Source organism: Dasypus novemcinctus, chromosome 4 (assembly GCF_030445035.2).
Source record: "Dasypus novemcinctus isolate mDasNov1 chromosome 4, mDasNov1.1.hap2, whole genome shotgun sequence".
NCBI classification, from domain to species: domain Eukaryota; kingdom Metazoa; phylum Chordata; class Mammalia; order Cingulata; family Dasypodidae; genus Dasypus; species Dasypus novemcinctus.
Window position 1 is genome coordinate 53,322,735 of NC_080676.1, and position 144,179 is coordinate 53,466,913.

General features: G+C 37.5%; 2 protein-coding genes across 7 annotated transcripts; one reads left to right on the top strand and one right to left on the bottom strand.

Moving 5' to 3' along the window:
* The first annotated feature begins 10,359 nt into the window (after nucleotides 1–10,359).
* On the top strand, nucleotides 10,360–91,131 carry PIK3CA (phosphatidylinositol-4,5-bisphosphate 3-kinase catalytic subunit alpha). Its single transcript, XM_058295368.1, has 22 exons — nucleotides 10,360–10,794; nucleotides 44,854–44,922; nucleotides 56,302–56,729; nucleotides 57,236–57,445; nucleotides 58,885–59,135; nucleotides 61,476–61,721; nucleotides 62,456–62,541; nucleotides 67,594–67,699; nucleotides 68,220–68,372; nucleotides 68,469–68,603; nucleotides 71,216–71,340; nucleotides 72,156–72,237; nucleotides 72,978–73,142; nucleotides 73,362–73,465; nucleotides 74,375–74,546; nucleotides 77,125–77,231; nucleotides 77,756–77,877; nucleotides 78,782–78,860; nucleotides 82,278–82,448; nucleotides 82,992–83,109; nucleotides 83,223–83,374; nucleotides 85,065–91,131. Exons 3-22 carry the CDS (start codon nucleotides 56,378–56,380, stop codon nucleotides 85,333–85,335), a joined length of 3,207 nt encoding a protein of 1,068 aa, XP_058151351.1. The 5' UTR covers nucleotides 10,360–10,794; nucleotides 44,854–44,922; nucleotides 56,302–56,377; the 3' UTR covers nucleotides 85,336–91,131.
* Nucleotides 56,070–105,112, bottom strand: KCNMB3 (potassium calcium-activated channel subfamily M regulatory beta subunit 3). 6 transcript variants are annotated; one of them, XM_004478980.3, is made up of 6 exons: nucleotides 104,835–105,112; nucleotides 99,839–100,030; nucleotides 96,468–96,666; nucleotides 95,194–95,345; nucleotides 75,262–75,320; nucleotides 56,070–61,053 (listed from the first exon to the last, which is right to left on the bottom strand). In XM_004478980.3, the coding sequence occupies exons 1-5, from the start codon at nucleotides 104,894–104,896 to the stop codon at nucleotides 75,302–75,304; spliced, it is 624 nt and encodes a 207-aa protein (XP_004479037.1). In that variant the 5' UTR covers nucleotides 104,897–105,112; the 3' UTR covers nucleotides 56,070–61,053; nucleotides 75,262–75,301. The 6 variants fall into 6 exon arrangements, with proteins under 6 accessions (XP_004479037.1, XP_004479035.1, XP_071070735.1 ...); XM_071214634.1 differs by lacking the exon at nucleotides 56,070–61,053 and adding an exon at nucleotides 65,819–69,856; XM_058295370.2 differs by lacking the exons at nucleotides 56,070–61,053; nucleotides 75,262–75,320 and adding exons at nucleotides 68,065–68,139; nucleotides 69,752–69,856.
* Nucleotides 105,113–144,179: the final 39,067 nt, after the last annotated feature.

Below are 144,179 nucleotides of genomic sequence, written 5' to 3' on the forward strand. Positions count from 1 at the left end.
AAATGCAACAACAAACGTGTCATATGAGTTCCAGAAGGAGAAAAGAAGGGAAAAGGGGCAGAACTGGAAAGTTCCCAACTCTCACAAAAAAAAATGAACTCACATATTGAAGAAGTACACCATACCCCAATCAGAATATATTCAGATAGACGCACCCAAGACACATACTACTCAGAATGTCAAATGCAAAGATAAAGAGAAAATTCTGAGAGCACCCAGGGAGAAGCAAATCATTCCATATATGGTATGTCCAGTAAAACTTAGTGCAGATTTCTCATCAGATACCATGGAGGCAAGAAGACAGTGGTATGATACAATTAAAGAGACTGAAAGAGAAAAACTGCCAGTCGAGAATTCTTTATCCAGCAAAATTGTCTTTCAGGTATGGAGGTAGTATAAAATACACATAAATAAACAAATATTAAGAGAGTTTGTAAAAAAGAAACCACTTTTGCAGGTAATATTAAAGGAAGCCTTAGAGCCTGAAAGAAAAGGACAGGAGAGGCTTGAGAGAGAGTAGGGAAGAAAGAATAACAGAAAGGATAAACAAAAAGACTAAAAAGATAGATAAAAATAAGACATGACTAATGAAAACCAAAGAATAAAATGGTGAAGTAAATAATGCATTTACAGTAATATCATTGAATGTGAATGGATTAAACTCCCAAATCAAAAGATACAGGCTGACAGAACGGATAAAAAAAAAAACATGTGCCATCCATATGCCACTTACAAGAGACTCACCTGAGACCCAGGGTATTAAACCAAATGAAAGTGAAAGGTTGTGAAAACATACTCCACACAAAGAGTAACCAAAAAAGAGCAGGGATAGCTATATTAATATGAGATAAAACAGCCCTTAAGAGCAAAAAAGATATAAGATACTAAGGCCATTATACATTAATAAATGAATAATCTACCAGGAAGGAATAACAGTCATGAATACCTATGTACCTAACCAGGGTTCCCCAAAATATATGAGGTAAACTCTCACAACATGGAAGGGAGAAACAGACATCTCTTCAATAATAGTTGGAGACTTCAACACACTACACACATCATTAGATAGAACAGCAAGACAGAAGATCAACAAAGAAACAGAAAATATGAACAATATGATGAACGAGATAGACCTACAGGCATATACGGAACAGTGCACACAAAATCAGCAGGTTTTACATTGTTCTCAAGTGATCATGGATCTTTCTACACAACAGACCACATGTTGAATCAAAAGGCAGATCTCAATGAGTATAAAAAGATTGAAATTATACAAAGCACCTTCTCAGATCAAAATGGAATGAAAGTGGAAATCAGTAATAGACAGAAAGAGGCAAATTTGCAAATCTATGGAGGATAAACACACTCCTAAATAATCAGTGGGTCAAAGAAGAAATTGCAAGTGAAATTAGTAAATATATTGAAACATAAGAACACAACTTACCAAAACTTATGGAATACAGTGAAGGCAGTCTTGAGAGGAAATTTATAGCCCTAAATGCCTACATTAAAAAAGAAGAAAGAGCTAAAATAAAAGATATAACTGAACAACTGGAAAAATTAGAAAGAGAACACCAAACCAATCCCAAAGAAGGCAGAAGGAAAGAAATAAAGATTAGAGTAGAAACAAATGAAATTAAGAATAAAAAAACAATAGAGAAAATCAACAAAATCAAAAGCTGGTTCTTTGAGAAGATCAATAAAACTGACAAACCCCTAGCTAGACTGACAGAGAAAAAAAGAGAAAATATGCAAATAAAATCAGAAATGAAAGAGGGTACATTACGACTGACCCCACGGAAATAAAAAGGATCATAAGAGGATATTATGAGAAACTATATGCCAACAAACTAGACAACCCAGATAAAGTGGACAAATTCCTAGAAATGCACAAACAACCTACACAGATGCTACAAGAAATACAGGAACTTAACAAACCAATTGCATTTAAAGAGATTGAATCTGTCACCAAATATCTCCCAGCAAAGAAAAGTCCAGGACCAGAGGGCTTTACAGGTTAAATTCTACCAAGCATTTCAAAAAGAATTAACACCAATCCTTTTTAAACTCTTCCCAAAAACTGAAGGACAGAAAATTACCCAACATGTTTTATGAAGGCAACATCATCCTAATACCAAAGCCAGATAAAGACACTACAAGAAAATTACAGACCAATCTCTCTAATGAACACAGAGGAAAAATTCTCAAAAAAATAATTGCAAATCAAATCCAACAGCATATCAAGAGACTTATACATACGACCAAGTAGGATTTTTTTCCTGGTATACAAGGCTGGTTCAACGTAAGAAAATCAATCAGTGTAACAAACCACATTATTAAACTGAAGGGGAAAAAAACACATGATCATCTCTGTGGATGCAGAAAAGGCATTCGACAAAATCCAGCATCTTCTCTTAATAAAAACACTTTGAAAGATAGGAATAGAAGGAAAATAATATGATAAAAGGCATGTACGAAAAACCCACAGCCAACATTGTATTCCATGGGGAAAGTCTGAAAGCTTTCCCACTAAGATCAGGAACAAGACAAGGATGCCCAGTGTCACCACTGTTATTCAACATTTTACTAGAAGTTCTAGCTAGAGCAATTAGAAAACAACAACAACAAAAATTAAAGGTTTTCGAATAGGAAAATAGGAAGTAAAACTCGTATTATTTGCAGATGATGTGATCCTATATTTTAAAAATTCTTGGGAAGCTTACTTGGCCCAGTGGTTAGGGCATCCGTCTACCACATGGGAGGTCCGCAGTTCAAACCCCGGACCTCCTTGACCTGTGTGGAGCTGGCCCACACGCAGTGCTGACATGCGCAACGAGTGCCCTGCCATGCAGGGGTGTCCCCCGCATAGGGTAGCCCCACATGCAAGGAGTGTGCCCCGTAAGGAGAGCTGCCCAGCACGAAAGAAAGTGCAGCCTGCCCAAGAATGGCGCTGCACACACAGAGAGTTGATGCAGCAAGATGATACAACAACAAAGAAACACAGATTCCCGTGCCGCTGACAACAACAGAAGCGGACAAGAACACACAGTAAATGGACACAGAGAACAGACAACTGGGGTGGGGGGAAGGGCAGAGAAATAAATAAAATAAATCTTTAAAATAAATAAAATATTCTGAAATGTCTATGACAAAGCTACTTGAGCTAATAAATGAGTTCAGCAAAGTGGTATGATCAACATGCAAAAATCAGTAATGTTTTTGTACACTAGTTCTAAACACTCTAAGGAGGAAATAGAGGTGAAGTTCCATTTACAATAGCAAACAAAAAGACTCAAATACCTAGGACTCAATTTAACAAAAGAAGTGCAGGACCTATAAGCAGAAAACTGCAAAACAAGGCTTTAAAAAATCAATGAATTTCTAAACAAATGTAAAGACATTCTTTATTCATGGCTTGGAAGACTGACTATCATGAAGATGTCAATCCTACCCAAAATGATTTATAGATCCAATGCAATACCAATCAGAATTCCAACAGCCTACTTTACAGAAATAGGAAAAACAATTACCAAATTCATTTGGCAGGGAAAGAGCACCCAAATAGCCAAAAGCATTCTAAAAAAAGAGTAACATGGGAGGAATATCACAGCCTGACCTTGAAACACATAACAAAGCTACAGTGGTCAAAACAGCATGATACTGGTGTAAAGTTAGACACACAGATCAGGGGAATAGAATTGAGAGTCTAGAAATAACTCTATGGCCAACTGACTTGTGACAAACTTACAAAGTTCATGTTAACGGGACAAAACAGTCTTTTCAACAAATTCTGCTAGGAGAACTGGATATCTATAACCAAAAGAATGAAAGAGGAACCTTATCTCACTCTCTATATAAGAATCAACTCAAAATGTATCAAAGACTTAAATATAAAAGCCAGAACCATAAAATTACTAAAAAATGAGGAAAACATCTTAAAGACTTGTGTTAAGTGGTGGTTTCTTGGACCTTACAGCCAAAGCAAGTACAACAAAAGGAATAATAGATAAATTTTTCAAAATTCTTCAAAATTAAACACTTTTGCACAGAACTTGGTCAAAAGGGTGAAAAGGCAGCCAAGTGAATAGGAAAAAATATTTGGAAAGCACATATCCGATATGAGTCTAATGCCCATGATATATAAAGAGATGTTACAACTCAACAATAAAAAGACCCTTTTTAAAATCGGGCAGAAGACTTGAATAGACATTTGTCCAAAGAAGAAATACAAATGGTAAAAAAAAAAAACACACATGAAAAATGCTCAACATCACTAATGATTAGAGAAATGCAAATCAAAACTACAATGAGATATCATTTCACATTTATCAAAATGGCCACTATTAAATAGACAGAACTACAGTTGTTGGAGAGGTTGTGGAGAAATAGGAACACTTATTCACTGTTGGTTGGAAATAGAATCTACAGTCACTGTAGGGGACTGTTTGGCAGTTCCTAAAGAAGTTGAACACAGACTTGCCATGTGACCCTGTAATACCACTACTAGGTATATATACCCAGAAGAACTGAGAGCAGTGACATGAATAGACATCTGGACACCAACCAATGTTCATAGCAGCATTATGCACAATTGCCAAAAGCTGGAAACAACCCAGGTGTCCATCAACTGATCAATGAATAAATAAACTGTGGTATATTCACATGAAGGAATACTACACAGTTGTAAGAAGAAATGAAGTTGTAAAGCATATGACAATATGGATGAACCTGGAGGACATTATGTTGAGTGAAGCAAGCCAGACACAAAAGGACAAACACTGTATGATTGTGCTACTATGAACTAAATATATCATGTAACATATTGTTTATTTATTTAAAATGTAAATATGAATCAATTTATAAAGATGAAATTTGGTTAGTGGTTATGTAATGCTAGGGAAGGTAAGCTAAGGGGTGTGGAGTTTTTTCTTTTTGGAGTAATGAAGTAGTTCTAAATTTTTTGTGTGATGATGAATGCACAACATTGTGATTATACTAAAAGCCATTTACTATACACCTTAAATAGATAGTATGGTATGTGAATATATCTCAGTAAAATGGCTTAATTAAAAAATGAATAAATGTGCAAGAATAGCCAGAAATAGCATTTATGTAGCAGGGGAGACACAGAGAAACTGATAGGTGAAGAATTTTCTTGTTTGTTTGTTTGCCAGTTTTTTATTATTTTTTTATTATTATTTTTGAAATAATGAAAATGTTCTCATAATGACTGAAGTGAAGAATGCACAACTATGTGATTATACCAAATACCATTGATTAAACACTGGATGAACTGTATGCTTCATTAATATGTACCAATGAAATTGATTTGTTAAAAAAAAAAGACATAACAGTTCTAAATTTGTATGAACCTAGCAACAGAGCTTCAAAATGCATGAAGCAAAAATACCCAGGAAGCAGCTGTATCTCAATGGTTGAGTGCCTGCTTCCCATGTTAAAGGTCCCAGGTTCAATCCCCAATACCTCCAAAATAAAAAATAATAATACACAAATGAAAGTAGAAATAAAAAACCTCATAGTTATAGTTGGAGACTTTCACACTCCTCTCTCAGTAATTGAAAGAACTAATAAAAATTGAAAGATATAGAAGATTTAAACATATTATCAACCAACTTGATATAATTGACATTCATAAACTGATCCACCAAAAAATAGCACATGAAATGTTCTTTTTTTTAAAATGTATCTGGGACATTCACCAAGATATTCTTGGCCAGGATTAAAATCATATAAGTTTTCTGACCATAATAGAATTAACTAGAAATCAATAATAGAAAGAATATGGAAAGTTCACAAATATTTTTAAATTAAATAACACATTTCTAAGTAATACATGAAGCAAAGAAAAACTCACAAGGCAAATTATAAACTATTTTTTACTGAAGGAAAATTAAAACACAACATACCAAAATTTGTGGCAGAAGGCTACAATCATGTTTTCAAGGAAATGTATAATATTAAATGCTTACATTAGAAAAGAAGAAAGTTCTCCAATCATGATTCTAAACTTCCATTTTGATAAACTAGGCAATGAAGCAGCAAATTAAACCAAAGCAAGCAGAAGGAAGGAAGTAACAAAGAGAAGAGCAGAAATCAATGAAATTGAAAAACAGGAAAAGAATAGAGAAAATCAGTGACAGCAAAAGCTGATTCATTAGAAAATAATTACAGATGGTGACAAGTTACAAAAAGTGTGTAAGAGTGTATGGGAAGGGACTCTTGCTAATTGGATGGTCATCTCCAAGGAGGAGACCTTTTACTGAGACTTATATAATTTCTTGCCAATTGTCACTTCAAAGCAGGTCTTGGGGGAAGCAGATTTGGCCCAATGGATGGGGCATCTGTCTACCACATGGGAGGTCCGTGGTTCAGGCCCCAGGCCTCCTTGACCCATGTGGAGCTGGCCCATGCGCAGTTCTAATGCGCGCAAGGAGTGCTGTGCCATGCGGAGAGTGCACCCCGTAGGGAGAGCTGCCCAGCGCGAAAGAAAGTTCAGCCTGCCCAAGAGTGATACTGCACACACGGAGAGCTGACGCAGAAAAATAATGCAACTAAAAGAGACACAGATTCCCGTGCCATTGACAACAGGAGTGGACAAGGAAGAGCATGCAGCAAATGGACACAGGGAACAGACAACCAGTGTGTGGGTGGTAGGGGGTAGGGGAGAGAAATAAATAAAATAAATCTTTAAAAAAAATAAATACATAAGGCAGGTCTTGGGAAGCAGACAGGTCAACTGATAAGAGCGTCCATCTACCATATGGAGGGTCCAGGGTTCGATCCCCAGGGCCTCCTGACCCACGTGGTAAGCTGGCCCATGCACAGTGCTGCCGCATGCAAGGAGTGCTGTGCCATGCAGGGGCACCCGGGGTAGGGGTATCCCATGAGCAAGGTGTGCGCCCTGCAAGGACAGCCACCCTGCATGAAAAAAACGCAGCCTACCCAGGAGTGGCACTGCACACACAGAGAACTGACGGAGCAAGACGACGCAACAAAAAAGAGGCACAGTTTCCCAGTGCCACCAAATAATGCAAGTGGATGCAGAACATACAGTGAATGGACACAGAGAGCAGACAACGGGGGGAAAGGGAAGAGAAATAAATAAAAATAAATAAATAAATAAAGCGAGTCTTATCCAATAAATAAGCCCAACCTATAATGGACACATACAAATAACACTAAGCCTTTATACATTAGGTGACTAGTCCAGTTGCAATGAATATTTGTAGCAAACATCTATTGGCAAAGCAGCTCTGTTATTAGCAGCCAGATCCTTAATATTAAAATGGTATTGAGGGAAGTGGATATGGCTCAACTGGTAAAGCATTCACCTGTCATATAGGAAGTCCAGGGTTCGAACCCAGGGCCTCCTGGCCCGTGTGGTAAGCTGGCCCATGCGCAGTGCTGCCACCTGCAAGGAGTGCCATGCCACACAGGGGTGTCACTGCGTAGGGGAGCCCCACATGCAAGGGGGGAGCCCCATGTGAAAAGTGCAGCACGCCCAGGGATGGCACCGCACACATCAAGAGCTGACTCAGCAAAATGACACAACAAAAAAGAGACACAGATTCCCATGCCACCTGATGAGAATGCAAGTGGACACAGAAGAACACACAGCAAATGAACACAAGAGAGCAGACAGTGGGGGGGAGGGAGAGAAATAAACAAAAATAAATGTTGAAAAAACAAAACAGTATTAAGTGAAGTGGACTTGGCCCAGTGGTTAGGGCGTCTGTCTACCACATGGGAGGTCTGCGGTTCAAACCCCGGGCCTCCTTGACCCGTGTGGAGCTGGCCCATGTACAGCACTGATGCGCGCAAGGAGTGCCCTGCCACACAGGGGTGTCCCCCGCATAGGAGAGTCCCACACGCAAGGAGTGAGCCCTGTAAGGAGAGCCGCCCAGCACCAAAGAAGTGCAGCCTGCCCAGGAATGGCGCCGCACACACAGAGAGCTGACACAACAAGATGACATAACAAAAAGAAGCACAGATTCCCGTGCAGCTGACAACAACAGAAGCGGACAAAGAAGAAGACGCAGCAAAAAGACACAGAGAACAGACAACCGAGGTGGGCAGGTGGAGGGGTGAGTAAATAAATAAATAAATCTTTTAAAAAAACAACAACAGCAGTATTAAGACCCGCATGACATCTTTTTTTTTTCTCTATTGATCATCAAACATGTACATGGCAATATTCATTTCAACAAATACTTAATTTGTAATTTCCCAACTATGGTAGGGTATTGAGCAAGTGCCATATGGTAGCTTACTTTGTTATCTCTTGGCAGTGATTCTTCACTATTTGATTTGGCAATTTTAAACATCCAGAGTATATTGCTGGGAGTGGATGTAGCAAAGTGTTTTGAGCACCTGCTTCCCATGTACGATGTCCCGTGTTCAATCCCTGGTACCGCCTAAAAAAAAAAAAAAAAGGACAGAGTATATTGCTATATAACTGCTCTTCCAAATGACTTCCAAGTGTATTATTAGTGATTTAAGAACTATTATTTGGTGGACAAAGCACAATTTAGTATCAGTTATCTTTATTTTCAATGGAAATAAATCCAAAAGGCAAGTAACAGTCATCATAATTCCAATGTGTTAGAATAGAACAACAGTTTCATCTTGGATATTTACCTCCTGGCTTTAGAAAACTTAGAATACAATTGAAGTATTCCATTTTTAAACTTTGTTTGATTTATAGTCTGAGGATCACTATTTCTACCCTTCATTTTAAAACTTCTTTCCGCTACAGGTCCTCAGAGAAAGAGTTTTGTGATATGGATGTCTACAAACTTTAACACTGAATAACACTGCAAACGCCTTTGAAATTAAGGTAAGACACATAATAAACCAATGATTATCAACTCTGAATTGGGTAAGATATGTTACTACTGCACCAGTCAATAGTGTTATACCATCAAGCATCAGATAATGACATTCTCTGCTTATGGCACATTATGTCTTAAAGACAGATTTTCACCCAACAAAAATCACAATGTAATTAGCATTTTCTTACATGTTAAAAATAAATAAATTTTAGAAGGACAAAATATCCCTAGCATAATTTTTCCCCACCAAGAACTACCTTTTAATATCTCATGGAATTTTCCTGTGCCAGAAAACACAACTTGTGAAATGCCGTCATAAAGTTAACTTTTGACTAGCAATTCAGTGCTTTAAATATATACATGTATTATTCACAGCTCTGAAGTAACAGTGTTCTGAAACTGCTGAAAAACATTGGCTCAAATAAATACTTAGAAACCTGCCTACGGAATGTGAAATAACCAGAGTTTAAAAAAGAAAAAAAGAAAAACACGGGAAATACAGTCAAGTGAGACTATGACCACATGTTCTCATTTACCATTCAGTATGGACATGCGGTATTCGAGCAAAGACTGGTTATTGATAAGGTTTTTGGGTCTGGTTGACAAGTTGGACTGCAACATCTCTAGGGTGGGTCACTTCCAAATCCGTCTATTCCTTAAAAAATCAAGGGGTAATGGATGATTTCTAATCACTAGTACTCCGCCTTTTCAATATAAGGAAGGGCCACTAGAGGGAGAAAAACATTTGAGTAATCTCAAGAGGCATCAGTTCCTATTGCTCTCAAGCAAAAAGAGTTTTCTGTGGCACGCAGCGCCAAGACACCACCCTGAATCTGCCAACATGGCTTTTGTGATGGCTCCATGAGCTGGACAAGAAAATAAAAAGCACACTTTCGAACTGTCAGTTAAGAATCCTACAAGGTAATTGAAATCAGAAAATAGGGCATAGCAAAAGGTCTCACCACAGCGAATCAAAGATTGCAAAATGTTTGGCAGTGTATTGTCTTCGGGATAGGCTACACCTTAAACCAGCGTTGGCAGAAGGCCGCGCAGTTACGCATTATAACAGGTCTTTCTAGAATCCATAACTACTCCTGGTTAGCCACTGACAGCGGCGGTTAACCACTGCGCTTCTGTCTCGCCCCTCCATTAAACTCATTTCCTCTGTGGATGTAAATGAACTGACTCACTTCTCCAATACTCCTTTCTGAATCTCTAACTTAGCCCGCCTGCTGCTCAGAGAGACAAACAGCTGGCACGTACGCTGTCCTAGGATGACAAAACACCCTCACTACTGTATAAGGCAGAGCATTAAACTGACACATGCCAGAAAGGTAGCCCAACGCCATGCCAAACTCGGGCGGAAAAGCAAAGCACACGCGAACTGGCACACTGTCAGTCAGTTTGCCCAATTTCTCCTCCCCGTCTTTGCAAATTCACTTCCGCTTCTTTGCACATGTGCTTCCGGGGCACGATAGGCTCGGCCTCTTTTCAGCTCTTACCCTCTGCTGCTAGAGGGGAGGGGGGAGCAGAAGGGGGTGGGGAAGAGTTCGTTGTTTGTTTACACGATGTGAGCGGAAAAAGAGACCAATAAAGTTTATTCTGGAAACAAAAGGAAAAAAAAACCAGGGGCGACAGAGAAAGGAGACGGGGGCGGGGGCGTGTGGCGAGGGCTAGCGAGAAGGGGAAAGCGGCAGTTCCGGTGCCGCCGCTGCGGCCGTTGAGGTCTTAGGAGGCTGCTGCTGCCGCGGCTGCTGGTGCTGGGGCCGCAGGCGAGGCAGGGCTCGGGCCCGGCCGGGCAGCTCCGGAGCGGCGGGGGAGAGGGGCCGGGAGGCGGGGGCCGTGCCACCCGCTCTCCTCTCCCTCAGCACCGCCGCCGCCGCCGCCCGTGGGGCTGGGACCCGATGCGGTTAGAACCGCGGAGCCTGGAGGAGCCCGCAGCGTGAGTAGAGCGCGGACTGGCCGCGAGCGGGCTCGGTCAGGTTGGGGACGGGGTGGATGCCGGGGACTCCAGAGCGCGCCCGCCGTACGAGGCAGGGGCCGCCGGATAGTGGTCTCTCCCAGCGTCAGCCCTCGGCGGAGTTCGCCTACAATTACCGCTGGCCTCTCCCTGCTGCAGAGCTCCCTCTTCTTTCTCCCTTCGGCCGCCACCTCGCTCCTCGTTTCCTTCCTCTCCTCCCATTTTTGGGGATGGGGCGGCGGGAGGCTGAGGAAGTGCGCCCAGGGCCGCCGCCCCAGCCCCAGCCGCGGTGACTCGATCCCCCGCGCCCGTACGCCTATCCTGCCCGGCGGTGATCGGGTGCCGCGACTGCTGTGGCGTAAGGGATCCTAGCGCTGAGCCGCGAGCTGGTGGTGCGGGGTTGTCACGCCCAAGGGCTTCGGCAGCCCCGCGTTTGCCTGGTACTGGGTTTAAATCGCCCGGCTCGGGTATGGAAGGAAAGCTGCTCCCCCACCCCGTCGATCCCCTCCCACCCTTCCTCTGGAGGTTGTTTTTTCCTTTTAACCGAGACGATCGAACGTATTGGATCTTTCATTCAAAGACAGGAGACATTGTCTCGTATGAGTTGTCTCTTTACTAAGTATATTATGTGGTGCCTGTTTCATAGCTCCTAAGTGGCTCCGAAGGGTTAGGGAGGCGCCCAAGATTGAGATGTAAACACCAGACATTCAGCCGGTTTGTTTTGACCGTCTTCTTTCTCCCTCTGAGTTTATTTTAGGATGCTAAAGGAATAGTGGTGATGGTGGCTAGCCATGTTACTAGACTTGGAACTCGAAAGGTCTTTTTTCTCAGATGTCAGAAACGGGGGGGACTGTTTACTTAGGTATATAAAAGATAAAGGAAACACAAGAGTGGGGCTTTGTAGAAAACAACCTGCGTATTCTTTAATGAATTAGGGTTTTGATTTCGTTTTGGTGAAGCTTCCAGCACTGCGCCTTTGTGCAGAACATGGGTTTGCAGAACGATGTCTTGAATCGTACTTTGTGGGGCCAGGGAGAACCCTTAGAGAACTTGGGTGTTCTGGGTAACGCAAGCTGGGTAATTTCTACTACCACTTTTGAATCACTGCGGGCAAAATTGGTCGCGTCTTTTCCTGAGTATTTGCGTACATTGCACCGTACAAAAAAATTTGTTTAATGTGCTGGATTGCGTGTTATAAGAAAAGACCTGGAAAATACTTTAGATACTATATTGCAAATTTAATTTTGATAAATCAAAACACTGTTTTTGTTAGTGGTTCTTACGCAATTGTAGTCTAAAAATTCGCTAATCTATTCAAGTTTTGAGTTTTTTTTTTTTTAACTGAAGCATTGAATTCTGGTTGACAGCATAGATCTTGAAACGTTTTAAGTTCTGGAAATTTTTAATGATTAGATTAACTGTTCTGCAGTGTCATCACTCAAAATTATCTGAAGTGGGTCCAGTGTTTTGTTTGGGATGGGGGGAGAGGATGTTAAAGTTTTCTCATCTCCTCCTGTTTTGGGATAAAGTTAAAATTCCTCCCATAACTTAACTTTTTAAATAAGTTTCTTACTTGAGTTTTTTTTTTTCAATCATTGTAAAATAAAATGCTTTCCCATTAATTTCACAAAACAGGTGACTGAAATAAATGATAGCACATCATAATAGTATATATCATCTTGGGGGAAATAGCAAGGAAGTACATGAATATTAATTTAGTAATATATTATTGTCTATGAATATAAAGTTTGAAAGGCATTCCTATTAGAGTTTTAGTTGAATTAAAAATAAACCACATATAAATACAGAAGTGTTTTTGTATATATAAAGGTTTTTAAAATTTAAAGTAAATTGGACACAGTGTTAAAAAGATGTCAACAAAGACAAATACTATACTAAAATGAAAAATTGCTGCATGAATGTGAATTTTCTAATGGGGCTAGATCTCTGTAAAAGGGATACCATAAAGAACAGTGTTGCCGGGTACTGTGCATGGAACAGTCCTTCTGGAGGCAAAGCTTCCTTCCTGTCAGGATAAGATCCTATCTATACTAAATAAGTTTTCAATTTAAAAAGCCCAAATTTATAAATAAAACTTATAATAAAGTAGATCATAGTTAATTTAAAAACAATAACTCTTTGTAGCTTTTTCTTTATTAGTGAGTGCCTTTTAATGAATAAAGATTTTTAAATAGTTGCTAATACCATTTAAAGGGCATTTGTTCTGTTGATCTGTTTATTTGGAAAGAGCCAACTTAATCCTGTTTGAGTTTTTAACTCTTTAGCAACTAGAGTAGCATTAAAAGGATCCGTTTTTTTAAATTTTATTAATTTTATATCTTGGATTCCAAGGGGAAAGAATTCTTTAGATGAAATTTGTTTCTTAAGTGTTGTAAAATATTTCATCTATGGTGAAAATATTTTGTATCCTAAAAATTATGCAATTTTAGAAGCATAGCTGTCTTGGAATATCATAATTTATGTTTTATTAGCACAGTTATTGGGTTGTTTTTTTTTTTTTTAATATTACTTGTCTTAAGCTATGTAACAATCCTGTAAACAGGAGAGTATTACTATCTCTGAGAAATGACATTCTAATCTAAGGTCAGACGTGGCAGGTGACAGACTGACAAAACCAAGGTTCTCTGACTCCTTTAACAATATTATGTTACCCCTAATCTGCTCCAGCCTTCTTATTTAACAGACAGACAGAAAGTGAAGCCAGAGACATTTAATTACTTAAGCTTACCTTTTCTCATATTTACAGTAGTAAATATGTACATTTAATTCTCTATACAGCTTAGACAGAGGTTCTCAGTCCTAGCTGCACATTGGAATAATCTGCAGAGCTTTTTAAAAATTCTAGTGTCAGAATCTCACCTTCAGAGATTCCAATTTCATTGGTTTGAGATGGAGCCCGGACATCTGTGTTTTGTTTGTTTGCTTTAAAGCTCCCCAGTTAATTCTAATAGACAAAATTGGGGGAACTGATATGGCTCAAGCAATTGAGCACCTGCTTCCATGGAAGGTCCTGGGTTCAGTCTCCGGTGCCTCCTAAAAATAAAAACAAAACAACGAGCAAACAAAAAAACCACCTTGGGAACTAATGTGGCTTAGTGATTCAGCACAGACTTCCCACATAATAGGACCCAAAAATTTTTGGAAAGCTCTGGCTTTCAAGGTCTTGTAATGTGGTCCTTATATCTCTCTATATAGGTTCATTTCTCTTTGGGCTCCTAAATCTTTCCTGGCCTTCCCACACTCTCACGTGAACTTTGCAAGTACTGTTTACTATTTGGAGCCTTTGTCCACTCCATTGTTCTTCTCTACTTAGCTAATTCCTGGTCATCTTTCATGTCACCTTGTTTGAAAAGTCTAGTTTGGGTTAGGTGCCCGTGCTTCCTGTTCCCATAACATCTTGTATTTTCAAGGTCATAGCATTGACCTCGTTGTAGTATAATTGCCTATTTATTGGTCCGTACTCTCCACACCAGGATATAAATTCCATTAGGATAGATACTCTATCTTATATGCTTCTGTGTTCTTTCTACCAAGTACAACACATAACAGGCACTCATTGACTGAGTAAATAAATAAATATATATATAGGGGACAGACTCCTTTTTCAACATGTAATATTTCCTAAACACCAGTAATACTTTTTTTTAAAATTTATTTATTTTTTTATTTCCCTACCCCTAGCCCCCTTGGGGTGTGCTCTCTGTATCTGTTATGTGCTCTCTGTATCTGTTTGTTGTGTTCTCATCGTCTTTTTTTTAGGAGGCATCAGGAACTGTACCTGGGATCTCCCATGTGGGAGGGAGGGAGACACCCAATCGCTTGAGCCACCTCCGCTCCCTGCTTATTGTATCTCTCATTTTGTTTCCTTGTTCTGTCTCTTCATTGCATCATCTTGTTGTGTCAGCATGTCACATCAGCTCATTGTCTTGCCATCTTCTTTTAGGAGGCACCAGGAGCCGAACCTGGGACCTCTCACCCAACTGCTGGGCACCCAACTGCTTGAGTCACATCTACTTCCCATAATGTTTTTCTTCATTCTTGCTGAATATATTTAATATTTTTGGTCACTAAAAATATCCATCCCCAAAATTGCCATAGATGAATTTCATTTGGAAATCTGTGAGATGTTATCAATTACATATAAACTATGTCAATAGTGGCCCCCCCAATCCAAACACACATACACATATAATACAAACGCAAATTGGGAATCATTAGTATATACAACACTGCACTGGGAATCAGGAGACTTGAGTTCAAATCCCAGTTCACTGCTAACATTGTGTCCTTGGACAAGTCTCAATCTCTGGTTCTTAGTTTTCTCATCTATAACACAGAGAAATTGAACTAGGTCTTCTACATGGTAGTCTGTGTTCTAGCCTTAAAAACCTATGAGTATTAAAAATATTGGCCTTGGAATCTGATATGCCTTGGTTCAAAACCTGGCTTCTATATTTCCTGGCAGGATTACTTTAGATAGATTTTCTAATCTGTGTAATGGAGTAAGCACTATCCAATAAAGTTGTAGTTGTTGAATTAAATGAGAATATAAATCCAAAAGTTTCTATTCTGGGTCAGGTGCTTAATAAATATTCCTTTTTTCCTTAGGAAGTGTTGGATCTCATGAATCGACTTATCTCAGATAACAGGACACTGTCTTATTTTGCCAGGGCTGCTGTAATAAATACCATAGACTGGTTGGCTTAAACAGCAGGAATTTAATTTCTCAAAATATGGAGGCCTGAAGTCCCAAAACAAGATGTCAGCAGGATCATGATTTCTCTGAAGTCTGTAGCATTCTGGTGGTGGGTGGCTAGCAATCCGTAACTCAGACTTTGCTTGCATCACATGGCCATTTCTCTCCTATTCCTGACTGTCCACATTTCCTTTGCTTACAAAGATTCAGTCATACTGGATTAAGACCCATCCTAATTGAGTTTGGCTTTGTCTAAATAGATCATCGAAGATCCTGTTTGCAAATGAGTTGACATCTGCAGGACCAGGGCTTTGGACATGAACATATATTTGTGGAGGACATGATTCAGTCTATGACAGACACAATTTATGTATTCTGCTGTTTTCCACCTTGCTGGCTGCTAAAACTGCATCTGTGATTAGGGACCAAAAACCCCTGTGACTTTTGGTTTCATTTTCTTATAACCCCGTTCTACTGCTAAACGCCCAGATGTTAGTCAACCTATTTGGGAAATAATTATGCCTACAAATTTGAACCAGGACAGAATGGCAAGTCTTAAGCTATTCATACTTAAATAATACCTAATATGGCGGAGAACAGTCTAAACTGATGACTTTATATCATCTCTTAAAAAGAGCATTGAAATCAGGGGTAATCACTTTTAAATAATGGTAATAAATTAGAATTAAGGTTATCTGAAAAAATAAAGATAACTTTAATTCATTAGGTTGTTATGAGGATTAAATGAATTACATTAATAAATACTTCTAAAGTGCTTGGAAGTGTACTTAAAACAGCACTCAGCATGATACCCATGTTTGTTAAATAAGTAATAGAATTAAGGTTGTTTTATGGAAGAAAACCCAGAGATTTTGGTGACATCTCTATTCAACAACTCTTACAATTCAGGGACCATTGTTAAAAAGAAATATAAACAACAAAAAAAGACAATAATAAATTTTAAAAGTATTAATATGAGGCAAGATGCAGTGAAGTCTGAGCATTCATCCTGAAGGCTGGAGATTTCTATCACTCAAAAAGGTGTTTCAACCTTAGATATGACTATTGTAATTTGAATTTTATTTCTTGAGCCATTAGGCTATACTGAGGATGTTTTATAGCTATAAACCTTATTCACTTTTAATCTTCCTTTGTGAAACATGTAAATCAATAGATCCTGGTTAAAGAATTTTTAGTATTCTTTCTCCCCCTCCACCCCCAACTATATAATTTGGGGAGTAATTCAAAGTAAGTGCTCCAATAAAGAATTTGTAAGTTTGTAATTAAAGTAATAGCTTGGAGTCATCTTTTTCTTCAAGCTTAATTTTCTTTTTTCAACATTGATTTATTCAGTTATTTATTTTCCCCCCTTCCCTTCCTCCCACCCTGCTGTTTTTGCTCTCTGTGTTGTCTTCTCTTCTCATTTTTCTCTCCTCTAGGATTCACCGGGATTCGGTTCTGGAGACCTCTGATGGGGAGAGAGGTTTCCTCTCTGCTGCGCCACCACAGTTCCTGGTTTCTGCTGTGATTCACCTTCACTCTCCCCTTGTCTCTCTTTTGATGCCTCATCATCTTGCTGCATGACTCACTTGCGCAGGGCACTGGCTCACCATACAGGCACTTGTGCGGACACTGGCTCACCACGTGAGCACTTGCACAGGCACTGGCTTACCATGTGGGCACGCTTTCTATTTTTTCTTTTTCACCAGGAGGCCCCAGGGATCAAACCCAGGTCTTCCCATATGGTAGGCAGAAGCCGTATCAGTTGAGCCACACCTGCTTCCCCAAGTTTAATATTGCTAAAAGCAAACTGTTTTTAATATGAATTACAAAACTCTTGTTTAGGTGCCTGAGGGACTAAATTCCAATACCAAAGTGCTACTATGATATGTCGAAAGGGACGGGAGGCATACATAACATCTTTGCCTCTTTTTCTGCATCAATACCATAGGAATTGTAATTTGTTGTTTGCCAGGTAACTCATAATTCGTGAGATAATTTAAATGTTGTATAAAACCCTCAAGTTGTATAAAACTAGAAAAAAAAGTTTGTATACTAATTATTGTTTTCAATTCATACGTAATACAAGGATAACATGTTTTATATTTGAGCTGACTGTTAAAATTAATTTCTTCGAATTACTTTAGTAGGTAGCTTGATAACTTACCTAAATTGTGTTCATCTATAAGTGGTTAAGTTTTAGCTACTTTTTAGCATATACTTGCAATTGTTACAAAGGAGAGTTTGTATCAGGGTCAGCATTGTCATTTGAAATAAGTGTGGGATAAACAAAATCAGAATTCTTACAGACCATGTTTATCAGGTACACTTAAGATTTTAAATATTTGTGTAGTTGAAATCAAGGAAGTCAGTGTTGTGATGTGAAAAAAAAAACTGTATTAGGATAGAATCATTCTGCTCTGATCATAATTCACTTGCCTAACTTACCAGGAGTTAGTAAACTTTAGCAGAAAAGTGCATCTTATAAATGATGAAGTATTCCATAAATATAAGGCAATTTATGATGGTAATTTTAAGCATAGCTTTTTTTGAGGAGGAAATAATGTGTGGGTTTATGCTTGTCCTCAGCACTAGTATAGTGCCTGGAATGTACGTGATTAATAAGTATTGATTTTTTTCTGCAGTGGAATCATGTTTGGAAATCAAAATATTTTTCTTGCCTTTCTGTCAATTAGCTATACTTTAAGCTATCTGGAAGGTAGGTAAATTGCTATGTGACCATCTTTTTAATTGATCATTTGTTGAGTATAGATTTGAAGTATATAAGTAACCCTCTTTTGTAAGTTGTTAAGTAGTTGCATATTCCTGTTGATATTTAAAGATATTTTAAACAAAGATTGGCAAGTTAAGCAGAGGTTGTGGGGTATGGTAAAAAGAACATTAGATCAGGAATCAGAAAATCTGGGTTCTACATTCAGCTATTATCTGTGTGACCCTAGGTCAGTTATTTGGCTTGGGGAAGAGGGGCATTTCTTCACCTGCAAAATTCTTTCTTTACAATTCCAAAATTCTATAGCTCCCCAGCATTTAAAAGTCTATATTTTATTTCAAGAGAGAATAATTAAGCCAGTCCCTAGAGGGAGGGTTATCAGTTTGTTGTATTTCAGATCTTCTGATATATCTACTGCCAGTAATTTCAGAAGCTAACATCTTTCATATGCCTGTTTAGAAATTTGTACATGTTTAAAGGCCCTTGTGTGAAATTCTGTGGCAGAGAAAAGCTCCCACCAGAGAAGAATAAAGTGGGAATTTTTATTTTTCTTTCGAAACCATTAGTGATTTTGGAGAGTCAAAACGTATTGCAGGCATGGCCATCTGGTTATAGGGAGCAGTTAAATTACTGACAGGCAATAAGAGCAGATCATTCATTGCAAACTAGTTGCCAGCGTTATGAAAGCCAGCAGATCTGTCATGGCACCCTTAATAACCACTGGCCACCATCCTTACTTGTTAAAGACTTCTAGGAAAGTATGTTTCATAATTTCCTTTGGTAACCCATCCCACTAGCTGGTTTTCAGAACATGTGTTCTAATCTTAGAAACATAATTCAGAACCTTAGTAAGCCTATTTTTTCTCATTTGTGCAGACAAGTGTATGGAAAAATTAGGGGAAAAAAACATTGGAAAAAAAAACAAAACAGTGATGTTATGCTATTGGTTTATTTCTGTTAGTGTTCAAATTACTCATGTTCAGCTTTTGAATATATTTTAACCAGAAATTACTCAGGTAATGAGATATTATTCAGGGTTATTTTGAATATGTACTTTTTTTCAACAAGCTAAGCAGATTTCTGTGACTTATTTTTCTTTGAGAAATGGACTTTCCCAAGTTTTTTCATGATGGACTTATTACAGATCTAGACCTTAAAGTACTATTGAATTTTGAAATAAATGACTGTTAGCCTAAAAGTGAGTGAAGTGTGTGTGTTTTTTTCCTTAGAGGTTAACTCTTGGTAAGTTCAAAACCCTTGGGAGTTTTGTTTTTGTTCTGTTTCGTTTTGGGCTGAATTCTGTGAATACAGTCTTATGGAGCACATTATCAAAGTAAAGCAACATTAATGGGAAAAATTGCGGAGGAAAAAGATTGAAATTAGGCACTTCTGTAAATGCCAATGTGAAATCAAACCATATATGACAGCAGGTGAAGGAAAGAATTACATTTTCAGTGATCATTTTTATACTTAATAGTATCAGCATTGTAAAAGTTATTTTCCATATGAAAATGTATCCTTAAAATCTATTATTACTTATAATTGAGATCCTGGTATCCAGCATCTTGAAGTATTGAAAAGTATGAAAATGATGTTTATATTATTCTTTTTTAACTATATACCTGTTGTAAAGATTGAACATAATTTTTTCAAAGCAGTTTCTATACCTGTCTTGATAATTACATTGATATTAAAACAAAAAACAATTTAGAAAACTAGTCATTTTATAGTGGGGGGACTGTTTTTTCTTTTTTTTAATAACATTTTTAAGTATTTTATTTAAGATATTAAAAGATATGAATCACTAAGTTAAACAGTCATTGGGTGGAAAGTTCCTTACATGATAATGACACTGCATCCTTCCCTGAAGCCAAGGCCCCTTCCAACGATGATGTTTCTTTCTTACTAAGTCCCTCCACTCCCAATGGTTCCCAGCTGACATTGCACCCTCACGAGGTAGCTGAGGCCTAGGTGCCCAGCATCCACAGCTACCCTGTGGCAGAATGCTTCCTTGAACAGAGTCCTCACTCACTCTTAGGAGGCTGGAAATGCCAGGTGGAGAGAAGTTGATATTCTAAATGTCTAAGCCAGGACTATGGTACAGAAAAGGACAAAAGCAAGGAATACCTTGGAAGGGTCCAAAGCAGAGCCCTGACTGATACCAGTAACAGTCTCTACTCCCACCTCAAAGGAAGACTCTCATCCAGGCTCTCCTTCCCTACCCAGTAAGTGACCCGGGGCCACTGTTTGCTTTCTCTTCACTAGAAATGATGATTTGGTAAAACTTTCAGTTTTCCTCATTATATTATAGGACTCAAGATCCCTCAAAATCACTTTGAATAACTTTGACTATTTCTGTGCAATGAAAGCCAACCCTTTCTTTTTACAGCCATGTGATATTCACAGGCACTACTAATATAGAGCTAAATGTATCTACTAGTTGTGTAGCCATTAAAACACAGCCAAATGTATCTTGCTTTAGTCTATTTTATATGTATAAATATTAGATATAAATTAGTACACTCTTCCTGCAATTAATTTTCTTCTCAAACAAAACTGAAGCAGGTAATCTGACAACAGAACAGAATATATGAAGTCAAAACAGTCTTAGAAAATACTCAAAATATGATCATTGTACTTAGACTTCTTTAATTTTCCCATCTTTCTATTAAATTTATGCATTATGGTTATGAGCGTGTGCTCTGGAGCCAGATTGTTGCCAGATGATCAAGATTACCAGTTTTGTATCTTTGGTCAAATTATTTAACCTGTCTAGGTTAAATATTCTTTAAGTAATGTAGATCCCCACATCTGTAAAAGAGAGATAATAACAGTACCTGCATCGTAATATTGTCATGGAAATTAAATGAATAATACATTAAAGCATTTAGAATAGTGCCTAGTACATATTAAGTACTCAGTAAATACCTGTGAGCTCCTTGAGAGCAAGAACCATGCCATATTCATCAATGTGTTTGGGGGTGAATCCAGTCTCTGGAGAGTGGGCATATATATATATGGTTGCATTCTAACAATATTCCATTCATTTTCAGTTCTTTAGTGCTTGCTTTTTGTTTATTGTAATTTTTTAAGTTGCATTCTACCTCTAGGACTCTGAATTCAAGTTGGTGCCTAGCCCTTAGAGAAATTAGCATATGGAAATTTAGCTTAATAGGATTGAGGGATTAATAGACAAATGGCATTAAGTAAATGGATGTACATGTTCCATATATAGTCTGAACTTACTATGGATTGCTTTTCCCTGTCCATTCCTGAAATCTCAGAATCCCCAGCAGATGTCTTAAAAGCACTCTGCCATTGAAGCACTGCTTGTCTTATGTTACTATTTCCTTCCCCTGTCTGTCTTCATGCAGTGAAGACAATAGTTGTGTGATAATTGTCATACAGTCCCTATGTTGTATGGCCTTTATAGAACTCCCTGATCATGTTTTAAAACCACTTGTATCGCGCTTGTCCATTTTACCTGCTATGAAGTCTATATTGACTACAATATTTAGTTCTTTTGTATATCGTTCTGTTTGTTATGTTGTTAGTACTCACTGGACACTGTATAAACCTTACAGGTTATTTAAGTGAAAATAAGGAAAGCAACCATGTGTTATTGTTTCCATTGATGAAGTCTCTAAGTCTTTGCCTTTAATTGCAAAGATAGCTACCTAATGCCATTGATACAGATTTCTGTGTGATTATTTCTGTGATTGGTACCTTGTATAAATGAGACTTTAGTTCATATTTAAGTTTATGAGAAACATATCAGTTTTTTTTTTCTACCTTTTGCTTTTTAGAAGCATTGGCTAGAATGCTTTTGATAGTTATACAAAGTAACTTGTTCTTAAGTTGATGGTCACATAATCTTTCTCTCTCATAAACTAGTTTAATAATAATGCCCACATACGTTTTCTTAAAAACTACATAGCTTGTTATTGTTACTTTATAGAGAGATTGCTCCAGAAGATATCTTCAATTTTTGGTATAATTGTTCATTATTTTCATTGGTATTTGCTTATTAATCATACTTCAGAATATTTTTAATGCATGTAAAACTATAGAATTTAATCAATTTTGAGGGGGTGGTTTGCACGATTAAAAAAAATATAGCATGACATTGGGCTGTCCCAATACTAACCAAGAGTTTGTTGCCAAGCCATATGGTTATGATCAACCTAGGTATTGAAGTTATAAATTAACAGTTTCATTTTAAATGGCATCACAAAGAATTATAATCATCTATGCGAGAAAATTTCCTTGATTTTCAAATGTATTATTTTGAGTGCCCTAAACCCAAACTTCAATATCATGAATCTGGGGAAGGGAACAAGGACTGTCATTTATTATGTGTGCTATGTACCTGTGTTGTGTATTGTATGTGAATATTATGGCCTTTTTATTCGCTATCTCCCTTAATCTTCACAGTAATACGCAGTACACAGGGTGTCTCTCCATTTCACACACTAAGAAACTGAAGTCCCACATCTAATCAGTATAGTAGAATTTCATCACATTTAATTTACATCAGTTCAACTACATGAATTCAGCCAGAAGTAGAAACATGACAAAAGTAATAATTTTATTATTGAAGTCACATCCCACTCATTAAGCAGTCACATCCCACTTAAAGTAGAAATGAGAAGGAAGATGTAAATTTTTGGTTATCCCCTCAGTTGGTCTCAGTGCCTAGGTGTGATCATCTTTCTGTGTTGAGTATGATTCTAGTTCAAACTTATGTAATGTTCATACATCTTGTTCTCTAATAACAAGACCTCTAGTGCTCAACCACGTAACACCTAGAAGAGAAACTGCTAGAAGAAAACCTGCTGTTTTAGACTTACTGAGCAACTGTGTTGGTCTCCAAGGTGGCCTGCAAATATAGCCACAATAAATCTATCATCTGTGCATGTGTATTCTCTCTGAAATACTTTTAAATACTCTTTTTAATAGCACATATATTTTATCACGTGTGTAATTTTATTGTGTGTTCTAAATAACTGTAAATTATATCTTTATATATCTCTGTACAAGGTGCTATACAAAAAAACATGTTTTCCCAATCCAATTTTTTTTTTTAAGATTTTTTTAAAATTTCTCTTCCCTTCCCCCCCCCCGCCCCAGTTGTCTCCGCTCTGTGTCCATTCACCGTGTGTTCTTCTGTGACCGCTTCTGTCCTTATCAGCAGCACCGGGAATCTGTGTTTCTTTTTGTTGCATCATCTTGCTGTGCTAGCTCTCCGTGTGTGCAGCGCCATTCCTGGGCAGGCTGCACCTTCTTTCGGGCTGGGCGGCTCCCCCTTACGGGGCACACTCCTTGTGTGTGGGGCTCCCCTACGCATCAGCACTGCGCGTGGGCCAGCTCCACACAGGTCAAGGAGGCCTGGGTTTTGAACCACAGACCTCCCATGTGGTAGGTGGATACCCTATTGAGCCAAGTCCACTTCCCCCCCAACCCAAATTTTAAACGCACTTTTGAATAATCTGCTTCATTCCCCAAATGGATTGCTCTTGAGTCATATTAGAACAATATGGAAATAGAATATTAGAAATTACAGCTATCTCATAATGTCTGGTTCTGTGACCACCATACTTACCATTATTTACTTTTCTTTCCTTTCTCCTATCTGTTCTTTATATATTCTTTTTATCTGTTCTTTTATGAATTTTTTAAAGGAACCTCAAACATATTGGGCAGAATTTCTTTTATGAAAATTCTGAGTAGGTTTCTGCTAACCCCTTTGCCTGGAGAAATGGAAAGGCTGGATGATAGAAAATATAAATAAAGTGACATATCTAAATGTTACTCTCACTTCCATATGTAATATTCATTCCCTCCTTACAAATACCCAATTTATGGATGTCCTGTTTGATCTGCTATATAGAGAAGTACTTTCTCTAGAGCCTTAAAAACAGAAAAGAGTTCCCTGAGCTGCCATGTGTCCTTCTTGTTAGCAGGCCAACAGACATGACTACCAGCCTAAGAAGACATGATCTCTCATACCCTGAGGGAGAAGGGAAGGCTTAATTAGTGAAAGGAGAGATTTGCTTAGGATTCTAGTTCAGAGTTAGAATATTCAGCCTGCCTCATCTAACATGCTCTCTATGTGACACCAAGCAAGCTGCTTTCTATGAGCCTGAAAACTTGTTGCTGGGGAGCTGGTGACTGAAAGAGCTATTTCCAGGGTATTGTGCTCAGAAATGAGCTTGTGCAAACTTTAAGAATGTAGACTCAAATAAAACAGTAACAAAAACAATGCAACTGTATATTGTCTATTTTATGATTACCAAGTAGGATTTTTCATAAGAAAGATGATTTAATATGAAATTTTATGATGAATACATCAATAGATAAGGAAATAGAGATCATATTAGTAGATGTGGAAAAGGTATTGATGAAATTCCTGTTGAGTTTTTAAAAACCAGGAATGGAGGGAAATTTCCTTAACAAAATATATCAGATTGAAAGCTAAAATAATAGTTAATGGAAAAACTAGAGAAGCAACCATTGTTAAAAATCTGGGAAACCTTTTGTTACTACTTTATTCTATAACATTGTTCTGGCAGTTCTGAACAATGCAATAAGGCATAAATTAGAAAGAAAAAGAATTAATATTGAAAACAAAGCTGCATAATTACCATTTTTTGGTATTTTTGGTGTCATATGATTGCATTCCTAGTAAAACCAAGAGTCAACTGAGAAATTATTTGAATTAATTAAAATATTTAACTAGATGTAAGACAAATATTTTAAAACCAGTAGTTCTCTATGATAGCAGTAATTGTTTAGGAAAACTAATAGAAAAAGAAATAATTTATAACAGCCACCTAGAACATTAAATATGCTACGGGGAAATGTGTGGCTCCATATAAAGAAATCTTAAAAATTCTAGTGGGATATATAACAAGGAGGAGGAGATAGAGGTATATAATGTTCCTGAATAGGGAGTTCATCTATTACAGATATCAGTTTTTCTCAAGGTAAGTTTGAGGATTAGCATAATTCTAATTTTTAAAAATGTGTTTGAGAAATTAACAAAATAATTCCTAATTTTGTCTGAGAGTAAATAGGTATAAAAGTGAGATCAATTTCAAGCAAAAAACCAAGAGCAATGAAGGAGAACTAGCTCTGTAGTCCCAATCAGATTTTAAAAAGCTGTTGTTACTGGTGAAAGTGCCATAAAATGTGTTTGCTTATATATTTCCATTGGCAATCTAAATTGGTTCAATCCTTTTTGGAAAGCAAGTTGTTAATTTTCTTGCCTTTAAAATTAGCGTAACTTTTAATTAACATGGAATTAACATGAAATAATTCCATTTGAACATTATATGTTATAATAGAAAGTTTAACAGTTTACGTATTCAACAAACCAAACTGTATATACAGCAAAAAGACTAAATGTATCAAAAAATAGTAATAATTGTGTTAAGTGCATTTTTATTGTTTTGTTTTTCTCATTCCTCGGTTTTCCACTGTATTTTCAGTATGAACAGAGCACAGTCCCAGACCCATAGTATACATTTCAAAGTGAATGAATTTCTAAAATAAGCATGGGTTACTTTTCCATTAAAAGAGGAATACAATCCATATTTAAGTTAAGAAAAATAGAAGTGTGGGAAGTGCTCTAAAAAAGGAACCTGATTAATAATACTTTACATTAGGAGCAGTTCATTTCTAAAATGTTTTCACATCTATTACATGTGATCCTTTTCTGTTCTAATATAATAACATAATTACTTGCCTTAGAAATTTCTGTTAACCTTGACTGTCCTCTCTAATCTGCCAAACCGATAACCAAGTCTTATGTATTCTTTCTTGGAAATATTTCTTGATTTCATTCTCATCTTTTCTCATAGTCACTGCCTTATATCAAAGTCCAATCTCTCTACTTGTCTACTCACCTCTCTTTTACAGTGCTGCCAAAATTATCAGACATGTAAATAATTAGCACTATTTAGTGTATGTGCTATATAGTAAATAGGTTCTATGAGAGAAAGCAAGCAGCTTCCATACTGCTGCTGAAATTTTTACCATAAAATATAAAACTGGTGTTGTGTTACCCCTTCTTAAAGCTTAGTAACTCCTATTGACCTAGCTGCTTCTCAGACTTTGGGTATGTAAGAATCACCTGAGGTATTTTTTAAACTGCACATTACCCAGATCCTAGAAATCTGATTCAATGGATCTGTGAGCCTGGGAATCTGCATTTTAACAAGTTTTTTCACTTATGGTCCTCATACCTGTGATTCCAGGACAGGATTTTGAAGAACACTGATCTCAAGTGCAATCTCATTAATTTGTTATAAGTCTCTTCACAATTTAGCACCAGACCACTTTTCTGAACTAATTTTCTATATTTACCCTCACTGAACACCTTACAATCTAACCTTTCTGAACTGTTTCACACTCACCTAGGCCTTTCAGAATTGCCCTGCTTGTGCTCATGCTGTTTCTGCTGCTTTACGCCCCTTTTCTATAGCTACTCCTACTGAAACATTTATTGACTTGGCGACTATCTCCAGCTCATATGTAATATGTAAAAAACATTCCTGGACTCATTCCCCTATGTAGAGCCTATCTTCTGCCCCCCCCCCCCCTTATTTCCATAGCATTTATTTATTACAGGGCACACATACTAAATTATACTTATTTATTTACATTCCTGGATTCCTCATTAGACCAGGAGTCCTTTGAATTAAGGGATTTCATCCTACTTATCTTATGCCTCTAGCATAAGCCTTACAAGTTATAATTGCTTAATTAATAAATGTTTGTCAAATAATTAACAAAACAACCCAATGAACAAAGCAGGGAAGAAGTGATTAGTCCCATGATTCAGTGAGGAAAACGGGGTCTTGAGAAGTAAAGTATTTGCCTAAAATTATGCAGCTTGTAAGTTTAGACTTGGGACTTTAACTCAAAATGTCTGGCTCCTTACTTGGTTTTAGTATTTATAGGAAAAGTAGACTATAACCATAAAATTATGCCTCTCACCCTACCCCTACCCCTTTTAAGCTTTTTTCTTTCTGCTCACTTACTAGTTCATCTTTTAACATGTTTGAGGGAAAGGGTGTGTTAAACTTTTTCATCACATTCATCACATTCACACTCTATACAATAATGCCTATTCCTCCAAGGCAAGAATTGTTTGCTGGATATTAAGCTATTTGTCTCTCAGTTTCAAATCCAATCTTCTGTACTTTGTGATGTTTTTTAATATCCTTGGCAGAATCTATATTATAGTGCCTAATAGTTGTCCACAGATACTTGTGTAATTAAAATTTTCCTGGTTCTTATTTCTGTAGGAAATACTTTATTCTGCAACAATTAAAGCAAAAAACTAGGTGTTAGTGTTCAAGTGAGTTTTTACATCATACTGGTTCAGTACTTACTTAATTTTTTATTAGAGCAGTTGTTGATTCACAGAAAAGTCATGCAGAAGGTATAGCACGTCTTTTTTTTTTAAAGCTCAGTTTCTGAAGTTTAGATGTGTTTAACCTAGCTGTAGACTTCAGTCTTATGTGTTGATGGAAATCAGAGACCAGCTGCAAAGTTCAGATGCAGAATGACATAGAATACATGTAGTTATGATTTAAACCAAATGTTAGCAATGAACTATTTAGTAGCAACTGTTTTTTTAAAAGAAACATTTTAGATAATTACAGTCATCTTATCCTTATACACAGCTTCAGCTTTTTACTTTTTCTGCCAATATTTCTGGAACTAAAACAAAAAAAGAAAAGAAAATTAGGGTATCACACTTGGAAATACACTAAATACTTGAAAAACCATTATATCTTATAAAGGTTTTCAACTAGATTCCCTCTTATAAGAAAGCATATATCTATAATAACTTCCCCCCAATATTAAGCTGATATATTACTTTATTAAGTAATAGGAGCATTTGAGAAATTGAGGACCTGTCACTATTAATAGCCACTGGACTTGAAGATTATTAAAGTATACTTGAGTATTCTAATTCTACTTTTGAAATTTTCTGCTACTGGTTATTAATTTTGTTACCATGTTTAATCAGCATCTTACCATCCTTCTTCCATCCTCTCTTTCTTTAATTTTACTTTGATTATCTGTCTACTTTTAATATATTAAAATCTCCATTTCCTGTCACAGCAACTTTAGATAATATTCCTATTCATCACTATCCTCCATAATAGTACCCTCTTCTTCCTTTTACCTCTTCTCCCACCCTTCAACAATATGTTATATATATGATTATGTTTTACTTTACCAAGTAATGAGAGCATTTATACAATCATATTTAAATCCTCTTATGTTTTGACTATATGTAGTTTTTTAACATTAATATGATTATGTAAAATGTTTCGTTCTACAGGCAAGTGCAATGCTAGGATAAGATTCCTTTCCTATCCTCTGTTCAACTTCATGACCCACATGAGGATCACATGGTTTCTCTTTTCATACACCACACAAATTGCTCCAAATTGTTATATTTATATATTTATGTTATAATACAGTCTTGTTTTTTCCTCCGGTTTTTCCTATTGTGAAATAAACATATAAATTCTTCAGATTGTCATTAATGCTGACTGACTCCTTAATTCTTTTATCTGTTGCTTAGAATCTGTTCTATTGTTTTTCTTTTTTTTTTATTTCATTCCCCCTCCTCCCGCTTCCCTCCCCCAGTTGTCTGCTCTCTGTGTCCATTCACTGTGTGTCCGCTTGTATTCTTGTCAGCGGCACCAGGAATCTGTGTCTCTTTTTGTTGCATCACCGCGTCAGCTCTCTGTATGTGCAGCCCACTCCTGGGCAGGCTGCACGTTTTTGCGTGGGGCGGCACTCCTTACAGGGAGCACTCCTTGCACAGGGGTCTCCCCTGTGCAAGGGACACCCCTTCGTGGCACGGCACTCCGTGCATACATCAGCACTGCGTGTGGGCCAGCTCACCACATGATCAGGAGGCCCTGGGTTTGAACCTTGGAGCTCCCATGTGGTAGGTGGATGCTCTATCCATTGAGCCAAATCCACTTCCCCTACTTTTCCTGAACACTTTTTACTTGGGCCATATAGACTTCATATTCTAATTGGATGACTTTCTATGATTAATATAAAACTTTATCCCACAATGGCTTTTGCTTATTTACTTACAATTTTATTTTGACTGCTGGGTCAGTTTTACCATTTCTGGAATATGATATTTTCCACGTTCTTAACCTCCACCTTCAGTTGACTGGAATCATTACTCTGTACCTCAGAATTGGTTCATAGGAACCAATTTTGAGAACTTGAGTGTCTGGAAATACCTTTATTTTTGTTCTTTTCATATGATAGTTTGGATGGGTATAGAATTCATGGTAAAATTATTTTCCAGCAGACTAAGTACTCAATAGTTTTCTTTACCACCTAGTGTTATTGGTAGGAAGAGAATTACCATGCCAATCAAGTAGTTGTTCTTTTGTAGATTATCTGTTTTTCCTCTTGTTGAAAGCTTTTATTATTTGTTGTCTAGTATAGATTTTTTCATATTTATTCTGCTCAGTGGTCCCTTTTAATCTGTATGTAAGTCTCTCCAGCTCATAAATGTTTTCCTTTAATTTGTTTAATTTCCTTTTTTCCCACTTTTCTCCAGTTTCTTCTGGAATAACATGTTTGGTTGTTGGACTTCTGAATTTGGCTGATATCTCTTTCCCTCTTGTTTTCAATTTGTATGTTATTTTTGCTCTGTGTTTCAGCAGGTTTTAAAAATCTTTACAAACCTTATAGGTGAAATGTTATTTAATTTGCATTTTCATTACAAGTAAAAATGGGCAAATTTTCATGTTTATTGGTCATTTGCATTTCTTTTTCTATGAACTCTCAATTCATATCCTTTTGGCCATTTTTCTATTGTGTTTTTCATATTTACACAGTAGAAAATTTCTCTTTGAAGTCATATGCATAACAAATATTTTTCCAAGTTTAACTTTGCTTGTATTATTCCTCTCCATATAGGAATTTTTTGTTAATTAGGTCTTTGCTTTTATCAATTTTGTCTTTTTATGGTATTCTTTTTCACTTATACTTAGAAAAGACTTACACAGATTTTATATTAAAAAGAATTATGTCATATTTTCTTTTATTTTTGAATGGTTTTATTTATGTATTTGTCCCCACCCCCTCATTGTTTGCACTTGCTTTGTCTGTTTGTCTTCCTTGTTTCTTTAGAGGGCATTGGGAACCTAACCTAGTACCTCCGACGTGGGAGGGAGGCACCTAATCTCTTGAGCCTCATCTGTTCCCTGCTTTGTTGTGTCTCTTGTTATGTTTTTTTTCCTGCTTGTGTCACCTGTTGCGTCAGCTTGCTGTGCCTGCCAGTCATGTCAGCTCACTGTCTTGCTCATTTTCTTTTAGGATGCACCAGGAACCTCTGCTCGCTGCTTTGTTATGTCTCTAATTATGTGTTTCTTCTTGTGTGTCTTGTTGCATCAGCTTGCAATGCCTTCCCATCACACCAGCTTGCTGTCCTCTTTAAGAGGCACCAGGAACCAAACCAAGGACCTCCAGTGTGGTAGGCAGGAGCTCAATCGCTTGAGCTACATCTCCTTCCCATATTTTCTTATAGTACTTTTATGGTGTTTTTGTTTGTTTACATTGTGTTATTTGAAGTGGAATTTATTTTAATGTCAGGTATATATTGGGAATCCACCCTTATTTGTTTTCAAGTGCCTAGTCAGTTGTCCCAACATGCTCTTTTCTCTATTTATTTAAAATAATACCTTTACCATATAATACATTGCGTCCATTTTTAATTTTCTGCTTCTATTGATCTGACTTTTCTTGAGCCAGTATCTTACCATTATAATTACCATAGTCTTATATTTTAATATCTGATAGGGCTAGAACCTTTTCTCCTGGCTTTCTCCCTCGACATACATACACACACAAAACTACTGATATGTATTGCAGTCATATCTAAATTATCTAAAAGAGCATTGGCATCTTTATGAATTTGAGTCTTCCTAGCCAGGAATTATAGTGTGTTTTTCCTTGTCTTCAAGTCTTTTGTATTACTCAACATTTTAAGTTTTCTTCATCTCTCTTAATTGAATTTTTAAATAATTTTAATGTTAAGGAACTTTTTCCCTTGTCATATTATTGCAGTTTTTCCTCTGCTTTATCATTGGTCTTCTGGTTTACTTATGGATTTTGTTTCTGTTGAGCTGTAAAGAGATTTTAAATTTTACATAATCAAATTTATCTTTGCTTAGAAAAATGTTTTCTTCCAAGATTGTTTGAAATTTTATTTATGCTCAAATTGTTTTATTTTTATATGCATATGTAATTGTATGCTTTTGAAGTTTATTTTGATTTAAGTACAGTAGAAATTCACCTTTTTTTCCCTCCAAATGACCAGCCAATTCTGCCAGGATTATCTATTAAAATAATCAATCCTAGTCAGTGTATGTAGCTCAAGCGGCTGAGTGCTTGCTTCCCATGTATGAGGTTCTAGGTTCGATTCCCAGTACCTCCTAAAAACAAAACAAATGAAAAAAATCAGCTCTCATTGGGGAGCAGATGTAGTTCAGTGGTTGAGTGCCTGCTTCCCATGTACAAGGTCCTGGGTTCAATCCTTGGTTTCCCCTGAAAAAGAAAAAAAATATCAATCCCATTACCCTAATTATACGTTTCATTTTTTTTCCTGCACAAAATTGGAGTAACTACTTAGGTGTTTGTTTTGACCTCAGTTCTGTTCCCTGGATTTTATTATTGTGGAGCAAGTAATATACTGTTTTTATAAATGAGGTGTTTTTTAAGGATTTTTTTTCTCTCCCCTTCTCCCCCCATCCCCCCCAATTGTCTGCTCTCTGTGTCCATTCGCTGTGTGTTCTTCTGTGACCACCTCTATCCTTATCAGTGGCATCAGGAATCTATGTTTCTTTTTGTTGCATTGTCTTGCTGTGCCAGCTCTCCTGTGTGTGGCGCCATTCCTGGGCAGGCTGCACCTTCTTTCGGGCTGGGTGGCTCTCCTTACAGGGCGCACTCCTCGCGCGTGGGGCTCCCCTACGCGGGGGACACCTCTGCATGGCAGGGCACTCCTTGCGCTCATCAGTACTGCGCATGGGCCAGCTCCACATGGGGCAAGGAGGCCCGGGGTTTGAACTGCGGACCTCCCATGTGGTAGGCGGATGCCCTGTCCATTGGGCCAAGTTCACTTCCCTATAAACGAGGTTTTAATACCCATAAGAATAGTCTCTCATTACCCTTCTTTCAGACATTCAATATATTAGAAGCTATCATAAAACTTTTTACACTATTTTAGAGGCTGACACAGACATCTCATATACACCAAAAGAAAACTACAGACTGTTGTCACTTAAAGTATTTGTTAATCTGAGCAAAATATTAGCTAATAGATTAGATTAAAAAGAATACATACATATACATACACACAACAACCAAATGACATATATTCTAGAAATACATTGTCATTTTAATCTGCAACACATGCAGGTGGGCACACTTTCTCATATATGCATGCACACATATTTACACACAACCTTAGTAAAACAGGAATAAAAAGTTAGTTCCTTGACATAATAATAGATATCCCAAATCAAAAACATTGATCAGGCTTAATAATAAGAGACTAGAAACATTCCCATTAACGTTATGAGTAATGAGAGGAACAGTAGCTGTTATTTTACCTTTTTGTGTGTGTTGGTGTGGCTATACTAGCACAGTTAATTAAGAGAGAGAAAAGGTATAAGAAAGGAGAACACAAATTATTTTTTGCAGATTTTTATTTCCGTATCCATTTTTGTCCTCTGACCTACTCCTATCCCTCACCCCAACTATAGCCAATATTAACAGTATGTAATTAACTGTAGGGAGGAAAATAGGGATGTAGGAATTTATATTTATATATACTTTTAATTCATATTTTAAATTTTATTAGTAAAGATTGTACGTAATATTTTCTCATTCTAAATATCTTCTGAGTCTATAATTATATTCCTTTTTAAAATTTTTATTTTAATTATCATCATGAAAGTAGATACAGGGGAGCGGATGTGGCTTAAACAATTGAGCACCTGCTTCCCACATAAGAGGTCCTGGGTTCAAGTTTCTGGTGCCTCCTAATAAAAACAAAAACAAACAACAAGCAGAACAGATGAAAAGGCCAACTCAGAGAAGCCAATGTGGTTCAGTGGTTGAGTGCCCATTTCACATACATGAGGTCCTGGGTTCAATCCCCAGTACCTCAAAAAAAAAAAGGATACAGCTTTCAGTAACAACATTGTAAGGAATTTATGTGATTCCCCTCCACAGAAAATAAAACCTAGCAATAAATTTTAAAAGGTTAATACATCATGGCCAAGTGGACTTAACAATGCAAGGTTGTTTTAACTTCCAAAAAGCAATTCAATGTAATACATCCTATTAATAAGAGATAGTTGAAAAATCATATGATCATCTCAATAGATGCAGAAAAAGGATTTGACAAAATTGGACATAAATCCATGATAAAAAACAAAAATTCTTAGTAAACTAGAAATTGAAGGCAACTTCCGCAACCTGATAAACAGTATCTGTGAAAAATAATATCGTATTTCATAATGAATGATTTTATGCTTTTCCATTTACGATCAAGAAATAGGAAAGGATTTTTGTTCTCACCATTTGTACTGGAGGTCCTAGCCAGTGTAGTGAGACAAGAAAAAGAAATGAAAGGGCGTACAAAATGGAAAGGAAGAATTAAAAACCATTTTTTCCACAGATGACTATGAATCTACTTGAACTAATGAGTGAATTTAGCAAGGTTATAGGATACAAGATAATAAACAATAATTAAAAACATCATGCTAAGTGAAAGAAGCCAGACACAAAAATTTATACTATGACTGTATGATTCCATTTATATGAAATTCTTAAAAAAGCTAAACTACAGTGACAGAAACCAGAAGTGTAGTTACTTAGAACCTGGAATAAGAGTGAGGATTGACAGAAAAAGGAGAAAACTTGTAGGGGTAATGAAGGTTGTTTTTATAAAGATTTATTTTATTTATTCCCACCCTCACCCCCCCACACTCGTAGTTTGCTCTCTATGTCTGGCTGTTGTATGCTCTCTTTGTCTGCTCATCTTCTTTTTAGGAGGCACTGGGAACCAAACCTGGAACCTCCCATGTGGGAGGGAAGTGTCCACCTCCACTCCCTGTTTGTTGTATCTCTCATTGTGTTTTTCCTTGTTGTGGCATCTTGTTGTGTCAGCCCACTGCGTTGGCTCATTGTCTTGCTTATCTTCTTTAGAAGGTAGCAGGAACTGAACCTGGGACCTCCCAAGTAGTAGGCCGGTACCCAACTTCTTGAGCCACATCCACTTCCCAATTATATAGTTCTTAAACTTCAACAATGTCCTTCTTAATTACTTCACTCCATTCTGCTAGGAGGGTTCCTATGCAAACACAGATATAATTCCATCTCTCCCTAATTTTAAATTCTTCAATGAGTTACCACTTTCCCACTAGATTTTACATTAGGAGCTTGGACCTAGCATGGCCTTTAGGCCCTGAAATATACTAGCCTGCCATTCTCTCTAGTCTAGTACTGTCCATTCAACTGCTGTGCTGTCTGTTCTCAATTCCTGGAGCATAGCATGTTCTGTTATATATCTTGGGAATGATATACATGTTTCTTTATCCGAAAAAACTCAAACTATCCCTATTTCCACCAGTATTTTAAGACTTTGCCCAATTATATTTTTAAAATATTAACTACAGTATTGGTACTTTCAAAAAAGCATCCCCATCTGCACCAGTGAAATTGTTATGGATTATTAACACAAATTATCTTTGTAGTTATGTCCCTAAATGTTCTCTTCTAAACTAGCATTTACCTTCCCCTGGATATGCCAAACTGTTTCATTTATCACTATAACTCCATATCTTAGACAGGCCTGGCTCAGAGTTGACAAGCAATATATGTTAATTTCAACGACATGATGGTAGATGTGTCTTTACTGCAGATATACTGCATGAATAACATTTTTAACATTTTTTAAGACCACTTTCCCTGTCTGAATTCTGGTTTTGGAAAAATCCAATTCCTTCTCTCCACAGTTCCTCTCCTTGCTCAAACTGGGAACATACATCTGGTTTACACACCGGGTGTCCCACTGAGACCAAATGACTAATAATCTCCAGCATCACATCTCTGAATAACTTTCCCTGGGATGTTTCCAGTACAGCCCACTCATCCTGGGTGAAGTCTGTAACTATATCTTTCAAGTTCACTGACTCTAGTGGTAGCATTGTCAATAACTCAGCTGACAACAGTCTTCCTCTGGATTTTCACTCAAAATCAGATAAGCATGTGAACACGGCCCAAGATATTCCAGAGCCGTAAATTCCTTATCCATGGGTCTTGCAGGGACAAAGCTGTGTCCTCACTGTTGAAGGTTTTTAAAAACTTGATTATGGTGGTAGTTTTCATGTATGCAACTGTATATATTTGCCAAAATTCATCAAACTGAATTTTATGGTATATGAATTATAACTCGAATAAGGCTGAAATAAAAATAATAATTTACTTTTAAATCACTGGTGAAAGGTTAATAAAAACCTCCTCTGTTCATCCTCACCCCACATCTTGTCTTGTCTCCTGTTGTTCTTCAGAAAAAGCACTTTGAACTATTTTAGCTATTTCTTCTGGTATGTACCTCCTTATAAAAATGAAGGTATACTGTTCTGTCTTGGTTGACCAATATTTGACATCCATTGATTTCCACTTACATGATTTAACTCCTCTTATACCTTATGTTTTAGTTTGCCGAAAGACTGCCAATGCAAAGTACCAGAAATGGGTTGGCTTTTTATAAAGGGGATTTATTTGGGGTACAAAGCTTTTAGTTCTGAGGGTGTGAAATATCAAAATCAAGACACCCTCAGAGGTGCTTTCTCACCAAAGTCAGCTACTGTTGATCCTGTTGTCGGGCCACATACCAAAGCAAGATGGCTGCCCATCTCTGCCAAGGTCTCTGCCTTCTCCTCCAGAATCTACCGTCTCCTATAGCTCAGCTGTGGGCAAGCAGGCATAGGGCTTATCTCTTTCTGGGCCACCTCTGTCATTCAGAGCTGCCCCGCTTTCTTCCCGAATTCATCTGCAGGCAATCAGGTATATACTTCATCTCTCACTGGGCCTCAGCTCTTTGAGCCTCTGGGGGAGGACGGGAGAGAAGGATTTCTGTCCTTGCTGTGGGTGAAACTGGAGTCCTTTCTCTCACATTGGAGGATCAAATATGGCAGCTTCATTTTTCCCTGTGTGTCTCTTTCTTTGTCTCTGTTTATATCAGACCCAGCAAGAGGGCAGAGACTCAACCTGAATCACGCCTCACTGACAGAGTCCAATCAAAAGGATCTCTCTCATACCCATAGGAATGGAATAGCTCAAAACATAATGTTTTTTTTTGCGGGGAGGAGATTCATAAAGAACTTCAAACTGCCACACCTTCCTTTACCTTATCTTGTCATCTTGATATATTTAATCATTATTGGCTAAATACACATTTAGTGTTTTCATTATTATGATTATATAAATACCATTCAATAATGAAGCAAATAGTGCATGGTGTTAGATCTTTTTCTGGTACAATTTTTTAAAAAGTTAATTGCCTCATTTAAAATTTGCTTAATTATCTTTGCATCTGAGTTTGTCTTCCCACAAGTTTCAAATAATCTTTGTAATAACTTTCACCTATGAGAGGATTAGTTCAAGTTATTTTCCTAGAGCCTTCAGTCTTTCTGATCCAATCTTGACTGCCTGCTAAGTCTGTTTCACAGCTGTTTTGGAAATTCTCTACACCTACTTCCTGTGTCGGATCCTTAATTTCCTGTGCCCGGTCCCTTCATGGTTTATTTCCTCATTTTACAGGATCCTGTCCTCTAGGGCAGGGATTCTTAATGAAGGGTCTATGAGCTTGAATTGAAATTCAAAAAAACACTATTCTTGTGGAAATGTGTTGGTGCGGGTGTGATATATTTATTAAATAATACATGGTATTATTTAATGGTATAGTGTGGACGTGGTAAGGAGTCCATGGAACAAAAAAGATTAAGAACCTCTGTTCTAGTGGCTTCTTGCAAAGAGATAACTGATAGGTAAATTTCATGAGATTTTACATACCCGAATATGTCATATTCTCTTCCTATACTTATATTTTAGGAGAGTATAGAATTGTAGTGAAAATTATTTTTACTCAGAATTTTTAAAGTATTGCTCAAATATTGTATAGCTTCCAGTTTTTTTCCTTAGGGGTCCAATTTCATTATGGTTCCTGATCTTTTTTTTTTTCTTTCTTTTTTCCTTATTTTTTCCTCACTGGGAGTAATTGTCTTATTACATACCTGATATTCTCAAGTTTTATGGAAATGTACCTTGATATATGTCTTTTTTCACTGATTGTGCTGAGCATTTAATAGGTCCTTACTTTCTGCAGTCTTACATCTTTAATTATTGGAAAAATTTTTGCCTTATTTTTTTAATAGTTTTCTCCCCTCTGTTTTCACTGATCTTTCTGTAACTCTCATTAGTCAGATATTAGACCACTTGGATTGCTTTTCTAATTTTTTACCTATTGCTCATCTCTGTTTTGCTTCTGCTTTCTGTAAATTGCCTTGGCTTTAACTCAAAACTTTTATTGAGTTTTTTTTTTTTCCCCAGCACTTTCTTAATCATTGTTCTTTTTCTTATTCTCTGTTCTTTTTCTTATTAGTTCCTCTCCTTGTTAAGGATGCAATATTTCCTCTTAGAGTATTTTAATTACATTTTCTTTGACATTCTTCTGCCTCATCATTTTGTTTTCTCAACAGTTCTATTTTATTTTAGTCTCTGTCTTTAGTATTGGAAACTTTCCTCAAATGCATAACGATTCTTGGCTGTCATTGATATTTAAAGGCATTAAACCTTGATAGGAAGCTCTAGGTTTGAGGACAGAGCTCTTGTCTGTAGGTAAACTGTGCTGCAGGAAATTCTTAAATGACATTATCTTTTTAAAAATCAAATTGTTTTCCAGAAAAGTTTGCATTCCTACTAACAATCTTAGAGTGCTATCTCTGAAATAACAGGGTTTCATCAAGCTTGAGTTTTTTACAAATTGATAGGTGAAAATTGGCAATGTGCCACTGTTTTGTTTTGCATTTCTTAAAGTTTTGCATTTTTTTATTATGATTTTCTTAAGTTTACTGAACATTTATATTTCTTTTCCTGCAAACTACGTATTTATAACCTTTTCTTATACATCTTTTTTTTACTGATTGGTCTGTGCTATTTGTAAGTTATAAAAAGTAACCCTATTATATATGTTTCAAATAAGTTTTGCCCATTATCTTCAGTTGGGTTTATGGTACTTTTCCTTTACCAAACTCTTACTTTTATTTAAAATAGTTAGATTTATCAATCTTTTTTCCAAAATGCAAGTTCCTAGACATCAACCAACAACTAAACTTAAAAACAAACGTCTGAGCAGTCAGGCCTGCTATGTAAACTCTTGTCTGCACACATTATGACCGAGCCTTTTACCCATAAGTATTTACCAAGAAAAATAAAAGCATATGTACAAACGCACATACACAAACTGGTATAATAATCATAAAAATTTTGTTTATAGTACCCCAAAACAGGAAACAACCCATATATTCAACAACTGGAGAATTAATAAACAGTATATTTTGAAATACTACTTAGTGATTAAAAAGAACTACTTATAGATTAACGTGAGTGAATCTCGAAAGCAGTAAGTGTAATTCCATGAAACCCAACAAAACTATAGTGACAAATCAGAATGTGATTGCCTCTGGTCAAAGTGAGAAATTAATTGGAAAAGAGCTTGAAGAAATGTTCTCAGGTAATAGAATTGTTGAATATCTTGTTTAGTGTGATGGTTGTATGGGTTTAAAAAGTTGTCAGAAGTCAGCAAACTTAATACTTAAGGTACATGCAGTTCATCATGTATTAATTATACTTCAACTTAAAGTAATAACTACATAGGAACATTGAAATGAAGAGTAGACTTAAGTGGAAATAAATACTTAAGAAGAATATATTGTAAAGATGTCACTTCTGCCTAAATTATTAGTTAAAGTGATCTCAGTCAAAATACCAACAAGTTTTTCTTTAATTTTGGTTTTTGAAGTTAGCAAAATAATTCTAAAGCTCATCTGAAATTATAAGTGAGGTTTTATGAACCTCTGAAGAGACTGTAGGGAAGATATTGGAGTTGAATGTAAGGGAAGAGTATGATTGAAATGGCAGCAAGTGGGAAGTGGACTTGGCCCAGTGATTAGGGCATCCGCCTACCACATGGGAGGTCCGCGGTTCAAACCCCGGGCCTCCTTGACCCGTGTGGAGCTGGAGTGCCCTGCCACGCAGGGGAGCCCCACGCGCAAGGAGTGCGCCCCATAAGGAGAGCCGCCCAGCACGAAAGGAAGTGCAGCCTGCCCAGGAATGGTGCCGCACACACAGAGAGCTGACACAGCAAGATGACGCAACAAAAAGAAACACAGATTCCCCTGCTGGTGACAACAGAAGCGGAAAAAGAAGATGGACGCAACAAATAGACACAGAGAACAGACAACCAGGGTGGAGGGGGAGGGGAGAGAAATAAATAAATAAATCTTTAAAATAAAAAAATTAAAAAAATAAAAAAGAAATGGCAGCAAGTGGGAATAACAGTAGAAGAAAGGTCATGGACCCTATTTACAAAGGCAAAGAGAACTGTAAAGGGAGATTGATCCAATAAGATTACAGCTTGGAGTGTAGGAAAGAGAGTATAAGGGTGAAGAATAGTTGTGATGATGGTGAGAGTTTGAGTCTGAGCTGAATTCTGTAGATACGAGAGATTCTACATACTTTTAAAATTGAGTACCAGTGTGATATGTGTTATAGATAGCAAATTCTAGTGACACTATGGATAATTAATTGCCTTTAGGGCTTTTTGTCTTCATACTGCTTACTTAACCTGCTGTGTTCTTCTCATTCTCTACCTGACATGAGTTCAATTTGTCCATCAAATGCTGCTCCCTCTCTCTGCCTCTCTCCCTCTCTCCTCCCTCTCTCTCTCTCTCAAAATCAGTATATTCAACCTTGTAGATTGTATGGGTAATACAGGTTGGCACTCTGTCCTTTCACCTTCATTTACCTACACATATTATTTCCCTTCTCTCTTCCATCATCCATACCTTCACTTCAACTATTGATGTCTTATAGACAGCAATTGCTTAATGAATGCTTGTTGAGTTAGAGACAAGGCAGTGCTCCATTTGAGAGCTCTTTAGGGTCTGCTCCAGTATAATGACAGAGAAGATTAAAAAGGTGATAAATATGAAGGAGATTTGGTGGGTAAAAGTCACATCATGCAAGAGAGGAGTTGAAAGCTCCAAAAGTTCTCACCTTGAAGATTGAGAGAGTAGTGAAGTGAAGAATGCTCACATTGAGTAATAAGTGCAGAGTGAGCTACCGACTGGTTAAAAGAGGTCATAAAAATATCATCGTAGGATATGACATTTATTGGGGAAATGGGGGGGGCAGCTTTAGTTAAATCATTCATAACATCAATATTTCCTCACCTTGTAATTTTTACCTTTTAATACATGAAGATATTTAAGATGAGATAAAATATGAACCTCAGAAGTTTTTTAACATTTAACATCATGGAAATAACCACTTTAGAATATTCTGTATGTATATTGCAATGTGTTTGTGTGTGTATTTTGTCCTTGGAAAATGACATTCTGATAGGACAGAAGAACAAAAGAGCAGTAGTGAAAATAGCTAGACTAAAAGTTGTTTTCCTGTCACCACACACTAGATATGGAGAGTAGTAAAAGCAGACAGATGGACAGTTCTGTTAGTTTGAAGTGTTCAGATAGAGAAAAGAGACATTCTGTTCCTTTTATTGAGAAAAGGAATTTCTAGGCTAAATTACTGGTTTCAGTAAAGGTTCTTATTCTGACCGAAGAAACTTTTTTTTTCTTTTCTCCTTGGAGATGACTCATGCCCTTTTCAGAATTTTGCTTTTGTGGAAACTAAAGTGCAGTCATAAATACAGCACTGTTATTTGGAACTTAGTACTACTGATACTATTGTGAGTAGACTAGTGATGGGTAAGGGTACTAGTATTGAAAACCCAGTGGTAACAAAGGAACCAAGCACAAATTTTAATTAGCTGATTCCAGAGAAGTGAGTTTAATGGCTTATTTAAATAACCAGTTTAAAGGTTTTTGTCCATTGATAAATTTTGTAAAGAAGCATTTTAACTTATTGAATTTTTATTAAGTAATTTATGCTTAACAGTATGCCTTGGGTGGTCCACTAAGATGCATTGAGCATCAGTAAATAAAAATGGAAATATTCTACTTAATGATCACTTATGTTGCTGTTTATATACACACGTGTGCCATATCAGTTTGTCATTTTCATTCCTCTTCATTTTAAGGTGGTACTAACTATAATTTGCAAGATACTTACCTTATATGTTGTACTAACAAAGTATAGGTGAACAGTAAATGTTTGAAAGGGCAAAGTAAAGACCATCTACTAATCACTCTCTCTCATCATTAAGTAAATTCTCAAGTACATTACCCATATTGTATTGGTTATAAAGAATGCTTTTTTAAAAAATATATATATGTTTACATGGATCCATACTGTTGTTGCTGTCATTCATGGGACTTCTCTTCACAATATCTTGACTATGTGACACTTATGCTGAAATTAAGCTACCGTCTCTCTGATTGCATTTCTGGGAGATCTGTATTCCTTTACTTGACACTATGTTCTTTTACTTGCCAAACAGTCAGCTATCTTGCATTACTTCAAGTTTTACTGTAGTGAGATAATCGTTTTACCAGAAAGCAAATGCTGAAGGATGATAAATCACTAAGTTGGTCAATAATTGCTTGCAATGGAGATTTTTGCGATTACTAATGTACTAATACTATTCTGTTATTGTGAGAAAAAGAGGAAGATGGCAAATGATTGCATCAGATTTTGTGTTTTTGTTTGGTCTTTTTCATTGAAAGAGCAGAATATTTTTAAAATCAGGTTTCTCCTTTATTTCATATCTTTCATCCAATGTTTTAACATCCTCCTGAATGTATTGTTACCTGTGGATAGATTTGGGTAATAGTCACTGAATGAATAACTCAGTGTTGTATAGTCATAGAGTATGTTTGAAGAAGAGGAAGCATTTTTGCAAGTAGTTCTTGATGGATTTGTATGATTAAGATAAGTAAAATTGGGAAAATGTGTTTTGGCCAATAAAGTTGGCATGTGAATGAGCAGGTTAAGGAAAGGCATTAAGTGATCAACTTAACATGAAATAAAATTTCAATGTGCTATACAGTGTGTACTTTGTATCTATTTGTAAGAATGCCAGTAATATATCAATAGATATGGTATAAAGGGAGAGAGATTATAATAGCCTCTAAGAAAGGAAATCAGATCAAGGACATTGACTGAGATTGTGATGTTGAGGCAAAAGGACAATAGCAAGGGTAGATAAAAGAACTAGACAAAAATGTCTACGGGCCTAAGTATTGATATGATAAGCTAGGATGCTCATTACATCTTGGCCAGATTTTTTTCCCAGTGCCTAATCTAGGCCTGTTGTATATTAAATACATTGTGAACTAAAATATTTTTTCATACACTTATGCTTAACTAGGTGATGCAGCCCTTAAGGATTTATGCCTTGTTTTGCACAAAATTCTAAAAGCAAGGTTCTCCTGTATTTTTTTTTTAAGATTAATTCTTTTAATTTATTTCTCTTCCCTTCCCCTTCCCTCTCCTCCCTCCCCCCCCCCCAGTTGTCTACTCTCTGAATCCATTCGCTGTGTATTCTTCTGTGTCCGTTTCTATTCTTGCAGCGGCTTGGGAATCTGTGTTTCTTTTTGTTGCTTCATCTTGCTGCGTTAGCTTTCTGTGTGTAGCGCCACTCCTGGGCAGGCTGCACTTTCTTTCGCACTCGGCAGCTCTCCTTACGGGGCACACTCCTTGTGCGTGGGGCTCCCCTACGCCGGGGACACCCCTACACAGGGACACCCCTGCGTGGCACAGCACTCCTTGCGTGCATCAGTGTTGCGTGTGGGCCAGCTCCACACGGGTCCAGGCGGACCTCCCATGTGTAGGCGGATGCTCTATCCATTGAGCCAAGTCCACTTCCCTGTATTTTTTTGTAAAAGTTAATTGGATAACATGTTTCCACAGTACATACTACTAAAATTGGAATAACAGAATACTCTATCATGACCCCTGTGCAAAGTTGACACACACAGTTAAGGGAGTACTCTATATATTTAAGCTAACCTTTTTTTTTTAACTTTATTCATATATCAGCAGGTTATTTTCCTGCTGCAAAGTAAATTGGTGGAATCCATTTACACCTCCTCCTTAGTCTGTCAGTATTGGCAGAATCACCCCCTTGATCCCTGCAGCACAGTCCAGATCTTGTCATTTGAATTTGAAAATATTGTCTTTGCAGCATCCAATTAGGACATGATTTATCAATATCTACTTTGTTTATTCATTTTGCCTGGTAGTAGGTCATCTTGGGCACAGACACCATAGTTTCAGTTTATGACACTTAGCCTCAGAAAGCAGGGAAATCTATTGAAGACACTAAATCATGATGGAGCTTTATGATTGGTCCCTCATTCTCTTCCCCCACATCAGTTTGATCTTCTGACATATCCAGATAAATCTGTCAAGTTTTGAATGTTGAGTTGATCAAAAATTAAAATAATACTCTATAGCAAAGAGGCCTTCAAGAAAGCATATCTGGATGCAATTAGATAAATATATTCTGTGTCTGCTAGTATCCTAAATAGATTTGCTAGTTTCATCTTTATTGGACTGGACTGGATTGTGAAATCAAACTTCTGGTTCTCTAAGGACACAACTTGCCTTTTGTTTTGTGCAAGGAAGAAACAGCAATTGGTTCTATTACACTGAAACTTGTAGCTGACCCAGATTTCTCTTTATTTGTGATGGCAGTATAAAGTTGGTATGCAGATCTCACCTTTTCTTCGTTGTTGAGAAAGACCATAAGGTTTATCAGTGAGATGCAGAAAAGTTTTAATATGTCTAGACACTAGAGTGGTACCAGCAGAAGTAGTATTAACATTGACTAAATTGTGTCCTCATCCCATGATTCAAGTTAATAAGATAGCTGCTCATTCTTGATGAAGAAAAGACTAAAGGAAATACTGTTTTCCAACAGGTCACCCACCCTCACCAATAGTAGCAGGAAGACTTGAAAAGAAGACTGTTGAGGTATTCAATGAAGGCATTAAGCTATTACAGAAAAAATATATATAGAAAATAAAAGGAAAAGCCATTCAATAAAATTCAGAGAGAAAAGTTCTCATTCCTGATGGCTTACACATATCTTGCCTTCAACTTGTTTATCTTAGGTCATTAAAAGAATCAGGTCAAGGGAACTGGAAGACATGTTGTTAATGTTATTTTTTTCTGGATTCTTTAATTAAGATGCTTAATCTAGATCTTCTTAAACTCTTTAATGAACTCATTAGCTGGGCTCTAGCTGATATACTCTTTGTCTCTTCTTTCTCCTTAGATCACTAGCAGCCAGAAAACAACTATTTTGCAAGTCAGCCAAGTCCAGAATGGTTTTAGCTTCATTATGGTAAGAAAGGGTGAAGTTCTTTTTGGTGAAACCTCCAGGCATTTGAAAGAAAAAGATGAGTGTGTCGGTTTTTAATACTAGTTTAATATGAAAAGTAGAACCTTTTATACTTTTTTCTCAACTGGATCCATCAGTCAAGAAAAGAACAATGCATGGTTGACATCATCTTTGAAATTCCAGATGTTAGAGGGATCTTTTGAAGTATTTGGGATAAAAGTCTCATCATTTGTAAAGAGATATTACAAAGGACTATGAGCCCTGTTTTTTTGGTTATCATTGGTAATAAGTTTAGTAATAAACTTTTACTTGTTGTAAAATGTTAAACTTTCAGGACCTTTGTGTTCATGGGAGCTAGAATTTTTGCTTAGCAGGTTAATTGGAGTAACATTTCAAAAGTCCCTCTACATGTTACCTTTCCTTTACTGTAGGCTGTTCTTCCTTACTGGACTGGTCCCTTCATTGATCTCAGACCAGTTAAATTGTCATCAAGGCAGTCGGGTGCATAATTAGGCTTTGGTTTTTACTCTCTTATTGAAGTATACTGTTGGCCTTTAAATGTGGATACAGCTCCCCAAACTTAAATACCTTAGGGTTGTTTTGCTCTTTATATGAAAAATACCGCTTTGCAGCTATTTTTATAGAGAGAAAATCTTTTTTTTTTCCCATAAAAATTACCCCACACATACATTATAGCAAATTTCCTTTTTAGAAATTACTATTTCAAAGTTCTAAATTAGGGTCTGGTATCTTTTTAAAGCATTGCTTCAGTGATCCAAATAGTGTCTTAAGGAATGAAGGCGATCTAGCAAGGTACTATCTACCATCTCCTTAAAACAAGCCTGAGATAAAAAAGTTCTGGCCCCTTCTTAGATACATGAGTCTAGATCGCCTTGATTCAGTAGATAAGAAAGGGGAAACTTTTTATTGAATTTGCTCTGTGCTCCAAGCACTATGCTAAGGACTTTACCTGTATTATCTCACTTAATTCTTATGACATCACTATGAAGTAGAAACTATTTTTATTAATCTTTTGCAGAAAAGGAAACTGCCTAAAAATGAGTCCAGCTCTTCTAAGGAAAGCTTTAAGAATTGCATAACTCTCCCCAGGGTCAGTGGAATAGAGGAACATGGTGCACTGATCTAAACCAGAGTAAAAACACTTACTGTACCATTTCTCCTGTCCTTAGGACTAGACTGAGTTCATATATGTTGTTTTCTTTGCTACTAAATAATACCATATTTGGAAGAATCTAGAGGTTTCCAAACTTTTTCAAAGACAAAATATTAATTTTATTCATTTGAAATGTTAGCCATTCATTTAGTTCCATATTTCAGTGTCATAATTTACCAAAAACTGTTTTTTTATCTTAAAAAGCTGGTAGTGTTTCTAGAATTGCCTAATTTATAATTTACTTCTGACTGACTGCTGCTTATTAATGTAAAATTATGATACTCTGTCTTATTCTCTTGAAGATAAGAAAATAAATATTTATTGGAAAACTGTCACTGTAGAATCTTTTATATCCTATTAAATTGTAGAAATTATGAAATATTTCTTGTATTTTTCACATTGCTTGACTATTCACCTTTCCTCCTCCTTCTTTTCTAGCCTTTACTTTTATCTATTAATGGTCAGTCTCTTTTTGAGCTTAAATCTTAAGAAATGTTCATTTGTCCTTTCACACTAAAATTTGAATTTTTAAAATCAACTAGAGAAACTTAATGACTACACATTTTGAAATATGATAGATTCTTTATATATTTATATAAAATACAGAATTTAATATTCATGATTTATCTAAAATCTAAGATTAAGTATTTAATAATCTGCTCTATAATTCACTTCATTAGTGGTTCTTATGTTTACCACATTTGATTTTGGTACTCACACTGCATCCTTAAGGTACTTTAATAAAATTCTAGTACACATTTATTAGTAACTAAAAGTCTACATTGCATAGACATTACTGACCTAGACCTTCTTTGGAATAATTGTCATTAATGTTTTTTAATACATTACATAGACTCTCCTTGATCCCATCCATGGGCCTCATGTTTGGGAACCCTTGTCTTATATAATGCATTAAATCTCCAAAATGTGTTTTCATAGCACTGTGACTTTAATAGTAAAAATAAATTGCAGCCTCCTAAAGGACTTTGAATTTTCTGCATACTGGTCATGAGAACTTGTTTTCTACCAAGTTGTAAAGACCATTCTCACTAAAAGTATGAGTTAAATCTGTTTTCTCATGGTCAGCTTGTATAGGTCAGTGAAGGACAGCACTTTAAAAGAAATGGATAATATGCCTCCTTCCAAAGCTAGTGTATATCACAGCTGTGCCTTTGGACACACTCCAACAACAACTCAGTGACTCTTAGAGGAAGAGAATTTTCGAGGCCCCAGCTGGGGCTCAGAGAATTATATTGAAAGACCCTTGCTTCCCATGCTGCATTTCCACTGCTGTGAAATTTGTTTAAGATTATGCTTCTCATCCTTCAAATCCAATTGTTCTCTGTGTACCTTTGATTTTCCTTTACAAGGTGTCATCATCCATCTCCTTTCTGTTCTTCTTGCTGCCTCTCTTTATTTAGGCCCTTGTTACATTTTCCCTGGAATCATTTAAATAACTAGTTTTCCTAGTTACATTGCTATGCTCTTGGGTTATAAAGACAAAAATAAAAAATGGACCTTATTCTGAAAAAGTTCACAGTCTAACAGGAAATCAAACATGATGTAGATAATTTTCTTAGGAGTGTTTTAAGATACAGTCACAGAAATATGTGTAAAAGGTCATAGTAACATTAAGAAAGGGAATAATTAACTCTGGAAGTACTTAAAGTAACTTTCAAGGACAGTAATCAGACAATAGAATTATTAACCCAGATTTTAATCATTTGTTTCTGTAGCAAGTATAGAGGGACATTTTTTTTCTGTTCTAAATTAGACTAAAGATTCATTGTAAAAACAAAAAGGAAAGTTCATTTTTATTTTCTAGTTGATAAGTAAATAAATGTTGACCTCTCTGAGAATGAGGATGGAAAATATCTCATCAACATATATTTAAATATACACGTGTGAATATATCAGTTAAAAATAAAAAACAGGGAAGTGGATATGGCTCAGGAATTGGACTTCTGTCTACCATATGGGAGGCCCCAGGGCCTCCTGGAGAAGGTGTTCCAGGCCGGTGCAGGGAAGCAACTCAGTAAGATGATGACGCAATAGAAGAGAGTCTTGGGAGAGTCAAGGCGAGACGCAACAGAAACCAGGAACTGAGGTGGCACAAACGAAAGGGTACATCTCTCCCACATCAGAAGTCCCCAGGGGAGGTCCTGAGGATCGAATCCTGGTGATGACTAGAGGAGAAAACAAGAAGACAAAAAGAAACAGTCACGGAATATCACACAGTGAAAGGACACATACAGCAAAACAGCAGGATAGGGGGAAAAGGGGAGAGGAATGTTACTAATTTTTTTTTTTTAATTGAAAACAAATATTTTTAATCTGCTCATTCAGCAAACATTTATCCAGCTTCTATATTTGTGGAACATAGATATCTAGAAAATACAAACTGCATACTTTAGCACATTGTGACTAAGGTGATTTAAGCTGCCAATCCAGTCAGTTTAGATAGATTCCCTAAAGGCTAATGTAAGCTTCAAAATAGCTTACTGAGAAGCGGAATTGGCCCAGTGGATAGGGCGTCCGCCTAACACATGGGAGGTCTGCAGTTCAAACCCCGGGCCTCCTTGACCCGTGTGGAGCTGGCCCATGCGCAGTGCTGATGTGCACAAGGAGTGCTGTGCCACGCAGGGGTGTCCCCCGCGTAGGGGAACCCCACGCACAAAGAGTGCACCCCGTAAGGAGAGCCGCCCAATGCGAGGCAAGGTGCAGCCTGCCCAAGAATGATACCGCAGACCGGGAGAGCTGACACAACAAGATGACGCAACAAAAAGAAACACAGATTCCCGGTGCCGCCAGTAAAGATAGAAGCGGTCACAGAAGAACACACAGTGAATGGACACAGAGAGCAGACAACTGGCGGGGAAGGGGAGAGAAATTAAAAAAAAAAAAATAGCTTTCTTATTTTTAATGACTTTCTGATGCAGGTGTAATATTAATGATTTTTAAAAACTAAAATTAAAACTATATTTTTATAATTAACTCAGAAAAGGTCTCTACAAACTTAGGCTATGTTTCTGACCTCAGAATCCACAGTCAAGGAATAGTTTTCTATATTCCATCTTGGCTATATTGAATCCAGAGTGTCGTAACTTGATTTTGGTTGCCACAATTTTGAGCACATCCAGAAATGGCAAAGATGATGATGATAAACTATGTCACTTGAATTATGGTTGGAGGAATTGGGGGTAAAAGATTTAGGGAATATTCTAAGAGCTGTCAAGTATGTAAGGAGATAGAGAAGACAAAACTGATGGAAGTTACAATGAGGAAAATTTTTAAGAGTAACAATGTTTAGGAAATGCTTTAGAAGTGCTCCACCAAAAGTTCCATACCGAGTAGTAAACTCCCATCACTGTCCAATTAGATGATATCTGAGATGCTTTCCTATTTCAAGATTTTAACTTCACTGGATTAAAACTAATGTATTTTTTTAAAAAGACAAATAACACTTATTTGTGTAGGATTATGATTACAGGGACAGAGTTGGGAATTCACATTAGCTAATGTGTATTTATAAAATTATCCATTTGATAGCAGGTAATTCTGATAATTTTGGGGGGTGAGCAAACTTTTTCTGTAAAGGGCCAAATAGTAAATATTTTAAGTCTTGCAGGCTCTATGGTCTCTGTAGCATCTGCTCAACATTGCCATTGTAGGTAACACAAAAGCAACAATAGCTAATATTTAGTACAGTTTTATTGGCTGTGTTCCAATAAACTTTATTTACAAAAACAGGTGGTAAGCTGCATTTGGCCTGGGGGCTGTGGTTTACCAACCCTTGCCTTAAGCAATGAAATATGGAAACACAGTTCTAATATAAGTGGAGAAGAGTTTTAATTTAGGGATTAAAAAACAAGTCAAGACATCATTGTCTTCTAGGACTGAAAGGGTGCACATCAAATGTCAGAATAATGAATTGCCCAATGAATTAAGAAGTCTTCCATTACAAAGTTCAGGTGATCGGGAAACGGACTTGGCCCAGTGGTTAGGGTGTCCGTCTACCACATGGGAGGTCCGCGGTTCAAACCCCGGGCCTCCTTGACCCGTGTGGAGCTGGCCCACGTGCAGTGCTGATGCGCGCAAGGAGTGCCGTGCCACACAGGGGTGTCCCCCGCGTAGGGGAGCCCCACACGCAAGGAGTGCACCCCGTAAGGAGAGCAGCCCAGCGCGAAAGAAAGTGCAGCCTGCCCAGGAATGGCGCCGCCCACACTTCCCGTGCCGCTGACGACAACAGAGGCGGACAAAGAAACAAGACGCAGCATATAGACACAGAGGACAAGGGGGGTGGGTATTAAATAAATAAATCTAAAAAAAAAAAAAAACAAAGTTCAGGTGATAATGGAGAGTCAGACTATTGTTTTCTACCATTCATTTCTCCTACTTGTTTTTGTCCTTCATCTAAGAACCAAATGACTTTCAGCATCACCCAAACACAGTAAATTTTTTTTTTTTAAGATTTATTTATTTATTTAATTTCCCCCGCTCCCCCGGTTGTCTGTTCTCTGTGTCTATTTGCTGCGTCTTGTTTCTTTGTCCGCCTCTGTTGTCGTCAGCGGCACGGGAAGTGTGGGCGGCGCCATTCCTGGGCAGGCTGCACTTTCTTTCGCGCTGGGCGGCTCTCCTTACGGGGTGCACTCCTTGTGTGTGGGGCTCCCCTACGCGGGGACACCCCTGTGTGGCACAGCACTCCTTGCGCGCATCAGCACTGCGCCTGGGCCAGCTCCACACGGGTCAAGGAGGCCCGGGGTTTGAACCGCGGACCTCCCATGTGGTAGATGGACACCCTAACCACTGGGCCAAGTCCGTTTCCCCAAACACAGTAATTTTTAACTGTAATTTTTATACCAGACCAAGGAAATAATAAAAAAATTTCTGACCAGCAATTAATGTCACATTTTTCATGCTTCAGAGCTCTTACAGTGGACCCTATCATATCATCATTTGGTCTGTTTGCCTTTAGTTTATAGATTATTGTAGAATGCTGGTTAGGTGTTGATGCTAACTAGAGATAAGTAATGGAAGAAGGGAATACTGTAAACAGGCAGGCTAGCAACAGAGGAGAAGTTACCATTAATTGCTAGAAAATAAAGGGGGCAAGGATCATTTTCAAAAGGCACCATCTGCAACCCAGGGTCATTGGTTTTAGGACCAGAATATCCCCTAAACTCCTCAATAATCCTTAAGAGCTTTGCTATATTATGTTTAAGTAAGTATATAGCACAGCAACTGCTGTTTATAATGAGGACTCTTAACTCATGAAGAAAAGGGTAAATAGTGAATTATATATATAATCTAAGAAAACAGGACTACCCTGATTAAAATATTTATCATTTAGATATATAGAAAAATAGGATGAGCAAAACCAATGTATTTCTTAAGGGTACTGAAAAGTCATGATTTACAAGTATATGAATATTTAGCCTAGAATTCTGAACTCAGACCTCCAACAGAGCAGTTCCTTGACTCTTGAACAGTTTTATTTTTAGTGACCCCCAAATGTCCAAATTGCAGAGATGAACATTTTAATATTAATTTCTTCAGTGATTAATTCTCCCTCATTGCTTTTCAAATATGTTCTTTTAAATAGAATATGCGCTTAAATTTGGATAATTCCATTTTTTTTCCTAGTCTAAATCCCTTTCATTAAATAGATATACTGATTTCTTCATTTTAGAGATTCCTCTAAATTTGGGAAATTGTGAAAGATATAGTTGTTACCTTAGTTTAATGTTGATTTGATTGTATCTTATAGTCAAAAAGCAATTTTAAGAAATACTAGCACTTGAAACTGGCACTGCTTTATGAAGCTCCTTGTTTACTTGCCTTCCTCTGTAAAAGACCCTAACCAATTTTTCCACCAACCCCTTCTGGTGCAAGTGCTTGATAATTCATAACAGCTTGAAAAGATAATGTTGGTATACTTTACAGTTTATAAATTTAATATTTAACATTTATCCTGTCTGCTGATCTCTTTGCTTATGTGTTTTTCATATTATCTAATCCTCACAACAATCCAATGAGATAGATGCTATTATCATGCTAGTTTTACAAAGGAGGAAAAATGAGGTTCAGCAACATGAGCTCAACTGCCCACAGCTATACAGCTCCTTAGGTAGGAGAGCCAGAATTTGAATCATTGTAACTTAAGAATCCACCAATGAATATTGCTGCAACTGAAGCCTAAATAGCAGGATTATAGCATGGGCTTTGAAATCGTCTAGACCTGGATTCAAAATCCATATCTAACATTTACTGGTAACAAATAACTTCACTTTTCTGACCTTTAGTTTCCTTATGTATAAAATATACACCATAAAAAGGGTTGTTGTCCATCCAAGTGCATGGTATATAATAAATAGTAAATGTTAGTATCATTCACTTTTGCTGCTTTTTGAGCTCTAGAGTAATGGTTTGCACAGAATAAGACCTGGCGTGAGCAGGCAAATACAACCATTTGACAAATCAAGTTAGTATCCTCTCTTCTGTGTACATACTGTATACCATAGGATACCATAATGTTAACCAGTGCCTGTCTTCAAGCTCTCCAAGTGTTTTATGGCTATGATCGGATTTACTGCCTTAGTGTGTCATGAATATTTAATGGTTCAATTGATTGCCGATAAGTATTCTATAGTAAGGATTGGAATCAGTCTTCTTTCCACTGAACCAGATTTCTCTTGCTAATCTTAGGGAACACAAAACTCTAGGGGTTATTATTATGTAAAATAGTTACCAATTCCATAAGGTAGACCTATTATTGCCATTCAACAAAGAAAACCATAAACACAGCTGCTGTTTTGGTGTGGCTTGTGGGTTTGGTTTTGCTTTTATTTGAATTTTTTTAATGCAGGTAGAGCATCAAGTAAAAGTACTATTTGGCATTTTTCCTTGGTTCTTCACTTTTTTTTTTTAAAGCTGCATAGCTTAAGTCATTTCTATAATTATGTATACAAATTGATCCATCTGGGTCTTTTTACTGGTCAGTTCATTTTCTTTTTAAAAATATAGGAAATAGGATAATTACATTTTAAATCCCATAACTTCATTGGATCTTTTTTATAAGTTTGAAGAAAATATTTTCAACTTAAAAAATTTTTTTTCTTGTATTCTTCATTATCTTTCCATTAATTTCTCAATTTCCAGAGGTGAGAGGAGGGCTAGAAATTCTGCTTTCTTACTTCTCACCTCCATCTGTAATAACCCGGAAGCCCAAAGCCTACTATAGGCACTTGTGCAACTGAGAATTGGACAGCAGACATGTCTCATCAAATTAGGCCTTACTTGCTCTCTTAGATCACTGGCCGTGAGCTGGAGCATGTAGGGGGCAAACCTAGAAGCAGGGAGACCATTTAGGCCTCTGCGGTAGTCCAAAGATAGCCCTGTCCTGACCCAGGGTACTGAGAATGTAGACAGATTCAGGAAGTAGAATTAACAAAAATTGTTGATGGGTTAGATGTAGGGTATGAGAAAGAAGAGTCAGGGATGGCAGGTTTCTGGATTGAATGCATCCTGTGCCTCCCCTCCTTCCTTTCTTATTTAATTCCCACTTTTCCTTAAAGGACTTTGTATGTCATCTCCTTGGGAACCTTCCCACTCCAACTTTTAAAGCACCTGGCACTTCTCCACAGTAACATTTTTTCTGTTTCACAATTGTGAGCTTAATTACAACCTACATCCCCCCATACACACATACACCTTATACACACTCTTCACACTCAGGACTTAAGTTTTGTGAGGGTGGAACCGCATTTGTCTTATTCTTCAGTATATTTCCAACACCTAACAGACGTGGAGACAGCACTGGATAGATTTTTGGTGAATATGGGAAGTATTTATGGCTATTATCCATAGTTACTAATAAAGTAATTGCAAACAGTAAGTTATCTGGGCCTTTTTGATTGATTTCTCTAGCTTAGCTTTCATTTATTTTTATTTCCTTTATCTTTTCTTGTATCCTTACAGTTAAGATTTATATATATATATATATATACAGCAAGAAGTAAACTTGTATTTTGTGGGTTTTGACAATGTGTTCCAAAAGAACCCCCAAGATTATTGACGTTTTAAAAAAATAGGCCTTCAACTCAAAATAGTGCATAATACAGTTTTTAAAATATTACAAGTGGTAATATGGTTGGAACATTATAGTGGAAAGAGTCATGGGTCTTATTTGTGTGTAGATCAGTTTCCATCAGAAGTATTAGGAATGAGCTATATGAGAGTATAAACTCATCATCACACCTCAAGGAAGATGCACTGATGATGCTTTTTATTATTGTAAATATATACCTACCAAAATCATACCTTAAGAACAGAAGGGACTATGATATCAGTCAATACCCCCCAAAAAAAAAACAAAGATTGATTTTTTTAAAAAAAGACTAAGCTATGTAATTTCCCATTACTGCAGTTTGTGTGGGGAGCAGGAGGAGGTGGGGAGGAAAAGAATTTGACTTCCAGGCTTTACTGATCTTTAAAAATAGAGCAGGGGAGCAGATGTGGCTCAAGTGGTTGAGCACCTGCATCCCACATTGGAGTTCCCAGGTTTGGTTCCTGGTGCCTCCTAAAAACAAAAAAACAAAAAACTGCAAACAAAATAACCAACTCAGGGGAACCCACATGGCTCAGTAGTTGAGTGCCAGCTCAATTGCATCCCACATATGAGGTCCAGGGTTCAATCCCTGGTCCCAGTACCTCATACTCACAAAATTAGAGCAGTCGACCTGTGATCTCAAAGATCGTTTATGGCCCTAAATCTATTGCTCCTTAACATAGAAGAGAACCATAAATGGTGATACGTAAAGGGACGTTATTTTGAATTACCTCTTTTCATTTTCACATAGCCTCAGATAAAAAATTTTTTGAGCATTTATTTATTTTTATTGTATTTTTTTGAGGATACATAGATCACAAAAAAATGTCACATTAAAAAAATAAGAGATTCCTACATAACCCCCACTCCTCCCACATCAACAACCTCTTTCATCATTGTGGCACAGCCATTGCATTTGGTGAATACATTTTGGAGCACTGTTGCACCACATGGATTGTAGTTTACATTGTAGTTACATTCTACCCCAGTACATTCATTGGGTTATGGTAGTATATATATATATAAAGTCCAGCATCTGTCCCTGCAATATCATTTAGGACAACTCAAAGTCCTGAAAATGCCCCCACATCACATCTCTTATTCCCTCTCCCTGCCCTCAGCAACTACTATGGCCATTTTCTCCACACCGATGCTACAGTTTCTTCCATTATTAGTCACAAGACAAATGAGTTTATATGGCTAAGAGGCTTCAAAAAAGAGTCAGGAGGTCATCAGAGGGGTCACGCTTACACACACCTCAGCAGGATCCCAGAGACAGCCAAAGTAGATAACAACCCCAGGTACTGGTACTTCTGAGGGCTACAGAGACACAGGTTATACAGTCATGGCAGTTGGCTCTGGAGGTCAGTGCCTTGTCAGTACGCCCTACTTTGGAATTTGTGTTCCTGAGTGTGATGGAGTTGGACTCAGATGTGACCTTTCTACACATGCCTCTTCTGTCACTTTTACTGAACCTATGGATGGTGCTGGGGTTGGTATAGACCCAGGAGACTTGAATCTCTGCACTGACCATGTGCCAGCTGGGCCTTGAGCCTCAGCACTGAGTTGCAACTCCTACTCTCCAGTTTGTTGCACTTACCCAAGTCAGCTAACAAGGAGGTAAAGATGTTCAACCACCACAACAGGGAACCGAGAGTGCCTACAACTCCAAGCAGGAGAATCTCATCCATCAATCATGTGGGATCTAAGCCCCCTCTCAATAAAGAGGTTGGGTGGATATCACCATCGCAGGGTCCACAGGATGGAGGAATAAAATATGGATTAGAATGGACTTAACTGGTATTCTACTATAGAACTCAGATACAAATTGACGAGACCTGACTTAGAAAGTCCATTCAAATGCAGTGCTTTTTTATTGAATAACTTTATTAAATTTAATAAAATACAATTTTCTGATTTCTGCTTCAAAATCAATTCTTTACATGCTATTTTCAAACAGCAGTCTCAGTCAGTCAGAATATTTAAGTTGAATTATTAATCCTAATCAATTCAGACTATAGAAAATGAATTTTTAAAGTTAGCAATACCATAAATGTATTCTTTATAAACATATAACAAATGTTTTCCTTCTTTGGTTTAGGTTTCTGCTTTGGGACAGCCACACATCTAATCCTTTAAAGTAGTTTTGCATATAAAACTTGTAAACAATCAGAACAATGCCTCCAAGACCATCATCAGGTGAACTGTGGGGCATCCACTTGATGCCCCCAAGAATCTTAGTAGAATGTTTATTACCAAATGGAATGATAGTGACTTTAGAATGCCTCCGTGAGGCTACCTTAATAACTATAAAGCATGAACTATTTAAAGAAGCAAGAAAATATCCTCTCCATCAACTTCTTCAAGATGAATCTTCTTACATTTTCGTAAGTGTTACCCAAGAAGCAGAAAGGGAAGAATTTTTTGATGAAACAAGACGACTTTGTGACCTTCGGCTTTTTCAACCCTTTTTAAAAGTAATTGAACCAGTAGGCAACCGTGAAGAAAAGATCCTCAACCGAGAAATTGGTATGATATGTAATTTTCAACTAAATGGGATTGTCATCCTGTTCTAAAATGTAAATAACTATGAAGCTTATCTGTAAGACTCATTACTAAAGTAAACTGTAAAAAAAAAACATAGCTTTGTAAATAAAAATGATTATAAACCTTAAGTAGTTTTGACTAGTGGGCTAAAGAGCTATTTTTAACACCTCTGTATTATTCGGTAAGGTTTTCTTTAAGAAATATGTTGAAATGACTTAGATTTGTTACATTCCAGTTTTGTTTCAAATCTTTTCTAAAAATCTATCTGGATTAGGTTTGCTGCCTTTGACAATTCCAGAATATGTTATTTTTATATTAAAAGTATTTGGATTCTTCTCAACTCTAAATATGTATTCTTCAAAAAAAATTTTGACCCAGAAAAATTATTTTATTGTAATCTGCAAAATCCACAAGTTCCCTGTTTATAAGAAACATCTTCATCCCATGTGTTTAATAGAATGTTACACTATTTATATAATTTGTTTAAGGTTTTGCTATTGGCATGCCAGTGTGTGAATTCGATATGGTTAAAGATCCAGAAGTACAGGACTTCCGAAGAAATATTCTAAATGTTTGTAAAGAAGCTGTGGATCTTAGGGATCTTAATTCACCTCATAGTAGAGCAATGTATGTCTACCCTCCAAATGTAGAATCTTCACCAGAACTGCCAAAGCACATATATAATAAATTAGATAAAGGTAAGAATATTGTCAGTCTACTGACATTGGTTACTACAGTGAAATATTTCTGCTTTATATCTGTTTTCTTGTATGGTGTTTTTTTTCCCAGCTGTATGATAAGCTTCTTGAAGGCAGGGACTGCTTATGCTTACAAGATACAGTTGAACACCAGGTATACAACTTGCATATAAATATTGATTGTGAATAGATTATATGCATATGGTAGTGGTCAGTTGGTAAATTGTTTATCTCAGAATAAAATTTAAGAACTTTTAAGTTTGAAATTCACTATTTTTTTTAGGATATCAAGGGAATTAGTGCTGATTCTCTTTGTACAAAGAAAAACAAGTATAAATAGAAACTTTTTATGATATTTGGGGAAAACTTAACACATTCCTGTTAGAAATATATGAAGAAAAAATAATTTTCTTAATGTTAAATACAGTAAGTCTGGTCATAATGAATGATAATATATAGGTTGACTTTTGAGGTTTAATATATCAAACAATTTCTAGAGTTAAGTAAATATGAAAATAAACATAGTTTTTTTGGAAATGAAAATATCATTGAATCAGATAAATATCTACATTTTTCAAGATAGCAAAGTGAAGGTTTCAATTTGAAGTTATAGAATAGGTTAGCTCTCAAACACTATTAAATATAGAATTCTGTTAGTAAAATAAGTTAAGACATGTTACTATTATTTCACCTATAGTCTGAGTAGTTTGATGCAATATGACATAAGTTTTTCATATATATTCTTTGAACTTTCTAGTATACTTTTTAAAAATTTAAATGGAATATTCATTTTTCCTCAAAATTTTAATGAAAATTTCCAGGCATATAAAACTTGAAATAATTTTACCACAAACACCCAAACCACACTGCCATAGTTTTCATCTTACCATTTTTCGCCATCTCTGCATTTATTCTCTGGCTTATTTATCTTAAAGGAGAGAAAAAAATTAGAAAATGAGTTTCCTTTTCTCCCTCTTCCCCTATTTTTCCTATCATTCTAATTCAGTATCTTTAAGTTGCCATTGATTCTTTCTCTTTACTTCCCATAGTTACCAAAAACTCTTCCATTTTTGGCACTGTTGAGCCTTTGATACTATCATGAGTCACTCTTCATAGGGCCTGTATCCATGAAGTGTGCCATGCAGGTTAGAATGGAAATTGACCCACTAGTCAGAACTATACATGCTTGTCATAAAATGTGAGATTTGACTGTGATTTGGCAGCCCTATAAGATTTGATTGATTTGTCTATAAAACATGTAAATAATCAGAACAATGATTTCCTGTTTCTTCTTGCTGTCTACTTGTATTTAATTCTCTTGATTATAGGCCACTTCTGACTATAGCTAGAGTAATTGGAGTATATACTTTTTGAAATTTGTCTCTTGAAAAATGAAATCTATATGGTAATTGCATCTAATAATGTTTTTCTTATTATAGGGCAAATAATAGTGGTGATTTGGGTGATAGTTTCTCCAAATAATGATAAGCAGAAGTATACTCTGAAAATCAACCATGACTGTGTTCCAGAACAAGTGATTGCTGAGGCAATCAGGAAAAAAACTCGAAGTATGTTGCTATCATCTGAACAACTAAAACTGTGTGTTTTAGAATATCAGGGAAAATATATTTTAAAAGTATGCGGATGTGATGAATACTTCCTAGAAAAATATCCTCTGAGTCAATATAAGGTGAGATACAAGTTTCAAAAATACTAATTTTTAAAATTAAATAAAAGGTAATCACATTAAGGAACAGTATCTGTATTTTTAAAACATACTTTCTGAAAATTAAGTAATCAATATTAGTAAATAACAAATTTTTTATACTATACTTAATTTGAGAGACTGAAAATGTTGACATTTATACTAAATCCAAAATATGGAGTATTTTATGATTTTTATCCCTTCCCAAGGCAAAGACACTGGAATGGAATTAAAAATATACATTTTAAAAACAACTTAATCTACTGATAATTAATATGTACTATTAACAGTTCCTTACTATCTGTTTCTATTCATTAAATAAATACCTGTAAAAACCAACTATATTTATCAAGCATTATGTCAGTTACTGATTTATAATATCAAGCAAGACATGGTCCTACTTGCAGATAGCTTACAGTCTAATGGGAGTTATGAATAAGAATATAGCCAATTAAAATATACAGTATCATTTATATTAAAATTTCTGTTCTAACTACTGTTTCAAATTCAGGCCATTGCATTTTTTTACTTAAAATTTTATTAAAGTTTATCATTCATACATGAACATAATAAACAGTAAGTGTATAATAAAAGTTGTGAATTTACAAAAAACAAATATGTATATCATCATACAGGGCTCCCATACATCACCCTACCACCAGTACCTTGCATTGTCGTGAAACATTTGTTACAAACTATGAAAGAGCATCATCAAAATATCACTACTCACTATAGCCCATATCTTACATTTGGTATATTTTTCCAAGCCATTGCATTTTAATATTTTTTAAAAATATATCCATACTTTTATCTGTCTCCTCTCTTGGTAGTGTTTTGTTTTGTTTTAACAAAAAAAAAATGCTTCTTGAGGAATGTTTGTACAGAAGAGCAAGTAGGCAGCAAACCTGGATTGAACATGAATATGATTTAATAGAGTGAATGAAAGAGGCTATCTAAATGAAATTGCTTTCCTTTAATAAGGATAGGGTTTTGTTTTGTTTTTGTTTTTTTTTAAGGAAACTCTTTTTCAACTTCAAAAATAAAATAATAGACAAAAAGCAGTTTAACAAATTATGGAAGGATTACTTGAAAAAATTCTGTTCAGGCACATTTATCTCATTAATCATAAAAAACTCATTTGTTTCTCCATTGTTCAAAAAGGTGCATAAATAAGCACAAATTGGTTAAATGACATGACCCATGTCTCCTTGTTAATGAAGAGTATGCAGAAAAAGTGCTTAATCATATTCATATTTCATAAAACTAAATCCCATATTCTGGTTTTTTTTTACCTGTAGCATTGATACAGTACCTTCTTTGCCTTTGCTACAAAAATAGTACAGTATTACTTTTAACTATAGTGTAAGTCACATTAGTTGTATTTTTCCCTTGTATCACCATATTTTTTTTTTTAGGTATTAGAAAAGTAATTTGTTTATTGGGGGCAAGAGAATGCAAACAACATAAAATCAAATGCTTATCTGGCATTTAGCTGCTTTTTCTTCCTCTACCTGTCAAATGGGAGTTGGATTTTATTTGTAATTTTCTAAGGGCCCCAATATGCGATGAAATCCTTATGCAGAGGGAAGCTGTGGGGCAGATTCCTTAAGTGACTCTTGGGGTAATTCTTAGGAGAGTGGGGAAATTAATTCCTCAATTCTGCCTACTTCTTCCCCTTCTGCTTCATGTGTACTACAAAATAGTCATTGCATGTAATGGTGAGCCCAGCAATTAGCAAAAGAAACTCTGGAAGCCCATTTTGCCATCTTGACATTGGCCCAGATCCTTCATTATTTTGTCCCCAGCCAGAGGGTCTTCTTGATTTTCCAAAAATCCAGGGAACTCCTTTTCCATGAGTACTCTCAAGTCCTCCTTTGTTAAGTAGCCTTTATCCCCGGCAAATCTGTAAAACATAAACATTCCATTTGAGATGGCATTTTGATGAGGTCTGTTGAAATCTGTTAAAACCTTGGCTGGGAGGTGTGGCGTGGTCGTTTGGAGAGCTGGGATGTGGGGCCAGTTCACCATATTCTTAATACCTTGTTGTAGAGGAACATAAGGCATTGTTTTCACAATGAGTTTCCTCTTTATACAGTTTATAATCAGAGGTACTTGGTTGATCCTGTACCTGCTATAATCTAACTCAAATGATAGTATTTTGAATGTTATAAATATAGCAATTGTTAGAAATGTTGTCTGTAATGTTTGATTTTACCACCTTACAGATTAGTATGTAAATTCTCTCGTACTGCTCTTACATGTTGCTTTTACATGAAAAACATTATAGGAAATGGCTTTCCTCCCCCCCTGCTTAATATTTTATAGTATATAAGAAGCTGTATAATGCTTGGAAGGATGCCCAATTTGATGTTGATGGCTAAAGAAAGCCTCTACTCTCAACTACCAATGGATTGTTTTACAATGCCATCTTATTCCAGACGCATCTCCACAGCTACACCATATATGAATGGAGAAACATCTACAAAATCTCTTTGGGTTATAAATAGTGCACTCAGAATAAAAATTCTTTGTGCCACCTATGTGAATGTAAATATTCGAGACATTGACAAGGTAAGGTCAAATGCTGATGTTTGTATTGCATCAAAGATCATTTTATATAAACCTTTTCTTATTGAACTACATAGTAAGCTACTGACCTGCAGTATAATGTTTTCAGATGGCTAGAAAAACACCTAAATCTCAGAAAATAAAAATATATAATTCCGTTTGTTTCCATCCATCGCAATGGTTACATACCTCATTCCATAGTTTTAATATCCATAGTTCTAATACCATAATTCTAATATTCTAATAATTCTAATATGTCATTCTAAATGCTTAAAACCAAAATTTTTCAAGTAAAACTTTTTTTTTTGGTCTTTATCCCACTTTGTGTGAATATTCATGTGATTTGTTGCAGAAATAGTAATGTCTTTATGGGGTGCTACTCCATCTGCTTAAGGGTATTAAGTATTATTAGTATTTGTACCAATTTATCTTTCTAAAATAAGGAAAATGGAATTGTAAAACAAATCTGGCTTAAAGGCTTTCAGATGAGGGATTGTGGTTCTACATTAATTCTTGCAGTCTATTATCTCTGGTTATTAGTCGATGAAGACAGCAACAAACTAGTGAAGAATCTTAAAAGTTAGTGTTACTTTATTACACATGTGACAAAAGAACAGAAAAGCTATATCTGAACAAAATATCTTAATTGGTTCTCTTATTCATATCAGTTAATTTTTTTGATATTGTTTAATATTTGATTGTGTCTAGTGTACGTATACATATTTTTTTTCCTTTAGATCTATGTTCGCACAGGTATCTACCATGGAGGAGAACCCTTATGTGACAATGTGAACACCCAGAGAGTACCATGTTCTAATCCCAGGTAAGAAAGTATGTCGATTTTTATTTCCAAAGGTCATATCAGTGTTTAGCATTGTAATCAGTAAAAAGTAGTGTATTTTAAATCAGTAGGTGTGTACAAGTCATATAATTACCAGATATTTACATATAAAACATAAGGACTTTCTCTCGAATGTCAGTCAGAGCATTGCTCTAAAATTGTACCGGAAGGGATTTTCTGATTCTTTCTTCCCATTTTATCAGGGAGAGAATAGAATATGGTTACAATTTTGTGGTGATCATTCCCTGCAAAAGATCTATAAACCTAGAGTGAGAGTTAGCAGACAATTTCAGTGCCAAACTATTTTGAGGACCTTTCTTTCAGATCCCTTACAAGAATAGGTATTTATGACATTCAAACAAAGGATGTTTGGGAACAAACAATTTCTTTGTGGCAGGAAAATTTAATGGGAACATTTTAAATTATCAGTGCCTAGATACTTTGAAGAAATAAAAGGTAATACAATCAACAACTTGCCATCCTGCCATTTCTTTGCCTCTTCTTTAAAGTCATTTAAGTCAACCTAATGAATATAATAGCAGAAATATCTTAAGGGAACACAAATTACTATTGAAAATTAAAGATTAGCTTTATAGAATAGCAGTAGAGCTAACTATCGAATCCTCCAGAAATAAAGTGCATGATGGATTTAAACTGAATGAATGCTAGGAGAATCAAGAAAAAGTACTGGTCTTTCAATTAGGCTGCTAGAGATGGCCACCATTCTGTAGCATAGGTAAAGTTTAAAGAGAGGTTAGCCTGCTTTACCAGGAGGAAGGGAGTTATTTCCTCACCCTACATGAACCATTATAGGTCAGAAAGTACGTCATTCAGCTTAGAGGTTATATCGTAACAAAGAACCCAAAATTTTTGTTAATTTTTGCTAAATTATTTCCCACTCATCACTGCATATCTGTCATAGGTTGGAGGAATGATTTTGGGAGGGAAGAGAAAAACAATATTTGAGGAAATAATGGCCAAAAATTTTCCAAATTTGGTGAAAATTATAAACCCACCAATCAAAGAAGTTCAACAAACCCCAAGAAAAGACCTCAAAATAGTAGTGGATAGATTTATCCTAGTTTCAAGTACGAAAAGAAAATGAGCTTTATAATTAAAGGTAAATTTATTTAATAATATAAGATTGAAATGTTGAAATTTCAGTAAATTACAATATCTATGTAGTAAGGACTTATATTTGATTATCTTTTTTTCCCCAAAAATTCTTAGTCTAAAAGGTGAAATCTTTGTGGTGATAGTATGAGGATTTAAGTAATTTTTTTTAAACTTTAATGTATTAACAAAGAGGAAAACAAAAAACAAAAAAAATCAGAGATAAATGAATATGAAGACTTTACAAAGATAGAAAAGTAGATTGAAAATATTCTGGGAAGCAGACATGGCTTAACTGATAGAGCTACCATATGGGTGTTCCTGGGTTTAAACCCAGGGCCTCCTGGCCTGTGTGGTGAGCTGGCCCACGCATGGCACTGCCGTGCACAAGGAATGCCATGCCATGCAGGGGTTTCCCCTGTGTCAGGGAGCCCCACGTGCAAGGAGCGCGCCCCACATTGAGCCGCCCCAAGCGAAAAAAGCGCAACCCACCCAGGAATGGCACCACACACGGAGAGCTGATGAAGCAAGATGATGCAACAAAAAGAGACACAGATTCCTGGTGCCACCGAGAATGCAAGCGGACACAGAAGAACACACAGTGAATAGACACAGCACAGGCGGGAGGGGGCAAAGAAGGGGAGAGAAATAAATAATAAATGTTTTAAAAATATATATATTCTTACTAAATTTTTTCCAAATTTGTGCTCCACATATGCTAGATAAATTAGATACTTAATGATTTCTTCATAAATGTTACCAGTTAGCTCCCAAAATTAGAATCAATAAAACTATTTATAAAGCCATTATCTAAAAATAAAGAACTTATATATTGTTTTGTTTTTGTTTGTGTGTGTGGTAACATTTATGTTGTTGTATGTATAATGGGATGGATGGACTTTAGAACAGAAAAACATGCTTTATTTTCTTAGCATAGTACTGAACAACTTAGATTCATAGTACATAACTCACTTAGAAATTACAAAATATTTTCCATTAATTATGAGCAATTCTAAAGATCTATAAGTAACAAAAGTCTTAGGTACATAAATAGGTAAATATATATTTAATTTTCCGTAAATTACTGTGGACTTAACAAATCCCACAGTTTTGCTTCCAATACTCCCCTAAGAGCATTTATTGTTTCTTTTTTTTTAAAGATTTATTTATTATTTTTCCCCACCCCTGCCCTGCTGTGTTTTTTTGGGTTTTTTTTTTTTTTGCTGTCTATGTCCATTTGCTGTGTGATCCTCTGTATCTGTTTCTCTTTTTTTGTTTTCTCTTCTCATCTTTCTCCTCTAGGATTCAGAGGGATTTGATCCTGGGGGGCTCTGATGTGGAAAGAGGTTTCCTGTCAATTGCACCACTTCAGTTCCTGGTCTCTGCTGTGCTTTGCTTTGACTCTCCTTTGTCTCTCTTTTGTTGCATCATCATCTTGCTGTATGACTCGCTTGTACAGGCACTGATCACCATACAGGCACTCACGTGGGCATTTTGCTCACCACGTGGGCACTTGTGTGGGCACTGGCTCACCGGGACGCAGGCATGCTTTCTCTTCTTCTTTTTCACCAGGATGTCCCAGGGATAGAACCTGGGTCATCCTATATGGTAGGTGGAAGCCTTATCACTTGAGACACTTCCACTTCCCTGTTGTTTCTTTTTACCTTTAAAAATCTTACTCTAAGTTTCCTTGTTTTTTTTTATTCTTTTTGTTGTTTATTCTTTTCTCTCATTTTAAATGTAAAATTTCTTTGTATAAATGGACCATATTTTTTTTATTTTCTTTGTCCACAATACAGCAAAAATACTAGAATAAATAGAACTTAGAGTCTTATACCTCAGTTTAGGTAGCAAAAAAATAGGGTTTTTATATCATTTTATATTGATTAGGTCTTGTTCTATTTATAACCAAAAACTAATGAAGAAGCCCTTTGGAAACTTTTCAAAGTTAATAGTAACTAACACTGAGCTTTTATTTACCATGGACCAGTTATTCTTTTAATCACTTCACTTACATTATCTCCTTTAATCCTCACAGCAACTCTATAAGGGTAGATACTATCATTGATCCCATTGCAGAGACGAAGAAACAGAGAGACACACATTTAGTGAAATAATAGGAAACAGGACTCTATTCCAGTCAGTCTGACTTTTTTTTTAAACAAATCAACTTTATTGGTACATATTAATAAAGCAGACAATTCATCCAAAATGTACAATCAATGGTATTTGTTATAAGAGTCAGACTTCTGATATTCTTTAAATATTTATTGCTAGAGTTTTTTTTAATAAAAATAAAAAAAAATATTTGTTGTACTTTGCTCTTTATAAATGTACCCACCAAAATAGGATAATTTTCACATATAATACCCAGCAAATTCAGGGGAATTTATTATAAGAATTTTAACAATATTTCCTGTCACTTTTTATAGTAACTTTTTATTCTTTCTTTAGGTTGAATGTCAAGTTTTATTACCCCTTGTGAAGTAATTCTAATATTTAAATTTTCTCCTACATATCTTTAGTTTTATTTACATATTGACATTTAGGTGAATAGGTTCTTCTGAATAAAACTATTCATATATAAAAGTAATGAAATGTAATAATAATAGGAAATCTCATTTTATCTAATTTAGTTTCCCTTTCTATTTGCCTTTTCTATAAGCTAAATTGTTTTTTAATTATTGCATATAAAGGTATGAAAATCATAATTGTACAGTTCAGGGATTTATCACAAAGCAAATACTCATGTAACCACTACGCTGGTCAAGAAATACAATATTTACCATTCCCAATCCCTTAACCTTCTCTCCTCCCCAGAGGTAACCACTATCCTGACTTCTAACATTATTAGTTAGTTTTGCCTGTTTTAGAAATTTATATACATAGTTTTTTTTTTAAAGATTTATTTATTTTATTTTATCCCCCACCCTGCCCCAGTTGTCTGTTCTATGTGTCTGTTTGCTGCGTGTTCTTCTTAGTCCGCTTCTGTTGTTGCCAGTGGCACAGGAATCTGTTTCTTTTTGTTGTGTCATCTTGTGTGCCAGCTCTCCGTGTGTGTGGCGCCATTCTGAGGCAGGCTGAACTTTGTTTTGTGCTGGGTGGCTCTCCTTATGGGGTGCACTCCTTGCGCATGTGGCACCCCTATGCGGGGACACCCCTGTGTGGCACAGCACTCCTTGCACGCATCAGCACTGCACGTGGGCCAGCTCCACACGGGTCAAGGAGGCCCGGGGTTTGAATCGGGGACCTCCCATGTGGTAGGTGGACGCCCTAACCACTGGGCCAAGTCCACTTCCTATATACATAGTTTTAAGCAGTAGGTATACTTTCGTGTCTAGCTTCTTTCATTCAATATTATATTTGCCGATTTCAACCATGTTGTGAATAACTAGTTCATTTCATTGCTGTATACTATTCCATTATATGAATATACCACAATTTCTCTATTTTATTATTGGGCATTTGGGTTGTTTGCAGTTTGGAGATATTATGACTCATTCTTCTATGAACATTCTGTGCACAAGTTCATACATTTCCATGTTTTTATAACTATGGGTATGCATATGTTCTGTTTTAATACATTATGCTTTACAAATTGGTTGTAACAAATGATATCCCCACTAGCACTGTATGAGATTTCCTGTAGCTTCATAGCCTTACCACCCTGGTGTCATCAGTCTTTATAGTTTTAGCCATTCTCATGTGTAATGATATCTCTGAGATTTTTATTTGCATTTTCTGAATGACAAATGATATTGACTCTTTTTATGTTTATCGGTCATTTGGATATGATCTTGTGAAATGCCTGTTCCAGTCAGCCTCTTGTCAATTTTTCTTGATTTGTAGGAGTTGTATATATACTCCGGATAAAACCTTTCATTGGTAAACTTTTATTTCCTCCTTTAAAATTTTACATAGGTGGAATGAATGGCTGAATTATGATATATACATTCCTGATCTTCCTCGTGCTGCTCGACTTTGCCTTTCCATTTGTTCTGTTAAAGGTCGAAAGGGTGCTAAAGAGGTAAAATATTTTAGTAGGAACAATTATATTTACCTCTAACAACTCCTAATTATACTGCTGATTAATTTTTTCTCATAAAATGGAAATTATTTTTTAAGACTTATAAAGCAAACATATTTTTACACTTTCAACAAATAAATGTATCATAGATAAAATACCTAGGAGAGCTTCAGGAGTTTATTTAAGATGAGAAAGTATGTCTTAAGTTGATATTAATACAGTTTTTTAAACATGCAAAGTGACTACATATAAATATATATTAAGTGACTACATGCAAATATGTTATGCTTACTTCGGTTCATATTATTTATAATTGAAGAAAATACATGTAATTTTAAATGGTTAAAAGAAAGGAAAGTACTTACATGTTGAAAACAAATGTGCCTTTTTGTAGATATCGTATTCATATTACTATAGAGATGGTTGTTAAATACTCCTTTCTGGAGGGGAAAAAAGTGTTTTGAAATGATTTTTATATTTAATCCACAGAGTGAGTGAGTATTTTTGTTTGTTTTTTAAGGAACACTGTCCACTGGCCTGGGGAAATATAAACCTGTTCGACTACACAGATACTCTGGTATCTGGAAAAATGGCTTTGAATCTTTGGCCAGTACCTCATGGATTAGAAGATTTGCTGAACCCTATTGGTGTTACTGGGTCAAATCCAAATAAAGTAAGCTTTGTATATTAAAACATATTTTATATTGTAAATTAGAACTCTTTTATGTAAACCACATACTATATATATAATTATGCTTCCATCTCTTAGGAAACTCCATGTTTAGAGCTGGAGTTTGACTGGTTCAGCAGTGTGGTAAAGTTTCCAGATATGTCAGTGATTGAAGAACATGCCAATTGGTCTATATCCCGAGAAGCAGGATTTAATTATTCCCATGCAGGACTGGTAAGGGAAATCACTGTTTTCTTACATATGAGTCATAATCAGTAGATTTGGGTATATATTCTTTGGATGGGAGAGGTTTCACGTATTTTAGATACACTGGCATACATACTAAGGACTCTAGGACAGTATTACAATATAATAAAATTCTCTATATGTTATATGGTTTACAGCTGCTCTGCTTCTCGTTAGTTTACTCAGAACTGTTGCCTGCCTTCCTTCATTTAACAAATATTTATTGAATGTCCATTATGTGTTAAGCACTGTAGGCACTAGTAACAAAGTTGTGAACTAAACAACCTGCATTGAGTCTATAGTCTAATGTGAAAATAGATATTAAACAGGTAAAAGCAGAATAAGATTAAAAATCATAGTAAGTGCCATGAAGGAAAAAACAATAGTATGTCAAGAGAGACTAACTGGTGGCTGATTGGGAAAGACTAATATATATATATTGGGGTTCAGGAAAACCTCTGAAATAGTAACCATGTAGTTGAGAACAAAGTATGTGTGTGTACACACACATTAATATAACTAATATATGTTATTAGTCAAATAAATACTGAAGAGTTGAGCTTAGAAGCAGGGGAAATACCAGGTCTTCACTATAGTAGTCCAGGTTCCCCAGAAAAGAGTATATATAAAAACGAGTTTAAATGAATGATCTGCTTGTCTCATCTTGGCCATAACTTTGGAACCACAGTGTAACTGGATTCAAGGACCTAAATTAACTCCTCCTTATTTATCAAGGGCAAAGGTGACAGTGCTAAGAAAAGATGATATATTTATTCTTTAGTGTATCTTCTCCCCAGTTTCCAAATATACCACTTTTTCTTTGGTCTGGGTGTAGGTCATAGATAGATCAGCCAACGAATTAATTGTGGGGCCAAAGGTCTGAAAATATTACTAATCCAATAATTGTAATAGCCACAGTGCTGTAGCAACCAGAGGCAGCCTAGCATACTACACTTAAGAACTTTATGAGTTTACAGTTGTTCCCAGTAAGGAGTTTACCAATCCCTTTTTGTAAATTGAATGATAATATCTTAGCTGCATATTTATTTTCAAAAGTATTTTGAAGATCAGGTGTAGCTCAGTGATGTTCCCTCTTCTTGTGTCTCTTGCTCTGTCAACTTGCCATGCCTACCCACCTTGCCAGCCCACTGTCTAGGAGTGTCTAGGAGGCAGTGAGATCCAAACCAGCGACCTCCAATGTGGTAGGCGGGAGCCCAGTCACCCAAGCCACATCCACTTCCCTGGAAATAATCATTATAAAACATATATCAAATCATGGTATTCATCCTTTAAATAGCTTTCACTAAAACTAAAATCAAAACCTTTTCCCATGCCTCCAAATTTTACACACCCTGAATACAGCTTCTTATCACTTTTATCCCTCACCTGCTAGGCTTCAGTCTCACTGGCCTTCTTCCTGTTCCTCTTTCACAGTAAGTTCATTCTCTCCTTGGGGCCCTTGCACTGTTTCCCCGTTCTGTGATAGTCTTTCCCATGATCTTAGTGTGGATACCCATTTCTTTCTCATCATTTGGACTACAAATCAACATTACCTTCTCAGAGACTATTTCCAAATACCCAATCTATAGTAGCCCCTCACCCTCAGTCATTTGCTGTCACATCAACTAGATTGCTTATATCAACTATCTGATGTTTTTACTTATTTATTTTCTTTCCCACTAGAATATAGGTTCTGTTAGTACTAGAATATAGGGTCTTTTACTATTCCGTGACCCTAACAGCATGAACTAGATAAGATATATAGTACATGTTTAATAAGCACTTGTGGAATAAATATGGGGCAGTAGTATTTCTTCATACTCTAGGATAATTTAACAGTGTATAAAACCAAGTAGCATTTGTGGCAGTCTGATTTCATTTTTAGCCATTAGAAATATGTGTTATCTATTCTAAGGGTTATATATTTAGTTTGCATTCTGAATTAATATGCATTCATAATGGTTTATTATGTATTTTACTTATATTTAAAGTGAATAAATACATTACTTGTGATTATATAAAAGTTATGGTGTTTTCTGTTTAGTTTCCTAATATTCAGGGTTCAATGTTTTAACCAGGTGTTTTTTCCCCTTTTTTCCCTCATTTATTTTTACTTTTTAAATTTGAAAGCCTTGCAGCAATTATAAGGATGTGTTTAGGCAATTCATGTGAAAGAGTTTAATTTTTTATCATTTTATTGTTTTGTATTCTCCTATTTCAGAAACAATAGCAGATTAGTTAATAGGATAATAAGAAAGGACCTTATCAGAAAGAGAAAGAAGTAACTTCACTGCTTTCCCCTAGTGTCCCAATCTGGTCTTCTTTATGACTATCCTTGGCAGATACTGTTCTATGATTGGTGGTAATGTTAACCAATACTGTAGTTGCTGGGTTTGTTCCACAAATGCTGTCTTAATTTGATTCTTTCATATCCCTAAAAATAAAGTCTTTCAGGAGAGTAAACTGTTTTACAAGATATTAATTAATGAGCAATGTAAAATTTATTGAAAATTAATTTGCTTTATTGTAGATCACTCATGAATCCAGGGGGGAAATATGGCAAAGAAATACCATAATAAAGATATTACTTTATTTTACAGAGTAACAGACTAGCTAGAGACAATGAATTAAGAGAAAATGACAAAGAACAGCTCCGAGCAATTTGTACACGAGATCCTTTATCTGAAATCACTGAGCAAGAAAAAGATTTTCTGTGGAGCCACAGGTAAGTATTAAGGTGGAGATTCTGTTTCTTTCTCCTGTTGTAAAAGATTGACTTTGTCATGTTTCTTCTATACCTACCTGATTAAGTAAAACATAATTTACATTATTTTTATTATAAACATTATCCTATTTTAAAACTATGGATATAGATCAATAATTCTAGAAAATTATGTTGCATTATTACTTACATTGCCAATTGAAGGCTTTTTTTTTTCCATTTCTAAATCCCTACTAAGACTTTTTTTTAAGGATTTGCTTTTTTTTTAATAAAATTCAAGATACAAAAAAAAAACTATAGTTTTAGATCAATTTAGTTGAGATTTAGTTAGTCTAGATATTACAATGTTTAGGAGTTTCCTTCCATTTTTCTTTTTTTCTTATACTTCTTCAAAGTAATAATGTAATCCTTATTTTTACTTCTAAGAAAATTAACCTGCTATTTGGTAAGTGTGCACTAATAAAGCTCTTGCCATGCATTTCTGCAGAAAGTTCATTAAAAACATAATTTTGTCCAGGGACCAGAAAGAGTGCTATAAAATATATTCATAGTTTTTCTGAGCTATGTATCCTCCATTTGGATTTTCATTTTGTCTTCCTTGCCATTATAGCTGGATCTAAGTATATATGTACATATATAGATCACTATAATGTTTAAAACTGATTTCTTTTGATATTTAAAGAAGGCTAGTAATGGTAAGAAATTTTACAAGTGTTTGGAACTTCTTAAAGATTGCATAATTGTAAGAGTTGGGCAACTAGGCTGATTAAATAACATACAAGAATGCTTTTTGTTTTGTTTTTATCTTTCCCATACAGACACTATTGTGTAACTATTCCTGAAATTCTACCCAAATTGCTTCTGTCAGTTAAATGGAATTCTAGAGATGAAGTAGCCCAGGTAAATGTGTACTTGAGATTATGGAATAACTGTTGTACAAAATTTGTAACTCATTCAAATTGTTTTCTCTCAGAAAAATCTTCCATCAACATACGAGATGAAATAAACTGTGTTTTAAATTAATAATGGGGGAAGCAGATGTGACTCAATAGATAGAGCATCCACCTACCATATAGGAGGTCCAAGGATTCAATACTCAGGGCCTCCTGGCTCGTGTGGCCCACGCACAGTACTGCTGCACATAAGGAATGCCCACCCACACAGGAATGCCCCTGCATAAGGGTGCCCCCCATGCAAGGAGTGGCCCCTGCGCAAGGAGAGCTACCCGTGCTAAACCGCAGCCCGCCCAGGAGTGGTGCCACCCACACACAGCTGACGCAGCAAGATGAAACAACAAAAAGAGACACAGATCCCCAGTGCTACCTGATGAGATTACAAGTGGACACAGAAGAACACACCGTGAATTGACACAGAAAGCAGACAACAGGGCGGGGGAGGGGGGGAAATAAAATAAAACTTTTTTAAAAAATTAATAATGGTAATATAGTGGAGAAAAATACCATTCACACTGCTTCCACAGATAAAATTATTTAGTACTGAAAATGTTAAGCACTGTATTCACAAAGATGTTTTTTTACCCAAATGAACTTTAAAATAAAAAGTTAAGGCAGTATTTTATAAGATTCATTTGCAACTATCTTTGCTTTTTAAACTTGGTATATTGTGTTTCTCATACACAGATGTACTGCTTGGTTAAAGATTGGCCACCAATCAAACCTGAACAAGCTATGGAGCTTCTGGACTGTAATTACCCAGATCCTATGGTTCGAGGTTTTGCTGTAAGATGCTTAGAAAAATATTTGACAGATGACAAACTTTCTCAGTATCTAATTCAGCTAGTACAGGTAAAATAATGTAAAAGAGAAAATAATATTTTGTTCTAATCCAGTGCTGCTTCCAAATCCACCGAGTTAACTGGTTTTATTCTTTGAAGAAAAAAGAGTTTTATAACAAGTAGTATCTACTTTCTTTCTGAAACATTTTCTTTCTTTAACTATAGCCATACAGAAATTGCCTCTGATTCATGTGGAGTTTTCTTGTTTTTGTTTTTTAAAATTGCTTAGGTCCTAAAATATGAACAATACTTGGATAACCTGCTTGTGAGGTTTTTACTCAAGAAAGCACTGACTAATCAAAGGATTGGACATTTTTTCTTTTGGCATTTAAAGTAAGTCAGATTATTTTCCTATTAAATTCTGTGGTTTATTACTTGCTTTTCTAGTATATATATAAATATGTATTTTTTATACTTATTTAGCTGCAAGAGTTGTTCCATATTGATAGTATATTATACCAGTGATAAGCTCTTCCTCAATTTTGTCATTAAAGTTAAATAAGCCATAAAAATTGAAAATTGAATTTTATACATGAATGAGAGCTGAAATATTTTAGAGATTTTTATTTTTTTAAAGCAATGTAAAATTTGATATGTCCACATCTGCAATTTCACTGTGTGTATGAATTAAAATATCCCAAAATAAAGGGAAAAAAATCTTACTTGGGATTTTGGGGGATTACCTTGGGATACAATAAAAATATGCTGTAGTCTCTTATAAATCTAGTACTCAAAAGTTTGAGGTCATAAACCATACATATTGTTTCTAAATTTAGAAAATAAAATTACAGCTAATATGATTTTTGAATGTATTAAAGTGAATTAAAAATGGAACCCAAAAGCTGGGTTCTAATAACTTAAATTTAGAGGCAGTATAGAAAAGTCAAATAAGCCAGAAGCATCAAATCAGACTCAATGAGCTCTTTGCTCCCACCTTCATTTTATTATAATTTTTGTGCTACATTTCCTTTTTTCATGCTTATGTCTTGGGATGAGATTAGTAGATGAAAAGTTGTTGAAATAAACCTAAAAACTAGTGTATATTAAATTTATATTTCCAGGAACTACCTGAAACTCTTGATTGTTTTGCTTCTAAATGTTTCAGATTATTTTGTTGTTAATATGACTGTAACACAAATTTCTATTTTAAAAATGTTTTTTATCTTCTTAAGAAAAGATTATCCGTATAGACATTAAAACCATTTTTTAACAAATTTTTAAAATCCTTCACTATTATTTTAGATCTGAGATGCACAATAAAACAGTTAGTCAGAGGTTTGGCCTGCTTTTGGAATCCTATTGTCGGGCATGTGGAATGTATTTGAAGCATCTGAATAGGCAAGTCGAGGCTATGGAAAAGCTCATTAACTTAACTGACATTCTCAAACAAGAGAAGAAAGATGAAACACAAAAGGTATGTGGCTCTAGTTTGTTTTTGAGACTCTGTTCATTGCAGTGGGGCAGGGACGTTTGGGAATCCAGTGTGTACAGATCGTGGTCCTTGGAATAAAGCAGATTAGGATTTGAATTCACATTCACTGTCTTTAAGCTATGTAATGTTAGACACATTATTTATGCTCTTGAGATTCATCTTCCTCATCTGTAAAATAGGAACAATACTTTTTTCATAGGGTTGTTGTAAGAATTAAATAACATGAGATATGTGAAATACCTATTGCAGATACTAGAACGTGGGCAGTACCCAATAAATGTTAGTATAACCCATTTCTTTCCCTTCCTTGCTCACTTATATAAACATAGTTTTTAAATGATTCTTTCCTTATCCTATGTCATTTATTGTCTCTTAGGAATGACCCTGAAAAGAAATGAAAAGAATTAGTTTTTATGTTTCTAAGTTTAGAATGGACTCACAGTCACACAGTGAATATATTACACTCTCTACAGCTGCAATCTAGCTAAGATCTGAAGCTTAGTATAACTGAGAAGTATGAAACACAACATAAATGGTTTTTCATGACCTTTTCCTACTCCCTGTCCTTCATTCAATTCAGTCTACCACATCTGCCTAGTAAAAAGTGAAATTTCAATTGCATAAGTATATGAACTAAACTTTATCAATATAAGTAGTATAAATTTGTCCAGGCTCCCTAATCGATGTTTTTTCTTACCTGTAGTGAAATGGGGTAGAGTAGGGGAGAGGGCAGGATCTCAGTGTATTAGTGAATCCCTAAAGGCAAGAGAATATAGATCAGTGGTACTGAATGGATTTTTCCATTATTATTAGTCACTGCTCAAAAAAAAAAAACACTTAAAGAGAAAGTTATTTTAGTAATCTAAATGTCATACAGTATGTAACTGAATTGGTTTTATTGGCATATTTAAGTTCAAATATAGGTTATAAGAAAATAATATTTTTCTTTTATTTTTATTTCTCTCCCCTTCCCCCCCCCCCCCCGCCCCCGCCCCAGTTGTCTGTTCTCTGTGTCCATTTGCTGCATGTTCTTTTTTTTGTCTGCTTCTGTTGTTGTCAGCGGCACGGGAATCTGCGTTTCTTTTTTTGTTGTGTCATCTTGTGCTGTGTCAACTCTCTGTGTGCGGCGCCATTTTTGGGCAAGCTGCACTTTCTTTCACACTGGGCGGCTCTCCTTACAGGGCACACTCCTTGCCTTTGGGACTTCCCTATGCAGGGGGCACCCCTGCGTGGCAGGGCACTCCTTGTGCGCATCAGCACGGCCCATGGCCCAGCTCCACACGGGTCAGGGAGGCCTGGGGTTTGAACTGCGGACCTCCCATGTGGTAGACGGACAGCCCAGTGGATAGGGCCAAGTCCACTTCCCAAGAAAATAATATATTGATGCTGAAATTAATGGGCAAGAGGGGATTAGACTGCCTGGAAAGAAGAAATTATTTTATATTTATAGTATAACTGAGCTAAGAAAAAACTTAAAATATTAGTTATATTTATAAATATAGGCATTTCTTCAAGCTGGAGTTTTCATATCACAAATTGGCTATGGCACAACATTAATTAGGAACATGAAATTGATTACTCAGATCACCATTGGCTTTACTGAGATAGGGAACTAAAATTGCAGGCATATAACAAAAAGTTTCTTTGAATGGTTTTGTGTTTTATCAGAGCAATGAGCTAACATTGGAGTTAATGGCGATAGAAAAAGAAATCCCTTTATATGAGTAAGAGCTTTCTAGTCAATGATAGATTTTCTAGCTATTTATTTATACTAGGAAAAATAACTTCATTTCTAAAATTCCAGAATGAAAACAAACTTACTGTGAATCTCTAGCTCCTAACTTCGTTTTACATTTTATATTTTTGATAGCTGGAGGTTTCTTAGAATGCCATTTATTGCATGACAGCTCAGCAGTCTGAGCTTTGATTTAAATTGATAAAAAGGGGTGTTTATTTAAAATACTAGAAACTAAGTATACTGTGAGGCTTGGAGTAACAAAGATTTATTTTATGCAAGTCCTTTTCCCACCAATTTCTTTTCACCTTGCTAGATCTTTTCCAACTAACAGAGATAGAGAATGTGTTCTTTGAAAAGCCTAAAAATAAGGTTATTAAACTAAGATAATATGATGTCTCCTTAGTTTTTCCCTAGAGCAAGGGTTGTAAATATTTTAAACTTTGTGGGCCATGCTGTCTGGTAACTACTTAATTCTGCTATTGTAGAACAAAAGCAGCCATAGGCAGTACATGAATAAGTGGGTGGCTGTATTCCAGTACAACCTGATTTACAAAAATTGGATGCTTACCTGCAGCCTGTAGCTGACCAACCCCTGCTTGTGAACCAAAACATTGCCTCTGTCAGCATGCAGCATTCTTGTCACAGGAACGTGTACGGTGCTGCATTCTGCCTCTCTCCCTGAGTTACACTGCTCTGTGTTTTAGCACCTTTATAATTTGAATGCAACTATTTCTGTATATGGATTCAAAAACCACACAATACTTAGGTATAAAGGAGACTTTATGGAATTAGTTTTGAACCTTAATTATGCTTATTTATCAGGTACAAATGAAGTTTCTAGTTGAGCAAATGAGGCGACCAGATTTTATGGATGCTCTTCAAGGCTTTCTTTCTCCTCTAAACCCTGCTCATCAGCTAGGAAATCTCAGGTAAGGTACTTCATTGAAATTGTTACTGAAGTATTTAAATGAGTACCCTTTCTGAATAAAATCTGAGAAAAGTCAAAGTGTCCCTTATAATTAGAATATTCATGTATATATGTTTCTCTCTCCCATTCTCTGACCCTGCAAAATAGGAATAGGAAAATTATCTTAAGTGCAGAATGGTATTTATTCAGACTTGAGTTTTTACTCATTAATAATAGATGTAAAATTTTCTATTGCCAGAATTTCTGGTATCATAGAAATCGAATGTTATAGCTGTAAAACTAATGATATGTACCTGTATTTGGTGAAAAATCATATGCCATTATATGAAAATTTTAAAAACTTAATATTTATTTTTTCTTTATATACCCTTAGAATTTAATGCATAAATGAAAGGTGGGGAAAAAGTTTTAAATTTTATATAATATCAAAAAGCAATATGGTGTTTATGTTATTTTAAAATAAATTTGAGGGGAATAAGGAATAACAAAGCTAAGGTGACTAGTAGAGTTTTAACTATGTTATAGGCTTGAAGAGTGCCGAATTATGTCCTCTGCAAAAAGGCCACTGTGGTTGAATTGGGAGAATCCAGACATCATGTCAGAGTTACTGTTTCAGAACAATGAGATCATCTTTAAAAACGGGGATGGTAAGGACAAGTATTATTGAACTTATGATGCATGAATTTAGCTATCTTTTTATACACAGGATATTTATGAACCATGAAGACTATCAGAAATCATTTAAGGAGTACACATGTGACAAATATATAATATTAAGCAGATATTTTAACTTTATAATGTGTATATGTAATTATTGAAATGAAAAGAAGCATTAGCTTTAGAATCAGAAAGCCTGATATCAGTTTCTGTCATTTGCTTAGTTATAAATATATGAATCCATTTATTCTATAAATATTTTAGGTACAAGTCCCTCGAGTTGTTGCAATTAAAAAAACAGGAGTCTTGCACTCTTGGAGCTTACAGTCTAGCAAGGTCAAGAGATATATTAAATAAATAATTGCAAATTTTAAAGTAAAACCATGGGTTGGGGTGATGTATGGGAATTCTGCATGTTATACATGATTGTTTTGTAAGCTCACAACTTCTCTAATAAAAAATTTTAAATTGAAAATTTTTTAATTACAACCATGTGACAAGAGACAAGTATAGTCCACTAAGGACCATATAAAAGAAGGTCCTGACTTACTTGGAGAATGAGCTATGGCAGGGAAAGGAGCATAGATGGTTTCCCTTGGAAAATGACATTTCAGGAGTCAATCCTGTTGATTTCAGTATTTTAATATAAACATAAGAAAAATAAGTACCTGAAATATTTTAATTTTTGTGAAGTACATGCTACGTTATTCTGCATTGTTATACAGATGTGTTCATGCAGGTACTTTAGAAATGAGTTTAAGACTCTGAATATTGCTTCCTAACATATTATTTTGAAGGGTAAATATAACTGTATTTTCTGATTGAAAACATGATGATGATACCCTAATTTGCATTTGTGGCATTGAGTAGTGATACATATTATTTGACTTACAGATTTACGGCAAGATATGCTAACACTTCAAATTATTCGCATTATGGAAAATATCTGGCAAAATCAAGGTCTTGATCTTCGGTAGGTAAATAATAGGGCAACATGTGTGTTGAAAGTTAAGTTATATTGAAGAAATAAACTGTTAGGAAATCCTTATTGGTTATAAAGGCATATATCTGTAAAGAAATGTATGCAGTAATAATTAAAAATAGTTGGTTACCCTCTAAGTACTCTCATTTGTCCTTCTCTTACTTGGATTAGAATGGCTAATGAGATCCAGTTAAATATGAAGAGCTACTTCTAATAAGCTTGTAAATACTATGCAGCTGCCTCTGGAATGTCACTATTAGGAGCAGAACAGGAGACACAAAAGGCCCCTGTTTACATTTAGTTTACAAGGTTTTCTTCATAATAATTTTCTAATTCTAAAACTTTATAACTCCTCTAATCTTGAATAAATTTTCCAACAAACTTTCTGAAATTGACAGATCTTAAGGATTTTACCTGTCTGTTGGTTTCTGCCCAAACTTCCACAATTATCAGTATTAAGTTTTCTATCACATTTCATCTTCTGCTAGTCATTATTTCTTCCAATAGTTTTTCCTTCTTTGTCTTGTCTCTTTGCTAATCCAGAGTTATTCAGGCAAAGACCATCCTCTCTCAAAGTATTTTGGTCTGTAAATGGGCATTAGATTCAACTCTAGCCATAGCAACAGGGTAGATTAGTTAGAAATAGCAAGTAATACCAGACAAGGACTTATTTGTATGCCTATTATATATTAAGAGTAGTGAGTATATAAAAATGTATTGATGACAAATAGTATCCTTGGCAAATAAGAACAACAGACAGTTCAAGCAAACTGCTAAGGCACAAATTCAGTCATTGACTTCAAATTCTCAATTCCTGGTTCTTTGCTTAATTAATCCCTGTTACTTTCCAAAAACAGTATTATATGATTCAAGTTTCCTTTTTTCGTATAATTTCCTGTGTTTTGGGAGATCCACATGCCATTATTACCACCACCACCACCCCAAGAAGGTAATAGAGTGTAAAAAGAGAAGGCAGAACTACAAAGCATATGGAAAAGAGTTTAACTACATTACCCTGGCAATTGTATTATTTAATGGTAAATTAGTGATTCCTGTGCAAAAAAAAGTGTCAAGAGTGAGATCATTGGAAATATTAGGGGTCTTTAATTCTCAGAATATTTTCTAAATGTCTTTTCTTTAATTTAAGTAAATTAAGTGAAATACATTTACTTAAGTATAATTTAACTTTAAATTAAAAATAAATTTAATGTAAGTAATATCACAGCATTATTTTCATTTATACTTGGCAGATGTTAGATTTATCAGGTTTATTTTAATTCTGCTTGGTTCTTTCATAATAAGCCTTGTTGGACTATTTGACTCTTTAAACTGAGTGTGTTCAACCGTATTTAAAATAATACCTTAAAATAAGAGAATGAGCCAGGTACAAACTTAAGAAATTCCTGTATTTACCAGGGCAAATAGAGGAAAAGATTCCATGAAAGAAATGGTCAAAGAGGGAGGTGTGCCAGAGTAAGTGATTCACAGAACCTAAAAAGAGGCAAGAAATTAGCAAAAAGATGAGCCTCCTCTTGACATAAAGGTGCAATGGACACAACCAATCCAGTGTCCACATAGAAGAGGTGGCATTGGATTGGGAAAAGTGGACATAATGGACAAAGGGTATGGGGAAAGGCAGGAAGAGATGAGAGGTGGAGGCGTCTTAGGGACATGGAGCTGCCCTGGATGGTGCTTCAGAGGTAATCACCGGACATTGTAAATCCTCACAGGGCCTACATGATGGAATAGAGGAGAGTATGGGCCATGATGTGAACCAATGTATATGAGGTGCAGAGGTGCCCAAAGATGTACTTACCAAATCCAATGGATGTGTCATGATGATGGGAACGAGTGTTGTTGGGGGGGGGGGGGAGAGGGGGGGGTGGGGGGGTGGGGTTGAATGGGACCTCACATATATATTTTTAATGTAATATTATTACAAATTCAATAAAAAATAAAAAAATTAAAAAAAAAAAAAAAAAAAAAGAAATTAGCAAAAAGAATTGTCTATATTATCCTTCAGAGCATAAGGACTATAAAAAAAAAACCTTGGAATTGATGATTCATGGTTAACTTTAAGAGTTTGATGCAGTAGAGTGGTAGGTGTGGAAGCTAGGCTACAAAAAATTGAGAAAATGAAAATAAGTGTAGACTATTACCAACTTAAATAAAGGAAAAATGTAAAGAATGGACTGTAGTTTATGAGAATAACAGAGTAGTTATGTACCAGTTGGGATGTTTGGTATTTTATTTCATTGTCTCTTCACCCTGACTACATGTCTTTTTAGTATTCTGTGTAATGAAATGGGAAGTACCCATAAAGTAATTCTGCTGTATACCAAAGGATAATGGTTGTATCAAGGACCAGCATTTGTGAGATTATTGAATTGTGAGCTGAACTAGCTGCTTTTTTTTCATGGAGCACCATTTTTATTGAATTAACTGATAAGCTATGGTTATTTGGCATATGTAGATATTTGATATTTGGCATCCTTTTTTTTTTTTTTAATGAACTGTGTGAGCCTGTATATTCCAGGGGAACTACTGACAGTATTTGTAGTCAATATAAAATATGATAAAATATGAGCTTTCGAGAGCAAAATAAAATTTTAAAAATCTTGAATCCACCCATATGAGCACAACAGCTTCCCCAAAGGTAAACACTTTTCTGATGAGATCAGTGGGATCAATTGTCAAGTTTGGAATATTGTCAAAGAGCTTATTAAAATATTCTGCCCTTTTCCAGCTATATATCTGTGCGAGGCCAGATTTCTTCATATACTTCAATTAAAAAACATCACATTAGATTGAATACAGACGCATATATGACACTACAGCTGGGTACTATTAAGCCAGAAATATGAAAACATGTGGAACAGTGCCTTTGTTTTGGAAAATATAGGTGTTTTTGTTTCAGAAAAGATGCTGCTTAAAGTAATGGTTATTTTTTAATGAATAAGTATTTAAATATTTTAATTTCTTTTCTCCATTTTAATTTCTAATACCAATAGATATAACTTACATAAACAAAAGGTGTTTGAGGTCTTCAACAATTTTTAAGAGTATAAAGAATCCTGAGAAAAAAAATTTAAGAACTGCTGCCCTTTATTAAACATCTTGAAATTCACTTAAATTTTAAAGCCATAAATGCTTATAAAATGCAAATTGTGGCAATGATTTTCTGATATACAATTAAATGCCTTCCCATTTGAAGGTTATAATAAATGATGGCAGATAATTTTGAAGATTCTTTAGGAATATGTTTGTCCCACTATATTAAAAGAAAATCAGGTTAAAGTCCTAAAGATCATGCATGACAAATTTACAAGTAGAATATACATGTATATTAAGATGTTTGCTATTTTTTAATTCCACCATTTAATTGTAAATGTCTTGCTTCTTTTTCAGGATGTTACCTTATGGATGTCTGTCAATTGGTGACTGTGTGGGACTGATTGAGGTAGTGAGAAATTCTCACACTATCATGCAAATTCAGTGCAAAGGTGGCCTAAAAGGTGCTTTGCAGTTCAACAGCCACACACTACATCAGTGGCTCAAAGACAAGAACAAAGGAGAAATGTAAGTTTATTATTCTACTCTTCTATGTTAATCTAACTTTTTGTTAGGTCTTTTAGTGTTTGTGTATATTTTTCTGAGTTAGACCAGAGAAAATAATTGTATTTACTTTGCAAAAAGGTATGTTCAATCTTTGAAATAGTTGAGTTATTGTATAAAAGAGCAAAATTGTTTATAATACATTAAAATCCTGCACATTCAACTTATATTCTAAATGTTCTTATTACTTTTACTCTTTAAAAAAAAAGTTGTGCATTCAAAATTTTACTTATAATTCATTAAGTGATAATGTTTAATTTTAAAGACTTGATAAGTGTTCACTATAAAAAGATTTATAATTTGGTCAGAGAGCATCTAGAGATTTCTTTAGAAACTCTTGAAAACTTCAAAATCTCCAAGTTCCACAGATCTTTGGACATAATTACTTCCTTCTAAAGTTAGTGATTGTTTTCATTTTTTTAATAGGAACTGCACCCATCTTTTTCCAGTTTGGCTTGAATCATTCTATATTTCCACACTGCTCATAAAGTGTTTGGTTCTTTGTAGATATGATGCAGCCATTGATTTGTTTACACGTTCATGTGCTGGATATTGTGTTGCCACCTTCATTTTGGGAATTGGAGATCGTCACAATAGTAACATCATGGTCAAAGATGATGGACAAGTAATAACTTTCTCTTTTTATAATGTTTTGGATTTTTGAACTAACTTTATTGACTTACAATATAGTATTTCTGCATGTGTCAAAACTATAATGTAATTTCTTATTTTTGAAAGCTGTTTCATATAGATTTTGGACACTTTTTGGATCATAAGAAGAAAAAATTTGGTTATAAAAGAGAACGTGTGCCGTTTGTTTTGACACAAGATTTCCTAATAGTGATTAGTAAAGGTGCCCAAGAATGCACAAAGACAAGAGAATTTGAGAGGTAAGCTCAAGAAATCAAAATCATAAAATAAAGAAATCTTCCTACTTTATCAAAAACAATTGATATTTTAAAATACTAGATGTTATATTACTGTTTTAGTATTAACTTAGTATTTTAATATTTTATTTTGTATTAATTATATTTTATTTATTTAATGCTGTAAAGGAAAATGGAAAGGGAAACCTATTTAATTTATTGAGTTAAGGCTTAAAAGGAACATGATCCTTAACTTCATAATACATTAAAAGTAATATACATTAATACTTACATAATACATTAGAAGTAACTCTGTAGATAATTGGGAGTCCTCCTCTCTATATTGGCAAATAACGTATAGGGCCTAAAACAACATTTTTAGTCATTTTGAGGAAAGTTAATCAACTTTATTTTATTTTATTTTTTAAGATTTATTTATTATTTATTTAATCCTCCCCTCCCCCCGCCCCGTTCTCTGTTCTCTATGTCTATTTGCTGCGTCTTGTTTCTTTGTCCGCTTCTGTTGTCGGCGGCGGCACGGGAAGTGTGGGCGGCGCCATTCCTGGGCAGGCTGTAGTTTCTTGCGCGTGGGGCTCCCCTACGCGAGGGACACCCCTGCGTGGCAGGGCACTCCTTGAACGCATCAGCCCTGAGCATGGGCCAGCTCCACACGGGTCAGCCAGCTCCACATGGGTCAAAGAGGCCCAGGGTTTGAACCGCGGACCTCCCATGTGGTAGACGGACGCCCTAACCACTGGGCCAAGTCTGTTTCCCAAGTTAGTCAACTTTAAATACCATGGTTATTCGTAATTATTCTTACCATCTTATGGTATGTCATAATTCTATCTTAGACCTTAAAGTACAAAACAACAAAAACAACAAAAAACCTTTTTACCAATTCTGCACAGGTTAACCCTCAGCTTTCCATTCTCTACCCTCATTCTTTGGAAATGAATAGAAATGGTGAAAGCACATCATAATGTTTGTTCTTAGCAGTACTAATATATGGGTATGACAGTGGTTGAATATTTTACTAGAAGGAAAGCTACAAAATATAACATGGGACTGAATAACAAAGTGAAACCTAATGTGAAATATGAATATAGGTAATATTGCATATATAAGACTGTTCTTACAAAATATAAATACAAATTAGAGAGATGGAAACAATAGCAGCTCTGTATAGCAGGGGAAGCATAGAGAGATTGAGAGGGGTGAGTTTTTTGTTTATTATTAGAAGGATGAAAATGCTCTAATAATGATTTAAGTGATAAATGCACAACTATGTGATTATACCAGATACCACTGATGGTACACTTTGGATGAATTTATGTTTTATTAATATGTATCAATAAAATTGATCTGTTTTTAAATATATATATATTATAAAATCTTGTTTTATCTACAATTCAGTCCTGACCCTAACCTAAACTCTACAGGATTTAGTATAGACCAGTTCATACATTTACTATTACTTACTAATACCCTAATTTACCAGGTATTTTTCTAGGTGCTGGTGATAAAGCAGTCAACAAAGTCCTTACCCTTGTAGAGTTTACATTCTAGTGGCACAGTTTTGGCAAGGGAGGAAGAAGAATGCTAATTTTTTAGCTTTGCCAAAAAAGACCTCTCTATAGATGTGACATTTGAGCAGAACCTGAAGGTATTAATGCCATTTGCTCCATACTGATGAAAATGTTCTTATTACTTATAGGTTTCAGGAGATGTGTTACAAGGCTTATCTAGCTATTCGGCAGCATGCCAATCTCTTCATTAATCTTTTCTCAATGATGCTTGGCTCTGGAATGCCAGAACTACAATCTTTTGATGATATTGCATACATTCGAAAGACCCTAGCCTTAGATAAAACTGAGCAAGAGGCTTTGGAATATTTCATGAAGCAAATGAATGATGCACATCATGGTGGCTGGACAACAAAAATGGATTGGATCTTCCACACAATTAAGCAGCATGCTTTGAACTGACATAATGATAACTGAGAAACTGACAATTTGGATTCTACACTGCACTGTTAACTGTCAGCAGGCAAAGACTGGTTGCACAGGAATTGCACAGTCCATGAACAGCATTAGAATTTACAACAAGAACAGAAATAAAATATTATATAATTTAAATAATGTAAATGCAAACAGGGTTTGATAGCACTAAACTAGTTCATTTCAAAATTAAGCTTTAGAATAATGCGCAATTTCATGTTATGCCTTAAGTCCAAAAAGGTAAACTTTGAAGATTGTTTGTATCCTTTTTTAAAAAAACAAAACAAAAAATCCCCGAAAATATATAGAAATGATGGAGAAGGAAAAAGAATGATGTTCTTTTTTTGTCTTGCAAATGTCTATGTTTTGAAATGTAGACACAACAAAGTCTGTTATTACGTTAGGTCCAAGTAAACTGGAGGTTGGTGTTAAATTACATAATATGGAAAAAGAATGAAAATTTCTTATTTTTTCATTCCTGTTTGATCTATAGTTTGAAGTGGATTTTTGACTCCTTGTTTAATGAAGAAAAATTCTTGGGATAGAAGGGACTCTTGAGATTTCACCAGAGAGTTTTCCTTTTTAATAAATCAAACCTTTTGATGATTTGAGGTCTTATCCACAGAATTTTAAAAGCAGTCACAAATGAGACCTGTTATAAGGTATTCCGTTTTGATTTTCTGGACAGTATTTACAAGGATTTGATTCTTATTTCCCAGGGAAATTCTGGGCTCCCACAAAAAAAAAAAAAAAAAAAAAAAAAAATCATCAGAAAAAAAGAATGAGCAGGAATAGTTCTTGCTCTAGAATTGTACAGTATTCACCTGAGGTTGATTTTTTTTTCTTCTTTTGCAATTGAACTGAATACTTTTTTCATGCATGTTTTCCAGAAAATAGAAGTGAGTATTAATGTTATTAAAAAGATTATTTTTTTTATAAAAAGCTATTTATATTATAGAAACTATCATTAATATATATTCTTTATTTACATGATCTGTCCCATAGTCGTGCATTATTTTGCACCCCAGATTTTTATTATTCATAGTAGCATGGTCAACTTTTCTTTTGGTCTGTCAGTGAGGCTCAGGCACTATTCCCACATACATCATTGACCAGTGTGTAACCACTTAAAAAAAAAAAGAGAATCAACTTCATACTTTTTTTTCTTTCTGTTTTTACAATAATCCCCTATTCTCTGTCCTCTTTTATAGTTGAGTGGCTCCATCGTATGAAATTAATTACCAAAATTAGCACTATTTTGATTATCTTCCTAATTGCTTAAGCTTCTCCTCGGTATGCTCATGAATACTTTATAATCAGAGAATAGAAACCAGAAACTTTTTACCTTTTTAAGCTATTTATCCATAATAAAAGTAGAACTTTAAACCATTTTAAGATCATGAGCACAGCATACATTTTTGAACATTTTAAAAAACATTAACCCAAGATGTGTGGGCTAATGCTAGTTATCACTCTAGAATCTCATATTTTACTCAGTATTTGAAATGAATGATTAATGTCATAGGAAATAGCTTTAGCAAATGTCCAGGTGCCACACCAAAAAAAAAGTGCAATAATTTACTGACAGTTTCCTAGATTAGGTGTATTATTGGAATACAACTCTATAAGGAGTACACAATATATACAGCAGTGAAACAGAATCACTTAAAAATCATTTATAAAATCAGTTACCTATAGTAGAAGTCTTGAATAGTGAACAAGGGACTCTAATGCAAATACTCTTAATATTTGGTTATTTAGAACCCTTAAAGGGCATAATTATTGGAGATTAGGTGCTTCACTAAAGCCTGTGTATATTATTGCTGTTGAGAAAAATAAATTGGAAGATTAGGAGAATTCATTTCTGTAAACTGTCTTGAAATAGTTCTGTGGAATTTAAACTTTGTTTTAAGCAGGAGACCAGATAGATTCTTTTGCAGATATAGAAGATTTCATAACTTAATAAAACTTCACAATTAGCATTTTGTGTCTTCTAGATATGTATAATTAATACTTACTAACATCCCAGTCTTTTCTATATCAGGGATTGATTGTAGGAAAACTCAGTGAAATGGTACAGATCTGAAACTTTGATGGTAGAAGCTGAAGATTTAACAGAGAACTGTGTTTTACCCGAGTGCCAAAAAAGCCTTGAGTCTCCTTGCACAAAATTTTTAAGATATTTGTATTTTTCACATCGGTCTAGATGGTTGGTTGGTGGTTGTTTTTGGCATTTTTTTCTGGGACCTCCTCCCCTGTTAAAACTCAAGCCATGTTGCTTCCTTTATTATTTACATTTATTTTTAAAAGTTATTATAACCAAATTAAGTCTGTTTGAAGAAATATAAACAAATTCTATAAAGAAAATAAGTAACCTAAAAGCAAAGTAAATTTTTAGCAAATACAAACAGTTTAAGCAGACAATCTTAAAAATAAGAAAGGAGGTACAGGCAGTGCTTGGAAAGACAAGGAACCAGAAATTGAACTGAATCCTTCAGGGGGTAACTAGGATCTCTTTCAAGGCAGTGAGAACATAGTCATTTCCAAGTACTTCATTATCAGAGGTCAGTTCCTATGACCGACCGTCCTTCGCATTGCATATGCTCTGACTATGGGCTCTAAAGTTTTATTGGATCACTTGAGAAATATTCCCTTCAATGATTATTTTGGAGAAAAAAAGAAAGGCAAGTTTAAAGAAAATAGAACTTAACTTTACACACATTCTAACAAGAAATAACTTTGAAAATCATGCTTTAACTTTTTACCATATTCACAGCGATAGAAAAACATTTATTTTGAGGATTTTTAGACTGCTGTTAATTTGAAATGTGTTATTCATACTGTGGAATTTTTTTAATGTTTTTAATTGGATTTTTTAAAGAAGAATGGAATTTGGTCTATTTTACGATAGAACCGAAGCTGCTTGTGGTTCTTAGTGTCCTCTGTAAATCTTAATGTCAAAGTAATCAACTTTGAGGCCCTTCTAATCTGCTTTATATTATAAGCCCATTAGGAAATGGGAACCTGGTAAATATATAATGAATTGTAAAATATTTTAATGTGTAACTTTTCAACTGTGAAACTATGACTATTGGTTTTTTGATGAAAACAGCTGCTGATAAAAAGTATTTTGTGTAAAGTGTAGTTTTTATTAATCAGGAAAATGACTTGATTAGAATGTATACAACCGCGTGAATTTTATTTTAATGATTGGTAATTTTCACATAGGTAACACACAGTCCATCTGTATTCATTTTTCCATCAAAACTTGAGTGATTTGGCTTTTTTTTTTTTAATTATCAGCAGCCCATCTTTTAAAGGCATCAGAAATTTCACTGCATATAAACTTGGATTTGTTTCTGAATGATTTTGTAAATCCATTTAATTCCTATTCTGACCAATAGCCCATGCTTGCCAACTCTTTGAATAAATTTAATTTCCAGCATTATTTTAAAGCCAGCATGTTAATTTTTTTCTGTATATTATCAATTCCTCTTATTTCTATATTAGTGCAAACTTCAGACATGGGCTGGACCCACTGTCAGAGTCCACCTTAAAAAATTATTTTGATGTCCGAGACATCATTAAAATATTTCAGTTTAAGGATTTCAGTTGATACGTTGTGGTGCTTAACTATTTAAAAACAACTTTCATACTTAAGACGTTTTTGAAAAGAGGGGAATGTGAAGGGAGGGGGCAGAACAGGGAGGAATTGCTTGAATGAATTACGTTCTTCATATCCATCCTGCTCAGGTGGGGTACTGTACAAAGAGAAGCATGAAAGTTTTGAGGGTATATTGTGCATACCATGAGTGAACTCATGCTTCATCAAGGATGGGATTGTGAGGACTGATCTATAAAATTCAGCTTTGACAGGATCCTCAGATGATTCTTGGTGGCAGAATAATACAGCTGGACTGTTTTTTAAAGTACAAACACAAAAACATTTTTATTTTTTAATTATTAATATTAAAATTGTAAATGTATCGTATGTGCCATAGCCTGGGAAGCCTTTTTTTCTTTTCTTTCCTCTTAAAAAATATTTTCACTCCTCGAAAAGATTATGTAATTTATCTCCAGATAACTATTTATGGTCCTGATAAAATCGAGTTGGTAGCTCTACCTCAGAAGATACTAGGTGATAAGGAGCCAGACAATAGTGAAAAAATATATGTCACAATTCAGTGCTTCAGACTCTGATATTATAGAAGTTTTGCAGAGCACTGTATTTTAGCTTTATAAAGTTAGAATTGGCAAATAGCACTGGAAACATTAAGAAAAAATTTTGACTAAAATCACTGCTCCAGCCATTTGGAAAAGGCTATAATGCCCGGAGGCTCATGGTCCTAGGTTCTTGCATATAGCATTTTAAATTAGTTTTGTTCTCTTTTCATTATTAATGCATTGGATGTGTGTATATTTGCACACATCTGTTTGGATATACACTATTTGCTAGTCCCTTGGTCAAGAAGTATCTTTTATAAGAGTTGTAAACATCAAGTTTCTAAAATTGAGAGATGTTTAGAATTTATTAGGAGTTTCCCAAGTTAGGATGTTAGTCTTTAAATAAATTTACTTCATTCAAGTGTTCCACTTGATTAAAGTTTTGCACTTCATTTTTATTACTACAGCGCCATTCCTTTTGCTTTGTTTTAGATATGTTCAATATTCCAGCCATGCTAATTAGCATAAACTGACAGATGTGAGCCGCAAGGAAGGTTTTTTTACTTTTTACATAATTACATTTAAGTTTTAGCGGAGAAAATTAAAGTCAGTGCATTTTACATTTAGTTTAATGAGACAACTGATTTTCTCTATCAATAGTACTCTCCATTCCTCATGTTGGTAACTACCACAAGTGTTTTTAATGTATTTTGTAAGCCAGTTAAAGTCTCTGACTCTATCTGCAAATTTATTTAATCTGTCACTACAATAATTTTGCGGTTATCCTAAGGGCCATGTATATTTTTAGGTAATTCTTATTTTTGTTAATCCTTCTGGGTTAACAAAGAGGCAGAAAACTTTGTATTTTCTCTTTGTATTTTCTTAAAATATCTTTAATAAGACTAAGCGCCTTAATTCTAGTATGGATTTCCAAATGTGATACTTACCTATTTCTGTCATAAAAGAAAAACACCCCTATCAGAATTTATGTTCCTAAAAGTGGTTGGAGAGCTTGATCTTCATCTAATTTCTAAAAATGTTTTTGGCCTTGGAACCTAAGTTTTAAGTGCAATTGATGGATTCAGTGCAAGTCAGTTCTTGGACTTAGAAGGTTTGGGTTGAATAAAATCTAAAAGGATACATCCTTTGGAACACAACATAAGCACTGTTAATATCTTGGAGAATGTGACACTACCAAAAGAAGACTACTAACACATCGAATGTTTAATCTGGAAGCTTCAAAGAAGAACTCTCACCACTCTTTTTAGCCCCATTAATTGTAGCAAATCTATTTCTCTATATTTTGTCATTCAATGAATTGAACTCCTGTGGTAAATACTACATTAGTTAGAAGAAAAATGTTTTTAAATGTTCTTTTAATGCTGGCCCAAGAAGTATTTGACACAGCAAGATGCATGTGTTATTGTGTTGAGAATACAGAATAATCAGTGTCACTGAATTTAGGACCTCTTCCCAGCCTTGCTGTTCCTAGCAAGAAGTTTGGCCTGTGACTGCACTTACTGTTTGTGCTCATCAGAAACTGTCAATGTCTGCCTTTCTTTAACTTTGCAGTCTGTAACATCATGCTGTTTATTAAAAAAGAAAGAAAGAAAGAAATTACTTTGACTTGTGTCCAAACAGTCCTTAGTGTACTATATATTTTCAAGCAAAAGAAGTGTTAAATCTATTTTGCCATTTATTCTGAATACTTAAAAGCAAACTTAATATTGCCATTAATCAAGATTTAGCTGGATTTGAGTTATCAATAATGACTAAGAACACTTGACTCAAAACTTGGAAATATTATTCCTTAAAAGATACTTTTTCTGCTCCAGTCCCATGATGAGTATTAGAGAAGTGTGTCCCTTTGTAAATATTAACTTCCTTTCAATGTAAAAGGTAAGACTACATACTCACCTTTTTTCAAGTCAGTTGAAGACCAGAACCCAAAAGTGAAGTTAGGCTAGAAGTAAACTGGTATTATCAGTTATTGCAAATATTGAGAAAGGTAAATCTGAGCATTTTTTTGATCAGTAGTGCTTCTGTACTAAGCACAATACTTAGTACTTCTGAGCACTTAAGCAAATCATTCCTTAAATTTTGTTTTTTGCCAAATGGTTTCAGTGAATTAACATTGTTCTCTTTTTTCTTTGTCTTTATTTATTTTTTAATGTTACAATAAAAAAATATGAGGTCCCCATATACCCCCTCACCCCACTCCCATAACAACAACCTCCTCCATCATCATGGGACATTCATTGCACTTGGTGAATACATCTCTGAGCACTGCTGCACCACATGGTCATTGGTCCACATTATAGTTTACACTCTCCCCCAGTCCACCCAGTGGGCCATGGGAGGACATACAATGTCCAATAACTGTCCCTGCAGTACCACCCAGTACCACCAAATCCTGAAAATGCCTCCACATCACATCTCTTTCCCACTTCCCACCCTCAGCAGCTACCATGGCCACTTTCTCCATCTTAATGCTACATTTACTTCCATTACTAATCCCAGTAGTTCCACTCTAATCCATACTCTATTCCTCCATTCTGTGGACCCTGGGATGGTTATGTCCACTACACTTCTATATCGAGAGGGTGCTTAGATTCCACTTGGATGATGGATGCAATTCTCCTGTTTGCAGTTGTAGGCACTCTTGGCTCCCTCGTGTGGTGGTTGACCTTCACCTTCCTATTAGCTGAGTGGGGTAAATCCAATAAACCAGAGGGTAGGAGTTGCAAGTCTGTTGAGGTTCAGGGCCTGGCTATCGCATGGACAGTCCAGAGATTCAGGTCCCCTGAGTATACACTAAATCCCAGCCCCAATCACAGGTCTGGTAAAAGTAACAGGAGAGGCTTGTGAACAAAGATCACATCTGAGTCCAACTCCATCACACTCAGGAAAACAAACTCCAAAGTAGGGCCAACTGACATGGCACTGAAGTCCATCTGCCATGACCATAGAACCTGTGGGTCTCTAGCCCTCAGAAGAACCAATACCTGGGGTTGTATCTACTTTAGCTGTCTCTGGGACTCTGCTGAGGTGTGCATAAGGGTGACCCCTCTGATGACCTCCCAGCTCTTTTTTGGAGACTCATAGCCATATAAACTCATTTGTCCTTTCTATTTCCCCCTTTTATTCAAGGTCAAAAAGCATTTTTAACTCCTGATATTACATGTAGGCTGAGATATTCTGGTCTGAGTTGACCCTTTTATTCAAGGTTGTTCTCCAGCCACATCATCAGCTGGTACTCGGTAGTAATCCCTCAGTGCCAGGGAGGCTCATTCCCGGGAGTCATGTCCTATGCTGGGAGGAAGGCAATGCATTTATATGCTAATTTTGGCTTCGAGACTGGCCACATTTGAGCAACATGGAGGTTCCCAGGAGGTAACTCTCAGGCTCCCTGCAGCTCTAGGCCTAGTTCTTATTTCAGGCACACAGGCTCACAAGCACAATCATTAGCATCAAGGACTCACTGTTGGATCATCCTTCCTTATTGGTCTTAGCAATTGCACTCCAGGGGTTGTTGCTGTTCCATTAGGGAATGGGACAGAGCTCCCCCGGCCAGGAACTCAGCACTCCTCCAGCCGTCATTCCCAACTGTAGCCACTATGAAATAACATTGTTCTAATTGACTTCATTCTCCAAGCATACTGCCTGTCTTTCCTGAGATGAAGTAGCCATTATCTGAATGGAAAATTGTAATAATTGAAACACACACTTTAGGTTTCAAGCTAGTAGTTTTGAATTTGTTAGGAGAAGAATCCCAAGAATAGCATATTGTTAAATGGAAGACAAACCTACTAGGAAAGGAATTACAGAAGTGCCTTTAATTAAAAGAGCTACAGAATCTCAATCTGCAGAATGATTTAAATTGTGTATACACAGAGAAGTCTGGTTTATAAAATAATTTACTACACAAACTTTTAAAGGTTCTGGGCCTTAAAAGCAAATGATGTTTACCCAAGAGAGTAGGGTAAAATTCCTGTCTTATCTCCAGCAGCTCCCTGTCCCCGTCATTACCAGCTGTCCAATGAAGGATCCCAAGGCCAACTGAATATTGAAACTTAGCACAAGATTTTTTATTTACCAACATTTTTTAGTGCCTCTACTAGGTGCAAGCAACTAAGCTAGGTATTTTACATACCGTACCTCATTTATTCCTTAAAATAGTCCCATGAAAGAGATCACCCCACATTATAAAGATGAAGAGAGGCCAAGAAAGTTTAGCTGATTTGCGCAAGAACATAAACTTAAATAGTTATGGCTATAGACTACAAATCCAAGTAACTCCTACTCAGACATAATTTCTTTCCACCATTCCACATCAGAAAGAGGAGAAAACACCAAGATGGTTCAAAACAGGTCAACATTGCTGTATTTATTCCATGTATTTAGTAATTTGTGACTTGAAACTAATTAAGTTGACAGAATCAAAGTCTCTGGTCTGATTACATCTTTCATTTAAAGTCACTTCAGAAGTCTCATTCTTACTATTGTCCATGATTTAAGATTATTTAGTAAAATCAAAAGATATTCTCAGGCACTTTGGAAATCAGAGCAGGTTCTGTTTCAGTTTACCTATTCAACTTAATTAATCTGGAAAGCACTTGTCGGGAGAGTCTTGTGACATTCCTTATTTAATAACCATGGCTGATTCATTAATTAATGTTCAGACAATTGTCAACAATCCATGTGGGACTCTTCAACGACATGTATAATCAGAGTTGAATATTGAATTCCAACACAGCTTCTCCCTACTTCACCACATATTTCTAGCCATTTCATCCACCCCTACTGTGCACAAAGAATAAAATGAACTTATGAAAAGCACAATTAACAAGGAAAATGTTGCTGAAAGAAACACTGCATGGTACGTAGCAAGGTTATGTATAAATAACCCTAAACCTAATGAATTTTCCAGGCAATGGCTTTCCTCCTTTGTCATGAATGGTAAAGAAAAACCAAATGATAATAGATATGACAGGTCTACATTTTCCTAAATTAACAGATTTTTATCTCCCTATAGTGAATGAATTTTTCTTATGAAAAACTTCTTATGAAAAATGTTTTAATGTGACCTGTATTACAGAGAGGCCAATGGTTCGGTACACAATAGGTAAGATGTCCTCATTATTTCCACAATGACGGCTTCTAGCTATAGCTGAAATTAAATGAAGGACGACTACTTGAGCTCATTTTGCCATATGGGAACAAAAAATGTTTCCTTGGCTCAGGTGGAAAGAGATTTAAAGTAGAAAAATGAATTTGTATTTATAGAATATATAGAACACACAATGAAGCTTTTTAAAAGTTTTCTTTCCCATATGAAAATATAATTAACTTTAACTGCCCTCTCTACATGGTTAGTTTTCAAGTAGGCATAATTAGCTCCTCAACTGCAGAAAAGGTATCTGAAGGACAGGACTTAAATTTGGTCACTATCTTAAGATTTCTCTGCCTCGCCTTTTGCTCCTCCCCATACTCCACAGTTGGAGTCGATGCCGTTCTATATAGGATACCTTGCTACCTACTTCATCTCTGACTGCAGTGCTATATTTTTCACACAATAGGGATAGGTGCTGTGTTAATCTCACCATGCCAACAATCAGCACACCACCTAGCAGAGTCAATGAAGGCCAAAATAAACAGTGGAAGATAACCATTTGGTCATACTTTTTGATGAGAATGACATCCTCAGATCGGCTGTCTGGACTGTAGAAGCATGAAAAGGGGGTCTCATTTTTGTGATCGAAGAATTCCTTTATGTTCAGGACACTGTTGAGCAAATCATTCCTATCTCGGTGGCACTGAGGTGTGTAAAAGCACTAGGAATATGGAGAAAGAAGAAAGATAAATGCACTGTCATCAATACCAAACAATTTAAAATCTGAAATAGCTTCAGAAGGCTGAGCTAGTAGTGGGGAGCTTCAATTTCAGAAAGTGAATGAAACCTATCATGTAGCTCATGGGGACAGGTTGGCAGGAGGGCACAGAGTCTAAACAGGGATGAGGAAAGGAATTCTTAGATGATATTGCAGAAAAGGTGGTGACCAATTCTGTTTAAGGACCCTGGCACCTCCCTACCTCCATCACCTCAGTGTCTTTCTGCACAAAAACCCAATGAATTAGTTGGTCCAGCCAACAAATATTTATTGAGCCCAATTACATCTTTTCAACACCTATTAATGCAGTAAAATCTTTCCCTAAAGGATAGCACATTGAGCCTTTTGCCTTAGGCCTACAGAGAGGGAGCCCACCTGGGCTATGGTGCCTGTGAGGCAGCACCAGTGGAGAAGGGAACTCTAGCAGTTGGTGACTTTTTCAAAAGAGCTAAAGGTTTATTGCCATATCCATTAGATCCTCTGGACACTACCAAGGGCCTACAAAAATGATCGAGAGCATAAACATTATTGCATCCAGAATAGAACACAGAAATGATCAGATTAAAATTGATATTTAAACACAACAAAATATAACATGTCAACTAGTTCAATACAACTTTTATAATTACGTATAACTATAAACTTTAAATCACGTGAACCAAATGGACAACTTACTGAAAGTGAAAATTATAATCTTCAAATTTCTTTGATAAGGATACTTACTTGTTTGGTTTAAAGTGGGCTATGAGTACATTTTGACTTTTTTTTGACATGATGACCAGTAGATTCTCCAGAGCAAGACCATGTACAAATGACTGCTCATTGGCTCAGCCAGTAAATTCTAGACACTGGTTTATGACATTGAAATAATTCCTTTCTATATAACCCAGTTTCCTCGCAGAATGCTTTAGCTTCACTTATCTTGAACTCACCACTGTATATATGTTCACCACAAGGAAACAGATTAATCCCTAGAGATGCTCTGGGTGCTGCACCCTACCAGGGACTGTGTCGCTTGGAAAGGTTGCTGTAATTGTGACTTTAATTACGTGAACTTTACATTACCTTGGAATTTGTCTGGACAGCCTCTTCATTATAATGTAGGAGAGCTTTCTGACCTGAATGGGAGAGGTTCACAAACACCTGAAGGCACGGGTACTTCCCTGGACCACCACAGTTCACGCCACAGGTGAAAGCATAGTCCAGCCAGTCGTCCATGATGTGGGTGCGGACGATGGTGCAGTTTGATTCTTCTCGCTGAGGGCTTCAATTTGGAAAAATAAAAGTTCTTCAGCTTATAGAAAATTTGGTTCTATATTTCTAATGTGGTATCTCGAGGCATTGTCTATCAGGGAGGAGAAAGGGTTAAACAGCAGCAAATTATCAATTTCCATCTCAATTCTGAGATGGAATTGATGGAATGTTTCTCATTTCACCAACCCTTAGTTCAATGGTTTTCAAGTCTTGGAATGACCTGAAGAGTTTGTTAAAATGTGCCCCCACAGGTTCTGAGTTGAGGCCCAGGAATCTATATATTTAATAAGTATTTCAGATGCAGGTATTCGGAGAACCATACTTTGAGCAATAGTACCCTAAACACAGTAACCACGGAGACTCATACTCAGTCAGAAATCCCATCATCCCTCATCCCAAAGATTAACATGACCTGATGAAAATGTGTCTATGGGAGGAATCCGTGGACTGCAGGGCCCTTAGTCAATGCAGCCTACAGAAGTTGGTGAAAAGGTATGGTTCCATACACCCATTCTAATTCCAAAGACACAAGCACAAATCATACAAGGAATCTCTCATTAGAATACATATGGTTTGTCATCAGTAAATTCCTTGAGATCAGGAACTACATTTTGTTCATCTTTATGTTCTTCAAAGCATAAAATGCAATGCCTCTCACATAGTAAATGCTCGTCAATAAGTGTGGTACTAGATTAAATTTTAGTTGGAAAACATGCTTTGAGAATTTGAGTATGTACTGCATACACAGACTGTTCTACATACACAGACTGTTCTACATACCTGGAGAAATTACATATATGTATGAAATAGTGAGAACCAGGCCAAGATATAGTAAAAATGAGGGTGAGAAGAAAAGCTCTGGATTGAATGTCCAGGACCAGCTCCTCGTGTACCCTTACACTCACCTCTAGGTTGGTCCCTGTGCTTATTTTCTGGTCCCTGAAGGACAGAAATTTAGATTAGCAAGTCACAGTATTTGAAAAGCAGTGTTTTAAGTTCATACCGGACTCCCATGAAGATCTTTGACCATAAGAAGCCATTTTCTTTATTAATAAAACAAAACTGAGACCCACATGACCTCAAGGTCCAAAGCATCAAAACCACTGGATGAAGCCTAAGAATATTATGTTGGGCAAGTGAAAATATAAAATGGAAAATAAGTTTCTCTCATAGTTTAGCACTGGCCTGCTTTTTTACTAAATTAATCCATATACTTCTTTAGGCATCTTGAAATAATATTTTATATGGCTATATTTTATATAAGTTCTAAACCATGACCAAGTAGTGAACTGAGTATGATTTGAGTCTTTTTGAAGATTTCCGGAAGCTCCAGATAGACAGTGGGACATTCTTTCCCATGCACAGGTACCAGACCAGAGCCTTTCAAGGGGCCCCAGGGATGTATTTAGTGCTTAAACATAAGCATATTCTTTCAGTAGCATTACATAGCTCTTTGTCTATAGCTGTGACAAAATCCATCACTTAAGAGATGAGGGACTGGGGTAAAGGGATAGGTATGAATTATCCAAGCCTTCTTCTTCTTTTCCCTTTTTCACCTACCAAACAAAAGCACTGTCCCCGAGGATTAGGGTTATACTCAAACTCAGATGCCTAGAGCTGAACTCCAGCTCCTTTCCCCTGACAAGTTTCAGAGCACGTTCCTGTCCTCTCCCAGTAGCTCTCAGACAGACAGAAGTTGCTCCATAGTGGAGAAAATTTCACTCAAATTTGTTGGATCTCCAGAGGTTAAAGCTTTTTAGCCACTCACACAACAACTTCCCCAAATTGGAAGCCTGTCCCAGGAAAGCTGGATTAGACATCTGGTAATATCAGAGATAAAACTACTAGTAAAACTACTCTCTGAGCACAAGATCACCTGGCAAGACAGAGGGGAGAACTCACCACTCCTAAGCATTCACTTAATTACTTTAACCAAAAAATATCTGTCAATTCTTAGAAAAGTAGAATTCAAATATGAGTAATAGTTTCATGCCAGCTAACAAAAGCTCTCCTCAAAACATCTTCCAAACATTCCACAATTTTAAAAAGAATCTGACCTGCCTTAACCCCATTCCAAAACACACACACAAATTGATTCAATTTATATAAATATATGTAAGGTAGCAAGATTTTTAAAACTAGATAAGAAAAATGGAGTAACAGGAAAAGGAAGTAGAAAGCTAGAATGAAGTCAGGACTGAAGTCCAAAAAACATCCTCAGAGCCTATAAATTTGGCTCTGAGCTTCCTGGCAGCAAAAGAAATGAAAGAAATACAACCAATACAGACATACTTTGGAGATATTGCAGGTTCAGCTCCAGACCACCATAATAAAGCAAATATTGCAGGAACGTGAGTCGCACAAATTTTTTGGTTTCCCAGTGCATATAAAAGTTATATTTACACACTACTGTAGTCTATTAAGTGTGCAATAGCATGATGTCTTAAAAAATAATGTACAGAACTTAATCAAAATGTGACACAGAGATACAGAGTGAGCATATGCTTTTGGCAAATGATACTGATAGACCTGCTTGACACCGGGTTGCCACACACATTTGATCTGTAAAATAAACACAGTATCTGCAAAGCACAATAAAGCAAAGTGCAATAAATGAGGTAGGCCTGTATAAGATTCCTGGTATCCAAACAATAAATGTAAACTCGCTGATCAGGAACAGCACAGATTTTCCTGGAGCTGATATCAGAGAGAAAACTCCCCCTAGGATCTTTTCAATGGTATGGCTATGTATATAATAAGGAAACTAATTAAAAGAAAAGCAAGGAAACTAATATTTTTTGAGTAAATACTATGTACCAGGTAGATGTTGTCAAACTCAAAAAATCATTCTCAAAAAACTTCGGTTTTGCTCACATGGAAGTTTTCATATCTGCATTCTAAAGGGAAAATTTATGATCTAAATGAATATCAAATTTGTGGATTATGTATTAGAGGTGATTTTTTAGATGTCCTGGGAATCTCTCTCCCCTTCTTACCACCACTTCCTCAGCACCAACTGCTCCCCAGCACCGAGGGAGGAACAGATGATTGTATTTTCCCTGTCCTATAGGCCACAGTCAGGAGAGCCAAGGCTGGAGAGACCACGGGCAGCCTCCCCTCCACGATTGTACCTGGGTCTGACCTGAACTGGAAACTCTGGATCTGCTTTCTCTGTACCTTACCTGAGCATGAAAGGCTTTAGGATGGTTGTTCCAAGCAAGAAGAACATCAGGACTGCAAAGGCCATCATGGCAAGTCCTAGGAGCACGGCTCGGTCCTCTCCAGCACTGGACGGCAGCTTCTTGTGCACATCCGGGGCTTCCACATCACGATGATCTTTATTTCTCTTCTTCCCTGAGGTAGAAACAGCTGTCCTTGGGGAAAGTGGAGAGGAGATATTGCAATAAGCTCACAAAGAAGTGGGGCCATTTACCCACCCGTGGGGGGCCGGGTAGGAGGATGATCCTATCTGCTCCCACCTGAGGGTTGTGAGCAGGTTCAGGGCAACATAATGAGATGCTGCCTTCAGAGGCTGGTGAAAAGTTCACCCTAATATGCTAAGGTAAAGCTAGAAAACATTTTTAAAGAAAGTGTAACAAGCAAGACTAAGGTATTTTGCTCAACAGACATCTTTAAACTGCAAAGGAACTACCTATAAGTAGCTCTCATTTGTTTGAGGTAAACAAATGTTTCTGAAATGCCTAAAAAGCCAGGGGAATGAACTTGTCTCTAAGGGATATTGCCCATTTCTCTGAAAATATTTTTTACATTCTTTTATGAACTCCATATGGAGAAAAAAAAAAAAAGGACTCAAAAGGTACACACTTAGAATTAACAGCATCCTGTTAACCAGTAGGGCTTCACTGGTTCTTTCATAGCCACCTGTCGGAACACAGCATCTCTACCAAAGGGCTTTCGAGCTCATGGCCCATTCCACTCCTAGAATGAAATCTTCACTGCTGTCTTCTCTTCGCACCCCGTTTCTCCTCTCTGTGCACTCACACCTCTGTATGAATGACCCTTCATTCCTTCTCTCCTTCCCTCTACTAGGCCCAAAAATCTGCTCCAGCACAGGAGGTGATAAATTCTCTCACACTGGGGTGTCCAGTGAACGGTAAAGTCTAACACTAAAGGTGCAAACCAGCAGCCCACGGACTGGATCCAGCCCAAAGATGGATTTTGTTTGCGCTCTCTCTCTCTCTCTCTTTTTTTCTCTCTCTCTTTCTCTCTGTAGTTTTTTGTTTTGTATTTTTTTTACAAATGTGGAATTAGTTTCTCATACCTTAAAAATCATGAAATTTCTCATAAGAAAAAAATACCAATTTCTGGCTTTTGAAAAAAATCACAGGATTCACATTGCTGCAAATGAACAACTGGCCAAACCAAGTGGCAGCTGTCTCTAGGGACAGGTGTGCGTTCTCCAGGTAGCCACAGCTCCACACTCCCATGGTCAGATCACTGATTTGCTGTTCCCTGCTAGCTTTTTAGTCTCAGAGGTATTTCCATTTTAAGAGGCTTGACAAAATCTTAGTCCAACAAATGCAGAAACTCAGGCCCCATCATACTGCTTAAAACACTAAATTTTGAAGCCAAGCAAAAATCCTACCAAGGGAATTGCTAGCTGTTTTCTTCCAAAAGCATATTTCATGTTTTACACAGCATCCTTCCTCCATCCTCTCCCTAGTCCCTTTTTCTCTGGCAACATCTCCAGACTCTGAAGAAATCAAGGTAATTAGGCAATCCAGGATGTCCAAGAAGCCTGCACTGAGAAACACTGACATCCAAAGATGACAGAGCTCCTTAAACAATACTACTTTAGAAAGTGAAGAGCTCATTTAGGGAATTTAAGTTCCCTTTGCTTACCTCACCCTCAGAAAATGGGCAGGGGAAGAAAATTTTAACAAAAGTTGAGCTGATATATTTTATAATTTGTCTGCAACATGTTCAATGAAATAAAAGAACTAAAAATATCAGAAAAAGTAAGAGACTCTAAAATATGACTAAGCCACCATTAAAAATAATTTAGAGGGAAGCGGAAGTGGCTCAGGTGACTGGGCTCCCGCCTACCACTTGGGAGGCTGCTGGTTTGAATCCCAGTGCCTCCTAAAGAGGACAGCAAGCTGGCACAATGGGCAGATGTGGCAAGCTGGCACAATAAGAAATACAAGAAGAAAAACAAAAAACATAATGAGAGATGCAACAGAGCAGGGAGCAGAGGTTCCCGATGCCTCCTGAAGAAGACAGTGAGCTGAGGTGATGGGCAAGCATGGTGAGGGGACGCAACAAGATGACACAAGAAACACAAGGAGGGAAAACATAATGAGAGGCCCAATAAAGCAGGGAGCAAAGGTGGCTCAAGTGATTAGGCACCTCCTACCCACATCAGAGGTCCTGGGTTCAGCTCCCGGTGCCTCCTAAGGAAATAAGGAAGACAGACACAGCAAGTGAAAGACAAGGGGGGTGGGGGTGGGGGAAATAAATTTTAAAAACATTTTTAAAAAATGAAATATTTAGAAATTAAAATAATAAAAACTGAAATTTAAAACAGTGGGCAAAAAAATTAAAAATTAAAAAAATTAAAAACAATGGCTAGATTGAACAACAGACTAGATACATCTGAAGAGATTACTGTTTAGAGATGAATCAGCAAAATAGTTTAATATAGATTTTTTAACAAAAAAATTAATGGAAGACAGATAGAAAAGGTCTAGTATAATATCTATTCAGAATTCCAGAAACAGAGAAATAAACAGAGGTAATATTTTTAAAAGCAATCAAATTCCAGAACCAATGAAAGACCCAATCCACAAATACAGCCTAACCTCATTGACAGAACTATGAGAATAGATAAATCTACTATCAGGTTATGCACTATTTTCACATATTCCTTCAGTAGTTGATAACTCAACCAGACAAATCAGTAAGAAAACATATTTGAGCAAGCAATTAGCAAGCTTTATCTAACTGATAAACTCAAAATATTATCCCCTGCAGAACACATTTTTTTCAAGCATACATGAAACCTTAATGAGATCTGACCAAATACTCAGTCATGAAGAAAGCTTCAAAATTTCAAAAGATTTGTGAAAATAATATATGTTTTTATTTGCTCATTGTATGAAACTTGGAAAATAGGGAAGTCTAAGAATGAGAACAAAAATCACCTATGATTTTCCACTTAGAGATAATTACCAGTCACTTGCTGGATTAGTCCCTTTCTTCTCTGTTTTCTTTTAAAAAGAATGTGATCACCCTGGATGTAGTTTCTTTTTCACTTAACACTAAGAACTTTCCCATGTCATTAACAAATCTTTGTAACCATTCTATAGGCTACATAATATCCCATCAATGGGATATGTCATAATTTCCTTAATTATTTCGTTATTGTTGAATATTAGGTTATTTCCAGTTTTCTGAAACTATAAACTGCCCTGTGATTAACTTTGTAGTACTTACAAGCACTTAAGAAAGATCTAATTTGCTCTCTAGACAGTAAGATGGGTGAAAAGTGCTTTCTTCCTTTTTACCTGTAACAGCTCTACTTCTAGTCAAGGTGTTACCTTGACATGTTTTGTTGGTAGTCAAGGCAGTATACACTCCATTCAGTTGTTTTTCCTGCAGATCTGACTAACCTGAGTCTCTGCTTGTACCACACATTGCTACAGGTGCTTTCTGTTTAGCTGGAGGCAGACTCGATTTCAGAAAGCTTGAACTTACTCATTTGGATATGATCCCAGCAGAAGCCAGCAGCCTCTCACTCCAGCACAGTGACTTACCCAAGAAGTATCCTTTAGAAAGATGCTGCGGCTCAGCAAAGCTTGATAATTCATCTCACACTCATAACTTCTAAGCATTTGGTATGTTGAGTTAATATATCCCTGTAATTTGTTTTTGTTGAAGAGGAAACTTTGGTGCTTTGATCCTTCTACTTTTTTATTACAAAATTATGTAACAACTTTTGAAACAGCAAATGAGGTTGGGTAAAATCAATACGGGTCATAAAGTTCGGCAAGAGGCAAGAGCAATATTCAAATTTTGCCTTTCAGACATGAATATGTGATACTGGATTGCTCTGGACACAATACGACAACTCATATTTAATTATGTTATGGCATAGGGCATTACAACTTGTTCCTTTGCCTCTTTGTCATTTGATCTTTTGCCATACAGTGAATTGCTGTCTTTTCACAAAATATTAGTTCCCTCTCCAGGAGAGAAGTGCTTTTGCATCTATGTTGTTTTTTTCTTCTTTCCTCCTTAGTCTGTCTCCTCCTTCACCCTCCATGCCCCACCACCATCCAAACTACATATCACTGGTGCTGCGTTCTCTCTCTCAGCTACCCATGAAGTGAGTAACGTGATGGCTGTTAGGATCTTTAATGTTTCTACTTTCTTGGCTCCCAACTCCACCTGAAGAGCTAACAAATCATCCAGGTTTCCAGTCAGAGTGAGTGAACTTTGCTGTGAAGTGTACCTTTCCCAAAGAGCCCACTTCCCACTGCCCAAAACCCCAGGGTGGGTAGGAGTGCCAACTCCAGCGCAGTTTCAATTTTAGGCTCTAAGCCCCGCTGCTTTGCATATTCCCCGGGGAGAAGCGAGGTCCTGAAGATAAACTATCTCACTTCCACCCTTAAGGGATAAAGGTGGGTGGTTAATACCATAGCTTAAACGTGTAGAGAGTGTAACGAGCTAACCACTGTACCAAGGCAATGCAGGGACTATTTAATGGAGAAAGGAACAAGGCAGAGAGAGGTTAAGTGACCGGCCCAGGGTCACACACCCAAGATAAATGCTGGAGCTGGGATCTGAACCCAGGTGTATAACTTCAACGCCAAAGCAGGCTTCACCAACCTAGCCTGATGCTGGTGGAAATGTCCTCAGGCCTTCCTTCAACCAAGATTCAAGTATGTGTTAGGCGCTGTCTGTGTACTGCGCATACAGAGCTGACTGAGGAAAGGTCCCGGGCCTGCAAGAGCTTGCAACCTAGAAGAGGAAGCCAGAAAGCAAGGCTGCGTGCAGCGCCTGCTGACACCGGGCGCTCTGCAAGGCAAGGCAAGTGGGCCCCCTCCGAGGCTGAAGACCGGACTCGACTCCCAAACTCGTTCTGGTCCCTCCTCCTCTAGCCACTTGCTCCGTCGTACGCCGGGTGGCGGCGGGAAGACGCTAACGGTGACTTACCTCGCCGGGCGCCTCCGCGTGCCCTGGAGTGTGATTTGAACGGGGACGCTGAACGGCTGCATGAGGCCAGGGCGCTAGGCAGGGTGGCCCGCTTCCACGCGAGGCATGGCCTCTGCGGGCGCGGGAAGGGCGACCCCGAGCCTGCCCCAGACGCCGCCGTCGGAGCACGGGCGCCGCCCGCAGGCAGCCCGGGAGCGCGGCCGCGCGGGGAGGGGCGCTGGCGCCGGGCGGGGCGCGCGGACTCGGGCAGGGTCCCCGAAGCCGCTCGGCGCCTGCCCCGCCTCGGCACCCGAGTTTCCGCGCCGGCAGCCGGGGGCATCACCATAGTGACCTCGGCGCTGGCGGAAAGTTCTGCAGCCCAGGGGACCCCACGTAATTGGCGAGGGACTCTTGTGCAAGGTTCCTGAGAAGAGGAAGTGTTTTGCCCTGGCCACGTTTCCTTTTTTCATAAACTGTTAGAGTGCTTGCTTGGAGACATTTTTTTCCTGGTTAACTGTATGTTCTGGAGAAGAGAATTCCTTTTTAGATCATACATGGTTTCCCAATTTGTAAAGACTCCAAGGGCCTTAGAACAACTCACCATTAAAACTAGACCAGTTTAGGGAGAGGATTTAGCTAAAGCGGTTGAGTGTCTGCTTCCTAAATGGGGAGTTATGGTTCTGTTCCTGGTGCCTCCTTAAAACAAACAAACGACAACAAAACAAATAAAACAAGCAAAACAAACGAAAAACCGAAAAACCGGTTCAGAGAAGCCGATGTGGCTCAGTGGGTGACCACTTTCCCGCATACAAGGTCCCTATACCAGTTTTGTTTTTTTTTTTTAATTTAAGCTATATAGAATATCACTTAATCTTTCTTTGATTACCTAAAAGGCATTTGGTATCTTCAGTATCTCCAAATTACGAACGTCAATTACCATTAAATGAACTTAGCTGAAATGTGAAGGATAGAATGCCAAATAGACAACTTTTGCTGTATGTTTTTTAGTAAAGGTAATATTATCTTAACATTTTCCAGTGAAAATCTAAGCATAATCTCTTTTTTTTTTTTTAAGTTTTTTTAAAAACTCTGCATGGGCCAGCTCGTGGCATGAGCCAGCTTGCGCTCACCAGGAGGCCCTGGGCATTGAACCCTGGACCTCCTGTACCGTAGAAGGGGCCCAAATAATTGAGCCACATCCTTTCCCAGCATAATATCTTATAAACCTCCCTCTTTAAATATCCATATAAACTCTTACAGACATTTTAATATTGTTAAATGGAAAAAAATTTTTACATACTTCTGATTTGTGTTACTTTTCTATTAGAGTTAAGGTCTATGTCCTTTGTAAAAATATTTGTTTTTAAACAACTGATACAATTTGAAATAAAAATGGATAGCAGTCAGAATTTTTCCTTCTACCTCCGATTTCCAGCTTAGCTGTGTGAATATATAATAACCTTTTCCTTTTCAGATTTAGATGTACTAATAAATTCCCGTACAACTTGGAATGTAACTCTTTTTGAAGAACTGGCTTGCTGTTATTTTTAGATACTTGATTCAAAACCAAAAATATGGTAATTTTTTAGCCTAAGAGGACCCTGCCTAGCCTGCTTTTACTGTGCTCTCCCAGTCATTCCCATCTTACAAGCTACTTCCTTTTAAGAGCAAACACTTATGCAGAATCTTTAAAAATTCATTTTAAGAGGGTATGAAGAGGGAAAAAAAATTATTTAAATTTTCTTTAATCCCAATTCAAGAGTTCTGAAAGAAAAAAAAAGAGTTCCGATAGGTCTGGACAAATTTATTTTGGGTCCTGGACAAGACTGGACTTTGATGTGTCTTCAGTGTAACTTATAATTGGCCACCTAAGAATGATCTTAGATCTAGCCTGTGTTGTTTTATGTTGGTGTTGTTTTTCCTTCCTTTTAAAATAGGGGAAAGATGGTAAATGAGAAAGAATAACATAGCCTATAGAGACTTTCTTCCTGGTGCCCTTTCACTTTGTTACTAAATGGCCAAAACCACACCATACCCTGCTCACCCCCAGAGCCAAGCCTGCCTCACACACTTACTCCATTCAAGATCCGCAACCTCCTTCTCAAGAAGAACCCAGAGTGACTGGTATGAATTGCAATCCTAACTTTCTGTTTAGGAATACCACAATACTAAGAAATGGAGTATGATGGTACCTTCACCATACATCAGGGTCCTTGGTCCTGGTCCCCTAGACCACCACCCCCACCCCAAACTCCTAGCTCCTTCTTTGAAGACTTGCTAGAGATCACTTTCTGTTCTATAAAACAGTAGCCATGACTCAGTTTTCAAGTCACCCATGGGGACCCTCTACCACTCTGAACCGAAGCTTTGGGTACCTTCCTACCTTTGTAACTTCAAGTAAAACTTTAAACATACCATGCTCTGGTTTTCCTCAGTAAAAATGAGGTAAATAAAACTTTGTGTGAGTTATATATGAGTATGGTGAAACTTAATTAGTGCCCAAAAGCAGTTGTGAATTCTGTAGACAAAAGGGACTGTTATTACAAAATTCTGTCGCCATGGATTCTTGGCCCCAGGATCCATAGTATTCTCCTTTGCATTTCATAGATGCTTTACTCAAAGAAAAAAAGAACTTTGTCTCTCTTTCACAGTGCTGCAGAAACTGCTTCCTCCTTTTTCACACTCTCTCAATTATATACTACCTGTTACAGCTAAGAATCCTTTTGTGACTGAGAACTATGTCTATGAGTGTTTTCAAATTTAGAGATGTACAAATCATTTACAAAAACTTAAAAATTATGCAAGAGTCTATGTTTGTGTGTGTGTGTAGGAGAATAAATAAACCTCTTACTGGTACAGGTAAATTTTGCTGATGCAAGCAACAATTTAAACTGTCAAAACCAAAATCATATCGGATCTTTCATTGTCTTTGCAGGAAGAAACAAACAACAAGGGAGTATGCTCTGTGCCAGGCACTCATGGGGTCTTAGATGGGATCTTCCTCATCATTTATCTTAACAAGCCATCTTTACTAACCAAATGGCATATGACCCTATGAACTAGGCTCACATCAGAGAAGCCTGCATCATCTCTCTGAAGTTGCTTTTCCTGCTCTGGTAAGTAATAACATTAATGGAAAACATTTATCCAGCATTTACCGTGAACCAGGCACATTTCTAAGGCTTTACATGTATTAATTCATTTTTTAAGCTTTCTTAAGGGCAGAGAGCTGCACTGAGGTATATAACCTCATAAGAACTGCAGAACTGGGCCTATCCTGGCAAACAGATAATTGAGGCAGAAACTAATAGAAATGATAGCTGACATCATTAATTCAATGGTCCTTGATTTATGTTTGAAATCCACTGTACCAAGTCTTCACCAGGTAGCACTGGGAGTAGACATGTTTTATAATATTACAAGTCAAGGTAATAGTTCACAACATGAGTGGTGCTTGAATGGATGTGTGCTGGAGGGTAACATGCAGAATTTGTATTAAAAACAGATTCCCAGGCCCCATCTCTAAAGAGTCTGTTGAAATTGTTTGGGAGGAGGACCCAGGAACCTGCATTTTAAAAAACCCACACGTGACTATAATGCAGGTGATCCCACGTTCATATAATACTTGCAGAAACAACAGGCTGCTTGATGGGATAAATAGGCCTTGGTACCCTGGCCTTGAGACCCTGAGCACAGTTTCTAGTCCCCAGTAGTTACACGTCCCTGGAACTCAGCTTATTCCTCTGTGCAATGCAGGGATTGGAGCACATGATATTTCACATACTTCCCACCTTTAAGAACCTATGAAGTGTATGAAAACTTCGTTTGCAAGAAGCAGATATCCTCCCTTTGGGTTATAGTACTGCAAGAATTACCCCCTTAGCTGCTGAGTGGCAGTGCTCACCTAAAAAGAAGTGAACCCAACCATCTGCCCTCACCCCACTTCTCCTGGACAAGTAACTACAATAGTGGTAATAACTGAGGCACCCAGAGCAGCTACACACCAGACATGGTGCTCAGTGCTTTGGGAGAATTGTTTCCTTCAGTCACATGACATGAGGAGGCAGGCACTTTCCTCATTCTACAGATAAGGACATGGAGGCCTAGAGAGGCTGTGTAACTTGCCCACAATCACACAGCCGCAAGTGGCAGGCTCAGGATTCCAAAACAGATGGGATTCAAAGGTCCATTTCTTTCTAAAGATTTATTTTATTTATTTATTTCTCCCCCCCTCCCCTTGTTGTTTGCGCGCACTGTCTGCTGTCTGTGTCTGTTCATTGTGTGCTGTGCTCATCTTCTTTTTTTCTGGAGGCTCCGGGAACTGAACCTGGGACCTTCCATGTTGGAAGGAGCCACTTTCACTCCCTCTTGTTGTATCTCTCATTATGTTTCTTCCTTGTGTCTCTTTGTTGTGTCATCTTGTTGCATCAGCTCACCATGCCAGCCTGTCACAGCAGCTCACTGTCTTGTTCATCTTCTTTAGGAGACACCAGAAACTGAACCCAGGACCTCCCATGTGGTAGTTGGGTGCCCAACTGCTTGAACCACATCCACTTCCCAAAAGTCCTTATTTTTAAGGATGATAATATTCTGCCTCCTACCCAGTGGATGGGGATATATGCCTTATTCTTGAGGCTTGAAGGAACCTATCCCTGTGCTCCAGGAATGTGGTTGGCCAGGTGTTCATTGAGACAGGATATTCATAGGTTTCCATATACCAGGTGTCTTCATTACTGTCAAATAAATTCCTGTTCATGGCTTGGCCAAACTCCCCTTTCTTGGCAAGTGATATCTGATCATTAATTCCAATTCACCCCTAAAAATTATCCAGTGACTTCTATTAACAACCCAAATAGTCAAAATTCTCATTGAACTAGAAATTTTTTGCTAAGTTTCTCTTTCTGAGGAGTAAAACACAAATGATAGGAAAATGAACCTACATTACATACTTAATATTTTTGTTTGTGTTTTATTTTTGTTTGCTTTATTTATTTTGCTTTTTAGACGGTACTGGGAATTGAACCCAGGACCTCATACATGCAGGCACTTAACCACTGAGCTCCACCCACTCCACACATAATTGTTACAAATAAAATTCCAGAATAGTTTGTGGGGTTAGTAGTGATTCAAGTAATGCTCCTTTTTCACGAAAGGCCAATTCATGGCTAGTGTATGTGTCCCATCCCCAAGGCAGATACCTTCAAGGTTATTCTGGTTGACATAGTAGCTCCATGAGGGTACAGATTCGTGTCTCTTTTTCACTGCTGCATAGCATATCATAGACACTCGATAAATAGCTCCTGAATGATGGAAGAAGCTGGACACTACCTCAAAGATTATTTTGAATATGACATTGGGGCAAGCTGTTTCCAAACAATTGGGGTTAAGCTTGAAAGATTAAACATTCTGCTACACCATCTACATCTTTGCCCCTTTCTATCCACAGACTCTCCACAGTTTGAACTAAAGTTCAAAATGACGACAATGAGAAGCTGCAAGATTCTTGGTCATTCTTTTCAAGCAGCAGTTAGTAGCGAGCTTCTCCTAGCACAGGGGTTCTTAACAAGGGGTCCGTGAGCTTGAGTTGAAATTCAAAAACCATATTCTTGTGGGGACATGTTGGTGCGGGTGTGATATATTTATTAAATAATACACAGTACAGTGTGGATTTGGTAAGGGGTCCATGTAAAGCTCAATTCTATTTACGTACTCAGTAGTTCTCCAAGGGAACCACTGGTTCCCCTGCTAGGTCTTTTGGAAATCTGTAGGGTGTTTCTTAGTTGTTGGCATGATTAGAAGGGGACTACAGGCATTTAAGTAGGAGACCAGATATGGCAGCTCTCCTGCAGTTCGCAGGCAGTTCCCACCCAACAAAGAATTGCCCAGTGTGCCATGGAGCTTTCTACATCCTGCTGGGCATTCAAGTAGATGAAAAACCTGTTTTATAATGATTTGAGCGAAAACCTAACTCCATCTGACATAGATTGTCTTTTGTATGACGAAAGTACCTTTTGCACTTTCTCGATATCCACTAAATTTTCCATAATGCATCTATTATGTAAATTGAGAAAATTGTACTTTGTTTTGCTCAGAACTTTTCCAAAATTTCTTTGCCATTTTATAAAATCACACCACCATATTCAAAGCTCTTCATGATATTTGTGTTGCCAATACAATGACACACCCAGATTGACCTGTTTTCAGCTGTCACAATTGTCCATTTAGAGGTCAGCATCTGCCTGCTTCATTGTACTACTAATGTAGACACACTCAAGTACTGACATGGAGAATTACATGTATAATAATAAGTAATTTTCATTTCTCCTGTGTACTACAATTAGGACATTATTTTACTTTTTATATGTGTATAGATAGATTATATTACTATGCACCCCATTTCAGAATAGTAAAGTATTTGCTGTGAGAAGGGAGCATTGAGTCTAAAGGGGTTGAACACTACTCTTCACCTGGCTAAGAAAGTGGACAATTGTGTTTCGGGGATTTGTTTTTAAGCTTGACTCAACACTTTCTTTTCCAGGCTTTTTGATACAGTGTGCCAGCATCTTTCTTGAGCCAAATAGAACATGTCTATTCAAGTGAATTCATAGGCACATCTCAGTCAGCTCATTTGGGGGAACAAGTAGGTTTCAAGGCACCAGTGCAAACCCACCCAATTCCTGCACTGAAAACATCCAGCCTTCTCTGCATTTCTAAGCTCACATCCAGTATGAAAGAACTGGTAAGCTGTTCTTCTCTTTGCCACTCCTCTTCCCCGGTCAGCTGTACCAGCATAACTGTGTTCACCTCCCAGTCTGCTAGTATCTACCACACAGTAGGCTCAGATAAAAGGGTTGAATAAAGAAAAGACCCCTGAAGGTATTTGTGCCAGAGATGACACATAAAAAAAAGTAGAGGAGCAGAGAGGGGCCATAGAAAGGAAGTATAGAGAAGCTGCCTGCATTTTTACCAGATATGAGGACTGTTGCCAATTTATTTTAACCAAAAATATTACTTACGTTCATCAAATATTGTGGATATTTGAAATGTTTTCTATAATCCCCACCCCACCTCTTTCTTTACAAAAAGAGGAGGAAGGTTTCTTACCCCAGTTTCTTCAGCTTCCTGATTCCCTCCTGAAATGTTTTTGTTGCCCTGTCGCATCTGCACTGCCACTCCCAGAGTCTTCCACTCCCAGAAGAGAGACCTTCTCAAGGCATTCTCCCTCTTTCCGAGAAACACTTCATCATGAGTTCTTGCTCCCTTCCCCTAGTCCCCTGCAGGATCTTACCCTCTCTTCTTTTGTGATTTCTATCTTCCCCTCTCTCTACAAGAACTTACAAATATCCCCTAGCTTACACCTTTATTTCTCCTCTGCTGCTCGCTCTCCCTCCCACCCTCTCTCTCTCTGTCAGAATTTTTTAGGAGGTACAAGGGATTGAACCCAGGACCTCGTACGTGATAAGCAGGAGCTCAACCACTGAACTACACTCGCTCTTCAATCAATGAGAGTTGGTTTTTTCATTTGTTTCTTTATTTTTAGGAGGTATCAGAGATAGAACCCGGGACCTCATACATGGGAAGCAGGTGCTCAATCACTTGAGCTACATCCAGTCCCCACGGCTCTCTTTTCACTGCCAAATTTCTAGCATACTCACTTTGCACCAGGCACTAAGTCAAGTGATTATGTGTGTGTGTGTGTATATATATAATCTCCATGTACTGTTTCATTTTATTTTCCCGCTGTCCTCTTGGAAAATAACAGTAGCCCCGTGTTACAATAAGTTAAGAAACTTCTCTAAGTCCCAATGACTAATTAGTGGAGGGGACAAGGTTCATATATCCTGTCTTGCTGCTGCCACCAGGTCTCTGCTTTGGTCTGTGGTCTCTGCTTCCTCCCTTTTCTGTCTCCTTGACCCCTTGTGTCTTAGTTTGCCAGGCTGCTATGACAAATACTACAAAGTGGGTTGGCTTATGCAACAAGAATTTATTGCTTATAGTTTTACAGCTAAAAGTCCAAATTGAGGCATTGGCAAGGCCAGTCTTTTTCCCGGGGTTGGTATCTTCTGGCTGGCCAGCAGTCTCTGGGGTTCCTTGACATTCCCACCACAGGGCGATGTCTTCTTCTTTCTCCTCTTCCAGGTTCCTGCCAAATGCCTGCATCTCTCCTTGGCCTTCTCTTTATAATCCAGAAAACTGGATTATGATCTACCCTAATTCGGCTGGACCACACCTTAATAAAAATAACATCTTCAAGAAGGTCCTATTTATAAGAGTTTCACACCCACAGAAACATGGATTAAAAATAAAATCAGAGACTGAATTGGGGTAGATAATTCAATCTGCTACACCTTTTTTTTTTTGCAGATGCAAAATACCAGAAATGGGTTGGATTTTATAAAAGGAATTTATTAGGGAAAAAGTTTACAGTTCCAAAGCTGTGAAAACGTCCAAGTCAAGGCATCATCAGAGATACTTTCTCACCAATGGTCGGCTGGTGCCATGTGGCAAGGCAAGATGGCAGCTCCACGCTGGGTCTCCGTCTTCTCATCCAGGCTGCTTTCTCCCCAGGCTCGGCTGTAAGAGATCAAGCACATGGCAGGATTCGCCTCTTCAGCTCTGAGCTGCTCCATGGGCTCAGCCTCTCAGGGGCCTCTTCCCATGTTCTGTGCTCTGCTGATTCCAGCTTCAGCCTCTCTCTCAGCCTCTCAGGGTCTCTTTATCTTTCTGCAGCTGTGGACAATCCTGGAGTCCTTTCTCACATGGCAAGGTAAAAAATAGTAGCTGTGTTTCTCTGTGTGTTTCAGCTTTCCATTCTCAGTTAATATACGCCTCCAGCAAGGACGTGGAGACCCAACCTAGATCAAGCCTCATAGTCCAAAGAATGTTAATTATTGTTCTTATTAGCTACTGTCATATATCATATCACCCCCTGCAGTGTCTTTTCTGGGATTTCTCTCACTTGTAATTACTTAAATTATTTCTGATGTTTTGATTCCTACTGTTCTTATACTCCCACAAGTTCCTAAGTGTGGGGCCAGTGTCTGCTTTGTTCTCCTGTGTAGACCCCTACCTAACACAGTGCTCCATAAGAACAGGTACTGACTGAGCATTATCAATATCATTATGGTAATCTGTGTGTTCATGGATCACTTAAGCAGTGTGTTCACAATTTTGGTTAATCAGTAAGCCCTTTGTCCATGCAAGAGCAATTATCATCATATAGGATCAGTTTTCCTTAAAACACATTTTGGAAAATGCTGGCTTATAGTTTAAAATGCAAGTTCCTTACATGGCCAAATACTTCTCCGATCTAGTCTCATACCACTCTCTACCATACCATGCCCTTCCATGCTTTCCTGCCTTTTGTTCTTGCTTTTCCTTCCCTGTCCCCACCTTCTGTCTGTCCAACTTGTATTCATCCTTCAAGACTTCGCTCTATTGTGGGTGGTCCTTACCACATTAGACTAAGATCAATAAAGAATAACAGGAGGGAAGCAGATGTAGCCCAGGTGATAAGGCCTCTGCCTACCATATGAAGAAGAGAAAGTATGCCTGTGTGGCGAGCCAGTGCCCATGTGGCAAGCCAAGTGCCTGTGCAGTGAGCCAAGGGCCCACACAGTGAGCCAAGTGCCTACATGGCAATCTGAGTGCCCATGTGGGTGCCCGCACAGCAAGCTGAGTGCCTCCGTGGTAAGCTGACTGCCCACACAGGTGCCTACATGGTGAGCCAAATGCCTGCACAGTGAGCCAAGTGCCTACACGAGTGCCTGCATTGTGAGCCAGTGCCCACACGATGAGCTGAGTGCCCGCGTGAGTGCTCACACAGCAAGCCAAGCACCCACACAAGTGAGTCACGCAGCAAGGTGATGACGCAACAAAAGAGAGATGAAAGGGAGAGTTAAGGTGAAGTGCAGCAGAGACCAGGAACTGAGGTGGCGCAACTGACGGAACCTCTCTCCACATCATAGGTCCCCAGGATCGAATCCCAGTGAATCCTAGAGGAGAAAGATGAGAAAAGAAGACCAAAAGAGAAATAGATACAGAGGATAACACAGAGAATGGACACAGCAAAAACAGCAGGAGGGGAAGAGGGAGGGGAAGAAAAAAAAGAATAAAGTTCTCTTCTCTTGCATTTCCCTTTAGACTTCCTGCTCCCCCAAACAAGACTTTAATCTTACTCATTTTTGTGCCCTCAGCTCCTACTATTATGCCTGGAATGTAATATACAACTAATGAATGTTTGTTGAAAACAATTGTTTTTCCTTCACCATTAAAATTTCATCTCAGGACTGGCATTACACTACAAGTGAATTATGTCTTTGGATCTCAAATTTGAGATAATACAATTGAACCAGTGCTAACTCCAGGGGATGTTCAGAATAAAACCATCAATGAATTGAAGTTATATAGAATGAGGCTGAGTTAACCCACATGCTGTGCATTGTTAAATCTACACATGGGCAGGATGAGGTCGAAGCTCTCCTTGGCACATTTTTATGATTAATGCAGCTGGTTTCACAAGAGTGAATGAGTATAACTCAGGTTAGACAAAAATAGCATTGTTCAAGAGCTGAGAAGTTCAGAATTATGAATCTGGAGTATCTCAGGGATAAGGATGCAGAACTCTTCGGAATTCTATCCTGGTAACAAATTTTGGAATAGGAAGATGACTCAGTTGAACTCAAGAAAATGACAATAATGATAATCTGAGCTTTTCAACAGAACTAACTGGCCAGAGTTTCAAAAGCATCTTTCTTGGTGGCTCAGTGTTTGGTTAAAGTGACTATTTAATCAGTTGGTTTTATCATCACATCTTAACCCTGACTTGTGACCCTGCATACCAGACTCACACATCCAACTTACCGCTCACCAATTTGTATATCCCCACACTAATATTTGTTGCATTGCACTGTAATTCAAACAGGGTGCTAGGCACCAGGGACCCAAAGCCAAACCCCACAAAATTCCTCCTGTGAAGACCTCATAGTCTAATTGGGGAGAAAGTTAAGCACACAAAAAGACAATGCCATGTGAAAAGTGGGTAACTAAAATTTGGACGGAAGTGTTGCAAGAGCAAGGAAGAAAAATTCTTTATCCGGCTTTGGGGGTCCAAGCAAGGGACAATTTCTGAGAGGACACGTTTAAATTTAGCTGAATCTAGGAGTTTGCCATACCGATGAGTGGACGATTCAGACAGAGGGAGCTGGACAGCTCCAAGTGGACAGCATCCAATTCAGCCTGCACAAAATCCATTGAATCATCTCCTACTGGCGTAGTCCAGACATGATGTGGCCTCAGCACTCCAGAATCATTCAGCAGAGTTCTATAGTTCTGTGTACCAGGCACTGTTCTAGGCCCTCAGAATATAACAGTGAATGTAAAAGGGGAGGTTTCTGCCTTCCAGGAGCTTACATTCTAATGAGGAAATAGATAGGAAACAATGACTCAAATAATTCCAAATACATAAGTGTGATGGAAAGAGAAACAGGGTGATGATACAGAAAGAGATGGGGTATTAGTTTCCTAGTTGCTAAAACGAATACTTACAAAGGTTAGGATTGAACAATGGGTATTTATTGGCTCACAGTTTTGAGCAGAGGTTCACAACTGGGCATCAGCAAGGCAATCCATTGTCCTTGAATGCTATGGCACTCTGGGGCTGCCTGCCTGTGATCCTTGGATTCCTTGGACATCCCATCTTCTCCTCTATCTTCCAATTCTGTTGAGTTCCTGCTGCTTGCTTCTCCCCAGAGCTTTCTCGCTGTGGCCTTCTCTATAGGACAGACGTCCAGAAATAGGATTAAAATCAATCCTGATTCAGTTGGCCACACCTTAACTAAAAATAAGCTCATCGAGAAGACCTGTTTACAATGGGTTACACCCACAGGAATGGGTTAAGGTGAAGAACTTGTTTTCCTGGGGTGCGTAATTCAGTCTGCCACAGATGGGAAGAGAGCAGGCAGTATTAAAGAGGGGGTGGCGTTTAAGCTGGGACCTGCATGGGAAGCCAGGGCGCCGATTATTACAGGGTACACTGTGTGCAAAAGCTCTGAAGTGGGAAAAAATGTGGACAGGTGAGTAGAGGGGAATTCGAAGAGACCTGAAAATTGTGTCTGGGGCATCCAAGTGGGGGCAGCAGGCTCCAAGAACCTTGGAAGAGGCAAGCCCAGTAGCCCAGGGCCATGCAGGCAGGCAAGCAGAACAGTGCCCTGGCAAGTATTCAGGAGTCAGGATGATAGCTCATCATTGAGGGATTTGTCTGTGTGAGGTCATCAACCCGCCAGAGGGCTTGAGAGCCAGACAGAAGGGGCTGCAAAAGCGGAGGAGGACACCAGAGCCCACAAGTTCTCACAATAACCCCATGAGGACCCTCGCCTCAAGGCTGCAGTGCCTCCAGTGAAAACCAAAGCAGGTCACTGTGTGCTGAAACTCAGGCCACCAAGTGCAGGTCACTCCCTGGGTCTAAATTGACAGTAAAGAAAACAGCGTGCTGGAGGAACTCTAGGAGAAGACATAGAAGCCCAGAAATCATAGCTAGTCCACTGAACTCCAGGTCTAGGAGAAGGAGTCCCTTCCCCCCAAATGGCAGTCGACATGAAGGTCGTTGCTTGGGCCCTGTCAGGAGGAAGTGAGGGAGGGGGTGCATCTTAGAGGCAGGGAGCCAGCTCTGCCTGTGTTCTCTATCCTAATTCATGGCAGCAGTATCCACCCCACCAGACACCTGAGTTGGAAAGCTGAGTCATGTGTGTCTCCTACTGCACCACCCACAGTGAATCACTATAGTCAGTTGATAACTCCTTTGAGCTCTCTCTTCCATTCATGCCTTCCTCCTAGGTTACTGTGCAACTGCCTTAGTTGAGCCTTCTTCTCTCATACAAGGCAGACTGGAAAATGAGAGGAATTTAGAGTCAAACCACCTAAGTTTGAATGCTAGCTCCTCCAGTGACAAGTGGTGTAATTTGGAGCTAGTTATTTAACGTCTCTGTACCTTAGTTTCCTCATCTGTCAAATGAAAATAGTTACAAACTTCTTGGGGTTATTATGAGGATTCATAGAGAACTTTGCAAAATAAAATCTGATTCCACAAATATAGGTATTTGTAGCCAAGATTAATTTATGTTTTATTAGGCTCAATGTATGATGACATTTTTTAAAAATCCAACCTATAGGACTTCCAGGAAGATGGCAGACTAGGAAGACACAGTACTCTCTTCTCTCCCACAAAACTAGCTAGAGGATAGGCAGAAACAGCCTAGACAAAAATATTCTAGGGTTTAGGACACCATAGGAAGGCTGGACACCATCCACAGTAGAAAGGGGCAAATGAAAAGAATCATGACAGCAAAACTTTTAAAAGCCACAGCTGCAAATGCTGGCATGCTCCCCTACCCTATAGACACTTGAATTCTCAGGCTTTGGGCAGGCGGCTATAGGCAAACGGGGCCATGGAGACCCTCTCTCCAGCCTAAGGCTGACTCAGTTACTGATACACAGATTTGGTCTACTGAGTCCCACAAGCCCTTGAGGTGAGGGGATGGGTTGAGGTTGTGCCATTGTATGCCTTGGGAGCTCTCAAGGGACTAAAGAGATCTGACCCTCTCAAACTCCCTCTCTACTAACTGGGACTGACTGTTGAGGGGAGTGGAATTATTTCCTACGGGGTGGGGGGTGGATGGGGAGAGAGTGAGCTGCCTGCACAGGTTGGAGAAATGCCTCTGAGAAAGTTTGAATTACTAGGCTCTTAGCCTCCAGGCAAGAACCTCTGTCACAATGATCCAGTCCCTGTTGCAGCAAGCACACACTAACCCTGCATTGAACTGAGAGGGCTGACAAAGAGCTCCATCTGCTGGCAGATTAAAGAAGTGCATGTGAGGAAATTAAAAGTAACTAAGTAAGAGAGGTTTTATAAGCCTTTAAAGCCTCCCTCCCCAAGGCCTTAGGAAGCAGATCTGCAACCCATTACTGGGTCCAGGGCCCAGAATTGAGCAACACTGACAATCCTAATGACCCAGACCAGGTTGAACCAAGAATCAGGTTGAACCAGTATCACCCAGCCTCCCACCACTAAAACCCCAGAAAAGACAGAGAAATTGAGCATCTGAGTAAACTCACCACCCTAATCAGATGCCTAGACATGAGGAAAAAATTACAAGCCATACTAAGAAAATGGAAGAAATGGCCCCCCAAAAAAGGAATATTTCAAAACCCTAGGAGGGATGCAGGATGTAAGACAACTAATCAATGAGATGCGCACAAATTTCCAAATTAAATTAATGAGTTGAAAGACAATATGGCTGAAGAGATAAGTGACATCAAGAAGACACTGAGTGAACACGAAGAAGAATTTCAAAACCAGAATAAAAAAGTAACAGAACTCTTGGTTTGAAAGACATGATAGCAAAAACACATTAGTGGCATACAGCAGCAGCAGACTCGAAATGATATAAGAAAGAATAAGTGATACCAACTGAAAGTGAAGAGAGAAAAGAACAAAGAGATTAAAAAATGGAAAAAATAAGGCAGGGGCTCAAGGAGTTGAATGATAACATGAAACACAACATACATGCAACGGGAGTTCCAGAAGGAGAAGAGAAGGGAAAAGGGGCAGAAACAGCATTTCATGAAATAATGGCTGAAAATTTCCCAACTCTCAGAACACTGCACCCAAACTCAGCAGGTTATACATTCTTCTCAAGCACCCATAGATCTTTCTCCAGGGTAGACCATATGTTAGGTCACACTGCAGCTCCCAATTAATATAAAAATATTGAAACTATACCAGATACCTTCTCAGATCATAATAGAATGAAACTGAACATCAGTAATAGACAAGAAAGATATAAATTTGCAAATGTGTTGAGGCTGAAAACACACTTCTAAATAATTTGTGGGTCAAAGAAGAAATTGTAAGTGAAATTGGTAAATATACTGACATGAATGCAAATGAGAACATAACTTATCAAGAGTTATGAGATACAGCAAAGGCAGTCTGAGAGGGAAATTTATAGCCTTAAACACCTATATTAAAAAGGAAGAAAGAGAAACTAGGAAAAAGGAGAAACTAGAAAAAGAACATCAAACCAATCCCAAAGCAAGCAGAACAAAGACAAAGGGAAGAAATAAATTAAATTGTGAAAAAATAGAGAAAATTAACAAAACCAAAAGTTAGTTCCTTGAGATCAATAAAATTGACAAAACCCTAGCTTGACTAACAAAGAAAAAAAGAGAGAAGATGCAAATAAATACAATCATAAATAAAAGGGGCAAAGTTACAACTGATCCCACAGAAATCATAGAAACATAAGAGGATATTATGAGAAACTGTTTGTCAACAAACTAGACAACCTAGATGAAATTGGCAAATTCCTAGAAATGCACAAACAACCTACACTAACACTACAAAAAATACAAGAAATTAACAAATCAATCACATTTAAAGAGATTGAATCTGTCATCAAAAATCTACCAACAAAGAAAAGTCCAGGACCAGATGGCTTCACAGGTGAATTTTATCAAAAAATTTCAAGAATTAAGATCAATCCTGTTTAATCTCTTCCAAAAAAATAAAGAGGAGGAAAATTACCCAACACATTTTATGAAGGTAACATCACCCTAACAGAGATTACAAGAAAATTACAGACCAATCCCTCTAATGAACATAGATGAAAAATTCATTTAAAAAAATTGCAAATTGAATCCAACAACATTTCAAAAGTTTCATACATCAAGACAAAGTGGGATTTATTCCTGGTATGCCAGGGTAGTTCAACATAAGAAAATCAATTAACATAACACACCACATTCACAAATTGAAGGGAAAAAAACATATGATCATCTCAGCCGATGCAGAAAACTCATTCCACAAATTTCAGCATCCTTTCTTGATAAAAACACTTCGAAAGATAGGAATTGAAGGAAAATTCATCGGTATGATAATAGGCATATCTGAAAAACCCATAGCCAACATCATACTCAACGGAGAAAAGTGGAACACTTTCCCTCTAAGATCGGGAACAAGACAATGTTGTCAACTGTCACTATTGTTTTGTTTTGTTTTTTTTTAAGATTTATTTTTATTTATTTAATTCACCTCCCCTCCCCTGGTTGTCTGTTTTCTGTGTCTTTTTGCTGCGTCTTGTTTCTTTGTCCGGCACGGGAAGTGTGGGCGGCGCCATTCCTCGGCAGGCTGCTCCCTCCTTCGCGCTGGGCGGCTCTCCTTATGGGTGCACTCCTTGCACGTGGGGCTCCCCTACGCGGGGGACACCCCTGTGTAGCACGGCACTCCTTGTGTGCATCAGCACTGCGCATGGGCCAGCTGCACACGGGTCAAGGAGGCCCGGGGCTTGAACCGCGGACCTCCCATGTGGCAGACGGACGCCCTAACCACTGGGCCAAAGTCCGTTTCCCTGTCACTATTGTTATTCAACATTGTACTTGAAGTTCTAGCAAGAGCAATTAGAAAACAACAACAACAACTATTAAAGGCATCCAATTAGGAAAAGAGGAGATAAATCACTATTTGTGGATGACATGATCCTATATTTAGAAAATTCTGAAATATCTATGACAAAGCTACTTGAACTAATAAATGAGTTCAGCAAAATGGCAGGATTCAAGATCACCACACAAAAATCAGTAATGTTTTTGTACACTGGTATTGAACAATCTGAGGAGGAAATCGGGGAAAAAAGTCCACTTACAAAAAGAGTCAAATACCTAGAAATCAATTTAACCAAAGAAGTACAGGACAATTATGCATTAAACCACAAAACAATGCTAAAAAAAAAAATCAATGAGTGGGAAGCAGATGTGACTCAAGCAATTGGGCTCCCTTCTACCATATGGGAGTTCCAGGGTTCAATGCCCATGGTATCCTTGTGAAGGCAAGCTGGCCCATGCAGAGTGCTGGCCCGCATGGAGTGCTGCCCCACACAGGAGTGCTGCCCTGTGAGGGGGGGTGGCCCACCCAGAGAGCTGATGCAGCAAGATGATGTAATAAAAAGAGACACAGAAGAGAGATGGTGGGGGATGCAGCAGACCAGGGAGCTAAGGTGTCGCAAGAGAATGACCACCTCTCTCCCACTCCAGAAGGTCCCAGGATCAGTTCCCAGAGCTGCCTAACGAGAATACAAGCAGACACAGAAGAACACACAGTGAATGGACACAGAGAGTGGGCAATGGAAGGAGGGGGAGAAATAAATAAAATAAAATAAAATAAAATAAAATAAAAATAAAATGACTTAAGGACTGAGGAAAATATCATCTTTTAAAAAATCAATGAAGACCTAAACAAATGTAAAGATGTTCTGTATTCATGGCTTGGAAGACTATCATGAAAATGTCAATCCTACCCAAACTGATTTATAGATTCAATGCAATACCAATCACAATTCCAACAGTCTATTTTACAGAAATATAAAAGACAATTAACAAATTCATTTGGAAGGGAAAATGCACCCAAATAGCCAAAAGCATTCTAGAAAAAATGAGTGATATGGGAGGAATATCCCTGCCTGAACTTGAAACATATTACAAAGCTACAGTCGTCAAAACAGTATGGTTTTGGCATATAGACAGATACATTGATCAGTGGCCTAGAATTGAGAGTCCAGAAATAAACTCTCAACTCTATAGCCAACTGGTTTTTTACAAATCTACCAAGTTAATGTTAATGGGACAAAACAGTCTCTTCAACAAATAGTGCTGGGAGAACTGTATATCCATAACCAAAAGAATCAAAGAGGACCCCTACCTCACTCCCTATACAAGATCAACTCAAAATGGATCAAAGACCTAAATATAAAGCCCAGGACCATAAAACTACTAAAAGAAAATGTAGGAAAACATCTTAAAAACCTTGTGGTAGGTTGTGGTTTCTTGGGTCTTATACCCAAAGCACATGCAACAAAAGAAAAAATAGATAAATGGGACCTCTTTGAAATTAAACAATTTTGCACCTCACAGGACTTTGTCAAAAGGGTGAAAAGGCAGCCAACTCAATGGGAGAAAATATTTGGAAATCACACTTGGATAAAGGCTTAATATCCATAATATATAAAGTTACAACTCAACAATAAAAAGATAAACAACCTGATTTTAAAATGGGCAGAATATTTGAATATACATTTGTCTGAAGAAGAAATACAATGGCAAAAAAAAAACACACATGAAAAATTATTCAACATCACTAGTGATTAGGATAATGCAAATCAAAACTACAATGAGATATAATTTCACACTTATTGGAATAGTCACTATTAAAAAGACAGAGAACAACAAGTGCTGGAAAGGACTGGAGAGATAGGGACACTTATTCACTGTTGATGGGAATGCAGAATGGTACAGCCACTGTGGAGGACTGTTTGGCAGTTCCTACAGAAGTTGAATATACATTTGCCATGGACCCAGCAATATCACTACTGGGTACACACCCAGAAGAACTGAGAGTGGCAACATGAATAGACATCTGCACACCAATGTTCATGGTAGCCAAAAGTTGGAAACAACCCAGGTGTCCATCAACTGATGAATGGATAAACAAATTGTGGTGTATTCGTATGATGGAATATTATGCAGCTGGAAGAAGAAATGAAGTCATGAAGCATATGACAACATTGATGAACCTGGAGGACATTATGCTGAGTGAAGCAAGCCAGACACAAAAGAACTAAATATATTGTATAATCTCATGGAGTTACTAACTTGATTATGGGTCACCAGAAATAGATTTATAGAGTTTGTAGAATGGAAAGCTGAGGATTAACTCGTGCATAATTCATAAAAATTATGTGTGTTAATTTTTAGAAAAAAATAGAAAAAGTGAAAGCACAACATAACAATTGTAATTAGCAGTACTATTATGTGGGTATGAAAATGGTTTAAAGGAAAAGTCTGAGGTCATGTATATTACTAAAAGGAAAGCTAAAAAATATAGCATGGAACTGAATAGCATACTAAAACTGCATGTGAAATATGAATATGGGTAAAATTGCATATATATGACTGTTTTTCTTTGAAGTGAACAAATATATGTTAATACTACAAGATGTTATTATTAGACCAAAAAACCATTATGCTAAGTGAAAGAAATCAGACACAAAGTACTACATATTGCATAATTCCGTTTATATAAACTGTAAATATAAATCAATTTATAAAGATGAAATTAGATTAGTGGTTATGTAGGGCTGGGGAAGGCCTGCTAAAGGATGTGGAGTTTTCTTTTTGAAGTAATGAAATTGTTCTAAAATTTTTGTGGTGATGAATGCACAGCATTGTGATTATACTAAAAGTCATTGATTATATACTTTGGATAGATCGTATGCTATGGAAATATATCTCAATAAAACTTCTTAATAAATAAATATTTGTGCAAAAATATGCAGAAATAGCAGGTATGTACAGCAGGTGCAGCATAGAAAGATTGACAAATAAAGAATTTTCTTGTTTATCTGTTTTTTGTTTATTATTATTATTGTTGGAATAATGGAAATGCTCTAGTAATGATTGAAGTAATGAATGCACAATTATGTGATTATACCAAATACCATTGATTGTACACTTTGGATGAATTGTATGCTTTATTAACATGTATCAATAAATTTTTTTTAATCCAACCTCTAAAGTTTTAGACAATAAAAGCAAGCTTTTACTGCAGTCCCTTGATGCTTTTGTTAAAACAAAAGCTAGCTTCTACTCTCCCTTCTTCCAGTGCCCCAGTTTTCTTCTGGGTTAGCTCCCTTCCTTCACTCTTGTCCTATATCTTGTCCTACATCTCTGTCTCCGGAAGTAAAGCCCATGACTCAGTCCTGATCAACAAGAGAATCACATTCCCTTGGTCATGTGAATGGTTCAGGGATGGGCATGTCACTAAATCAGAGCCAATAAAATATAAATGGACTCCTTCTGGGATTGTGGAGCAAAGGCATGCTTTCTTTTCCCACTGGACTCGAGACAAAGAAGATTCAAGTTCTTCCAAGACCACCTCCTGGAACCCAAGAATGAGGCCAACAGAGTGAAAAGCTACACAGAAATTGAACTCTGATTATGTTGTTTGAGATCCTGGACAAGCTGTACCTTAATGAAGGATTTCTGAATCAAGCTAATCATGCTACCAGATAATATTTTAGTTACAAGGGTTATAAGTTCCCTTCTGGTTTTAGACCCTTTACTTGTATTTTCTATTACTTTTAATCAGAGTGTTCTAACATTCACTTGAAATATCAGAAAACTAGGGTGGGATGAGGAGGGAAATCACACCATAAAATGCATAACACGCATGGTAAAAATTCTTATTACATTTCTCTTTCCTTACAATTTCACATAGTACCATTGCTACATCCAAACTCTTTTTTCTTTTTTTGTTCACTTACCCCAACAAAATATTCCAGCCCTCTTTCCCAGTTTGTCTCTCACTTCTTCCAAATCTCCCATTTATCTATTCCACAAATCTGCACAACAAGAGATCCTGGACTTCGCATTGCTACTACTCAATCTTCCTTAGACAGCAGTGAAAAGCTGGGGTCATGGGGATTTTAGCATTTTTGTCCCTGCTGCATGTTGTTTTAGCAACTACTGTCTGGAACTAAGTTATGTGAGCATGAGAGAAGTTTGTGCCCGAGCAGATGGTTACCCAGGCAACAGGCCTCCACCATTATCCCACGGCACTCATGCCACCAGCTCCCCACTGCTCTGCACCCCCTGTGCATTCAGATTACAGACCCATGCCCGCCAGGGTCCTGCCATCTTAATATTTTTAATGTTTAAAATTTTTATTTATTAAAGAAGTTGTGGGTTTACAGAACAATAATTCATAAAATACAGAATTCCCATATACCACCCTATTATTAACACCCAGCATTGGTGTGGAAAATTTATTACAATTAATGAGAGCACATTTTTATAATTACACTAGTAACTATAGTCCCTGGTTTAACTTAGCATTCACTCTGTAGTGCAGGTCCATGGATTTTTTTTTATTTCGTTGCCATATATATACAACCTAACGTTTCCCCCTTTAACCACATTCAGATATATATTTCATTGCTGTTAATGACATTCATCACCATCCATTAACCAAAACATTTCTGCCATTCTAAACAGGACCCCTGTAAATTTTAAGCCTTAACTTCCTATTTCCTACTCCCACCCCATCCCCTGTAATCTATATTCTATATTCTGACTCTATGAGTTTACTTATTCTAATTATTTCATATCAGTGAGATCGTATGATATTTGTCCTTTTGTGTCTGGCTTATTTCACTCACCATGATATCTTTAAGGTTCTTCCATGTCATCACAAGAATCAGGATTTCATTCCTTTTTATGGCTAAATAATATTCTATCATGTGTATATACCACAATTTGTTTATCCATTCATTGGTTGATGGACACTTAGGTTGGTTCCACATTTTGGCAACTGAATAATGCTGCTATGAACATTGGTGTGCAAATATCTGTTTGAGTCCCTGCTTTCGATTCTTTAGGGTATATACCTAGTCATAGGATTGCCAGGTCTTGCGGTAATTCTATACTTAAATTTCTGAAGAACCACCAAACTCTCTTCCATGGTGTCTTGCCGTTTTTTGTTAAGAAAAATAAATAAATCAAAGTCAATAAATATTATTAAATACCTACTCTGTACAGAGCACTGAGTGAAGGCTCTTTTTTAAAAATATAGCTTCATTTTTTACTTTTATTAACCTTGTTGTCATTTTTTGTGGTCAGCTGCATCATCAAATCATTTCTGAAGTTTAAACGGTTTTTATTAATCCAAAAGGATAATTTCAGCATGTGATTAATTGTTAAACTGGTGCTATGGCCCATGAATGCCAGAACGGATCGGGGGAGGGAGAGGATACAGGGAAGCTTCTGAAACCAGAGAAACCTGGGCGATTCCAAAAGTAAAGGCAGGATCCAGGGGAAGGACAGGAAGGGAGTTTGTTGTGAGACTCTGGTAATGAAGACTTTTGTCTGCCCTTCTGGTTTCTTTTGAGAAATTCCTCCCTCACCCCATGTGTGCTTGTGACGTCTCCATGGTAGTGCCCTGCCACCCCCATCACAGGGATGAGTGCTTGACCCAAGACTGTCCAGCTCATGTGCACCATCCCTCCGGCCACAGCATGAACACGTGACCCAAGAAGAGCTAATCAGAGTATTCTCTGGGGGTAATGTAGGGACAATAGGAGAGAGACCTTATATTATCACACAGGGTGACTACACAGAACATAAGGGCCTAGGGCTATTGTCACCATCTTCCTACCACATGAAGGGAGTCGGCCTGTGGAGAAGACAGGGAGGCAAAACAGCAGGGATAGTAAAGTTGCCTGGATGACAATATTTCAACCCCTAGATCTAGCCATGCCTGAAGCAAACCCACTCCTAGATGTACTTCCCTGTTAAATGAGTCAATAAATTCACTTTTTGCTGACACTAAATAGAGCCGAGTTTCTGCTATTTGTCTCTTGAAGAGTCTGTTTCTAAACTGCCCCACCCGCAAAGAGTGTACCCCATAAGGAGTGTCGCCCCACATGAAGAAAGTGCAGCCTGCCCAGGAGTGGGGCCGCACACACGGAGAGCTGACACAGCAAGATGACACAACAAAAAGAAACACAGATTCCCACGCCGCTGACAACAATGGAAGCGAACAAAGAAGATGCAGCAAATAGACACAGAGAACAGACAACCGGAGTGGGGGGGAAGGGAGATAAATAAATAAATAAATAAATATTTTTAAAAATTAAAAAAAAAAGAAACACAGATTCCTGGTGCCGCTGACAAGAATGCAAGCAGACACAGAAGAACACACAGCAAATGAACACAGCAGACAAGTGGGGGGGGGGGGAGAAATTTATAAATAAATAAATAGAAAAATGAGAAATTTGAGGAAAAAAAGGAAGTTTCACCAGTCATTAAAGTGAGCATTCCCATTTTCTGCTTTCCTTTACAAAAACTGGCCCAGTCACACATTCAAATGTGATGAAGAGAGCTGTACATATAACTTACCCACTTAAATGACTAATGATCTAGAAAGAAGCAAATAAACTAGAAAATCAAATTTTTACTATGTCCAATTATTAATCATAAATTGAACCCAATAACTACCTAACAATATTAGCAAAGTTAAATTACCAGACATGCATTAACTTTCTGGTGAAAAATAAATAAATAAATAACAGGCTCCCTTTGAGGATATACATGTACATCACGATTATTTTCAAAGCACACAATTACTTGCCTGACTTTGCAGCCACATGGACAAAAACACTCACTAGCTTCATAGATTACCCCATCTGATTCATCCAAACTGAAATGTCTAGGCCATATTTCCCCACTAAGTTAAAGCAGAGAAACTGTAAAGAAATCCCCACAAGTCACACGCCTGGAATAGATTTCAAGCGCCAGATGCAAAAATCTACTCTTCACCTTTTTAAAATTATGTTTGCTAGTATGGCCTGCTAATTCTTAACCAGTCCTTTATTTGTGAGCTCAGTGTATTTCCATTCACTCCTCAGGAAGAGAACAGCAGAAGCATGCTCTCCCAGGATCTGGTACCCACTCTCCTATGCATCTAGATCACCTCCTCCATTTTTGAGTGAGATAGAGAGCTCTGGAGGGACCAGTGTAAGCCTGCAGGACAAATTGCCTGAGAGAGAACAGAGCCTCCTCCTAACTCTTGGGACTGGGTCTCCTTCCATTTTCTCCATGAATCATTTTTCAGTCCTCTGGGAAGCAGAGAGTTTATTGAGTCTCTTCTTCAAAAGAAATTCTGGTATAACAAGTGTAACTTTTTTATGAGGTACCAGGTATTGAACCCAGGATCTCATACATGGGAGGCAGGCACTCAACCACTGAGCTACATCTGCTCCCCAGTGAGAGTTGTTTTTTTCATTTGTTTGTTTGTTTAGGAGGTTCTGGGATTGAACCTGGAACCTCATACATGGGAAGCAGGCACTCAACCAGTTGAACTACATCTGCTCCCCAAGAGTAACATTTTTAATGGGTTTTTCTCTTTTGCATCTCCACCTGCATGATCTCTCTAGTCAGCTGGAGTCATGCCTCTGTTTGAGGCACCTAGTTGGGGAGAAGGGTGACATAATTTTTCCAACAGGAATGTCAAGAGAAAAAAAGACACAATATTCAGTTGCTGATGTTCAAAATAAGACTTTTGGGTCCATAGCAACACAACAGAACTTGAAAGCCACTTTGTCAGGAGAAAATTTTCTAACTGCTTTTATATTCCTTTTTAATGATCAAGAAGCAGATCAGATGAGCTCAGGTCTGGGGAGCTCAATTTCTTCAAAACTGTAGGGAGGATATGACTTCTACTTTTACCCTAGGACGTGACGCTTCTGCCTGAGGTGACAGGATCCAAAGGAAGTAAAAATCCCAAAGGCCACTCTGTGTCTGGCACATAGTGAGTGCTCAGTAACTGCTTGTCCACTGAACTGGAAAAATTCAAGGTTGGGGCACAATGAGAGGGCTTTCCCATCCTGGTGCCATTAACATTCTGGGCCAGATTTCTCCTAATTAAAAGATGAGTTCAAGAAATCTGAAGAACCTGTCCGTTTCCTAGGGCTGCTGAAATTAAGTACCACAAACTAGGTGACTTAACACAATAGAAATTTATTGTCTCACAGTTCTGGAGGCTATAACTCCAAAACCATGGTGTCAGCTCCCTTATAAATCCATAGGGTTCAGGCAGTGGGTAGGCCAAAATCCATGGTGCTCTTTGCTTTGTGGCATAACTCAAATCTCTGCCTCCATCATATGGTTGTTTCTCTCTGACTATCCAAATGTCCTCTTTAAGAAGAGGAAACCATTCATATTGGATTAGAGTCCATCCTACTCCAGTTTGGTCTCATCTTAACTAATAGCTCCTCAAAGATCCCATTTCCAAATAGGGTCCTATTCACAGGGCTGGGATCAGAACGTGACTGTATCTTTGCTGGGGGACCCAAGTCAATCCAAAACAGAACCCAAGCTAACCCACCCACAATCTTACTCCTCAGCTCCAGGCTTGGAATTGGGAAAATGGGTCCAATTCATTTCCACTTTGTGTACATACTATGTATCTCTTTCTGATCAGTTTTGCGGCAGCTGTGACCCAAAATTCAATGCTAGTATTCTGAAGAAATCAACGTAATTTCTTTTCCAAAGTCACACCTGTGACATTGAAAATGAGGCTCCAAGTATACTGAGTTGCTCCCTAGCATCAAAAGTGGGCCAAGCAATCCTCTGGATCCTGTTACCTCCACCAGCAAGACACCAGCAGCATAAAGTAACTGAACACTCCAAGTTCCCTCTCATGAGGGGCTAAGGTGCACTTATATTTCCAGAAATTTTGCTGGATGCACAAGAAACATCAATAGCATAACTCCATTTAAACTAGAGCACCTTTCTGGATGGAAAGAGGAAACCTCATAATACTAGGGTGATTGAATAGCTGAAATGGAAAATGGGGGCATTTCAACTCAAAATGAATGGCAAGGTCAGTGTCATTCATTCAAAAAATATTTGTTGAGCTCTGTGATAGATTGAATCATGAAGGCCAACAAAAAACATGTTCTTAACCTTGATTCATGGTCTTGTGGGTGTGAACCCATTTGTAAATAGAACCTTTGAAGACATATTACCGGTCAAAGTATGGATTCATTTGTAAATAGGATCGTGTAAGATCTTACTTAGGTTTGGCCAAACTGAATCAGGATGAACCTTAATCTGGGTAACTGGAGACCTTATATAGAGAAGCCAGATGTGGAAACCAGAAACCAGTAGAAGCCAGAAGTCAGAGACAGCCACAGGAGAAGTCCAAGAGCATTGCCATGTGATGGAGGCAAACATTCAAGTCAAGGAACCACAGGGTTTACAATAAGCCATAGCCAGAACGCTACAGACTGAAAGAAAACATAGCCTTGTCAAGACTTTGATTTGAGACTTCTCTCCTTTCACTTCCAGGTTCCATGGTTTTCAGCTTCTTGCTTCCGTAGCTTTCTCTTCCCTTTGAATTTCATTCTCTTATAAAAGATTCCAGTAAGAGAATTAAGACCCTCCCAGAATGAGATGAGTCACACCTTAAGTTAGTCACCAAAAGATCCTACTTACTAGGCCCACACCCACAGGAATGGATTAACTTTAAGAACATACCTTTCTGGGGTGAATACAGTTTCAAACCCTCACAGTCGTTCATAGTCCTTTCGATGGCAACTCTGTAAAGGAATAATTATGGGTAACAGGTGCAGGAATAAAGATTATGTGCAAATGGTCATGGAAACCTGGTCAAGTAATAAAATAGCTCTTACCCATTGTGCTTGACATCCAAGCTTCTCCAAGTTGAGGAAGCAGTTGGCATTCCTGCATGGTGCAAGCCTATGCATCAGGAAGCACTTTTGGAAAGCAATTAATGCCAGATCAAAGGGATATTTCTTGGCTTCCAGGCCTACTCCTAAAGCACAGATCCCAGGCAGTAATGAATGAGGCAACAGGCATGGTGCTGACCTTAAATGCTCCGCAGCCCAGAGAATGGGTGATTCATGAATCCGCAAGAGCTCATTAGTCCATTTGCTTTTTCTTCCCAGGGCGTTGCAAATGACTGTCTGGTGTTAAAGATTGAAACTAAGCTTTAAATGTTTTCTTTCGAAGCTCTTTGTTAATTTCTCCCATTTCCTAGCCAGGAAACTTCAGCGCCAAGTTCATCAGAGCTTTGCGAGCATCTCTCTTCTTGCTGAGAAGGCTGAGGGCATCAAATGCAGCAGTTGCCTCAGCTGACAATCAGTGACACATGAAACGGTCTCACTTCAGCAACTGGAGCCGTGGGGCCATTTGACCGAAACTTCCCTCTGAGGGGAAGTAATATTCAGGGTCACAAATCACAAGTGAAGATACGTTCCTTCCTGCTTTCTATTGTAATTATTTTCTTTAAGCATCAAAATAAACACATTACACCAATAACACAGAAAAAAAGGTAGTTTAACAGACATCAGGAAAGAGGTGAAAGCTGTTACCAAAAAAAAAAAAAAGACTAGTTTTAATTGAGTTTGTTAAATAATAATTTGAATAAATAAATATGACAACTTCTACTTCCTGAACCTTTACTATGCCCCTGGCACTGTGTATTGTCTCATTTAATCCTTACAACACTGCAGTGAAGTAGGCAGTATTATACCCAACAATAAGGTGAGGAAATTGAGGTTCCTGTAGCTTATCCAGGAATACACAGTAATAAGCACCAAGACTAACAATTTTTTTCCTCTCCCCTTCCCCGCCACCCCCAGTTGTCTGCTCTCTGTGTCTATTCTCTGTGTTTTCTTTCGTGCCCACCTCTATTCTTGTCAGCAGCATGGGAATCTCTGTTTCTTTTTGTTGCATCATCTTGTCGTGTCAGCTCTCCATGAGTACGGCGCCATTCCTGGGCAGGCTGCACTTTCTTTCGCGCTGGCGGCTCTCCTTACGGGGCGCACTCCTTGCCCATGGGGCTCCCCTATGCGGGAGACACCCTGTGTGGCACGGCACTCCTTGTGCGCATCAGCACTGCGCATGGGCCAGCTCCACACGGGTCAAGGAGGCCCGGGGTTTGAACCGCAGACCTCCCACGTGGTAGACAGACGCCCTAACCACTGGGTCAAATGCGCTTCCCAAAACTAACGTTAACTAGGTTTTTCTGACTCTAGAGCTTAAATGAAACTAAATAAAAGTAGAGCATGTCATAAAAGTTACCTGTAGCGCTTGGGGTTTTTCCAATTACTAAACAAACATTCTCTAGTCCCCTTGCCCTTTTTACTTGTCATCCTTTTACCTGGGGACCTCTTTTGGGATGAGGGTATTGGAGAGGACTTGGGGTGCCAGCAGCAATGTAAGATGACATTGGCACCTGCTAAAAAGTGTTTTTACCCCTCTGTATCTAAGAACCTCCTCACAGGGAAACCGTGAAGGGAGGAGTGACAAGCCTTTCCCAAACCCGTCTGAATTATGTCTTTCAATATTCCTACAACCCGAGAGCAGCAAACTCCAAAGGCCTATAATGAAACTAATTAGAAGATCATCGGGGCAAAAGGGGAAATAGTAAGGGGCAGGAGAGGCACAAGCATGCAGGGCTCGGAGGGGACATCTGGGTCAAGGCAAGGATCACACCCCACCCTCTTCCCACCTTTGCAATTTGTAAGTGCTGGTGCTGAAGCCCATGTCTTTCTTTCCTCTTTTGGTCCTCACAGGTAGTAGAAATTGCCATCAGAGAGGTGGGAAGACTGGGGAGAAGTTCCTTCAATGTGCCTCCCAGGCACTCAGCTTCACACCTTACAACATTATTTCATTTAACTTCATTTACAACAACTACTGTTCCTCAGATGAAGAAACTGAGACACAGTGAAATTAGGAACTTGCCCAAAGTCACACAGCCTGCAAGGGGGGCTCTATCTCTAGCTCTCCACTTTGAAAGCTCATAGTCACTAGCAATGGAAGAAATTGTATCATTGATGTTGAGATGGTGGCCATGGGAGTTGCTGAGGGCAGGAGAGGGGAAAAGAGGTCTGATATGGGGGCATTTTCAGAACTTGAAGTTGTTCTGAATGATTTTGCAGGGACAGATGCAGGACATTATATATCTTGCCATAACCCACTGAATGGACTAAGGAAGAGTGTAAACTATAATGTAAACTATAATCCTTCTTGTGTAGCAGTGCTCCAAAATATATTCATCAAATGCAATGAATATGCCACACTGATGAAAGAAATTGTTGATGTAGGAGGGGTGGGGTGTGTGGTAATTGGGGTATATAGGAACCTCTTATATTTTTAATGTAACATTTTGTGTGATCTTTGTATCTTTTAAAATAAATAAAAAATATATTAAAATAAATGAAATAAAATATTATTTAAAAAAAAAGAAAGCTCATAATCAAAGCCACTCAGAGCTGAACCTTCACAATTGCTACCCAGAATAATGGGCTTTATCATGGGAAGATCCCATTGAGATTATCTAGTCCAGCACTGTCCAATAGACATACAGTGTGAGCTGTATATATAATTTAAAATAGCTACATTAAAAAGAGCCAAAAACTCATATATTTTTTTATTGTAATTAAAAATAATAATAATAAATAAATATTAAAAAAAAAAAAGTATCACGATGATGGGAGAGAGTGTTGCTGTGGGGGGAGTGGGGGGCGGGGGTGGTGGGGTTGAATGGGACCTCATATATTTTTTTTTATTGTAATTAAAAATAATAATAATAAATAAATATTAAAAAAATAAAATAAAATAAAATAAATAAAAAGAGCCAAAAAGAAACAGGTGAAATTAGTTTTAATAATACTTTTATTTAATCCAATATATCATTTTAACATGTAATCATTAAAAAATTAATGAAATATTTTATATTTTTATATTATGTCTTTGAAATATGGTGTATATCTTACAATTATAGCACATTTCAATTCAGCTGTTAAATTTTCAGCAGTTACCTATCAAGTAACAAGTGTAAAAATGTTGCACACAAATGCAAGGCGGTGGTGGTGGGGTGGTATGTGGGAATCCAGTATTTTGTGCATGATTTGTCTGTAAACCCTCTATTTCTCTAATAAAGGGGAAAAAATGAAATCTGGGGGAAAAAAAGGTTCATCTGTATGAATCAGCTCACTATCAAATCCTCATGTTTAACACAATGCCTGTCATACAGCAGGTACTTAATATACATTTTTAATAAATCAATGAATTAAATAATTTGGCACAACATTTTCCCAATGAAAATAGTAGGGAAATGTAGGGAAGAGGATGAGACTTAAATGATAGGGCCTCCGCCTATCATATGGGAGGAACTGTGTTCGATCCCTGGGGCCTCCTGGTGAAAAAGAAGAAGAGAAAGCATGCCTGCATGGTGAGCCAGTGCCCACGCAGCGACCTGAGTGCCCACACAAGTGAGTCATGCAGCAAGATGATGACGCAACAAAAGAGAGACGAAGAGGAGAATCAAGGTGAAGCACAGCAGAGACCAGGAACTGATATGGTGCAATTGACAGGTACACTCTCTTCACATCAGAGGTCCCCAAGATCAAATCCCGGTGAGTCCTAGAGGAGAAAGACGAGAAGACAAAAAGAAATAGATACAGAAGATCACACAGTGAATGGACACAGACAGCAAAAACAGCAGGGTGGGGGTGCAAAAGAAAAGAAAAGAAAAAATAGAAAAATGTAGTCCTACCAAAACAATAAAATTGTGTTTAACAGAAAAATACTTTACACTACTTTAGTTTTTTATTTAAATTTAAACTAATTAAAATGAAATAATTTAATTAATGCACAATTAAAAATTCAGTTCCTCAGTTAAAATTTCAAGTACTCAGTAGCCCCATGTGGCTGATTTGCTACTGTTTTGGGCAGTAGGGATCTAGCCCCAATTCCTAGATTTCATAAGAATGAGAAGCTCCAAGAGGTTAAGTGACTTTCTCAGGGTTGCTGCCATTTGGTAGTTGAGCCAGGGCAACCCCCAAGTCTCCTAACAGTGACCTTCCCACCATACTACATGTTGTAAGGCACTTTTGAACTGATGGGTGGTTATGGTTGATTTGCTGGCACATTTTGGGTCATTGCTCAAACTGATCACATTCCCATCCCTATTTGGACCAATGCCTCATGGTTACTCCTGCATTCCCACCCTAGTTCACTCTGTAAACATCAACCACTGAGAGCCCCAAAGCCAGTTCCCATATACCCTATTCATAGAAATATCTAGGGGAATCAGACTTGGCCCAGGGGTTAGGGTGTCCATCTACCACATGGGAGGTCCGCGGTTCAAACTCGGGCCTCCTTGACCCGTGCGGAGCTGGCCCATGCGCAGCGCTGGTGCGCACAAGGAGTGCTGTGCCACGCAGGGTGTCCCCACATAGGGTAGCCCTACGCGTGCGAGGAGTGCGCCCTGTAAGGAGAGTCACCCAGTGCAAAAGAAAGTGCAGCCTGCCCAGGAATGGCGTCACACACATGGAGAGCTGACAGAACTAGATGATGCAACAAAAAGAAACACGGATTGCCCTGCCGCTGACAACAGAAGCGGACAAAGAACATGCAACAAATAGACACAGAAAACAGACAACTGGGGCAGTGGGGCGAAGAAGGGGAGAGAAATAAATAAATAAATCTTTAAAAAAAAAAAAAGAAATAGCTAGAAGTATGACCAAAGATTTAAATATATATATGGTATGTGTGTGATTACATGAATCAAAGGCAGTCATTTTTACACTATTTATTTCTAGGGGAAATTTAATATTATGTGCCAAGAATTTTTAAGCTTGCCTCCATCCTCCAAAAGACAGGGGTATATTTCTCTCTCTTTCTTTTTTTAAAGATGTATTTTTATTAATTTCTCTCCCCTTCCCCCAACCCACCCCAGTTGTCTGTTCTCTGTGTCCATTCGCTGTGTGTTTTCTGTGTCTGCTTCTATTGTCAGCGGCACTGGGAATCTGTGTCTCCTCCTGCTGCACCATCCCGCTGCGTCTGCTCTCCGTGCGCAAGGGGAGTACAGGCTGAACCTTTTTTAACACTGCACAGCTCTCCTTACAGGGCGTACGCCCCGTGCATGGGGCTCCCCCATGCAGGGAACACCCCTGCGTGGCACGGCACATGGGCCAGCCCCACACGGGTCAAGGACGCCCTGGGTTTGTACCGTGGCCCTCCCGTGTGGTAGGCAGATGCTCTATCCATTGAGCCAAGTCTGCTTCCAGGTATATTTCTCTGGTATTTTATTTTTGGACAAACGAGAGCTGAGATGTTGGATAATTGGATAATTTGCCTAAAATTATATATTGATTCAGAAGCAGAGTTAATGTTAGAACACTCTCTTCAGCTCTGGATGTATCTAAGTCATAGCACTTCTCTTAAATTACTTTCATTTTCCAAGTAGGAGATGAAGTTCTGAACTGAAAACAAAAAAGACTCGTGTAATAGCCCAAGAGTTGAGATTTTACCATCCAAACAAAAGTTCAGGTAAAACTAGTATTTTTCATTCAAGGAACCACACATATTAAAAATAAGACAAAGCACAAATAAGACCAGGGACAACAGATGCAGCAAGGGCCACAGAACAATTTTTCAAAATAATTTGTGGGGAGTCCTAAGCAATATGACACTCATCAGAAGCAATGATATGAAACTTTAGGTAGCCCTGAAATTGATTTCTGTCTCACTGCATGTCTTAGATTTTGTTTTCATAAACAAAAGTAGAAATGTATGTTACTCTTAACTGATTACACACTTGGAATCCTGAGCCTTGAAATATGTGTGTAACGACCCAGAGAGAATCTTCATTCCTCAGGAAGCAGATAAGCTGATAAAAAGCCAGAGTTTTCCTGCTGAATCAGGGAACTCATACCATGAACCCTGGGAGAATCCAAGGGAATGAATAAGATAGGGAGAAAATGAGGTGCCCCCTCCCCACATGCCTTGAAATAAAATCAGAAAAGGAATGCAACTTTTTTCTCTTCTGGGTTTTGGTTTTAAGATCAAGTTTTTCCTGTGCAGATGTTTAGTCTATCAATTCGGTATGCTATCATCTGTCATCACAATTTCTAAATTTATGGATTTGTCCTTAAATTGTTCAAAATAGGAGCACTCCAAGATTTGGTCAGAAATGTGACCTTGAACTGTCTGCTGTCCAGTTTCTACCCAAAACTTAGGTGGAGAGTTGATGGCAAGTAAAGACAACTTCCATCTACTTTGGGATGGTAACCTACAAGCCATCCATAAATTAAGTTAGACCACTAGATGGCCACATATTTTGACTACGTTAATTTAGCCCCTAATCAAATTGCTCTCCCTGGATCACAAAATAATAGTATGTCCTTGACTTTTCTGTTGATTCCTTGCAGTTTGTCAACACTTTTCTATGTCTTTGTGCAAAACTCTTGTTGAGGAGCTCGCCCACATCCCTCAATAATCTCAAATACACTACCTGAGAAATGTCCTTCAAAATGTTAGAGACAGGGAAAGCTTTTGGCTCTTTTTGAGGACTTGGCCTCCATTTTGGTCTAGTGTAAAGTGTGTGGACTTTGGAGCCCATCAGATCTGACTGGAATCTTGACTCTGGCACTTACAAGATGAGTGACAGTGAGCAAGTGGCTTAAACTCTCTGAATGTTACAACCTTAATCTATAAGATAGTGAGGAATGTAATGCAGCCAAATGATGGCAAAGTGTGTATTTTCACTGCAAACTATTTCTGGATGAGCATCCAGAGGACAACCTGTAAACCACAAACTACTAGCTACATAATCCAATTGTGAAAATGAAAAGAAAAATTCGTCCAGGCTTCCAGTTTAAGGAGAGTCTCTCTCTGTCTCTGTCTCTCTCTCTGAACTCACTTAACTCTGCTTTTTTGTTGCACATCTGATCTATTTGCTCCTCTCTAACAATCACTCCCTCCATTTCATTTCATACATGGCCTTTATGGCCACCATGGCCCTTGAGTTTTACAAGACTGTTAATCTTCATTCCCACTCTGACTCAGCCTCACAAGTACCAATTCCCCATTCCTAGTAAAGGCAGCCAATTGGTCCCATTCATCTTTTTGTTCATAGCTTGTAAATGAGCTGCCCTACATGATCCAATCATTGTGGTGGCAGGTAGAGGTCAGGTCACATGTGCAGCAGAAACTGTGGTGCTGTCAGTGGGGCGGGTATCGCTCAATACTCCTTTATTCACAAGTGACAGAAACCAGGCTTAAACTGATATAAGGAAAAAGGGGAAGGGACTATCAGCTCATCTAACTGTAATGACCAGCTATCTATTCCAACTCCAGCAATGTCATCATCTTGCCTCCACATATTTCTCTCCACCTCTTGGCTCAGTTTTCTTCTACATTAATTTCATTCTTAGGCTGATTCTATGATGTAGTAGATCATGATGTGCTAGTCTTATATCCTACCAATAGAGAAATCTCAGCAGAAATTAAACTCCCTTCCAATAAATAGAATTGACTGTCACTGGACTGCTTTGGATCAGATTCCCAATCACAGCAGCCAGGAGGATGAAGTGCTTTGATTGTCCAACCCTTGAGCTGCAGGAATGTGGGTGCCCAACTGAAATCAAGAAATTAGAAAGAGTAAAAAGGTCTCCAAAAGAACCCTCAGGAGCTATTACCAAAAGTGGAATACACATCAGATGTCCCCTAGGGGATGGTTCCCAGTGACTGAGCTAGGGGCACACTAGCTTCCAAACTGGATCTATACACATAGCAGCCATTTGATAAATATTAATACCTTTCTTTCCTTCACCACCATATCGTCTCTGCTGATAGCCTAGCTGCCTCTTAACCAATTCATTGCCCTTTGAGGCATCCTGCTTCCCAAATCCATTTTAATTTTTTTTAAAGATTTGTTTTTATTTATTTCTCTCCTCTTCCCCGCCCCCTCCCCCCAGTTGTCTACTTTTTGTGTCCATTCGCTGTATGTTCTTCTGTGACCGCTTCTATCCTCAGCGGCACCGGGAATCTGTTTCTTTTTGTTGCGTCATCTTCTGTGTCAGCTCTCCGCGTATGCGGCGCCATTCCTGGGCAGGCTGCACTTTCTTTCGCACTGGGCAGCTCTCCTTACAGGGCACACTCCTTGCACATGGGGCTCCCCTACGAGGGGGAAACCCAGCGTGCAGGGCACTCCTTGCGAGCATCAGCACTGCACATGGGCCAGCTCCACATGGGTCAAGGAGGCCCGTGGTTTGAACCACGGACCTCCCATGCGGTAGACAGATGCCCTATCCATTGGGCCAAGTCCACTTCCCCCAAATCCATTTTAAGATACAAAATTCTTCCTTGTGATGAATCAAAACTTGCCTAATGGAAGCATTCACAAAATGTCCTCATTTTGTTCTTCCTTTGCTACATGTTAGGCCTTCAAATATTCAGACAGAGATCTTGTATCCTGTCCAAAGACTTTAATTCTTCCTCTTCTCTTCTTTTTATTATTCAGGCATAGAACCAACATGACTGAGTCCTATCGTACACCAGGCCATCTCCTATGCACTGGGAGCACAAGATGAATAGGGCACTGTTCCACCCATACACTGCCTACCTGAGGACTTATTTCCAACAGGCAAAACAATGCCACAAAGAAGGTGTTGATTTGCAGTTGGATTAAATTAAACTGTGTTGAAACAATGTTCACCCTCTGGATACATTTTGGGAATTTCTATGTACAGAGGCTATACTAGGCCTTCCTGGCCCAAAGGATCCTTAAGAAATATAAGAAGAAAGAAAGCAGTTTTTGCCCTCAGATACTAAGAACTTACCAAGTTAGTCATTTCTGTCTTATGGCTAAAAAACTATCTTCATGCTCACTAATTATTTACTTTTTTTTTCTTTATTAGAGAAGTTATGGACTTATAGAACAATTATGCATAAAAAACAGTTTTCCCATATACTGCCCTATTATTAATACTCAATGCATTGGTGTGGAACATTTGTTACTATTATTATAGCACATTTTTATAGTTGTGCATTAACTATAGTCCATGATTTAACTTAAGGGTCACTGTGTAGTATAGTTCCACAGATTTTTTAAAAATGTTTATTCTGTTACCATATATGCAATCTAACATTTGCCCTTTTAATTACACTCAGATATATATATTTCAGGGCTGTTAATTACATTCACAATGTTGTGCTACCATCACCACCATCCATTACCTTTCTTCCCTGGATAATCATAAACATGGCCGAATTAGTGTATGTTCACATAATAACAAGTATGTGTTCATATAATAATAAGCATTGTTTATATTTCCCTCTGTTTCTAGGCTGTTAGTATTCAATACTCAGTGCCAAAAAATCATTTTCTCATTGATTTACTAAAAATGTTTGCATGCCTATGTGTACCAGGCACTACTCTAGACTTTGGAAAAATAATGATGGAAAAAAAAAGCCCTGACCTTGTAGAGTTACCAAAAACTGTAATTGAAGTATTACATGATAAATATTGTTTTGCAAAATTCCAACCAGCTTGAGCATTATTTAAAAAATAAAGATATTTTAAAAACATCAATGATGGGAAGTGGATGTGGCTTAACCCCTTGAGCACCCACCGACCACATGGGAGGTCCTGGGTCCTAGTCTTGGTGCCTCGTAAAAGAAGACAAGCAGATGCTGCCTCCCACCTCAATGAGCTAGATGCCACCCCCACCTCAAAGAACAAATGCCACAAGCCAGCAGACCCAGAGCCCATGAGGAGCCAATGTGGCTCAGGCTGCTGGGCACTCCCTTCTCATGTGGGAGGTCCTGGGTTCGGTTCCTGGTGCCTCCTGGAGAAGGTGCTCAAACAATGAGCAGACAGATGAGCAAACTATCTGGGGGAAAGGGGGGATAAATAAAGAAAAACAAAATAAATCCTAAAAATAATAAAATTTTTAAAATCAATGAATAGTATTAATCCTCTGAGTTAAGAAACAAACTGGTGTTCAGAGCTTTAATTATCACTCATCATATTACAGACCCCACCCAAAACCTCTTCTAAAATTATGTTTAAGACAGCCAGAAATGCTCTAGCAGCTTGTTTACTAGAAACTGCATTAACTTTCTCCTATTTCCCTTCTCTCTTCCACTTTTACTTTATTCAAGGAGCAATGCATTCCTCTTGGTGATTGTTCCAGAGAATCCCCTTTGCATTTCTCTATTTTCATGTGAACAGTAGTTTCCAGATGAGTTAATGACTCTAATGGGAATTGAATTTCTTTAAACCAATGGTTACAGGGGACTCACCAGCTTAGGGTATTGATCAGACCATGTTCTGCTTTCTGGTTCCAGATAATAATTAACCAAAGGTCTTTCCCAAGCAACAGGGGACTACAAAACAGGCATCGTTTGATATCCCCTATTACATGATCTCCTGACACTAGGCTTATTTGTTTCCTGTGCTTTCCCTTTGGGGAAATCTTGCCAAGAGCCATTGCCCAGACTCCAGGGCAGACAGCTCACAAACAACCTGAAGGTAACATCTGAAAAGGAGAGCCAAATGAATACAATCCCCCCAAAAGTTTACCCAACTTTTGAAAGATTTCTAAAATATTGGATATGATCATAGAACTTCACTATATTTGCATATCTTTATAATTATTGACATACAGGCCAAAATTATAAAGAAAAAGGCATCTAATTCAGTAGAAAAAAGTAATTGACTTGAACAGGCATTTCACAAAAAGGAAATTCAAAGGGTCAATTAAAAAGAGCTAAATCTCATTATTTATCACGGAAATGCAAATTAAAACCACAATGATATTTTCCATACCAGCACCAGAATGACTACAATAAAAAGACAAAAAATACAAAGTGTCCATAGCATATGGAGCAACTGGAACTCTCATACCTTGCTGGTGGTGTAAATTGATACAATCACTTTAAGCTCTCTTCAAATCTTTTTTTTTTTTTTTAAAGATTTATTTATTTATTTAATTCCCCCCCCTCCCCTGGTTGTCTCTTCTTGGTGTCCATTTGCTGCGTCTTGTTTCTTTGTCCGCTTCTGTTGTCGTCAGCGGCACGGGAAGTGTGGGGGGCGCCATTCCTGGGCAGGCTGCACTTTCTTTTCACGCTGGGCGGCTTTCCTCACGGGCGCACTCCTTGCGCATGGGGCTCCCCCACACCGGGGACACCCTTGCGTGGCACGGCACTCCTTGCGCGCATCAGCACTGCGCATGGCCAGCTCCACACGGGTCAAGGAGGCCCGGGGTTTGAACCGCGGACCTCCCATATGGTAGAGGGACGCCCTAACCACTGGGCCAAAGTCCGTTTTCCCTCTTCAAATCTTGCTATATGAAAATAAACAAGCAGAGTGAAGTCAGGAAAAAGGAAACAACATAGAAAAAAAAGATGCAAAACAAAATCTCAATTTTGAAAAATTTATATATTATTTGTTTAAGTTGAGGATGTCAATGTCATCATTTATTCATTCACTCAGCAAACATTATTGAGCCTCTACTACTGTAAGGCATTGTGGGAACTGAGTATGCTGTGGTCCCTGTCCTGAGAGAGCTTATAATTCACTAAGGAAGTGACCATCTGCACACACTTCTCTAGGTAGACCTCATTTGTTGAAACTTAGTCAAAATGAAAAAAAAAACAACAAGCAAACAAACGAACAAATAACAAGAATGCGGAGCCAGAGTTGCTCAGTGGTTGAGCACCAGCTTCCCGTATATGAGGTCCCGGGTTCAATCTCCAGGCCTGGTACCTACAAAAACAAACAAACAGAAGTCAAATGCTAGGCACTCTGCTGAATGCTTTATCATTATCATCTCACTTAATCCTCATAAACAATGCTTCAACGGAGGATTACAGATATGGAAACAGGCTCAGGTTTCTCTCCCCCAGGTGTGTTCTGGTTGGTACAAACTGACCTTTTCAGATTCTGGATGCAAAAAAAAAACTTATGCAAAATGGAAATATGCAAGTGTATTTTAATTATTTTTCCCAAAAGTAATTTTGACTTTCCTTCTCACCTATTTTGCAATAATTGAGAGGAGAGTGAAAGCAATTAAGTAGAGGCAACTTGGGGAATAAGAAGGTGGAATAAAAGACAAGGCTTTCTCCATATTCTGTCATAACTGAGCACTTAAAAGATTGAGGAAAAATATTATGGGAATTGAGTTGGACAGTGTGGTATATTAAATCATGTACCTCAACAAAAGATATTCTTAATCTTAATTTGCATTCCTACAGGTGTGAACCCATCTGTAAGTTGGACATTTTATAGATGTATTAGTTAATACATCTACGAGTTAAGGTGTAAATGTATGAGATACGGTGCAGACTCATTCATGAATAGAATCTTCTAAAATCCTATTTAGGTATAGCCAAGCTGAATCAGGATAGACCTTAACCCATTTTACTGGAGGCCTTATAAGATAAGCCAGAATTCAGAAAAAGCTACAGGAAAAGAACAAAGACATTTCCTGTGACAGAGTGCTGCCATCACAGGATGCTAGTGATTCTGGGAGAAAGCATGACCTTGCCAACATCTTGATTTTGGCAGCAGTGGAAAAACATCTTGATTTTGGACTTCAAACCTCCAAACTGTGAGCCAATAAATTCTTGTTGATGAAGACAATCCATTGTGTGGTGTTTGTCTCAGCAGCTCTGGCAAACTAAGACAGACAAGAATGGAGGAGAAGACATTTCATTGGACTTGGAAGATGATATTAAAATATGACAGGCAGAAAGTGTTAGGTGGGGCATTAAAAGAAATAAGCCAGGAAAACACAAGGCCTGTTTGAAAAACCTTGAGTAGACCTGGTTGGCTGTCACCTAGAATGTGGAGGAGAATAAAAGGAGATAAAACTGAAGTTTGAACTAATTGTGGACAGCTTTCAAGTTAAGACATTGGAAAATTCAGAGGTCATTTTT

Bases quoted from the DNA above. Each gene is read 5' to 3' on its own strand.
- PIK3CA (XM_058295368.1), top strand. From the start codon at position 56,378: ATGCCTCCAAGACCATCATCAGGTGAACTGTGGGGCATCCACTTGATG. The intron at 68,373-68,468 runs GTAAGCTTTGTA...TCCATCTCTTAG, and splicing joins CTGGGTCAAATCCAAATAAA to GAAACTCCATGTTTAGAGCT. The intron at 78,861-82,277 runs GTAGGTAAATAA...CTTCTTTTTCAG, and splicing joins AATCAAGGTCTTGATCTTCG to GATGTTACCTTATGGATGTC.
- KCNMB3 (XM_004478977.4), bottom strand. From the start codon at position 104,896: ATGCAGCCGTTCAGCGTCCCCGTTCAAATCACACTCCAGGGCACGCGG. The intron at 100,031-104,834 runs GTAAGTCACCGT...ACTTTCCCCAAG, and splicing joins ACGCGGAGGCGCCCGGCGAG to GACAGCTGTTTCTACCTCAG. The intron at 95,346-96,467 runs GTAATGTAAAGT...CCATATTCCTAG, and splicing joins CTGTCCAGACAAATTCCAAG to TGCTTTTACACACCTCAGTG.